The sequence below is a fragment of the Cryptomeria japonica genome, chromosome 10 (genome assembly GCF_030272615.1).
Source record: "Cryptomeria japonica chromosome 10, Sugi_1.0, whole genome shotgun sequence".
Taxonomy (NCBI): domain Eukaryota; kingdom Viridiplantae; phylum Streptophyta; class Pinopsida; order Cupressales; family Cupressaceae; genus Cryptomeria; species Cryptomeria japonica.
The window spans coordinates 43,998,394-44,142,572 of NC_081414.1; the positions used below are offsets into that span (position 1 = coordinate 43,998,394).

The 144,179-nt window shown below is 37.4% G+C and overlaps 1 protein-coding gene and 1 pseudogene across 3 annotated transcripts; both read right to left on the minus strand.

The window, feature by feature from the left end:
• Positions 1–20,781: 20,781 nt before the first annotated feature.
• LOC131055714 (heat shock cognate 70 kDa protein-like) lies at positions 20,782–28,496 on the minus strand (annotated as a pseudogene).
• Positions 28,497–66,419: 37,923 nt separating this feature from the next.
• Positions 66,420–106,120, minus strand: LOC131055713 (heat shock cognate 70 kDa protein). 3 transcript variants are annotated; one of them, XM_057990123.2, is made up of 3 exons: positions 71,843–71,957; positions 68,809–68,873; positions 66,420–68,479 (listed from the first exon to the last, which is right to left on the minus strand). In XM_057990123.2, exon 3 carries the CDS (start codon positions 68,469–68,471, stop codon positions 66,648–66,650), a length of 1,824 nt encoding a protein of 607 aa, XP_057846106.2. In that variant the 5' UTR covers positions 68,472–68,479; positions 68,809–68,873; positions 71,843–71,957; the 3' UTR covers positions 66,420–66,647. The 3 variants fall into 3 exon arrangements, with proteins under 3 accessions (XP_057846106.2, XP_057846107.2, XP_057846105.2); XM_057990124.2 differs by lacking the exons at positions 68,809–68,873; positions 71,843–71,957 and adding an exon at positions 105,848–106,120; XM_057990122.2 differs by lacking the exon at positions 68,809–68,873.
• Between the last annotated feature and the right edge of the window lie 38,059 nt (positions 106,121–144,179).

Below are 144,179 nucleotides of genomic sequence, written 5' to 3' on the forward strand. Positions count from 1 at the left end.
AAAAAAACATCAATGCAACACATAATCAATTCCTCCAATTTGCCAACAATCTCCCCCATTGGCATCGATGGTTGTATATGGTGAAAATGGATAACAACAATATTGAAAGACTAAATATATTGAACCACAAAACCCTAGCCTAACAACAACAAAGATCCACTATAACATATGAAGATTACATAAGACAATGCAAATCAAATGAAATCACAAAGATTATACCATCACATGTCCAATAGGGTTTGGATCTCCATTCTTCCTATCTCCATTGATCTTGCTTGATATATTTGCTCTCAGATTTTATATGTGCACAAGAGCTCAATAAAGAACGGAAATGTGGTTGCAAGTAGGCTTGATCGCATATGAAAGTTTGAAAGTGTAGTTGGGGATTGATAATTAAGGAAGCATCTCCTTATATAGAAGACACTATAAGAAATGGAGGGATAAGATTAAGAGGTGTAAATGATAAATGGTCGGCTATGATTACAGGGTAGGTAAAAGAAATAATAAAATAATGAGAGGGTAGGTAGTGTAGGAATTAAGAGATGAATGACATGTGTCATCGGTAGAAAAGGTTAATGAATTAATTAAATAAATAAAGATTTATTTAATTAATAGAGGAAGTGGGATCAATTAAATAAATAAAGTATTTATTTAATTTAGGAAAAGTATAATTTAAATAAATAAATGTATTTATTCAAATGAGAAATAAGGATAGAAGAGGATAAATGAATTAATTAAATAAATAAATATTCATTTAATTAATAGAAGAATTAGGCTAAAATAATTAAATAAATGAAGATATTTATTTAATTAGACTGGACAATTTTAGGTGTCTACATTTTGCCCCTCTTTGAGACGATGCAACTTGTCGCATTGTTTCAAAGAAGATAATATGAACTGATACAAAGTTGCCCCAAGATGGGAATGATATGCCCCCTCGAGAGATTGGATGAAAATGTCTAAAAAGATCGCAGACAATCTCTTGATAAGAAAGAAAGGCTAGAATGGACTGACCGGATAGGATAGAGTGACAGAGTCATGGGATAAAGAAGACTGACTCGGGAGATTAGGGCTAGGGCTAGGGCTAGGGCTAGGGTAGTCTATAAAATAGACCACGAGGGAAAACATCCTCATTGTCCACACATCTAAGAGATCAGAGTGCAGAAAGAGCATAGGGCAGCAACAGTCAACAGCGATGGCATTGGTTCACAAATTCGATCACGTTCGCTGATTTCAGAGGCCAACGGATGCAGGAAAGCCGGTAAGTACCACAAAATCTCCTTGTACTTTCCGCAATAAATGTTGTCATAAATGCATGTTAGGTAGCGCATTTAATGCATTTTAGATATGCCAAGCTGGGTCAAAAATGCTAAGGCGCGTCTGTGCTGGTGTCAGCCACGTCTGGGTTGGCTAGGTGCATTTATGTTTGTGCCAGGTGCGTCTATGAATGCAAAGGCACCTATGTCAGATGCGAGCGCATCTATGTTGTGCAGGTGTGTCTTTGTTGTATGGGCGTGTTTATGTAGTTTTTAAGCGCGTTAATGTCATAAATATGTGTTGGTGTCTTCAAGGCCAAATCGACAGTTCTGTGATGAACATATGATGTCGATTGGATAAGCTGCTGAGAGGATACACTCAAGTAGGTCCTCTAGGGAAGACTAGAATAGTAGATAGGGCTAAGATTGAAAATTCTATGATAGAACATATGTTGCCAATTAGGAAACTACTCAAGAGGATACACTCAAGCAGAGGCCCTAGGATAGGATAGATCAAGGCACTTTGTGATGAACAAGGAGTACCAAAATGAGCAGCACTTTGTGATGAATAGGGAGTGCAAAAATGAGCATCACTTTGTGATGAACAGGGAGTGCAAAAATGAGCGGCACTTTGTGATGAACAGGGAGTGCAAACACGTAGTACTTTGTGATGAACAGGGAGTACCACTGGGATAGAAAAGAAAAACTTTGTGATGAACAGGGAGTGTCACTAGGATAAAAGAGTAGCACTTTATGATGAACAGGGAATGTCACTATGATTGACACGGTTGATTTTCTTGACTATAGGAGAACCTACCTATGTTGGAGTCATGAGAGAGATTCCCATTGACTCAGAGTTTGCGAGTAGAGCTGACAGTCGAGGAGAGAGTAGCAGTTCAGGCTATGGGCCTGCGACATATTCTGTATGTGTCTGAGTTTTGGGTGAACATGGGATTGTTGAATGCATTAGCTGAGAGATGGCACTCAGAGACTTGCACGTTTCATTTGCCAATGGGTGAGATGACAGTCACCTTGGAGGATGTATACAGGATACTGTGGATACCGATCGATGGGGAGTTAGTACCCTACAATCGAGACGGAGACAAGGATGCACTGAGACGAGTGTTCTAGGATCCAGGATTGGAGATGAGGGCTAGACACGTGGCTTGGGATACCATGACATGGACAGGATTAGCGCTACTAGCAGTACTGGCAGGAGTGATCAGTGGGTTCCTCTGTCTAGATAGAGCGACACAAGGGTTGGCTATGGGATGGGGGAGTACACTGGAAACACTAGTGACAGAGCACACCAGGTTTGCATTGGGACCGTGTCTGTTGGCACATTTGTACTATGAGTTACATCAATTTATATACCATGGATCAGTAGGATTGGGTTGCAGAGTGACACTGTTACAGGTGTGGGCATACGAGCATCTGTCGGTGACACAACCGATTCACTTCAGAGGCAGGGGTCATGGGCACAGTTTTGTGCATGTGTATGATATGATTACATCTTAGTCGCGGATTGGGAGATTAGAGTACTGGCACAGGGTCATTGATGAGCTTGACAATGTAGTATGGAGGTCGTACCAAGAGTGCGAGGAGTGGGAGGATAACGCAATGGAGCTGCCATATGTGTTTTGGAGCAGGTATCTGATTGGGTGGACGCCATATGTTCTTGAGAGGCAATTGGTGGATAGGGTGGGCAGGCAGTTTGGCAGGATACATTGGATGCCACGAGGTTCTGGGATGCATGCTCGGACAGTGAGAGATCAGGTGCACTTCGGACCATTATTGTCGTATGATCAGGCAGTGACTCAGCTAGTAGAGATGATTCCCTTGCCTTGGGATATGTGGCCAGATATAGAGGATGCAGGGATGGATGCAAAGTATACTGCATATTGGGCAGAGCATTCGTTTCCATGGTTGACGGATCTAGGGGAGCTGATAGATGGAGATGGTGGAGGTGATGGAGATGATGATGGAGATGGCGGAGGTAGAGGCCAACGGAGGAGGTGGGGTGCAGAAGGAGAGAGGAGAGTGGCTCCGAGGAGAGAGGGTGGAGAGGAGAGGCAGGCTCGATAGGCTCACATAGTGAGGGGCAAAGGTGGATTTCCTTTACAGGTGCCAGTAGCACAGGTTCCTAGATAGGTACAAGGACAGGGATAGCCACAGGTACAGGGACAGGGACAGCCACAGGTATAGGGACAGAGTGAGGGGGAGAGGAGGAGGATGAGTTACTGGCTTTGAGGGAGATCTGCCAGGGATAGGCAGATGAGATCCAGGATCTAGAGCGGGAGACAACGAGGCTCAGGAGACAACTGAGTGATACATAGCGGGAGAGGGATCAGGCTATCTAGCACTATACAGAGGCTGAGACAGCACTGAGGGCAGGGAGGTAGGCAACAGAGGACACAAGACCTGGATATGCCTATGTTTTGCGGGTCGAGGAGGAGATAGGCTACTGGAGAGACCTATACTATGGAGCGGTGCCACCAGAGCAGCAGGCTAGGAGCTTCTGGAGACCATCGCGGACTGCGACGACCACTGGAGGGAGAGATAGGAGACAGGCGTCCAACAATGGGGTCATGGGTCCTCCACCACCACCAGATAGAGGGGGCAGGAGAGATGATCTTGGGGTGGGTCCTTCCAGGGCTCAGACTCCGTCGAGGCTAGCTGGCTCCGAGGGAGGGAGTTCATCATAGCCTAGAGGGCTCCCTATGTATCAGTTTTGTACCATTTTAGATGATGACACCTTCGGGTGATTGTAGCCATATGATTTTGACATCATTGTATCATGACACTTATGATTTTGATATATATATGAGATTTATCCTTGCGGTAGTTATATGCATGTCTACCTATGTGATGTTTCTATTTGATGGATGTATCTATGTGATGGTTATGATATGGATGCAAATATGTACATAATAAAATACAATATTTTTGTTCTTTTATTTTTTATATGTTTATGCAAATGAAAATGTGAATGTATGAAATGCAGATGAATATGATACTGCAAATGATGAGAATGTAAAATGTGCTAACATGAGTTGTGTGCAAGATATAGTGCAATTGTGATATCTATATGTATGAAATGCTAATATGTGGTAATGCAGGTGCAACTACATGAAATGAAGATATTTTTGGTGTGTCAGTATACTCAGTCATGTGATAGCAGGCTACACAGACTCAAGAAGGACTATGGAGGTCAATCAAGAAAGGGGGATGGAAGATAGAAGATATGAAAGTGAAAGAGCTTCTTGTGCGTTATCATCATTGATTTTTATTATTGAAAAATAGGTTATGACAATCATGGCATATGTTTGACCCAGAAAGTCATTGTACCTGTTTTCATGGAGATCAGACAGTCACAAACAAGGAATGCCCCAGTTCACACTAGACTCATAGTGTCCTCATATCCTTGGACAAGTCATAGCATTACTAAGAGACAATCCACAGACAGCAAAGAAAAATAGGTGACGATACCCCATCCTTGCCTTTCTAGTCAAAGACATCCTAGAGATAAAATCTCTAGTCAGAGACATCCCGGAAAAGCTAAAAGACATGTCACGAAAAGATAAAAGAAAAAAGAAAACCAAGACTCGACACAAACATCCACTGTAGTCCTCAAGTTTAGTGTCTCTTGTCACTTGTATAAGTCTATTTGATTGTGGTCAAAATGTTTACTTTCACAAAAGGATAGATAGCACTGAACCATAATGTTGTCTGAGTCTTTTGAAAGATGTGATTTGTTGAAGCTCATTGTTGTTATTGTGTCTCATCTGAAACTGACTGAATCCATGAAACTGATACTTTATTGCGAAGAATACAGAACTTTATTACAGATCGGCGATGAAAATGTTGCTTTATTGTGGATTGTGCACGAATAGACTGAAGAAAGCTGGAAGAAACTGTACTCCTCGGAACGTGTGATGCTCTTAGTTTCACACCCATCACTAGACGTAGGATTTGCCTTAGCCACAGATACGAGCTAATTTATTATGGATAGAAAGGTTGTGAATGTGTACAAAGGTGAAAGGATGAAATGGAATCCTAAAGGAGGGAGGAGCAATGTCTCCATGCATGATGCTGGTGACCCAGTGTTCACCATAGTACTTGCCCAGGGCGCCACCGAAGTGGTTTTCACCGTTGGACGAAATGTTTTTCTGTTTTCCAATTTTTTTGATTCATTTTTCATTTTTTTTGTGTCACAAGGTGCCTGTTTGCCAAGTTTTCACCAAGTAACGATTTTTTGTTTTTATGATTTTTTTGTAATTTTGAATTTTATTTTTTTTGGATTTTTTTTTTGGTATTTTGAATTAAAATATTCTAAAGAGCTGTGTAAAACCTGTGAAGGTGCATGTTGTTGATAGGATCCTCCAAAGGTTCACCATCTGGAGTTGAAAGTTGATATGCACTGGATCCATAGGCTGCTGCAATGATGTAAGGACCAAGCCAATTTGGTTCAAACTTGCCCTTCTTCACTTTGTCTTGCTGATTTTTTGGATTTTCTCTGAGAACTAAGTCACCCACCTCAAATGTGTGAGGCTTTACCTTATGATTGTAACTGCATCGTTCCTGGACTAAATGATGTGTAGCTCAAGTGACTATCTTCCTTGATAAAGGAACTAAGATAGAATTACTAGCGTGTAGACTACACAGGCCTGTATGCGTGTCACCTAAAGAAGTCTGGTCATCCCTGATAACAAAGTCCCTCGAGGAAGCTCCATTAAAGGTCCATTATGTATCACCAAATGGGGATGGATGTGTGGAACAAGTGGATGAGTTATGAAGGTTTATGACTGTGAAAAGACGTGAAAGTAGGATAACATGATGGAGACTTAGGATCAACAAGTATGCATTTTGACTTGAAAATGTAGAACTTTTGCCCCCAATTATTTTGATATTAGGGGAGATCAACTCTTGTTCTTTTTTCTTCATAGGATTTTTATCCTTGACTTTGATTTTTGTAGAGTCCAATAGCTTTTGATTTTGATTTGGACTGAATGACTTCTCTTTATTTTTGAATTTTAGATTTTTCTTTTCAAAGCTTGATTTTTGATCCCCAATTAGTAAGGGATTTTCTAATTCTTGTTGATCCAAGTCTGGAAGAGGAGTGAAAATGGAATGAGTGGATGATATGGTAAAGCTATATGAGTTCTCAAGAGGGTTCATGATATGCTCAATAGATTCTTTGCTGGAACCACTCTTAGGAGTATTGATATCAAGAGTTGCTTGCACTACTAGAGAAGATTTGCATTCAGACTTAGTAGCCACAACACTAGGTGGTTCACACCCAATTCCTTGCAAATTGTTTATAGATTGTTCATGTTGACTGAATACCTTAGGAGATAATGGGAGTTGATCAACATGAAAGATATACTAACCACATCCCAGGTCTTTAACCTTGAATTTTTCTTTGATCTCATCTTGTTTTGATGTAGAAGCTTTCAAAGATTCTAGATCCACATATGTTGATGAAGGAATAGCTTCTCAATTGACCGGAATTGTTATTTCTAATCTAGTTCGCAGATTGTTGCCATATATAAATGGATTTGGGTCATCTTTGACGGTCGCTTCAACTCCATTGTGTGGGAACTTAATGCATTGATGGTATGTAGATGGGACTGCTCTCATCTCATGAATCCATGGGCATCCTAGAAATATGTTGTATGTGAGATCTAGATCAAGGACTTGGCATACCACATCCTTTGTAACTGGCCCAACTCTAAGAGGTAAGGTGATTGTGCCCTTGGATGAGCATTCTTCATCATCATATGCCTTGATGGTGATTGCATGTGTAGAATTCATAGCCTTTTCAGAATATCCCAATTGTTTTATTGTGTTCAAAGTACATATATTGAGACCAGCTCCTCCATCTATCAGGACTCGTTTTATTCGATGTTTGTGTAGGAAGGCTTCAATGTGTAAAGGTGCATTATGTGGTTGGCTCACGGAGGCATCGTCAGCTTCTATGAATGTAAGGGAGTGTGGAACGAAAAGCTATCCCACCATGGCTTGAAACTAGTCCACGTTCAAATCAGTAGGGATGGAAGTGTCTCTCAAAGTTTTGTCAAGAATGGCTTTATGTGCAGGGGATATGCGTAAGTGCTCGAGGATTGAGATAAGCGCAGGTGTCTTCCCTAACTGTTCTACAAGGTCATACTCAGGTTTGGTTGATGAGGAAGTGATGTTTGTAGCTGGAGCACCTTGCAAAGTGAATTTACCTTGATGAGTTCTAACATTACATTCAGAGGTATGCTCAGAAGAAGATACAATGCCTTTTAGGACAATCTTGGGTCTTTGGGTAGAATTCTTAGGTGTTTTGTCCTTGATGATAATGGTAGAGACATAATTGTCCATCGAAATGTGATTGACAGTTGAATCATAATTATAGGATGCTCTGGTATAGTTGGCCTGGTCATTTGTGGCTTTAGCTTTTCCCTTGTCATGTTTTGGGAATGGTTCTTTAAACATCTCATGCTCTTGGTTAGATGAGTGTCCTTCGATCTCAATGTCACCTCTATCAATAAGATCTTGTATGATGTTCTTCAGTCGATGACAATTTCATGTCTTATGACCCTTTCTCTTATGAAATTCACAATATTCATCATCATTCCACCAATTTGGTTTGACCTTTGGTTCATATGGAGGCAGATCCGGAATTGTTATTATTTTGTTTGCCACTAGCATTTTAAAAACTGACTCAGGTGGTTCTCCTAATGGGGTGTACTTCCTTCATGATTTGGAAGTTGTTTGAGTATTCACTTGATTGTTTGTAGAGCTTGATCCAGAAAAAATGATGAAAAAGACTCTCCATCCTTTTGTTTCTGTGGAATTTCACAAGAGCATCTGCTGGCTAGATTCCTCCATCTTTGTAAAAATGATGAAAAAGACTCTCCATCCTTTTGTTTGGTGTTGCACAAAGTAGTGACTGATATATCTATCTCTATGTTGTATGAGAAATGTTGGATAAATGCCTCTGCTAAGTCACCCCATGACTTAATTCCAGGTGGAAGTTGGGAGAACCATTCCATAGCTTGATCACCTAAGCTTTGTGGGAATAATATCATCAAATATGTATCTTCTACTGCTACCTCAATGCAAGCTGTGAAAAATTGTCTTATATGTGCCTTAGGATCCCTTTTCCTCTATACTTATCAAACTTAGGTGTCACAAAGTGTGTAGGAAATGGAGGCATTGGAATGATTTTGTCAAATGGATAGGGACATATGTCTCTCATTGTATAAGCTGGCTTCAGTGTATTTATGTCCTCCATTTTCTTTTGTAAGTCCTTAATTTGTTGTTCCAAATTGTTCTTAGGTGGAGACCGACTTCTTGGACCATATCCCATACCTGAGCCACCGAGTGGGGGCGGAGCATACTGCATATATGGATGGTATTGATCATACACATGTTCATATGGAGGAGGTCTATAGTGATGTTGTGTATATGGACCACTTGGTATAGAGTCATGATGAGGAATGGAATATCTGTTTTGTCCATGTATACCATACTCTATAGGCATGTCATGAGTTTGTTCTAATGTGTTGCCCCCAAATTTGACATGGGGTTTCCTTGTGTCCAAATTTTGATCATGCCTTTGGATATCCAATTGCTTTGGTGGTTGATCCTTAGAATTGGTATGTGATTGAGTATATTTTTTTGAATAAGACTTCCATAATGGTCTGCGAAGGTTAGTATCATATGCTTGACCATGTGTATGTTGGACCTCAGGTTTTTGAAATAAAGATGATGATGATTCAGGAGCCATATGTGGTCCTCTATTGCCTCCACTACTAGGCCTCCTTTGATCCATGTTGAGGTGAGGTTGTTGCAAAGGTTGATTTTCCACTATTTGAGACATATCAAAATCATGAGGTATCTTGGCTCCACTTTGTGCCATCACTTATAAGAAGTATTTTCTATCTCTCCTCATTATTTCTTTAACCAATCGATTGAAACGGGGATCCATAATGGAGTCTTCCACTTCTGCTGAATGTATTGAAATGTTGTCCATATTGTCATTGTGTGTACCATTTTTGTTTGTATTGTCCATGTTCTCAATATTGGGAATGTTTCTATTGGCATCCATGTCAAGTAATGTGGTATGATCAGAATTGAAAAAGACATCATTGTCATACTCATAGGCACTCATGTTTGCGGACTCTTGAGCCTCTTTAGCTTCTCTCCTAGATTTTTGGGAACGGGTTTCAGCCATGAACTAGATCTCGACCAAGATGTGTGAGACTAGATGAAGATGGAAAGAGTATGGAAGACCAAGAGTTGGATGGAATGTAAATGAATCTAAGGTGTACTTTCAATGTCCAAAGTGTAAGACCAAGTATGTATGTAGTAGAGTAGGTGTGGCTTCCAAAGAGATGATAGTTTCTCTTGATGAGGTAAGTTGACCTTGACTCTAAGTAAGACCAAATGAGACCCAAAGGTGATAGATTGATGAGGGACCACTTAGCAAAATGTTGTTGTATGTAGTGTGTTGACAAAGCAAGATGAGGACAAGAAAGTGACCTTTTGACTCAAGTTTAGACAAATGTGAATGTAATGCAAGGTGTAAAGCAATTATGGACTGTGTGAGACCCAGAAATAGGTTGAATGCTAGATGAAAACCCAGAGAGATAACCTAGGAAGTTCAATAAGTTTGAAACTGACTGCTCTTGTTTGTTGGACTGTAAAGTTTTCCAATTCTGAACACAGATGTGCCTGTATACGTCACAGACATGATTAAATGACGCAGATGTGGTTCTGTCAAACACAGGCGCGTTTCAGAGATTTTGGAAATGTAATGTTGCTTAAGAGAACACATACACATTTATGCCCTTCACAGACGCGGCTATATGACACAAACGTGATTTTGTCAGACACAAACGTGTTTCTAGAACTTAAGTGCAATTTTTCCAATGTGTGAAGTTGTTTGTTGTGACCAAATCTGAATTTTTTTACAGTTTTTCCATGACAAGAGGACACAATGTTGATGAAGACTCAATGTTTGCAAGTGTTTAGACTCAAAATGACTCAAAGAAAGTGTGTTGTTTGATGTAAAATTGTTTTGCATACACTTGAAGACACAAAAGACACAATATTTTGGTGTTTGGTCCTGAATGTTTGAATGTTCAAAATAAGACAAGCACAATTCTTATGGCCGGCCAAGACAATAGTTGTTGATCCCACATGGGGTTTCCCCTGAGGCTACGCTATTCAGAGCGGATACTTAGATGCTTAACCCCACTGGCTCCACCCTCGGCACTCACTTCTCGAGGCAGTCAAGCATCAGTCCCCACGAAAACTCCCCGTGGCGAACTTTTTATCTCTACTAAGAACCGTATGTGTGTGGGTCCCTCCAAAGGTCCAACCTCCTAACCCAACAACTAGAAGGATTTTGACTTTCTAAATCAAAAAGGTGCTAGTAAGGACATCCGTTCGTGTGGCCATATATGCGGCACTTTCAACTCTGTAAATACAGAAGGCTCCCAGCCGGTAGGGGTTACGCCCTACAACTGATCAAATAAATTTGATCAAACGGGTTTATGGGGAGAAATAGTGTCGGTATGAACTAATCAGCACATGTTACCCATGGTTTTCACCATGAATACAGTTGTTTATAGTGGTTCGGAAGAGGTGGGTTTTCCTCGCTACCACTTGGGTCGTTCTCTCCTCACTAGTAGTCCTAATGACCACACTAGGAGACAGGCCCTCTAAAGATGAAACAAAAAGAGCCTATTGCCCAAGACACAAAAGACATTGGTTCAATTTTAGTGCACCAATTGAAGTGTTTGATAATCTATGAAAACAAGGCACACAATAAAGATCAAAAAAGAAAACCCTTGTCAAGATCCTGCAACCAAGATTTGTTAATAGTTTTGCAATAATACCCCTCCTCCAAGAACACAAGTTAGGTAAATTTTAGATCCAAAAGACTTTGTGAAATAGGGGTCTTCAACAAAACGATTTTGCTTTCAAGACAAGCTGCACCAATTTCGCTAGATCAGAAGATGTTAGCTCAAAATAAATCAGATCTAAAATCCGAATGACGAAATAAAACCTCCCAATTGATAAAAAAAAAAACTGAAATGCAAAAGGTAAAACACAAACATGGTTAAACCTAACACAAACACCACAGTAAAATGCAAACGCGCCTAGATACGCCACAAACGCGTCTTCTAAACACAAACGCGACTACCAAACACAAACGTGTTTGAAGGCTTCATAGACGCAATTTAGGAACACAAACGCGACCCTGTAATCTGCAAAAAAAAAAAAAAAACTAGTGTCGAAGACGCAGACGCGAGTCTAGGGATCACAGACGTGACAAAAAATCAAAAACGCGATCTCAAAATGTGCAAACGCATAAATATCGAAATGTTGTCGGAAATGTCAGATCTGCAACTTCAAAACACAAAATCTGCAACAAAAGATGTCAAATGCAAAAGGGACAAGAGTCCCACCGGGCATGCCAAAAATGTATATATGGTGAAAATGGATAACAACAATATTGAAAGACTAAATAGATTCAACCACAAAACCCTAGCCTAACAACAGCAAAGATCCACCATAACATATGAAGATTACCTAAGACAATGCAAATCAAATGAAATCACAAAGATTATATCATTACATGTCCAATAGGGTTTGGATCTCCATTCTTCCTATCTCCACTGATCTTGCTTGATATATTTGCTCTTAGATTTTATATGTGCACAAGAGCTCAACAAAGAACAAAAATGTGGTTGCAAGTAGGCTTGATCACATATGAAAGTTCGAAAGCGTAGTTGGGGATTGATAATGAAGGAAGCATCTCCTTATATAGAAGACACTATAAGAAATGGAGGGATAAGATTAAGAGGTGTAAAAGATAAATGGTCGGCTATGATTAGAGGGTAGGTAAAAGAAATAATAAAATAATGAGAGGGTAGGTAGTGTAGGAATTAAGAGATGAATGACATGTGTCATCAGTAGAAAAGGTTAATGAATTAATTAAATAAATAAAGATTTATTTAATTAATAGAGGAAGTGGGATCAATTAAATAAATAAAGTATTTATTTAATTTAGGAAAAGGACAATTTAAATAAATAAATGTATTTATTCAAATGAGAAATAAGGCTAGAAGAGGATAAATGAATTAATTAAATAAATAAAGATTCATTTAATTAATAGAAGAATTAGGCTAAAATAATTAGACTAGACAATTTTAGGTGTCTACAATGACAACACTAGATGTGAAAAACATCTAAGTGCCAAGAAATGCCAAACAAGTCTCCCCCAAAGGAAGACAACCAACAATCTCCCATAAGATGATATTACAACGAAGTTAACAAACTCCCCATTTGAATGATATCCCTGTTAAGCTCTAATCTCTCCCCTTTAACTGATATTTTGTTAAGCTCTGTTTTTCACATATATCTCTCCCCCTTTGACATCAATGTCAAAAATCTGACATAAACATCAAAGAAAGATCATAAATCAACTGAACCACACAGCTGATTACTCCCCCTGAGTAGTAGCACCAACACATCAATCTGAAATGAATAGTAGCTATGTAAATGCATACCAGACTAATTCCAATCAACATCACTCAAGTATCTACCGAAGGAGCAGAAACCCCCAATTTGTCTCTGAAGTACTCAAATGATTCCTTAGGCAAAGGTTTAGTGAAGATATCTGCAATATGTTCTTTAGTGTTCACATAAACCAGTCTGACTTCATTTGGTTCCACCACCTCCTTCAAAAAGTTGTACTTGATAGATATGTGCTTTGTCTTAGAATGAAATATTGGATTCTTTGATATGTTAATAGCAGCAGAGTTATCACAGTGAATAATTACCAGTTCATTACAATCCACCCTTATATCCTTCAACATTTGCTTCATCTATAGAACTTATGTACAGTTAGTAGCAGCACCAACATACTCAGCTTCAATAGTAGATAAAGAGGTACATGATTGTTTCTTGCGGATCCATGAAACAAGTTTCTTTCCAAGAAAGAAAGCTCCACCGGATGTGCTCTTCCGGTCATCAACATCTCCAACCCAATCTGCATCTGTATATGCACATAGTGTAAAACCACCATCTTTAGGATACCACAAACCATATTCAGTCGTTCCCTGCAAATATCTGAAAATCCTTTTCATTGCGCTCTCATGATTCTCTCGAAGATCACTCTGATATCTTGATACAATACAAACTACATTCATTATATCCAGTCTAGTCTGTGTCAGATATAACAAACCTCCAATCATAGGCTTGTACCTTGTAGGATTTACCGGTGTTGATGCATCTTTCTTTGTCAATTTCTCATTTGTAACCATAGGAATACCAACTGGTTTAGAATTTTCTATACCAAATTTTTTCAACAACTCCCTAGCATACTTAGTTTGACAAATGAAAATACTTTTATTAGTTTGAGTAATCTGCAAACCTAAGAAAAAATCCATCTCCCCAATCATAGACATCTCAAATTCATTCTTCATATTATCAAAGAATTTCATACATAACTTATCCTCACCTCCAAAAATGATATCATCAACAAAGACTTCAACAATCAATATGTCATCATCAGTGATCTTATAATATAAATTACTATCAGCATTACCTTTAGTGAAACCAAGCTTCAAAAGATATTTATCCAATCTTGCATACCAAGCTCTAGGGGCTTGTTTCAATCCATATAAAGCTTTCTTTAACCTGCAAACCATGTTTTTGTTATCTGAAAGTGAAAATCCATCGAGTTGCTCAATGAAAACTTCCTCTTCAAGATCTCCATTCAGAAATGCATGTTTAACATCCATCTAATAAACCTTGTAGTTCTTATGGGCACAATAAGCAAGAAATAATCTCACAGCTTCAATCCTAGCTACCGGAGCAAAAGTCTCATCATAATCAATTCCTTCTTTCTGAGAATATCCTGTACAAACCAATCTAGCCTTATTCCTCACAACTTGTCCATCTTCATTCAATTTATTCCTAAAAACCCATTTAGTCCCAATAACATTCTTATTTTTAGGTCGGGGAACTAAACTCCATGTATTATTCTTTTCTATCTGATCTAATTCCTCTTCCATAGCTTTCATCCAACATTCATCTTTACATGCTTCAATTACTGATGTCGGTTCAACTTGAGAAATTAAACATACCTCATCAGTTGTCAACCTTCTTCTTGTCATCACTCCTTTATTCTTCTCTCTGATGATCTGATCTTCTGAATGATTTAACCTAACATACTTAGGAGTCTTCTAATTTTCTGTTCCTCTACTCTGATTTTTAGCTACTATTGAATTTTTTGATACTATCGGAGTAATTGGTTCAACATTATGTTCCGATGTAGGTGCTACCAGTTCAATTATGATCATTTTCACTATCAGTTCTCTCTCATAAGTTATGATTTGACTTTTGTTCAGCTCATCCACTTTGACATTAGTGCTCTCCAAAATTCTCTACAATCTTTTGTTATAGCATCTATATGTTTTTCTTTCATTAGAATAACCAATAAATATCCCTTCATCACATCTAGGATCCAACTTTCTAATGGAATCATCTATTTGATATAGCATTTACTACCAAAGATTTTGAAATACTTAACTGTAGGTGTATGACCAAACCATAACTCATAAGGTGTCTTACTGGTCTCCTTTGATATGAACTATGTTGAATGTGTATACTGTCGTGCTCACAGCTTCTTTCCAGTAGATACGAGGCAAATTAGCTTCCATCATCATAGTTCTAGCCCCATCCAAGATAGTTTTGTTCTTCCTTTTCACAACTCCATTTTACTGAGGTGTCCGGGGTGCAGATAGTTGTCTTCTTATCCCATTCTTTTCACAATAACTATTAAATTCACCGGATGTGAATTCTCCACCCTAATCAGACCTTAATCATTTAATCTTCAATCTTGTCTTTGTCTCAACTTTAGCTTTAAAGATCTTAAACTTTTCAAATGCTTTATATTTCTCCCTTAGAAAAGTAACCCACATCATTCTAGAATAGTCATCAATGATTAGCATAAAATATCTATCACCCTGAAAAATTTTGATTCTAGCAAGACCACACAAATTAGTATGAATAAGATCAAGAACATCATTAGATTTGTCTTGTATACTCTTAAAAGAAGTTCTGACTTGCTTTCCCATTGACATTCCCTACATATCGAATTATAGGGCTTCACAATCTTAGGTATATCTGTAATTGTTTTAGTAGAACTGATCTTTACAATGCAATCAAAACTCACATGACACAACCTCTTATGTCATAGCCAACTCTCATCAATTTGTGCAATCAAACATATCTTCTCACTGGAGTTCAAATGAAAGATGTTACCTTTAGTCTGAGTACCGGTTGCAATCTCCAATCCAGATCTATTGATAATCTTGCATTTTCCATCCTTGAACTGTAACTGAAATCCCTTATCCACCAACCATCCTACACTCAAAATATTATGTCGTAAACCTTCAGCATAATAAGCATTATCAGTATTATGCTTACCATTCAATGATATAGTTCCTCTTCCCTTGATCATGCATGCTTTGTCATATCCAAATCTAACCAGACCGCCATCAAATTCTTGCAAAGATAGAAACTTCCTTTTGTCTCCAGTCATATGATGTGAACATCCATTGTCTATCACTCATTCATCTTTGTCTTCAACTTTAGCAGCAAAGGCCTTTTCTTCAGGTACCAGATCATCTTCCTTGATAGTCAAGAATACCCATTCCTTTCAATTGTCGGATCCACTAGCTGAATCTTGTACCTGTTCATCATCAGAATCAGTCACACCTTCCTCATCCACATAGTAGCATGATTTGTCTTTGTTACTTTGTACTTATGCTTGTTCTGATAATCATGGTTAGGCCTAAAAGATCTTCTATCTCTTTCCTCAAATCTTGAATTCCTTTCAAGACATCTAGATGCAAAATGACCTATCTTATTACATGTGAAACTTTTAAAGGTGTTTTTCCTTCATACTTACTTCATGTCGGACCTTTAGGTACTCTTCTAGCAAATAGGGCTTCAAGTTGCTCAAACTCTTCATCTTCTTTCTTCATTTCCTCCAATTCCTTAGCATATAAGGCTTTCCAATCACTCTTGCCGGTAGATGATGTAGATGCATGAAAAGTAGGTTCAGATTTTGCAACTCCAGAAGGACCAAATTCCTCAAGCTCAAAAGCAATAACTTCCCAACCAAGGTCTCCCTATTAACAGATGTGTTTGCCATTGTTCTCAACTCATTAATTGCAGTAACCTTCATCTTGTAAGCCGGTGGCAAAGCTATCAATAGTTTAGAAACTATTTTATCTTCGCTCAGAGATCCACCACAACACTAAATTCCTAGAACAATTTCATTAACTCTCTCCATAAAAGCAATAATCCTTTCATCTTCTTCCATCTTCAAGTTCTCATACCTCACCCAGTAACCATCAAGTTTGGCAATTTTAACAGTAGATTCACCTTCATTCAAAATCTCCAATTTATCCCATATAGCCTTTGCAATCGATTTGTCAATTAGTCCCATAACTTGTTGATCAGAAAGTGCACACAAAAGGGCTTCTCTAGCTCTACAATCATTTTCAATGTCCTTATCCAAGCCTGTCGAAGGAGGATTGCCAGATGCTCGATTAAGAGGTGTATATCCTTTCTCAGTGATCTCCCAAATCTCCTTACCAAGACCTCTCAAATGAGACTCCATCTGAATCTTACATACTCTGTAATTTGTTCCATCAAGCCTAAGAATTTCTCTTTGAAAAACAACTGCAGATGAACTTGATGAACTTGAACTATTAGATGTCATAGGATCTTCCTCAAGCAGTTAAGATTCTACAAAGAGGACTAGGCTCTAATACCAATTGTTAGACAGCTTAGATAATCGGTGGACAACTGAGAAGGGGGGGTGAATCAGTTGTCGATAGACTATAGAACTTTAAGCATTAAAATCTTATTATCAGAATACATAAACCAAATACTGGAATAACAGATATAACAGATAAGCACAAATATAAGCCACATAATATTTACCAACCATCCACAAAAGATAACACCAAGATTTGTACGTGGAAAACCCGGTAAAGGGAAAAACCATGGTGGGAAGCCTACCCACAATCAAATAATACTTCTGTAGTAAGTATGTGATTACAAAAAGAGGAGCATGCACATGCAGGAAGGCCAACAACCTAGAGTGTACTGATCATCACAAAAGGAGCCTCACTGACTACAAAATAAATCCAGACTACAGTCCGAAAAGAAGAGTGAACTACAAGAATAGCATCTCCTATGCTTGAGTACAGTTCCAGTTAAGCTCAGTACCGGAGGTCTTAAACCTCTTTCACCAACCCAATTCGATCATCTATGATCAACCAAAATCTCTGCATATGATTACAACCTTATTCTCACACAGATAATTGCATAACCCCTAAAACCATAGACCCATATCCATGATTTACAAAGAGATCTTACATCATATTTATACCAACCCGAGACCTAAACAATTAGGTCGGCCACCTAAAAGATAATACAATAAATTCATAATATAAACTCACAATCCAATAATCAACCAAGTCGTCCTAAGACCGAAATAACATAATCCAATCAATAGATCCAACTAGTAACGCATCGGGATCATCCACCAACACGTTACATAAACCAGTCTATAACCTAGCAGAATAAGATAGCATTGGGTCTGGTCCTAAATGCAACACCGCGGATCAACAAGAACACGAACAAAATAACCAACAACATCTTGAAAGCCATCTAGAAGTCGCACCAACACCACTTATCACGTGCATCAAAAGATCTTCAAAAAAGCTCTGTCGGTAAAACCCTTACCAGTGACCAAAAGGCTTACTAGAACAAATAATAGCTCCTGAGTCATAAAATCCCGAACCAATTCATTGTGATACACATCTTAATAGCATGAATGACATATCCAAACCAATTCCACAAACCAAAGCATACTGGAGCATACTAGATCAATATCATAATCCAACCACTCTAGCGGAACCTACCGGAAACCGATAAACAACCAAAAACAGTCGATGTTGCCATCAATGACAAAATATCAATACAATACATAATCAATTCCTCCAATTTACCAACATGTATGGTCCTTAAAGTATAACCACGATCCTCAGTTATGATAAATTCCTAATGCAGACACAAGGTCCTTAGGCCTAAAAAATTCTCACTTCTTTACTCAAATCCCATCTCACTTCTCCCTGAAGGATACTCAACATCTTTCTAACAAAATGATTCTCAAGGGCAATATAGTTAGACTCTTTCAAATGCATATCCCAAATATAAGTCAATTCTTGGACTGGGAGCAATTCACCTCTTAAAACAGGAACAACTTTAAGGTCAAAGCACCAAACCTTGAGACCCTTATACAACAAAATGTATATCAAAACAAAATAGTACCTGAAATTCAATGAAGGTCCCTTCTTGAAATCACAAAGGGCTTTGTGAAGTCCTTTGGCCAACAAACTAGCATAATCAAAAGGCCTATTTATATCTTTGTCTTGAATATCAATGCATAAAACAAGCATCCAATTAGGGATCATGCTCTGAGCATCAACCCCACAAACTTTGCATAGAGCATAGTAAGTATCTGTGAAATATCCAACAAACAAATTGGTGTTGTAAGGGACAACATCCTTTGAAGTCAAAGGTCACTCATCCCCATTTAGGTGTATATGCCTGAAAGATGCAAGCTTATCCCTATATAGCCTCTCATGGGTCTTGTATTCTTTTCCTAGCTCCTCTAAGTTGATAGGCAAATCCAAGTTAGGATTAAGCATAAAAACCTCATCAATCACCTCCTTGGTGATGGCCACCAATATTTCTCCTTGTTTGGCCACAATCTCTCTTACATCAGGTCTGTAATTATGAGCAATTGTTGCAACCAAATCAATGTTTACAATCACATTTGGGACCACCAACATTGTCAAATTGTAATTCTAGATGTTTGATACAAGGACATGTTCCTTCTTGTTATAGCCCCTCCTTCAGAGACTAAACCCCCATGGTTGAATTATGGGGTCCCTGCACCCACTGGTGTAATCAGTTATGACATCTGGTCTAGCACCTGGCTTGGACCTCTTTTGAGTTTCTATTGACCCTAGAAGCTGTGCAATTATTTCTTCAGAGAACTTCCTCTTCTCCTGGTTGGAAGATTCGACCATCTTTCAGACTTAGGGTTTATATAAATTGTCTCAGACACTTACTAGGGTTTTAGAACGAAATTCTATAGAATGAACTTCTCAGTAATGCTTGATAATACGACAATTTATAAGGCCAGAACCTTGACAAATAGCACAAAGGTTTTCTGATATAGCAAAAACCCTTAAAGCGGAAACCCTAGCAATTGAAGAATTGAATTGCAAGAGTTATGCAGAGCACACTAAAACATAGAAAAAGTACTGTGAGAACATAGAACATAGTGAGGCAAATTTAATAAAAAAAATACAAGCTATAACAACAATTTTAGCTCATTAACTGCGAGCACGTTTGCAGGTGCGATGGCGCGAAGTAGTCGTTAAAAATTCTATTTGAACGTTGTGGCTCTCACAACAAAGTCTCCTTTAAGCGGCGACGAATAGGAAATGAACATGTAACCACTTTTATTATTATTAAATTGCCACCACTTTATAAGCCTTTTCGAAGTTGTGGAGTTAAGTCTTACGAGCATCTTTGGCTAACTGCACAGTTGTGCAATCAATCTGAACCATCGATCATGAGAGATAGAAACACTTGTTATCATAGCTACGAAGCGGATATGTCGGGCACATGTTATCATGCCACATAATCCCATAATCCCATATATGTCACAATCCTATTGGTCCATGTGCTTAGTGTCATCTTCACCATGTGCCACGTCTGCAAGTGGGGTTGCAGAGTTAGGTTGGGTGAGCACTTTTGGCTAATCACGCAACTGCGCAATGATCACAACTATCGATCTCGAAAATTATGCACAAGGAAAAAAAACTTTAGACCATGGCGACAAGATGGCTAACGTGCAAGGCCGATCACAACGAATAAAAAGGGCAAGTTATAACTAAAGGAAACGGAACCTGCTACAACAAGTCAATGACCAATTATAACAAAAAGAAAACGGATCGAATAATGAACACTAGGGTTTAGGGTTTAAGGATTGAGGTTTTAGCCATGAGACTTTAAACCAAACATTTTCAGCACTAAAGCAAAATTTTGCACATCCCAACACAAGTTGAAATATTGTGTTTAAAAATTTTGAAAAAAGCGTTAGTATAAATCTAAAAGATCTAAAATTCATGGTAACATTTTCTTGATTGCAAAGTTTGGATCTTTAGGTTAATTAAAAAAAATATGTTATTTAAAAAAAAATATTCTATTATTGAAATTAGACTAAAATATAAGAACTAAACTTATTTGTAATAATTTTGAAAAAAATTGCTCTATTTTTAAGAGCTCAATAAATCATTACTTATTAAAAATTCATCAAGATCATTGGAATTTTTGTAGTATCCATTTTAAAATGGCCATTTAATATTAATGTAAGCACAAATATAACTAACAATATTTGAAGTGTTTCCTAGGGAAAGGTGCGGAAAAAGACCAGCTTATGTTCGACCTATAATCACCTGTAAAACAAAGACAAACCTACGTATTTCCTCTTATGTTAAGCACTTGCATTTCAATGACAATTCGTTCAATTTGGCTTTAAATTTCTCAATTGCTGCATTGTCATTCTCATCTAGCCATTCCTCGACAATATTTAGTGCCCCACTGATATCATCTGCAACACGTATCTGCATTGTTCCCCTGTTCTTGGCCTCCATCAGCCTACTTTTCATGTTGCAAATATAACATTCTAGAGTGTTTTTGGCCAAATGCTTCTTAGCCATTTCTTCATCCTCTTTATGAAATATGTGTGCATCAGCAACCATTCTATCTATCTCCTCCTTACAAAGTCTCTCACGCTCATTTGTAACAGTAATTTGATTGTTTCTCCCTGTTCCCACATCCTTGGCAGAGGCTGTAAGAATTCCCTCTTCATCCACTTTAAAGAAAACTCTTATCTTAGGCACCCCACACCGGGCAGGTGGAATCCCATCGAGGACAAACTCGCCAAGCAAATTATTGTGTGCATCCAAAGTTCTCTCGCCTTCATAAATTGGAAAACTTACACTTGTCTGATTGTCAAATCTTGTGGTGACAGAAGACTCTTTCAAAGTAGGAATGGGAGTGTTGCGGGGCACTACTACTTTCATGATGCCATCGTCGACTGAAATTCCAAGACTCAAAGGAGTGACGTCCATCAAGACTAAGTGAATGTTTTCCTTGTTGAGTACAGCTGCCTGCAAAGCTGCACCATAAGCAACTGCCTCGTCTGGATTTACACTTTTGCAGAGCTCCTTTCCCTCAAAGAATTGACTTACCAACTCCTGAACCTTGGGTATACGCGAAGAACCTCCTACTAATACAATGTCGTTTATTTGGTGTTTGCTAAGCTTGGAGTCTTCCAGGCATTGCTTCACTACTTGCATGCATTTGTCAAATAGGTCAGCGTTGAGCTCCTCAAACTTGGCTCTTCTGATCTTTGTGTGGAAATCTTGCCCTTCATACAGGCTATCTATATCAATTACAGTTTCTACCGCCGAAGACAAACTTCTTTTTGCCCTCTCGCACTCTGAGCGTAGTCTCCGAAGAACTTTGGGATTTGTACCAATATCCATTTTATACTTTTTGTTGAACAGCTGAACACAATAATTGAGCATCCTGTTGTCAAAATCCCCACCTCCCAAATGCATGTCCCCTCCAACAGCTTTTACTTCAACCTTACCTCTTTCCACTGTAACAATAGATACGTCAAAGGTACCTCCTCCAAGGTCGAAAACTAGAATGTTTCTTGTTCCTTCCTCCAATGCATCAAAGCCATAAGTTATTGCTGCAGCCGTGGGTTCATTGATGATCCGCATGACATCAAGCCCTGCAATCTTACCGGCATCTTTAGTTGCTCGCTTCTGTGAATCATTAAAATAAGCAGGCACGGTAATTACAGCTTTCTTCACACCACACTGGAGGTATCGCTCTGCTATCGTCTTCATTTTTACCAATACCATGGACGAGATTTCCTCAGCCGCAAATAGCTTTTTCTCACCTTTTTAAGTCACTTCAACCATAGGCTTGTCATTCTTACCGGGAATCATAGTGAAAGGCCACAATTGTTTGTCAGACTGCACAGAAGGATCATTGTATGTTCTTCCAATGAGCCTCTTGACATCAAACACAGTGTTGGTAGGATTAGTTGAAATCTGAAACTTGGCAGCATCTCCAACAAGTCTTTCATCGGGGGTGAAAGCAACCATGGAGGGAGTGGTTCTGTTTCCTTGGTCATTAGCAATAATTTCAACTCTGTCATGCTGCCACACTCCCACACAGCTGTAAGTTGTCCCCAGATCAATTCCAATAACCTTATCTTTGGCCTTCCTGTCCATGTTATATTCTGCATGAATGTAAGAATAGTTTTTAGAAAATTTGCAGTTAATGTAATCACAGGAAACTGCTGTTTTCAATTCCTAGATGAAAAATTTTAAGAACAGAATGCAACCTTAAACATAGTGCAAAAGCCTTATAATGTGAAAGGAAGAGGCAGAGGACTGAGGAGAAAACAAAAGACTATTACAGAGAACAAAAGAACATAGATCAACCCAAAAAGAAATGTATCGATATATATTTCAAAGACATAAGGTTTAATGATATAAGACAGAGCTGCTGCTCTGTGTTGTGGACAGAAAAATAAGAAAAAGAGAGACACCTGTTCGTTGACTGCTTCAAACTGTTGATGTGCTCTCGTACAACTATGATAAAAGACTTTAAAACCTGCGTATATGCCCAGCAAAGAGAGCAATAAATGAAACGATTAGTTACAATTAAATGAGCATCGTCAATCGAAGAGGAAAAGTGTGAGAATGAAGATTTTGCGATTAATTCTCATTTGAATGTCTGGATAGAGAATGAGGAGGAAGGCAGTTATGGATCTGAGCTGGTGATAGAAATCCCGCACGCTTGAATGGACGAAAAAAACAGGCAGGGAGAATATGAATGGTCTTTAGCATTCATCTAAATTTCTTAATTGTTGGAATTTTCTTTGAACATAAGCTGGATCCTGATTTGTATGAATGTCGCCTGGTATTTGTTTATTGAATAAACTAATACAATCTCGAATCTCGATAATACTGAGTGAAATAATTGAGAAATGGCATGGTAAAATGAGAACTATTGTATAGTTAATTAAATTGAGTGAAGAAAACAGAAAAATGACCTAAAAGACAGCTCCCACATATCTAAGTAAACCACATTTTATATTTTAATTAATGATTCTGACAAACAGATAATCAAGTATCTTCATCCAAATCCAAGATGCATTAAACCAAACGTCAATGGGGCGTTAAAATGAAATGCATGAAAATCCAATCAGGAGGGCTCGTCAAGGTAAAATTCTCCTTTGAGGGTTTGCATTGTGCAGGGTCATTTTATAGTAAACATATTCTATATTTTCTTGTTACGAATTCAAAATGTCCACATCCCATAACAAGTTTCAGGCCAACAAAGCTGTGGCAGAAGCTGCAGACGATGGTGGGAAACAATTTACTGGTAACTTGGTCGAAGGAGGGAATAAAACATGTATGAGGAAAATGATCACATTGTGGCCATTTTGTGATTGATATCATATATATAAAAAAATCGTGTAGATAAAGAGATGGTCATTATGTAATCATCCTTCTCTAATCCGTTAACTCCAGTTCGACTCGGATTTTTATTGTGAAACTTTTCTATCATGAAGCACCAATTCAATCAACATATTCATTTAATTGATATATTTAATTTTTAATCTATTTTAAAAGATATAAAAATTCAAGTCTCATAAGTACTTTGACAATCAATTTTTTTTTATGCTGGGAAATATAAAAGATGATTAGATTTAAGACAACAATGTTGAGACAAGCAATTTATAGATTGTCTTATGTGTGTATGTGTGTCTGTGTATATATGCGTACATGTATACATGTATATATAATCAAAATTAATTATAAAAGTTAATGAATGTATGTACACAAATATGCATATGAACGAATGGATTTTGATTTAAAACTCATTATAAAAGTTACCATAAACAGAAAGAAAAAAAGATTGTAGATGAAGGAAGATGGAATATGAAGGGAATTTGCAACAAGAATAGAACAAAATATGTGGCTGATGACTATTAGAACACTTTGGATCTGTCTCAGCATTTTGGGTTCCTAAAAATCTGAGCTGAGTTGCCTTCTAGAATTTTCTTAGAAAACCAAGAATTTATCGGAATTCTATAATGAAGGGATCTATAAAGAGCTCCACTCATTCCAAGATGTACATAAAGATCTTTAAGTTCAAATTATAACTGATCCATTAAATTATGACTTCATGAGTATTTTCATTTTTATAAATCATGAATATAAAATATTTAAATATTTTATTTATTAACAATTATGGACATCACTATTTATGTATATAAGTTCAAGGGTTCAAACTAATAACTGACCTCAAAACTCATTACTCATTACTTATAAACAAATAAGTTTGTGAATAGTCATTCTGTTTTTTTTCATTTTGATGTGGGCTACATTTGCATATGTTGTGCTTTTAACTAGACGTAGCAACGCAACACAAGTGAGCTGAAAAAGGAGGTGTGGCCACAACACCGAATGTAAATCCGGCAGAGTGGTCTAACATAGTCAGTATTTTCAATTGTATATAATTAAGAAAGTTAGAGGTAAGGAAAGATTGTGTATATAGTACATATACAATCTAAACTAAGGCAATGTATAAAAGTTTAATTTAAAAAACTCTTTTACAATTAAGAAAATTTATTATTGAAGAAATTTAAATATAATGAATATTTTTTACTTCACTCTTAAACATGTGAAATATATATAGACATAATTTACATATTATATAAAATAATGCAAAAGATAAACATATATACTTAAAAAATAAATAAAAATAAAAAAATTCAAAATAATATTCAAAAAGTTTTACCACCTAAATTGATCCCAATCCTACCATTAACAAGTACTTATCATTGGTTGACAAAATTCAAAGTAATGAATAGAATTTTTTTTGGTTTCTCAATGTTTGCTATTTCTCTTGTTGGATGCCTTACAAAAAAGAGGGCACGATGAACTAAACGTAATTGTTTGACAATTTTTTTGGACAAATTGGGATAGTAAATCTGGCTTCAAAGCCTCATCCTGGTTGCATTGCATACAACCTAGAAATAAGGGCGAATTGGGACTGGTAGATCGTAAGACTCAAGGGGTCTGTTTATTAGCTAAATGGATCATAAGAATTGTGACTGGTGATGAACCTTGGAAACTTTTGGTTAATCATCGTATTTCTTTTGCAGCTATGAATAACAAATGGCAGAGTGTGGGGTGGGTTGATAGGATTTTGATGGCTCCCTTCTTTCGTATAAGAGCTTCATTCGTATTCCAATCTATTTGGAAAGCTTGGCAATAAATTGACAAATTTTTTAAATGGAAAGAATCTCTACAACATGGGTTTATTTTTGCTACATCTTCTATTTGCTAGAACAAACTTGTTCAATATTATAGACAACCACTTGCTATCAATTTTCCCTAACGAGCTCATTCAAAAAAGGTGCGCAACAGTTCAGTGATATTTGAATGGTAGAGCTCCAAAATCTCTTTTAGGTTACATAACAGGTCTAAAGGTTTTATCACCTTTTTGGAATCATTGGTGCCTATGGATCTTCTGATGAAAATCTACACTCCTCTTCAATGCAATGTTTTCAAAGATTGGATCTGGCTTGAGAAAACTTCCAAATTTTAAACTAAATCCAAGACTTAATGTCAAATGGGTTGTAAATTTAAAGTGAAGAAGTGGAGGAACTTAAGTGCTCAAATTTGGAGGTCTAGGGCTGAAGCTAATGCTCAAATCATGAGCTGGAAAATCCTAAACTTTAAACTGCCTGTTGGGGAAAGATTAAATTTTTTAAAGATTTCTCTACAAAAGTGCCCTTTCTACAAGCATTCTGAAAGCATAAAACATATTTTTGGAAGCTATTCATGGACTAAGAAAAAATGAAATGCAATTTTTGTTCATTTCCTTGCTAATTTTTATCATGTTTTGGGTTGGAAAGAAGCTATCTTGGGTATTACGTTTTAGAAGAATATGGTTGAGAAAACTATTTTGATGACCATTTGGAAAAGTAAATGTTTAGCTGTATTTTCTAATCATTTTACTCATCAAGAAGTAGAAATGCTACAGTTTTATTATGATGTCATGTTGCAATTTGCTTGCTTCTTTGTGTTCTCAGCTAAAGAAGAAGGATCGGCACAGCAAGCTTTTGGAAAAGATCAAATACCAATTTTTACAATTGCATCATAGAGATGTTAGATTTTCCAGACAGCTTAAAATTTCATGTTTAAACTATGTTCTGTTGTCATAAGCTTTTTTAAGTTTCTTATCTTTTGTTGGAACTACTTCAACTACGTGTATTGTTGCTCTGTGATATCGGTTACTCTTTATTTATTTCTTCCTTCCTTCTCTGCAGCTCCCTTTGAACTCTTTCTAATCAACTTTAATAAATTAAAAAAAACTGTTGGGAAAGATATCAGACTCTAAGTTGGGCCTGCTAAACATAGTACTTCAACTACGTGTATTGTTGCTCTGTGATATCGGTTACTCTTTATTTATTTCTTCCTTCCTTCTCTGCAGCTCCCTTTGAACTCTTTCTAATCAACTTTAATAAATTAAAAAAAACTGTTGGGAAAGATATCAGACTCTAAGTTGGGGCTGCTAAGCCTACTATGTTTTTTCTCTCTTATAATGGCAGTGTAATTTGTGATTTGCATTATTATTGTAAAACAATGATATTAAAGTATGTTTTGATTTGTAGAAATGGTTGCAGTTATCAATATGCTATCCTAAGCTGACAGTTTTCAAACAAATTGTCATTTGGTGGACACCATATTATGTGGCTTTGGAAAAAGATATTGGTATTATTATAATTGCCGAAACAATTATCTGTCACTACAAAGGCTCCTACTGCCATCTGGGCTCATTGTTAAGATATTCATGAATGATTGGATTTTGTGAAGGGGTTTGGTCTGTTTTCCCCTTTCGAAGCAGAACAAGGGCATCTGTGCCATTTATGGGTAAACTCGTGAATTTTGTGTGTAATAGAATTTCAGCCTAACCTATGCCTTGTGTAATGCACTATAGAAAGAGGGCAGAATTTTTGAAATTTTATTTTTCTGCGTCTCGCTTAGGGGCACTATATCCCACATGAATGCCCATTGACCGTATCCTCAAAATTGTGAAATGATGCACTAGGATAGATTTTTAGAGAGGGCATCCATCCAAAACACTTCTTTTCAAATCATAATGCTTCACTTTGGGGAAACTAATGTGATAACACGAACTGAACAGGCTTCCATATTTTTCTCGCATGTGATAGGTTGTGAGAAATAAGCGTGATAGGGGAAAGTAAAATTAGCCATGGTGACCGCGAAATCAAGTATTGTCAGGGGCAAAATTACAATCATCAGCCGTGCAGGCTCATTTGAAACATGGTGGAGTAAGTCAGAAACGTTGATTTAGTGTAGACTAAAAATTCATTAGGGTTTTATGGGAGAAACAGAGGCCAGATAACAGGAGAAGTGAGATTACCAGATACGATAGCAAGGCTAAGAGCCTATAGGGGATTAAATTGCATACAAACAGCGGTGCAGGCCTGCTCCAATTATTTGGGGGAGAATTTGAATGATTTGGTGTAGTAATACCTAAGTCCACAAAATAAAATAAACTCTATGTATTTGTGATGAAAACTGTTTCATGAGCATTTCTGGGGATTTAACTTATAGGTTTAGAGAAATGTCTGCATCAATTTACGGCTCAAAAAGTGAAGAGAATCATATTAAAAAACAAATAAATGCAATAGTTGCTCTCAAAATAAAAAATCAATGATGCATGCTTAAACAGCTTGCTAAGGACCATAGCATACACCTTTTCCGAGCACAACTGAACAGCTACCTACATAATCTTAGCAGTGCTGCAAAAGTAATAAATGAGAGAGAAAAGTAAGATTACCTTTACAAATCTGCAGAATTCTCTGTGAATGGCTTTCCTCTGCAATAAAAGATGATGAGGGTATAACAAGCCGACTGTGGACTTAGAAGCCGAGCTCGGGACTTCCAAGATAATAGCTGTAGACTTCGAAAAACAAATAACCAATGCACGTCTACCTTTTAATTTCAAGTGAACAAAATTTTTCCCGCTCATAATAATTAATAATCTTTTATTAGTTGATTATTTTATCCTCTCTCCCTAAAATAAATAAAATGAATATTGTATTTATTTCTTTTAACTATACATTTAATTAAATTCGCCTGTTCTACACCATCAATCTAATTTTATCCTTTCAATTTAATAAATAAAATTAGTATTACATTTTTTTTTAGTATGCATTTAATTCTCTCAACTATTCCATGAGAGAGAGGGGGAGAGGGAGAGAGAGAGGATGAGGTAAAAAAAAAAGAGTGAGGGTGGGAAGGATAGAGGGAAATGTACGTAAAGAGAGGAGAGGTGAGATAGAGATAAATAAAGAGGAAATGAGTGTAATACCCTAAAAATGGTCATCTAAACCATGAGCCCCTAATCTTGACAATGTCACCAAGGTCCTAACCAAAGGCCATTAAATAAATTTTGAGCATAATTAATTTCTAAAATCATCAATGTCACATGGCAAAATTAATCACTCAATATTAATTAATATTTATTTAATTAATTAAATTATTCCAAGTAAATCATTTTAAATAATCATCTTAGTTATTTTAATTAAATATCTTTTGCATATTTAATTAAATAAATCAATTTGCCATTAAATCATCAAAAAGAGGAATTAATTTGAAAAATAAATAAAAATTGTCATAAATCTTCAAAAAAGGAAACAAATCAAGAAAGAGGAATTGGAAATTATGAGCACAAATCTTCAAAAAAGGAAACAAATAAAAAAAGAAATTAATTGGAAAAAAAAGAATTAAAATTTGAGAAAAGAAATCAAATGGAGATAATCTTGAAAATCAAATAAAAAATTGAAAAAAATCTCAAAAAAGTAATTAAAACAATTAAATCTCGAAATTGAATGAAATAGAGAATAAATCAGTTTTTTCTTGATTTTATCTTAATTTTAGTTCAATTTCCTTTAAAACTGAGAAAAGCGGCCAATCACATCAATTCACCTAGATTGTGTTTCTTTTGGGAAAATCTTGACCGCTCATCATCATTTGATCTCAGTCATTGGTTTCTTTCTGAATTTTCTATAAATTCGGGCTCTCATCACCTAATCAAAGATCTTGGAGAATATATTGTTATCATGTTGTTTTTGCTCTAGGTTCATTGATATTTGTGCATTCATATATTAGTTATTGCATACATATTTAGATCATTTATCTCATTTATTGCTTAAATCATGTTAGATTAAATCTTGCAAATCATGCATTCATCTAGCTTAAATCTTGCATTCATTTAGCTCAATCTTATGCTCATATAGATAAAAATCTTTCGTTTAGTTGTTGTCTAGTCACTGGATAGCTTAGCAATTTGAGAGCAATCTAAACTCGCATCTACTAGAAGGCAATAAGCTGACTTGCAATGAATTTCATTTTGTCGTTTTTGATTAACTAATTCATGCAAATAATGGTTTATTGAAGTGTTGTGTCTTACAGCTTGCAGATACCGATTCACTTTTCACACACATTTTTGGCGTTCACCGTGGGGCTTGAACCCACAAGTACAATATTGCTAATATTTCCTGAACAAATTTAATGTTTGGTTTTTATAACTAATAAACATGTGTTAAATTTGCAAAGAAAAATCTTTATTTTTGCTTGTTCTTCTGTGATAGTAAAAAATGGTCTCTGTTTGGAGGGCATAACTTTTTATTGAACCATTGGATCTAAACCAATTTTTGATATGTTGTTGAAAACCAAGTTTTCTACATTTTCACTGAAGATATTTTCCTAAGTATTTCTGGTTTGAAATTTATGAATGACAAAGTGCAGTACTATTGTTTTACTTATTCTTCTATGACAGTCAAAAATAGTCTTTGTTTGGAGGGCATAACTTGGTATTGAACCGTTGGATCTAAACAAAAATGTTATATGTTGTTTCAAACCAATTTTTCCACATGTCCACCGAAGCGATTATTCTAATTATGTCTGGTTCGAAAGTTATAAGTGACAAAGTGTAGTAATATCAAAACTATTATAACTAGGATAGTCATAAAAAATGGAAATTCTTGTTAGATTAGTTTAATTTACAGTTTGCATGCTAGAATTTTCTTTTGATGATTTTTTTTATGTTATTTTGGTAAATAATTTTGGGCTTTTAATGTTTGCAGGTTTGCTTTGACAAAGAATTCAATCATTAAACATACGCTTGCCAAAGATTATAAACTTGAACTACTGATATCTTTGTTTTGCAAGTTGCCTCCGGAGATACAAACAAACATTATGTCTTCTTAATATTTTTAGGAACACTTCAATTTCTATAAGGGAAATAACTTTGTTTTACATGTTTTTGGGAGAAATCTAGAGTAGGAGAGGGTAAGTGCAAAAAGATGGTGGTCAAAAAGGGGGTATAAGTGGACATTTTTTTTCTGAAATTAGGTGAACCTGAACTTGGAGGCAAAATTTGAAAGTCATCCACTCAAGATATGAAGATAATCAAAGAACGAATATTGTAGTACTCTGAATCTAGTTTCCAAACTACTAAGCTTTTTCAAAATTGGATAAGATTAATGAGGTCAAATCCTTCGCGCACAAAAAGCTGACCTTGATTTTTTCAAAAAAACATAACATAGTGTCTGACGTGCGCATCAAAAAAGTCATAGTTATATTTAGTATTTTGACAAATCCTTTGGCAGAAAGATAGTTAAGAATGAACACTAGAATATGTGTATTTTTTTGTAATTGTTTGTTGAATATTTTTTTTTATGATTTTTCCAATCGAGCACATCCTGAAAATTAGGTACGTAATCGTGCGCGAAGCATAAGTTACACTAAACAAATCGAAAATACAATTTTATTTTTTTTAAATTGTAAAAAATCAAGTGCACTACAATAATATATAAAGTTTTTAAAATCTGGATAAGCATATCAAAAGTTATTCAAAAAATGGTGCACCTATGTCTATGAGAACTATGGAGACATTGGTAAAAGAAATTCAATAATAATATGTTATTGTTGTTCAAATTGAAAAAACATTATATGGTTAGAAAGCTTAGAAGATGGGTGAAATTATGGTGGCAGTTTTAGAAATACCCACTTGATGAAGTGTAAACCTGATGATGACAAAGTCGATAAACCAAGTTGATAAAATAAAACACGTCAAAATGAGAGAAATGGAGGGAAATCAAACTTCCAAACCATAGATTTGTCATCCAGGCCTATTTCCAAGCCTAAATAGTCAAAAGCGCGTACGAGGTACTTATGGTTTAAAAAGCGTGTACAGGGTACTTATGGTGTAAGCAGCGCGTATACGCTCTTTTTACTATAAATAGCGCATACGCGCTATTGTATAATATGTGTATATACATATAATATATGTAATATATAATGTGTATAATATGATATTGTATATATATATATATATATATATATTAAGTATATATACATGTAAGTGTATTGTCTCCCCCTCTCAAACGCATACAAGGTGCCTCTCTCTCTCTCTCTCTCTCTCTCTCTCTCTCTCTCTCTCTCTCTCCCCTTCTCTCTTCCTCCATACCCCATCCCTCTCTCTCTCCCTCCCTCTCTCCCCTTACCCCTTCCTCCATACCCCATCCCTCCTTCACTTCTTCTCTCCCTCCCTCCCTCCATACCCCACTGCAACTGTGTATGCACTTCTATAGAAGTAAGTGAATTTATTTCTTGTCTGCAACTTCCTCTTTGATTTTTATCATGTATGCTCTCTTAAGAAAATTGACTGATGGATTTGTGTGTATATTGAATAGGAGGAATAGGGTTTGAAATTGAACCACAGGTGTATTACCGTGACAAACAAGGAAACTTGCAGCAATATTCTTCTCGAATGTGTTTTTAATGAGCAGAGCAGATGTGGAAAATAGTGTCAACAAAGAAACATGATGAGTCAAAGTACCTGCAATATGTTTTTCAGAAGGAAACAATCAATAGGAAGAGAAAGAGGGAGAGTAACACAGATGATGTCCTGGAGAATGATAGTGATGGGTATGCGAGAGTTCCCATGTTTTTTATATGACTCAAGCTTTAACGTAGATGAAAGTTTCAGTACCTTTGATAGAGTTGCTGAAAATAAAAGAACATAGGGAGGTTGCCTTTTCTTTGATTTCAAGTATATCAGATGGTGATGTTTCATCTAAAAGGGGAAATGCAAAAGATGAGAAGGATCAAGAACAAGGAGTCTCAGAATTTTATGTGGGCACTACTATCAAGCAGGAACCATCTCAGATAGATCCCTTTTATGTCACATTGTTAGTAAATAACAGATTGATTAAAAATTGCATGATAGATTCTGGTGCAACTGCTAATGTGATGCCTTATGGGGTTATGAAAGAGCTAGGTTTGTCAGTACACACTTCATATGGGAGGTGTTATGCTATGGATAATAGAGAAGTGCCTGTTGTAGGTACTATGAGAGATGTAGAAGTAAAAATAGCAGCTTTCCCTGAAGCTACATATAAAATGGATGTAATTTTTACAGACACCAAGCCACATTATGGCATGTTGTTGTCTAGACAGTGGGTTGCTGCTGTTGGAGGACATCTTCAACTGGATTTGTCATATACAACTATCCCAGTGAATGGGAATTTTGTAAAATTATATAGAGAACCACGTGCCCCAATGGTTATTGAAAAAATTGACCCAAACATGCTTAATTGCATGAATGATGTAGATCTTGATAACTTCAGGATTGAACCCATTCAGCCTCAATTAAAGAATACTGATCCTATTGTCAATGAGCTGGAATCACAACAAGAAGGCATGTGGCAGATGTACTTTGATGGAGCTTTCTCTAAGGAAGGGTCTGGAGCGGGAGTGCTATTAGTTTCCCCATTAGGTATTACCTTCAAGTATTATTTTCTGTTAGCATTCCAATGTACAAACAACATGGCTGAGTATGAAGCTCTGTTATTGGGTTTAGAGATTGCTAAAAGACATCAGATCAGGTTGTTAAGGGTTTATGCAGACTTTGAGCTTGTAGTGTCTCAGATAAGGTCAAGATATGCATCTAAAAATGACAAGTTAAAAAGGTATAAGCATGTTGTTTGGGATGTCATTGAACACTTTGCTACATTTTCTATTGATTGGATTGAAAGGTCTTGGAATATTGTGGCAGACTTTTTAGCTAATGTTGCATTAAAGAATGATGATGTAACATTGACTGGAGTTTCAATAATTGAGACAAAATCTAGACCAGCCATCCCAGATAATGTGTACAATTGGCAAGTTTTTGAGAATGATGAAGACATCCTTAGATTTGTACAATGCATAGATGACTATGAGGGTCAAAAGATTGATTGCAATGCATTGGTGGAAGTTGTAGATGGACAGAAAACCATTCTTGGAAGTGACATAGTGCAGCTAGAGACAAATGAAATACCCAAGGGACTAGTTGAACTAGAGGGTATGTTTAGTTACAGTGATGGTCACTTACACCAAGCATCATCTACAAAATTGGAGGAATTGGATGAGGTGAACTTAGGGACATAAGCATCCCCTAAGTTGGTGTGTGTTGGGAAGAACTTGTCTCCCCATGTTAGGACCAACCTCATTAACTTATTAAAAAGGTATAAACATGTTTTTGCTTGGTCCTATGAGGACCTAAAGGCATATAGACAAGATTTATTTCAACATGAAATTCCTCTGCATGTTGATGCTAAGCCTTTTCGACAGGAGAAAAGACCTATTAACCCCCTTTTGGAGACCAAAATGCAACAAGAGTTAACAAAGTTAAGGGAAGGGGGGATTATAAAACCTATAAGACATTCTTCATGGGTATCCAACTTGGTCCCTGTCAGAAAGAAAAATGGGGATATAAGGCTTTGTGTAGATTTTAAAAATCTGAATGTTGCCTCTTTAAAGGACAGTTATTCTTCCCCAAATATGGAAGTCATGTTACAAAGGGTAACGTGTTGTGATCTATTGTCAATGATGGATGGGTTCTTAGGTTATAATCAAGTACTAGTGAAAGAGTCTGAGCAATTTAAGATTGCTTTTACTACCCCTTGGGGGACTTATGTGTATGTGAGAATGCCATTCGGTCTAAAGAATATTAGAGCTACTTTTCAAAGAGCAATGGATGTGGATTTTAAGGAGTTTATCAACATCATAATGATAGTCTACCAAGATGATTTGACGTGTTTCTCAAAGAAGGAAGATGATCATTGCAGTCATTTGGAAAAGGTTTTTTGCAAAGCTCTAGAGTTTGGTGTATCCCTGAACCCAAAAAAATGTAATTTTGTCGTGAGTAGAGGAAAATTATTAGGGCATATTATCTGCAAGGAAGGGGTTAGAATAGACCATGAGAGGATTGAAGCTATAAATAATGTACCTCAGCCAAAGAATGTTAAAGGGATTCAGTCTTTCTTGGGCAAGGTGAATTTTGTTAGGAGATTTATAGCTAACTTTGTTGAAATCGTTAAGCCTATTGTTAAATTACTTAAAAAAGATGCAAAGTTTTTTTGGGATGAAGAAGTTGCACAAGCTTTTGACAAAATTAAGAAGGCTATTCAGGAAGCACCAGTGCTGAAATCACCTGATTACAGTAAGCCTTTCTCATTATTTTCTTTTGCTTCTTATCACACAGTAGCAACAGTTCTACTTCACAAGGATGATGAAGGATGTGAACATCCAATTGCTTTCTATAGCAAATCTTTATAGGCTGCTAAGTTAAAGTATGAAATCATGGAAAAACAGGTGTATGCTCTAGTCAAGGTTGTTAAAGTATTTCGCCCTTATCTGGTAAATACCCAAACTGTAGCCTATGTACCACATGCAGCTGTGAAAGACATTATGTCCTAGTCTGAAGTAACTGGAAAAAGATGCAGATGGATAAGCAGAATACAAGAATTTGATCTTGAGATAAAAATCACAAAGCTGGTAAGAGGTTTAGACTTAGCCAAGTTAATGACTAAGACAAACTTTAAGGATATTGACATAAATAATGTTGAGATTGAACAAGTTGTTGTAACCGGCATTGAGAGGCAGCCATGGTATTCAGATGTGGTATATTTCTTGAAGAATGCCTCATGTCCAGAAGGTATGACACACAACCAGATGAGAACATTAAAGTTAAAATCACAGAAGTATGTTCTTATTCAGGAAGACCTGTATTGGAGGAACAGTGATGGGGTATTACTGGGTTGCCTAGATGAATTCGAAGCTGAGAAGGTTCTGAAAGAGATGCACAGTGGGGTGTGTGGAGGCCATTATTCAGCTAAGACTACTGCTGGTAGGATAATCAGAGCAGGGTATTATTGGCCAACTTTGTTCAAGGATGCTCATAAATATATTCAAAAATGTGGTCCTTGTCAAAGGTTTTCTTCTAAATTAAGGTATGTTGATGCTTTGCCTTTGAATTTTGTTACAGTTGAAGCCCCTTTTGTTCAATGGGGCATTGATTTTATTGGAGAGATAATAGAAAAATCAAGCAGAGGTCGCAGATGGATTTTGGTGGCTACAGACTATTTCACCAAGTGGATTGAAGCCATACCTACCAAACAGGCTACTAGTAAGGTAGTCATTAGTTTCTTGATGGATAATATAGTGACAAAGTTTGGCGTGCCAGCTAAAATAGTCATGGACAATGCCATGTGCTTCAGGTCTAAGGAGTTTGCAGAGTTCTGTGCTAATTATGGGATTATTATGTCATACTCTTCACCCTACCACCCACAGGGAAACGACCAAGCAAAATCGAGTAATAAAAGCCTCCTCAACATCATCAAGAAGATCCTAGAGGAAAATAAAAGGTCATGGGATCAAAAGCTCAGGTTAGCTTTATGGGCTGACAGGGTGACTATAAAAAAGGCCATTGGTACATCCCCTTTTGAGCTAGTTTATGGAGTGAAGGCCAGGTTACCTGTGAATAATTTGCTTCCAATTTACCAATTCTTGCACATTGAAGAATTAGGAATGTCTGAACCCATGGAAGAAAGAATGATTCAGATGGTAGAGTTGGAGAAAATGAGGACTGCAGCCCATAAAAGGAACATGAAACTTCAATTACAGTCGAAGTACCTTTTTAATAAAAGGACTAGTGCAAGAAAGTTCCAGATTGATGGCATGGTGTTGCAGTGGAATGCAAAAGACCAAGACAAAGGCAAGCATAAGAAATTTGAGTCACTGTGGATAGGCCCTTTAATGGTTTGTGATATCAATGGAAAGGATTCATACTTCTTGCGAAGAATGAATGGCGAAGTACAAGAACTTCCAGTGCATGGACAATTCCTAAAATTTTACTTCTCTTGATCTGTTTCAGTCCATGCACAGTAGTTGTAGGTTGTATATATTTGCTTTCAGTTGTGTGTTTTTTGATAAGGAGACCCTATTTTGAATTTGAGGGAAGTCTTTTGTTCCTGTTGGTCTGTGTTCCAAAGTTTTTGCCAGATTCTTGTGTTGGTCTTGCATCCAACCATCCCCAATCAGAGCCACTGTTGGGACCTATAAAATTTTGAGGGTTTAGGGTTTTTGCTTTTCCGTGAAGGCATCTTAAAAGATTGAACCTTCGTTGTGCGTTGTTATAATTCATATTGAACTTGAACCCTTAAACTTTTTTGGTTCAAGGTTCAAGGTTCAATCGCTTCTCCTGCTTATGTCGTGGCTTTGTAATTTTTGTTTATAAGCATGTGTGAATGTGTAGTGTCTATTTTGAACCATTTTCTAATCAGTTCAAGGTTCATGGTTCAATGTGTCCCTTTCTTTTTATCCAATGTCTTTGCTCGTCATTTTTCCACTTAAGCGGAAGGGTCTGTGTGTTGTCAAGAGCGGGGCCCTTTTTAGTCTAGGCCTGGGCGGGTTCACACAAATTTTAATTTTTGCCTAAGTCTTATGTCTTTTCCTATATCTCTGTCAGGCTTCCTAAAGATCGAGTAGGTTCCTGTTGATCTCGCGGCTGTCGCTATACCGCAACCCAAAAGTGCTCGATGGTTAATAGTTGCGACATGGCGACTAAGTGGTGGGACCCGTAAGAAATGTGCGGAGTGCAGAAAGTCATCATTGACCATCGAAAATTAAGTTCTAAAGTTATCCCGATGACTCGATGGATAGTGCAAAGAAGTGCGGAGTGCAGAAAGTCGACATCGGTCATCAAAAGTTAGGTTTCCAGACTATCTCGATGACTCGATGGTGCATCATTAGGTGGAGGAGGATGGCGTCAGCCATCTGGTTAGCATTTTTGAAGGAATCTTGATGACCCGATGGAAGGGCCCAGGTAGCCTATTTGTCCCACATTGGCTGCAGGGAGGAGCATTTTGGTATTTAAACATAAAGTCGCACACATTCATAGTGTTAAAGCTTAAAGGCTTTTGGCAAGTGGTAGCTCAGAAGCGGTGGGCCCCCTGCACACATCTCAAAGCACCCAAAAATTTGCAATAAAAGGGCAAACTAAACAGCGGGCAAGTTGCAGAAGATCGGACGGTGGTCGCTATACCGCATGATGAAAGTGCTCGACTGTTAACGGCTATGACTTGGAGACTGATGAGGTGGCAGGCAAGTGGCGGACACATGGTGACACCGTGGCATAGGATGTAGCCGCTCAGAGGGGCTAAGGGTCAAGCAGATCAAGAAAGATCAACGGTGATCAAGATGGATCCAAGGGTTGTCGCTATGTCGCGACGTAAGGGTGCTTGAGAGATAAAGATTGTGCCTTGGCAACAAACCACTATCGGTGAACCATGGCCGGCAGTTAATGCAAGCAGTTAAGGCAGGCGGTTTATTTTAGCAGTTAGTAGAGGTCGTGCTAAGGTGTTAGAGTGGAGAGCCCATATTGAATATCCTTGCGACAGGTGGCACCCAGTTGTGAACTCTGGAGCCAATCAAAGGGCACCACATGGCAGACAGGTGGCATATCATCAAGGTGTATATCGAGCAGACCATGGCTTCGATGGATCATTGAAGGGACTCACCGAAGGCATTAGTTTCATCGACATGAAAGGTGTTGATGAAACTAAGGTTTCGATAAAATGTGAAAGCAATTCACCGAATGCTCGGATCCATCGACAAGGGAACATCGAAGAAATATCAACCGGTTCTATCTAAAAGTGAGGGCATCGATGAAAATGTGGTTTCGATGAGACAAGAAAATGGATGGCCGAAGAGGAGGTTTAGCCGAAAGAGTGGTGGGTTCTTTAGTGCTGAGTTGGTGGATGGGGTCGTGCTCAGAAGGATCTCGGGAGCAAATCATGAGGTACCACGTGGTGCCACGCAGCTAATGAGGTGGAAGGTCCAATGGCGGGCCCAAGTGGTGATTGGGTGGATCTCGGGAGCAAATCATGAGGTACCACGTGGTGCCACGGAGCTGATGAGGTGGAAGGTCCAGTGGTGGGCCCAAGTGGTGATTAGGCAGATACTCAGTGCAAATCAAGAAGTAACACATGGCAGGGATGGCATGACGGATGGAAAGACTCGGAGGGTTTTTCAAGCCGATCCCCCGATGTGAGTTATCGGGTATCAGTCGGAAGTTGTTCTTGCTACCCCGATGACTCGATGTGAGTTATCGGGTATCGGGGGAATGGATTTATGTTATCCCACAGAAACGATAGGAAAGCGCTCGCAATGTTGAGAGTCATCGGCCATCAGAAGGAAAGCTTCATTGTTATCCCGAGGACCTGATGGACGGACCCAGGCGAGGTAAAGGTCGAACATGTGAAGAGAGATCTGACGGTTGGATGGATGATCTGACGGTGGTCGCTATGTCGCGATAGAAAGATGCCCGATGGCTAAAGGTCGCGACTTGGCAACCAAGTGGTGGGGCCCATTGGAGAAGAAGAGCAGTCCGAAGGAAGTAAAGAACAAGCAAGTTCAAAGCAGATATACGGTTGTCACCATACCGCAAGATGAAGGTGCTCAAAAGTTAATGGTCGTGACATGGTGACTGATGAAGTGGAAGGATAGGTGGAGTCTAGAAGGACTCACGAGCAAACCAGGAGGTGACATGTTGTTGAGATCTGCAACGGTTAAATTTCACGCAGATATCAATTTGTCAAATATCATTGGATGGCTCTCGATCCGAGGAATCTGATTTTGTAGTCAAGTGCAACCCATGACAATTATTTTTGGGACAGTGACCTCGGGATCTCTGGATTTATTCTCAAGTGAGAAAGATTGGATTTTCTACAGGCCAAGTGCAGTAGCGATTAAGTTTTTAAACAGCCAGAGATCGGGTGGTGGGGCTTGTTTGTTGGCGGATTAACTCAGGGAAGTTAAAAGGCGTGTTAGTTTCCCATGATTGGATGGTTGTCGTTATACCTCTATGGAAACTCATCTGAACTTTAAAGGCCGCGACTTGGCGACTAAAGGAAAAGTGCTCAGAGAGAAGATCTCCTGATCCGTTTGCGCCAAGGAATTTTAAATATTCAAAAGAAGTATTGGCAGGGCTATGCAAGTTGCATATGACATTGCTTCAAGATGAAAATGGGTTGGTGAGAGGTACCCAGGAGATCTACAGTGAGATATGCAAAGAACATAATGGCACGCCGCTCTGTGATAAGAAACCATCAATGCTCTAGCACAAGATGATCCACCGGCATTATGAAGATGTCGGTTGTTGCAACCATTTTTGGGTAATAGGAGCCTATCGTTTCGGCCATCTTCCAAATGAATGCCCAATGAATTAATGAAGCACGCATCCCATAAGGAATATTACATTTCTCTCTCAACTGTAATGGCACATAAATATAACTTTTGCAATAAATGACTGTTAGGGTAAGACTTTTCTTCTAGGTAGTCTGAAGCTTGTTGCATCCTGATTTCTATAAAAAGATACCAAGGCTACCTAGAAAAGGGACACAATTTTGGTAGCTAAACTCTGGCAAAATTAATACAGGCCTTTGTCTTAGCAATTTCTGAGTCAAATATGAAGTACTTGTAACCTTCTGATAGAGGAATGAAATATACAGTCCAGAGAATTTAAACTCAGACTTGTATTATCTTTGTGTCATTGTACTGGTATTTATTCCTGTAAATGGTGAAAATGGATAACAATAAACAACAATATTGAAAGACTAAAATGGATTCAACCACCAAACCCTAGCCTAACAATGAACAAAGATCCACCATAACATATGAAGATAACCTAAGACAATGCAAAATAACTCAAAAATCACAAAGATTTTACCATCACATGCCCACTAGGGTTTTGATCTCCATTCTTCCTATCTCCATTGATCTTGTTTGATATGCTTGCTCTCAGATTTTTGTATGCACAAGAGCTCAACAAAGAACGGAATGTGGTTGCAAGTAGAATTGTAGTGTCGTCAATTGATCAAGTAGTTAGGGTCTGATAATGAAGAAAGCATCTCCTTAAATAGAAGACACAATAGAAAATGGAGGGTTAAGATTGAGAGGTGTAAAAAGGAGGTCGGCTAGGATTAGAGGGTAGGTATAAGAAATACCAAAATAATGAAAGGGGTAGGTAGTGTAGGAAATAAGAGATGAATGACATGTGTCATGTGTAGAAAAGGTTAATGAATTAATTAAATAAATAAAGATTTATTTAATTAATAGAAGAAGTAGGACAATTAAATAAATAAAATATTTATTTAATTTAGGAAAGGGATAATTTAAATAAATAGATGTATTTATTTAAATGAGAAATAAGGCTAGAAGAGGATAAATGAATTAATTAAATAAATAAAGATTTATTTAATTAATAGAAGAATTAGGCTTAGATAATTAAATAAATAAAATATTTATTTAATTAGACATGACAATTTTGGGTGTCTACATTTTGCCCCTCTTTGAGACAATGCGGCTTGTCGCGTTGTTTCAAAGAAAATAAGATGAACTGATACAGAGTTGCCCCAGAATAAGGAATTATATGCCCCCTCGAGAGATTGGATGAAAATGTCTGAAAAGATTGCAGACAATCTCTCGATAAGAAAGATGGGATAGAATGGACTGATTGGATAAAGTGACAAAGTCACGGGATGAGGAAGACTGACTCGGGAAATGAGGGCGAGGGCTAGGGTAGGCTATAAGATAGACCACGGGCAAAAGACATCCTCATTGTCATCCACACCCTTAGAAGATCACAGTGCAGAGCGAGAAAAGAGCAGCAGCAGTCAGCAGCGATGGCATTCGTTCATAGATTCGACCGTGTCCGCCGATTCCAACGACCAGCCGATGCAGGAGAGCCGGTAAGTACCCGAAAACCTCCTCGTACTTTCACGCATTTCGAGTTTTGTCATTAATGCATGTTTAGGAGCAATAAATGCGCTAGGAATAGGATAGTGTAGAAGTGCAAAAACGCGCAACCGCGTCTGTGTCAGTGCCAGGCGCGTTTGTGTCCAACAGGCGCGTCTGTGTCGGGTCTAGGCGCGTCTGTGCCTGGAACCGCGTTTGTGTTGATTGCGGACGCGTTTGTGAAATTCAGCAGCGTCTATGATTTTTAGTAGCGTTTATGTCATGCAGGGACGTCTGTGTTCCCTGGTCGCGTTTGTGTCTGGCATAGGCACGTTTGTGTTCAGAAAGCGCGTCTGTGTTGCAGAGGCGCGTTTATGCAGTCTATAAGCGCGTTTATGAGTTAAAAGCGCGTGTGTGTTGAAACAGTGCGTTTGTGTGTTTAAATGCATGGTTTTAGTCCTTTAGGTCAAATCGGCAGTTCTGTGATGAACATACGCTGTCGATTGGATAAGCTGCTGAGAGGATACACTCAAGCAGGTCCTCTAGGAAGATTAGGATAGATCAAGGCACTTTGTGATGAACAGGGAGCACCAGGATATGCAGCACTTTGTGATGAACAGGGAGTGCGAATGTGAGTGACACTTTGTGATGAACAGGGAATGTCACACACGTAGTACTTTGTGATGAACAGTGAGCACTACTAGGATAAATAGCAACACTTTGTGATGAACAGTGAGTGTCACTAGGGTAGATAGCCATATGCATTTAGGTAGCAAGTAGCATTTTGTGATAAACAGTGAATGCCACGATAACTGACAAGATTGATTTGCTTGACTGCAGGAGTATTTGTCGATGTTGGAGTCACGGGAGAGATTCCCATCGACTCAGAGGTTGCGACCAGAGTTGTCTATCCAGGACATGATTTCCGTTGAGGAGATGGGTCTCACACATATGCTCTATGTGCCCGAGTTTCGGGCAAACATGGGGTTGCTGACTGCGTTGGCCGAGAGATGGCACTCAGAGACATGCACGTTTCACCTGCCGATGGGTGAGATGACAGTGACACTGGAGGATGTATACAGGATATTACATGTTCCCATTGATGGAGAGTTGATCCCCTACGACCGTGACGGTGACAGGGAGGCCTTGAGACGGGTCTTTCAGGATCCTGAGTTGGAGATGCGAGCAGGACATGTAGCCTGGGACACCATGACTGCCACAGGATTAGCATTGCCGGCAGTTGTTGGGGGAGTTATCAGTAGATACTTGTGTCCAGACAGGGCCACACGAGGATTGGTAGTGGGTTGGGGAGAGGCCTTGGAGACGCTGATGGCAGAGCACACTAGGTATGCATGGGGGCCATGTGTCCTAGCACATTTGTATTATGAGCTGCATCAGTTTGTATACCATGGATCAGTGGGGTTGGGCTGCGGTGTGACTCTCTTGCAGGTGTGGGCCTATGAGCACCTTCCCATCACACAGCCTATTCATTTCAGAGGCAGAGGACAGGGACAGAGTTTTGTGCACCTATATGCGATGATTACATCCCAGCCTCGGATTGGGAGATTGGAGCACTGGAGGAGAGTCATTGATGACATTGACATGGTGATCTGGAGGCCGTACCTGGGGTGCGAGGAGTGGGAGGACGATGCACTGGAGCTGCCCTACACCTTCCGGAGCAGGTACCTGATTGGGCGGATGCCCTATATATTGGAGAGACAGCTGGTGGACAGGGTATGCAGGCAGTATGGCAGGATTCAGAGGATGCCGCGAGGCTCGGGCATGTATGCCCGTACGGTCAGAGATCAGGTGCAGTTTGGCCCACTGCTATCCTATGATCAGGCAGTTATGCAGCTAGCGGAGATGATGCCGATGCCATGGGACATGTGGCCAGAGGTAGATGATGCAGGGATGGACGCAGAGTACTCTGCGTACTGGGCAGAGCATCCATTTCCTAGATTGACAGATCCAGCAGAGCCAGTGGATGGAGAGGGTGGAGGAGAGGATGATGATGGAGGAGGGGATGGAGGTAGGGGCCGGCGGAGGCGGAGGGGAGTGGTGGGAGAGAGACGGGTAGCACCTCGGAGGGAGGGAGGACAGGAGAGAGCAGCTCCAGTGGTGAGAGGACGGGGTGGACTGCCCCTACAGGTGCCAGCAGCACAGGGTCCCAGAGAGGGACAGAGACAGGTGCAGCCAGAGGGACAGAGACAGGTACAGCCACAGGTACCTATACAGGCACAGGGACAAGCACCTGTAGAGGAGGAGCCACAGGCAGGGACGGAGAGCGGAGACTCTGAGGAGGATGAGGTGCTTAGGCTGCGGGAGATCTGCCAGGGCCAGGCAGATGAGATTGAGGATTTGGTTCGAGAGAGGAACCACCTCAGGATCAGGGTCCGAGATACAGAGCGGGAGAGGGATCAGGCCATCCAGAGATATACCGAGGCCGAGACAGCTCTGAGGGCAGGTAGGCGGGCAGCAGAGGATGCAGGGGCAGGCTACGCCTATGTTTTGCGAGCCGAAGAGGAGATCGCCTACTGGAGGGATCTATATTATGCAGCCGTGCCAGCAGAGCAGCGGGCTAGGAGCTTCCAGAGATCGTCGCGCACAGCGACGGCTACGGGAGGGAGCCGCAGGAGACAGGCATCCAGCGGTGGGGTTATGGGGCCTCCACCACCACCAGAGGGACAGGGGGATCCTGGGGCGGGTCCATCTATAGCTCAGACTCCGTCGAGGCGAGGCGGCTCCGAGGGAGGGAGTTCCTCATAGCTATAGTGGGCTCCCATTGTATCAGTAGATGTATCATTGTTGTATTGTAGACACCTGCGGGTGATTCTTTTGTAGCCATATGATTCTTTTGACATCATTGTATTATGACACATTTGATTATATATATGAGATGATTCATCTTTTGCGGCAGCTATATGCATGTGTACCTTATGTGATGAGATGTTCTTATGTGATGCATGTTTTATGATATGGATGCTTATATGATGCAATGCCATATATTTTTGTTCTTTTATGTTGTATATGTGATGCATGATGCAAATGAAAATGTATGTGATGCAAATGAATATGATAATGCAAATGTAAATTGTTGTGATGCAATTGTAATATCTATATGTATGTATGAAATGCTTATATGTGGTGATGCAGGTGCAACTATATGAAATGCAAATGTTTTTGGTGTGTCATTATACTCAGTCATGTGATAGCGGGCTACGCGGACTCGAGAAGGACAATGGAAGTCAATCAAGAAAGGGGGATGGAAGACAGAAGATATGAACGTGAAAGAGCTTCTTGTGCGTTATCATCATTGAGCTTTATTATGGCAGAATAGGTTATGACAATCGAGGCATATGTTCGGCCCAGAAAGTCATTGTACCTGTTTGCATGGAGATAAGACAGTCACAAACAAGGAATGCCCCAGTTCATACTAGACTCACAGTGTCCTCCTATCCTTGGACAAGTCATAGCATTACTAAAAGACAATCTACAGACAGCAAATGCAAGTAGGTGACGATACCCCATCCTCGCCTTTCTAGTCAAAGACATCCTGGAGATAGAATCTCTAGTCAAAGACATCCCGGAAAAGCTCAAAGACATGTCACCAAAAAAGATGAAATCAAAAGAAAACCAAGACTCGACACTAACATCCACTGTAGTCCTCAAGTTTGTGTCTCTTGTCACTTGTTTAAGTCTTATTCGATTGTGGTCACAATGTTCACTTTCACCAAAAAGGATAGATAGCACTGAACCATAATGTTGTCCGAGTCTGTTGAAAGATTTGATTTTGTTGAAGCCCATTGTTGCTGTTGTGTCTCATCTGAAACTGACTGAATCCATGAAACTGAAACTTTATTATGGAGAAGATGGAACTTTATTGCGGATCTGCGATGCAAAATGTTGCTTTATTGCAAATTGTGCACGGATAGACTTGAAGGAAACTAGAAGAAACTGTACTCCTCGGAACATGTGATGTTCTCAGTTCCACACCCATTACTAGACGTAGGAATTGGCCGTAGTCACAGATAGGATCTGATTTATTATGGATGGAAAGGGAGTGAAAAGGGAGGGTTTATTATGAATGGCTAACCAATCTTGGGTAGATCAATAACAAGCCATGATGGGAATGGGTAAGTTTATTGTGAGTGAATTGGTTGTGAGTGTGTGCAAAGTGAAAGATGAAAGAGAATCCTGAAGGAGGGAGGAGCAAAGTCCCTACGCATGGCGCTGGTGACCCAGTTTTCACCATGGTACTTGCCCAAGGCGCCACCGAAGTGGTTTTCACTGTTGGACGAAATTATTTCTCTTTACTTTTTTGGATTTTGCAATTTTTTTGTTGTCACAAGGCGCCTGTTTGCCAGGTTTTCACCAAGTAACGATTTTTTTGTTTTATAATTTTTTTGTATTTTTGAATTTTTTTTGATTTTTTTGTGTTTTTGCATTAGGATACTCAAAAAGAGCTTATGTGTAGAACCTGCGAAGGTGCATGCTGTTGATAGGATCCTCCAAAGATTCCCCTTCTGTAGTTGAGAGTTGATATGCCCCAGATCCATATGCTGTTGTGATGATGTAAGGACCAAGCCAGTTGGGTTCAAATTTGCCCTTCTTTTCTCTATCTTGCTGATTCTTGGGGTTCTCTCTGAGGACTAAGTCACCTACCTCAAATGTGCGAGGCTTGACCTTGTGATTGTAACTGCGACTCATTCGTTGTTGGTAAGCCTTGAGATGATTAAAAGCAGTGTGTCGTCGTTCCTCCAGCAGTTCTAGTTCTTGTAAGCGAGAGACCCTGTAGTCTTCATCGTTGATTATGTTTCTCAGGGAGACCCGTAAAGAAGGTAACTCGACCTCAATAGGCAAGATGGCTTCAGCACCGTAGACAAGTGAGTAAGGTGTAGCCCCTGTAGGTGTGCGGACACTGGTACGATAGGCCCAAAGTGCGGGATTGAGTTGGACATGCCAGTTACGGCCAGCGTCGTCGACTGTCTTTTTAAGTATTTTGAGAATTGTTTTGTTAGACGCCTCAGCTTGGCCATTACCTTGGGGGTAATATGGTGTGGAGAAACGATGAGAGATATGGAAGTGCTCACAGAGTTCACGAACATCCTGGTTCTTGAAAGGACACCCGTTGTCAGTGATAATGGAAGTAGGAATCCCATATCGGCAAATGATGTAGTTCAGGATGAAAGTAGCGATTTGTTTCCCAGTAACTTGCGTGAGAGGCACGGCTTCAATCCACTTTGTGAAATACTCTGTGGCTGTGATAATGAATTTATGTCCGTTGGAAGAAGGAGGGTGAATCTTGCCTATGAGATCGAGTCCCCACTGACAAAAGGGCCAAGGAGATGCAAGTGGTTGTAGTTCCTGCGCTGGTGCATGTATGAGGTCTCCATGAATTTGACACTGCTTACACCTCTTGACAAACTGATATGCATCTTTTTCCATAGTAGGCCAGTAGTATCCAGTCCTGATGAGTTTCTTGGCCAAGGTAGGACCACTAGTATGCGGACCACATATCCCTTCGTGCACTTCTCGTAACGCAACCTGAGCTTCGTCACTCTCTAAACATCTAAGGAGGGTGCCATCTAGACCTCGTCGGTATAGGATATCAGCTAGGATAACGTGTCGGGAGGATTGGCGGATGAAAGTGCGGCGTTGGTTGTTCGATAAATCGGGAGGTAAGATATTGTCGCAAAGGTATGTGAATATGGAACCATATAACTGGGATTCAGGACCAACAACACATATCATTTCCGTAGGCGTGATCTCATATGACGGAATCAGCAAGTTGTCAACCAGGAACTCATAACAGGTCTCATTTTGCGATAGGTCAATGAGTGAAGCAATTGTAGCCATGGCATCAGCAGCGCGATTCTGTTCTCTTGGTATCTGCTCAAACTCTATCTTTGCAAAGTGTTGTTTCAGATCATCTACCAGTTGTTTGTAAGGCATTAGCTTTTCATCTTTTGTTTGATAATCATCAGTTGTTTGACGGATGACAAGTTGAGAATCGCCAAAAACACGAAGTTCCTGGATCTTCCACTGAACTGCAATTCTTAACCCCGTTGTTAATGCCTCGTATTCCGCTATATTGTTGGTGCAAGGAAATGATAAGCGGTATGACTTTGGTATAAAATCACCTTGGGGAGTTATAAAGAGTATACCCGCTCCTGCCCCATGCTGTGTGTATGAGCCATCAAAGTATAGTTGCCATGGCTTTGTAGGTGATATTGTTAGAATGGACTCATCTGGAAATTCTGACTGTAGAGGAACATCATCTATCATGGGAGCATCTGCCAGTTGATTTGCGATGGCTTGTCCTTTGATTGCTTTTCTGTCCACGTATTCAATGTCGAATTCACTCAAAATCATTACCCACTTAGCCAGTCGCCCAGTAAGTGTAGCTTTGTTGAGCAGATATTTTAGTGGATCAATTCTGGCAATCAACTTGGTCTTGTGAGTGAGCATATAATGTCGTAATTTTTGTGAAGCGAAGACCACAGCGAGACATGCAGGCTCAATTGGTGTGTAGTTTAGCTCATATCCCACCAATGTGCGAATGATATAGTAGACTGCTTTTTCCTTGCCGTCAGATATTTGTTGTGCTAGTAGTGCCCCCAGTGCTGTTGGAGTAGCTGATATGTAAAGTAGCAATGGTTGATCCGGAATTGGTGGCATCAAAACTGGCGGGTTCAAAAGATAGTCTTTAAGTGCCTGAAAAGCCTGTTGACAGTTCTCATCCCATTTGAACTTAATGTTTTTGTGTAGCAGGTGCGGGAAAGGATTACACTTATCTGCAAGTTGTGCTATGAATCTTCGTATGGACTGGAGTCTCCCTTGTAAAGACCGAAGTTGACTGATATTCTTGGGTGGCGGCATGTCCAAGATAGCCTTGACTTTTGCTGGATCCGCTTCTATTCCTCTTTTAGACACAATGAATCCTAGGAGCTTCCCGGAGGTTACTCCAAAGACACATTTCTTTGGATTTAATCTTACCTTGTATTTTTCCAGCCTATCAAAAGCAACTGAAAGTATGTCCAAGTGTGTATTTCTGTCTATTGATTTAACCAAAAGGTTGTCAACATAATCTTCCACCTTTACATGCATGAGATCATGGAAGATAGTAGTCATGGTTCGTTGATACGTGGCACCTGCATTTTTCAGCCCAAAGGGCATGACATTCCAGCAGAAGGTTCCCCATGGACAAGTGAATGATGTTTTATGTTGATCTTCAGGTGCAATCTTGATCTGATTATATCCAGAAAATCCGTCCATTAAAGATAACATCTCATGGCCTGCTGTGAGATCAACAATTAAATCAATGTTTGGTAATGGGAAATCGTCCTTCGGACAAGCCTTGTTGATATCCCTGAAGTCTGTACATATTCGGATGCTGCGATCTGGTTTGCTAACAGGCACTAAGTTGGAAATCCATTCAGGATAATCAATTGGGCGTATGAATCCGACATCTAGTAATTTCTCCAGCTCTGTCTTGACTAGCAATGCCACCTGTGGGTGCATTTTCCTCAATTTCTGTTTTACTGGTTTTGCCCCCGGTTTGACTGTTAAATGATGCATTACTAAGTCGGGGTCTAGTCCAGGCATATCAGCATAAGACCATGCGAAGTTGACTTGTCGTTCCTTAAAGAAGCTTATGAATTTTGCTCTCTCGGTCTCTGTCAATGATTGAGCCAAAAATATGTTGTGTGGAACCTCTGCTGTACCAATGTTTGTCTTTATAGTCTCTTCTACCAACATGGATGATTTTTCCTCGTATGATGCTGGGAGAATGTCAAGCCTTCCATCTTCGGGCGCCTCAGAGAGGTTTTCACCCTCAGATACGTCCTTTCTTTTTACTTTTTTAGAGTCAGAGAGCGCCACAGTGTGGTTTTCGCCATAAGACCCTTGTTTTGTCTTTATTTTCACATTTTTGCGACTAGAAGGCCCGACACCCTCACCAAAGTATGCCATGTTATTTAGCTCTATGGCGTATCCTGCTTTATGGTCTCCAAGAGGAAGATCTTCGCGAATGCCAAGATAATCAACAATAGCTTCGTCATTTTGAAATGTATCAAACTGTGGTGGTCCATCCTGATCCCAGTCAATGAGTTGGGGGTGAACGAGGGGAAGGTCTTTAGTGTTTTTAGAGTCCGCAAGGCTAATAGTGAAGATGTGGTTATATTCAGGTATGTCAAGATAGTCATCGAGGTCGTCAATGGCACTCTCCTCATCAGTTTCGATCGTGAGTGAGTCCAAATTATCATCACTAGTAGCACCCTCAGGGACAGGTGTCCTCATCCTATGTGATCCTGACCTAGGGCCTTGAAACGAAGCTTGTGCGGGATCCTTATGGGTCGGTTCTTGACCAACTCTGAATTTCTTGTAAAACTCCTCCTCCTCTGTAGGTTCATCTGGCTCTCTAAATGTCTCATTGAGTTCATAGTCGCTGGAGGATTTGTCTGAACCCCATTCCCACTCATTGGAGTCTGTGGAATAATTATCCTCTTGTTGAACTTCAGCCACTTTGACTCGCCATATCTGTTTTGTTCTCTTGTTTTGAATCTTGGGATTCAGAAAACCAAGCCCCTTAGAGCGTTCCCTTCTTGTAGTTAGCTCAGGTTGTAGAGGCTCCATGACACCTTCTTTGCGTAGTCCGAGAGGACTTTTTCCATCATACCCGAATCTCTGCAGAATTTTGAAACCTTTACCATAGTTTTCACAGGGTATTATAATTTGATCATGTGTATCTTCTTCAGCGTCCTTATATAGCATTTTATATAAACTTTCTTCCTCTAGTTCGCCCCATTTTTGAAAGACGGTAGGATCCCATTTGAGTAGCATGATGGAGATTTGCTTATTAGGATGTGGTCTCCCATATTCCTTGGGGGAGTTCATGACTTGTCGTAAGAACATTGTTTGATTCAGAGTGTATTCTCCCATGCCTTTGTCTTGAAACTTGGCTCTAAGTTCACCTTGTTTGGATGTCGAGGGCTTTAATGACTCAGGATCAATATATGCTGAAGAAGGAGTAGCCTCACGATTGCTGGGAATGATAATCTCAGTATGTGATCTCAAGTTATTGCAATATATGAATGGATTTGGATCACCATTGACTGTTACCTCGACTCCATTATGAGGAAATTTTATGCACTGATGGTATGTTGATGGGACCGCTCTCATTTCATGAATCCACGGACGTCCTAGCAATATGTTATACGTGAGGTCTAGATCCAGGACTTGACAAATCACGTCCTTTGTGACTGGCCCTATTCTTAGTGGTAAGATGACTGTGCCCTTGGACGAACGCTCTTCATCATCATAAGCCTTAATAGTGATTTGGTTTGTAGCATTCACAGCTTTGTCAGAATATCCCAATTGTCTGATGGTGCTCAATGTACAAATATTAAGACCTGCTCCTCCATCTATCAGGACTCGTTTTATTTGGTGTTTATGTATGAAGGCTTCAATATGTAGAGGTGCATTATGAGGCTGACTTATGGAGGCGTCATCGGCTTCTGTGAATGTGAGGGAGTGTGGAACGGATAGGTATCCCACCATGGCTTGAAACTGGTCCACGTTTAGATCAGTAGGGACAGCAGTATCTCTCAAGGTTTTGTCAAGGACAGCTTTATGTGCAGGAGATATACGTAAGAGCTCAAGAATAGAGATGAGTGCGGGTGTTTTCCCTAATTGCTCTACAAGATCGTACTCAGGCTTAGTTGACGGAAGATTGGTATTCTTAGTAGAGGTTCCTGGCAATGTGATCTTACCTCGACGGGTTGTAACATGACATTCAGAGGTAGATGCGGACGAAGATCCCACACCTTTTAGGACAATTTTAGGTCGCTGAGGAGGATTCTCAGGATTTTTATTTTTGATAGTAATGGTAGAAATATGATTGTCCATTGAGATGTGATTAATAGTGGAATCATAATTGTAAGATGTTCTGGTGTAATTAGCTTGATCATCTGTGACTTTGCCTTTTCCCTTGTCATGTTTTGGGAATGGTTCCTTAAACACCTCATGCTCTTGGTTAGATGAATGTCCCTCAATCTCAATATCTCCTCTGTCAATGAGATCTTGTACAATGTTTTTCAATCGATGGCAATTACTTGTCTTGTGACCCTTGCTCTTATGAAATTCACAATATTCATCATCATTCCACCAATTCGGTTTTACCTTTGGTTCATATGGAGGAAAATCTGGGACCGTGATCACTTTGTTTGCTACAAGCTTTTTGAATACTGATTCAAGTGGTTCTCCCAATGGAGTGTACTTCCTTCGTGGTTTAGCAGCCGTTTGATTGTTCACTTGATTGTTGGTAGAATTTGATCCAGAAAAGATGAACTTTGGTCTCACTGTGTTGGCATCAACAACACCATCATTAACTGTGTTCTTGTTCTTGTTCCAAAACTTTGGTTTGTCCTTTCCCTTAAAGTCCTCTTTGTTTTCTTTGAATAGTTTGATAACTCCTTGTTCAATCAAGACCTTTTCTGTTGCTAGGCCCTTTTCAATGACATCCTTAAATGTAGACAAACAAGCTTTTCTGAGATCATAACCAATAGCCTTGTTAACATTTTGTGTGAACATTTCCACCATTTGTTTTTGCGGGATTTCACAAGAGCATCTGCTAGCTAAGTTTCTCCATCTTTGTAAAAATGATGCAAAAGATTCTCCTTCTTTTTGTTTCGTATTGCACAAGGTAGTAACTGAGACATCTGTTTCAATGTTGTAAGAGAAATGTTGGATGAATGCCTCTGCTAAGTCGCCCCATGACTTAATACCAGGAGGTAATTGAGAAAACCATTCCATCGCTTGATCTCCTAAGCTCTGTGGGAACAACCTCATTAAGTATGTTTCTTCTGCCGCTACCTCAATGCAAGCTGTGAAGAATTGTCTTATGTGTGCCTTGGGGTCTCCTCTCCCTCTATATTTGTCGAATTTCGGCGTTGCAAAGTGCGGAGGAAACGGAGGCATTGGAATGCTCTTATCAAAGGGATAAGGGCATATATCTCTCATAGTATATGTGGGTTTTGATGTGCCCATGTCTTCCACTTTCTTTTGTAGATCTCTAATTTGTTGCTCCAAATTATTTTTGGGAGGAGATGGATTTCTTGTAGCATATCCCATGTTTGAAACACCCATTTGAGGAGGAGCTTGTTGCATGTATGGATGATACTGATCGTAGACATGTCCATATGGAGGTCTATATTGTTGCGACATGTATGGAGCGCTTGGCATAACTTCTTGTTGAGGGACCCCATATCTGTTTTGTGTGTATAAACCATATTCAATAGGCCTTTCATTTTCCATTGTGTTGCCCCCAATTTTGGCATGAGGTCTCCTTGTGTCAAGATTTTGAGGAAGTCCTTGAGTATCCATTTGTCTTGGTTGACCCATATCTTGAGCATGTGTTTGAACATAAGGCCTCCATGATGGTCTTTGAGTGTAAGTATCATGCATTTGAGCTTGTGTATGTGGGATTGCTGGTTTCTGAAGCAAAACTGATGGTGACTCCGGCATCATATTATTGGGTCCTCCACTATTTGGTTGAGTTTGTTGTGAAGGTCTACTTTCCATAAGTTGAGATAAGTCAAAATCATGTGGTATTTTAGCTCCACTTTGTGCCATCATGTTTAGAAAGTATTGACGATCTCTCCTCATTATCTCTTCAACCAATCTATTGAATTGAGGATCCATTATAGATTCTTGTATGTCTGCTGATAGTATTGAAGAATTGTCCACATTATCATTGTGTGTAGCGTTGTGTATAGCGTTTGCGCTTTCCATATTTGGATTGTGTCTATAAACATTCATGTCTGGTAATGTAGTGTGCTCAGGATTGTAGAAGACATCATTGTCATACTCATAAGAACTCATGTTTACGGACCCTTGAGCTTCTTTAGCTTTTCTCCTAGATTTTTGAAGACGGGTTTCAACCATGAACTAGGTGTTTAGCAATATGTGAGAGATTTAGACGAAAATGACAAGAGTATGTAAGACCAAGAGTTGTATGGAGTGTAAATGAATCTGAAGTTTACTTGCAATGTCCAAAGTGTAAGACCAAGTATGTATGTTGTAGAGTAGGTGTGACTTCCAAAGAGAGGATAGTTTCTCTTGATGAGGTAAGCTGACCTTGACTCTAAGTAAGACCAAATGAGACCCAAAGGTAAGAAACCTTGATGAGGGACCACTTAGCAAAGTGTTGTTGTATGTAGTGTGTTGACAAAGTATAGTGAGGACAAGCAAGTGACCTTTTGACTCAAGTTTAGACAAGTATGAATGTAAAATGAGGTATGAAGCAATGATGGACTGTGTAAGACCTTAGAACAGGCTGAATGCTAGATGAAACCTGAAGAGACAACCTAGGAAGCTCAAGTATGCCGAAACTGATTTCTTTGTTTGCTGGACTGTTAAAATTTTCAAATCCTGACACAAACGCCTCTGTATACTTCACAGACGCGGTTTTAAGACACAGACGCTATTCTGTTTGACGCAGACGTGATTCTGAGATTTCCTGTTGATGTTTGCTGGGACTGTAACAGTTTTTTTTTTTTTGCAATTGTGGACACAGACGCGCCTGTATACTTCACAGACGCGATTTCCAGACACAGACGTGTCTCTGTTCGACACAGACGCTGATAAAAACACAGACGCTATTCTGTACTTCACAGACGCGTTTATCTGACACAGACGCGGTTTTAACAGACACAGACGCGTTTCTGTAACCTTAGTGCAATCTTTCCTATCTGTAAATTTGTTTTGCTGTGACCAAATCTGATTTTTCGACTGTTTTTCGTGACAAGAGGACACAGTGTTGATGACCCAATGTTTGCAGACTGTTTAGACTCCAAAAAGTGTGTTGTTTGATGTAAAAAGTTTTTGCATACACTTGAAGACACAAAAGACACAATGTTTTGCTATTTTGTCTTGATTGTTTGAATGTTTATCATAAGTCAAGCACAATTCTTATGGCTGGCCAGGACAATAATTGTTGATCCCACATGGGGTTTTACCCCCGAGGCTACGCTATTCAGAGCGGATACTTAGATGCTTGACCTCACTGGCTCCACCCTCGGCACTCACTTCTCGGGTCAGCCAAGCATCAGTCCCCATGAAAACTCCCCATGGCGAACTTTGTATCTCTACTAAGAACCGTATGTGTGTGGGCCGCTACCAGAGGTCCGACCTCCTGCCTCAACAACTAGAAGGGTTTGGGCATCTAAAACAAAATGGTGCTAGTAAGGGCATCCGCTCGTGTGGCCATACATGCGGCACTTTCAGCTCTGTAAATACAGAAGGCTCCCAGCCGGTAGGGGTTACGCCCTACAAATGATTAAATAAATTTGATCAAACGGGTTTATGGGGAGACATAGTGTCGGTATGAACTAATCAGCACACGTTATTCATAGTTTTCACCATGAATACATTTGATTATAGTGGCTTGGAAGAAGATGGCTTTTCTTTTGCTACCACTTGGGTCGTTCTCTTCTCACTAGTAGTCCTAATGACCACACGGGAAGACAGGCCCTCTAAAGAGTAAACAAAAAGAGCCTATTGCTCAAGACACAAAAGACAATGATTCAATTTTAGTGCACCAATTGAAGTGTTTGCTAAGCTATGAAGACAAGGCACACAAATAAAATTACAAAACCCTAGCTAAGGCCCTGCAACAAAATTGTTAGTAGTTTGGGTTGTTTCAAGTGATAACCCCTTCCTGCAAGCACACAAGTTAGGTAAATTTTAAGAAAACCCAAAAAGACTTTGTGAAAAGGGGCCTTCAACAAAACGTATTTGCCTCCAAAGCAAGCTGCACAAACTAGGTTAGCTAGATCTGCAAAGGTTAGCCAAAAATAAACCAGATCTGAAACCCTAAGCACAAAAATCCGAAAACCCTAATCGAAAAACTTGAAAAATTTGCAAAACAGAATGCACAGACGCTATTATACCAGACACAGACGCGTCTGTCTGACACAGACGCAGTTCTGTTATTCACAGACGCGGTCTCAGAACACAGACGCGTCTTTATTCTGCAGACGCGATCAGATGGTGCACAGACGCGATTCGGGATCACAGACGCGACTTTCGGAAACCTGCAAAAATAGAAATGACAGAAACACAGACGCGATAAAAGATATCACAGACGCCTCTGAAATACAAAAACGCGATCCGAACACTCGCAGACGCGAAAAAAAACCTAAAATGTCGTCGAAATCGTCCGATCTGCAACTTCAAAAATGCAAAATCTGCAACAAAAATGTTAAATGCAAAGGGACAAGAGTCCCACCGGGCGTGCCAAAATGTAAATGGTGAAAATGGATAACAATAAACAACAATATTGAAAGACTAAAATGGATTCAACCACCAAACCCTAGCCTAACAATGAACAAAGATCCACCATAACATATGAAGATAACCTAAGACAATGCAAAATAACTCAAAAATCACAAAGATTTTACCATCACATGCCCACTAGGGTTTTGATCTCCATTCTTCCTATCTCCATTGATCTTGTTTGATATGCTTGCTCTCAGATTTTTGTATGCACAAGAGCTCAACAAAGAACGGAATGTGGTTGCAAGTAGAATTGTAGTGTCGTCAATTGATCAAGTAGTTAGGGTCTGATAATGAAGAAAGCATCTCCTTAAATAGAAGACACAATAGAAAATGGAGGGTTAAGATTGAGAGGTGTAAAAAGGAGGTCGGCTAGGATTAGAGGGTAGGTATAAGAAATACCAAAATAATGAAAGGGGTAGGTAGTGTAGGAAATAAGAGATGAATGACATGTGTCATGTGTAGAAAAGGTTAATGAATTAATTAAATAAATAAAGATTTATTTAATTAATAGAAGAAGTAGGACAATTAAATAAATAAAATATTTATTTAATTTAGGAAAGGGATAATTTAAATAAATAGATGTATTTATTTAAATGAGAAATAAGGCTAGAAGAGGATAAATGAATTAATTAAATAAATAAAGATTTATTTAATTAATAGAAGAATTAGGCTTAGATAATTAAATAAATAAAATATTTATTTAATTAGACATGACAATTTTGGGTGTCTACAATTCCATTCAAGTAATCAAGGATCGCTTATTTGAATGATTTGCTAGGCATCTAATGATGTTGTTTTTAGTCTATTTTCTCAAGGAGGAAAATATAAATATACTTGAAACAAAATCATTGATATCAGTACTTTTGGTGTGGATTGGATGATGAAGTTTAATGCAGATTAGGACTTTGTATATGTCAGGCATATTCAAAGTTGATAGATCAAGAATTTGTGATTTGTGTATTAGTTTCTCTTGTTAGGTTGCATTATGTTATAGATGACTTTGTTGCCCAGATAAGGCACTGGTTTATCTGTTGGATCCTTCGGTGCATTTTGTGATCCTATTCAAGAGACAAAATCAACTTTCCATTTATGTTTTAGTTGTACTGGTCAGTAAGGAAAGTTTGCAGGAATTTACACTGGTTTTCTGCAAACCATTTATTATTTTTGTGAGAAAATAGTCTTTAAAAGGGTTCACCTGCCCAAGCTTTTATAAGCTTAAAGTGTAGGAGGTTTCCTAATTCTGGAGCCTCATCTTGTTGTCTTTATTTCAAACTTTTGTTGTTCTCTTCCATTGCAACACAGAGGCAGTATTTTTCACTTTTAAAGAGAAGGAACAGAGGTTTTCAAAATGGAGAACAACATGGTGAAGGAGCTACATGGCATCCAAGTGGTAGAAAACATTGAAGAAGGTGGCAGATGAGGGTAGTTGAGTGGGTGTACCCATGTGTCATCCAAGTAGAAGAAATCATTTAAGGGGGTAGATGAGCAAATTTGGCATAGTTTTAAATAACAATGGATGGCCTCAACCTTAGGGCCATCGTATCATTTCCCTTGTCAAGCGTATTTGCAGAAGGTACACTGTTGATGCCTCTTGAAAGATTGAGGAGATTTTCGCACTAAAAGAGGATGTTCTCATGTGTGAGTAGTTATGAAGAGGCAGAATCTACTGATGCAAGCAGAGGCAAGGCGGTTTATGACTTCTTCAACAAGCTTCTACATTTACAGAAACATATTACTATTGCAGGTGATGTTTGTGGTATTGAGTGGTTTCAATGGAGCCAAACTTTTTGTTGGTTGCATCCAAGCAAGAGTTAGCCTTCATGGGTACCATATCAGAAGAAAAGATGCATAACGTGTTTAAAATAGAGGACTTGTGCTTCCTACAGATGGTGAAATTATTCCTTGGCAAGGAATACATGGATTTGGAGTTCAAGTATGAAACCAATATTGATTTGGCGTCAATTTTATTTTCTTGGAGGCTAGAGGTTGGGACGAAGGAAGACGTCAAGTGGATCATGAGGGAATGTGTGAAAGAAGAATGGAAGCACGAGATGGACATTTTTATCGCCATGGCCAAACTAGGAGAAGGATTTGTGACAGAGAGTTGTGAGTTGAGTTTCTTCCACCACTTCAGCCTTCTTTTTATGGGGTGTGGATATGGATAGGGAAGCAAGGCGTGAGGAGGCTCAGAGGGGATGGGAGCACATTAAGGATTACCTAAGATGTCGAGAGTAAGAGTCGCAAGTTATGGGCCCAAAGGACACTAAGAAAGTTAGGAAGCAGATTGTTTTGAAGAAGGAGGATTATTGGTTCACTGATGAGAAGGCAAAAGCACAAGTTCTAGACCAGTAATTTCTTTGTTTTATGTTTGAATTGTAGTAGGTTAGACTATTTTAGGATGGATATTTCAGATATACTAATTATCTTTGTATAGGGTTGGACAATGTTTCATGGCACTGTGGTAGAGATACACAGATAGTTTGATAGTAAGTATTTTGTGTTGAACTTCTAGATTATCTATGGTTTTAGCCACTAATGGGAGACTCGTTCTATGTTTTTTGTATGGATTTCCTTGCTGATCTATAGTTTGAACCACTTGTGGGAGACTCCTTTTTGTAATATTTCTTATTATTATAAATATAAATATAAAAAATATTTACCGATTAAAATAATTAAAATATGAAAACTAAAATATAATTACAATAATAATATAATAAAAATATGAAAAATAAATTAAGACTAAATTAAGTAATGTAGACTATACATTTTTCAATCTTAAAGAACAAAAATTTCTTTTAATTTTATGCTATGATTTATTAAAAAACAAAAGATTATATGCTTGTGTTCAATATGATATTTTAAATTTATAGGTTGTATATGTAGTCTCAAAGTAAGATATTTGGTTGATTTTGTTTTTTTTGTTTTGTTTTGTTTTTTTTACAAAAAAGGGGTAAAAATTTATTCAAACACAAAAGAGAAACAAACAGAGAGATGAGAAAAAGAACTAGAGAACCCTATCACTATCCACTAACTGATCTAGCAAAAGAGCCATATCAAGAGGCAATTGCCCCATATCCACTATATTCCAACCCAACATCTGATCTAAGGCCCTTTTCGCCAAACAGTCTACAATACTATTCCACTCCCTAGGAATGTGTGTGAAAGTAACTAAATCCAAAGAGCGGCACAACTGAAGAATCTATATGATAACTAAAGCAAGTACCAACTAACATCCCCATGCTCTTGTCGGGTTAACAAATTCACCACCACCTAAGAATCAGACTCACGTTGCGCCAACCAAGGGCAGAACAATGATATTCAAGAGCCTCCATTAAATTATTAGTATTAAAGCCCTCGTAGACAGAGAAAATAAATTGAACATCACCAAAACTGTCCTACCCAACTCCACCAATGCTAGCATGGTGTTAATTTTTTACACATCAAGGGGAGGGAGTGTCCACTGACCCTCTTGATTGACCCACCGAAAAGGATGTCTGCATCTACCTCTTACACCCTGCCCACCAAACACCAGAGCACCCCCTTGAAGAGGAAGAGTAAGACGAGTGTAAATATCTACATCACCATGATCTACGCCACCAGTCAAATCACACTTAGCCACAATAGTCTCACAAAGAGAATGAATAATTTTCCACTACAAATGAATAGCATCCATCCTTATATCCTGAAAGATTCTCCGATTCATTTCCAGCCAAACATGCCAAATGATAAAAGGAGGACCAAGAGCCCAAGCAACATGAAGAAAAGGGGTTCTAGCATGGGACTTACCCCAATGAGCCCAAAGATCAAACAAAGAAGAAACATGGCAACAAGTCTGACCCCAAACACCCCACCAAAAGTGCCATATTTCTTTAGCAAAGGAGCATTGAAAGAAAAGATGAGAGACAGATTCCTCACTATTGTGGCACAAAACACATATTGAAGGGCCTTGAAAGTCCCGCTTGTGAAGATTATCCTAGGTAAGACAACGGTTGTGAACCACAAGCCACAAGAAATTGCATTTGGGCCAGGCAAATTTATTCCAAACCTACTTCCACAAAGGCACCTCAATATCACCAAACAACTATTTGTTAAGCTCTGAGTACCCTGCACAAATAGATTATTTGCCAGATGGCTCACTACCCCAAGCCAAAACATCAGGCCCCCCAAGGAACTGCACACCCTAGAAGCCAAAATCTGAGACAACTCAATCCGATCCCTCTCTGACCCACCCGGTGGCCAGTTGGAAGAATCCTTCCATCTATAACCAACAGCCAGACCAAAATACTGAGCAGTCTTATAGTGCACAACTTTATCCCACCCAGGTGCAATAAACAAGTCACAAAGAGCTTGCAAATGTGGATACATGGAAAGAAGAGGAGGATTACCATCCCAAGAATCTATCCAAAAAAGAGTTTCAAAGCCCCTGTTGCAAATCCAAAAAAGACCTCTCTTAACCAGATGAGCACCAGTCCTCAAATTATTTTGAACCATACACCCACTGCACTCCAAAGGATGTCGAGAAATATCCAAATAGTCAACTCCTGATAAATACTTATGCGAGAGAATGTGAGCCCAAAGATGATGTTGATTGGTACACCATCGCCAATATAGCTTAGCTACAAGATCCTGCCCACTTAAGATAGCAGAATGGAGGCCAAGACCCCCCTTCTTCCTAGGTCGACAAACAAGTTCCCACTTAATAAGGCTCCATTTGGAATTCTGCAGAGCACCACTCCAAAGAAACTGGCGTGAGAGAGCATCAAATTCCTTAAGAAAATACACAGGAGCAGTCAGGACCATGTTCTTGTAAATAGGTAGAGCCTGAATCACCGATTGAAGAAGGGTCACCCGAGCAATAGTAGAAAGCGACCAATGAGTCCAATTGTTAACCTTCCAACGCAACTTATCAAGCAAGTCCTACCAAAATAGCCTAGGTTGTCTGCCAACAACAATAGAAATGCCCAGATAATGCAAGGGAAGAGATCCAATTTTAAATAGAAGGATGGTAGCAATCCTCCTCTGGACAGGCTTTGGAGTATTAAAAAAATAGATTGAAGATTTATGCTCATTGTCTTTCTGACCTAAAGTAGCCAAATAAATATACAACAGTCTCCTGAAGGTCTTTGCATCATGCAATCTCGTAATCCCCAGAAGAGCAGTATCATCCACAAACTGGAGATGAGAAAGCTTAGGCGGGTCATTACTCCAACTACAACCCTAAATATGATCTTGAGAAACCTAAGATTTAATCAATCTGCCAAGGCCCCCAGCCATAATAATAAACAAATAAGGAGAAAGGGGATCCCCTTGGCGAAGACCCCTAGAGGCTCCAAATAACTCAGAAGGCTCCCCATTTAGAAGAACAGAGAATGAGGAAGACGTGACACAACTCATAGTCCAACTAACCCACTTTGAGTTGAATCCAAAGGCAAGGAGAATCTTCCACAAGAACTGCCACTTAACTCTATCATAAGCTTTAGCCATATCCAGTTTGATGAACATAGTGTTGGCATTGCATGAAGATTGCATTGATGAAGTATAGTGTTTTCATCGATGTCAATAGTAACCGGTAATGAAGTTGTATTGCAACCGGTAATGATGCAGTAAAGCAACTGGTAGTAAAGCAGTGAAGGCAACTGGTATTATTATTGAAGCAGAGAGATCAACCGATAACCCTAACCAGTTGATAAGAAGAACCCTAACTGATGGAGCTTGGAGAATAGGTTGTGATGACCTATGACCGAATGGTGATCAAAGATGAAGATGCCACGTAAGCATGATGCACGTGATGAGTTTTGAAGTGGATTTGGCGCGTGAAGATAACCATTTATCTTGGGAATGATCAAATGCATAGCATGAAGTGAAAAACGCGTGATGAGCTACAAGATCCAATGTGCAGCAATCCAAGAGCAGTTGATGTTGTCTAGAACAATGTGTAGTTGATTTCTATGTAATCTAATGGTCAAGATTGAATCGATATGTTTGTAATCTCTATGAGATTTGTAGGTTTTGTGGTGTTATCGACCCATTGTATTTTCTTATAAGGTCGATGATTTGTTTCAATAATGTGTTGGAAAATTTGATTAAGTGTGATTATTGTCGAACCAAAATATGTGTCTGTAGAATGTTGTAAAGGCAAATAGGAGCATAAAAGGATCTAATTAAGAAAGGAAGTGCTATTTCTAGATCAGCAAAGAACCTGTTGTTCTCTAACCATTACAACAGTTAAATCCCTTAAGCGAGTAAGCTTCAATAGGCTTCTTGTTGAAATCCTCTAATCAGGTGATCCATTAGCTTGGATTTGAAATCCTCCACCGAGGTTACCTCTAATAGGGTATTGTAGTCAATCCCTTAACCGGGTGGTCCTTAACCAGATCTGTTCTTAACAAGACATTATTGTATAAGCTTCTAACAAGGCTTGGCTCCTAACAGGGCGAACTTCAGAAGAGTTCAAAATACTTGTGGGTATTCATCCCCACCGTGGTTTTTCCCATTTGGGTTTCCACATGAAAAATCATTGTGTCAAGTGGTGAATGATTTTGTGGATGTGTTTTGATATGGTTGATATGAATGACTGGTAAATCCACTTAGATATGTTTAGATGACTAGAAATGATCTGAAATGAGCTATTACTGATATTAGTGAAGTGGTTAAATGTTTTGGTTAAATGGTATTTGAGTTTCAGATCTGTTACATTGTATCATTGATGTTTTGGTCAACCGGTAAAGTTTGACAGTGCAGTTGCAGTTTTTGATATAGTGACTAAACCAGTTAGTTTAGTGATTGGATTCTGAGTTGAAAGTTTGTTTGGTGAAAGTTTAGTTTATTTTCTATCTACTGATTCACCCCCCCCCCCACCCCCCTCTCAATAGTTGACTGGATCCTTATAGTTTCATCATATTATCAGATAGATCACACCTTAGAAATTGCCATAGAGTGAATGGCTTCAAAAGCAACAACCAACACATCTAAAATTTGTCTTCGAGCTACAAAACCCCCTTGCTCATCTGAGATCATAGTGCCTAGCCACGGTTTAAGACTCTCCACAATTAGCTTAGTAATAATTTTGTAGACCACATTACACAGAGGTATAGACCGAAAGAAGTCCAACTGATTAGCCCCTTCTATTTTAGGAATAAGATCAAGAAAAGTAGAATTGAGGGCCCGAAGAATTTGTTTATTAACATAAGATTCATGAACCACCTCTAACAAATCCAAATTAACAATATCCCAAAATCCTGAAAAAAATCTACTGGAAATCTGTTGGGACCTGGAGCCTTACCCTTACGCATCCCAAAAACAACCTCCTCCAATTTAGACATTGATATTGGATGCATAAGAGAAGCATTCATCACATTGATAACAAGAGAGTGAATACAAGCAAGGATCATGTTCTCCTCATCCTCAGCAGGAGGTGAATCATCTGAAAAGAGAGCAGAATAGTACCGAGTAGCTTCACAAGACATAACATGTAGAGATGTCAATTGAATTCCATCTGAATTAACCAAAGTGGACATGTAACTCTTATTCCAACGAGCTTGCACAGAGTTATGAAAAAAGGCAGTATTCATGTCTCCTTCCTGAAGCCAGTCAACCTTGGCCTTCTACTTCCAAAAAATCTCCTCCCTAAGTTCCGATTCCTCCAATTCTATAACCACATGAGACTCCTCTCCGCCCAAATCCTCTGAGAACCCAAGATCTCGAATTTGACGAGTACCTGTAGCTAAACGATCTTGAGCCTGCCTCTTCATGGCATAAAGGTTTCCAAAGCAGGACCTATTCCATTTCTTAAACTGCCATTTAACATATTGCAATTTCTTAACAAATGAAAACATAGAAGTACCATAAGCTGGGCCACCATCTCTCCACTAAAGGACCATTAAATCCTAGAGGGAAGAGTCTCGAAGCCACATTAACTGGAGACAAGAAATCTATCCAAGAATTCTGAGATAGCGTCTTCTCCCCCACTTCTATTATTCCACGTAAAAATCCCATTAGATGGTTTGATATCAATTAAATGCAGGAGGTCGACATTCTCTCAGAAAAGCTCAAAAGAAGGGCCCAAACGAACGAGCCCACCCCTTTTCTCCTCCAAGCTTAATACAGAATTAAAATCACCCACTAAAACCCAAGGAAGGAAAGGAGCACCTACTCGAACAAAACGGATATGAGACCAAAGCCTGATTTTGCTATTAAAATCAATCGGACCATACACATTAGTAACCAAAATCGTTTCTCTAGTCTCCAGGCAAGAGACAACCATGGAGAGAGAAGAAGGGCTAGAAATCCACCAAAGAGGAGCAATCTTCCTTGGATCCCGAAAGAGAGCCAAACCTCCAGAGCTCCCCAGAGAGCCAATACACTGGCACTGTCCATGACACCAAATACTAGAAGCACATAGGAACATAGAATCAACTGAAAGCTTAGTCTCTTGAATACAAAAGATAGACGGAGAGTGAACTGCCACCAACTCATGAATAACCTTCTTTCTAGGGATGTTATCCAAACCCCTAACATTCCATGAAATAATAATCATTGAGAAGAGTGGGAGAAGTGGGCCTCGATGGGCTTGACAGACCCGGAATCCTTTTTGCGACCCCCTTATGAGGAAGTATCAAAAGAGACTTTCTTGAAGGGTCTTTGTTGCAGACCCAAAGTCTGAGAAGACACTTTACCTCTTCCAGATGCTTGCACTTCCTTAACCAAATCTGCCAAAACAATATCATCCTATGAGTTTGTGGGCTCACTTGAAGCCCCTAAGTTGGGACCTGAAGGAGACTTACCCTACTGCTGCCCATCACCCTGACTCAAGACAAAAAGTTCCTGCTGCATAGGTTGATTTTCTTGTTCAATATTATTTCATGATTCATATTTAAATATTACATAATAATACATTTTATATGTTCATTTCTGAAATTTATAATGGAATTTTTATCTGTTATCCTTGGTTAACATTGATATCAATACCTGGTACACAACGAATGCAAGGTGGAGGAAGTTGAGCTGTGACAGTTGATAGATTTAAGCAGGCAGATTGGGCATATATTTTTTTAAGATGAAATTCAAATTTTGTTTAGATGGCAATCCTATGTGAAGCATTGCAATTTAAAGGCGATTGTGGTCTCAATACAATACAATGTTTATAGAGGTTAGTTGAAGAATTATGGTGAATACTTTTAGCAAAAATAATTAAAATAATAGGTTTTTTTGTATAGTGTTGCTTGATGGCTGCAAATCATCAAAACTAGCAAACTGTTTTCTTGATTAGTCTATAAAGTTTATTTCAGAAGAATTTTTTGGTACTTATTGTTAATTACATTTGTTAGAAGAGTTCAAAATATTTTTGGAATGATTAATATCTAATTTAAATATGTAAATATTTATTAAAAAATAAGGAGAATATATGTTTGTGTTCAATTTATGTTGATTTTCATGTTACTTTTGATAAATAGAAGTTAAAGGGGAGTTATAATAGAGGTTGTTGGACCTATCCAAGAGGAAGGCTTTGTATTAATGGCTAGGTTATTTTTTCATTCAGCTACCTGTTGGTAGCTCCTATACATTGTAATTTGTTTCGTTTCAATATTTAAAAGAAAAAAAGAAAAAGAAAAAAAACAAGCTCCCATACATTATAATATGTTTTGTTTCAATTTTATAAAAAGATAGAAACAAAATGAATAGCCCAATAGCGTTCATACAACCTCCTCAACAATGGAGATCATTTCCTTCACTCACCAAACTCCCTTTTTTCTTTATTTGGCTTTGACAAACCATTCAATCAAACATTGGATAGTTGCCACTCCTCTTGAAGGCCTTTGTAAAATTATCTAACTCACAATCTCCCACACAAAATGAGATATGATTTGGGTCTATCCAAGCCTCTTAATCCTCCAATTTGTTTGCAATGATCATATATTCATGTTGCAAGGTCAAATTAAAAACAAATTAAAAATACAATGAAATTTCATCACAATGGTAAATATGTTTTCAATAATTTAACTTTATTTTTCATCAATCTTCAGCAGTGGCAATTACCTTCAAAAGCTTATGGTTTGCAATGGTTTGCAATGGTTAAATTATGATGTACAAAAAAAATTGGAAAAGCTTTAGCATAAATCTAAAATATCTGAAATTCATGGTAATGTTTTCTTGATTGCAAAGTTTGAGCCTTTTGATTAATTAAAAAAAGATTTTTTTTTTAAATATTCTATTGTCAAAATTAAATCATAAAATATAAGAACTATACAAATTTATAATAATAATAAAAAGAAGATTACTCTATTTTTAACCGCTCAATAAATCATCACATAATAGAATCATTATATTTATATCTGTTTTAATAATATTTGAACAACTTAAAAAAAATTCAAAAAAAATTCTAAAAATAGAATCCATAAAAAAATACTTAAAAACAATTCTTTTTAACTTCTTAAACAAAACTCATCAACATCATTCAGTTTATATATTTCTATAGTATCCATTTTAAAATGGCCATTTCACGTTACAAATATAACTAACAATCTTTGAAATATTTCCTAAGAAAAGGTACCGAAAAAAAAACCAGCTTCTTCCAACGCCCAATGCTCGACCTATAATTACCTATAAAACGACGACAAAACCTACGTATTTCCTTTTATGTTAAGCACTTACATTTCAATGACAATTCGTTCAATTTGGCTTCAAATTTCTCAATTGTTGCATTGTCATTCTCATCTAGCCATTCCTCAACCATATTTAGTGCCCCACTGATATCATCTGCAACACGTGTCTGTATTGTTCCCCTGCTCTTGGCCTCCATTAGCCTACTTTTCATGTTGCAAATATAACATTCTAGAGTGTTTTTGGCCAAATGCTTCTTTGCCATTTCTTCATCCTCTTTTCGGAATATCTTTGCATCAGCCACCATTCTATCTATCTCCACCTTGCTCAGTCTCTCACGCTCATTTGTAACAGTAATTCGATTGATTCTCCCTGTTCCCACATCCTGGGCAGAGACTGTAAGAATTCCCTCTACATCCACTAGAAAACACTCTCTTATGTTTGGCACCCCACACCGGGCAGGTGGAATCCCATGGAGGACAAATTCGCCAAGCAAATTATTGTGTGCAACCAAAGCTCTCTCGCCTTCATAAATTGAAATATTTACACTTGTCTGGTTGTCATACTTTGTGGTGAAATATTTCTCCTTCAGAGTAGGAATGGGAGTATTGCGGGGAACTACTACACTCATTACACCATTGCTAACTGCAACTCCAAGGCTCAGAGGAGTGACGTCCATCAAGACTAAGTGAATGATTTCCTTGTTGAGTACAGCTGCCTGCAGAGCTGCACCATAAGCAACTGCCTCGTCTGGATTTACACTTTTGCAGAGCTCCTTTCCCTCAAAGAATTGACTTAACAACTCCTGAACCTTGGGTATACGTGATGAGCCTCCTACTAATACAATGTCGTTTATTTGGTGTTTGCTAAGCTTGGAGTCTTGCAGGCATTGCTTCACTAATTGCATGCATTTGTCAAATAGGTCAGCGTTGAGCTCCTCAAACTTGGCTCTTCTGATCTTTGTGTGGAAATCTTGCCCTTCATACAGGCTATCTATGTCAATTACAGTTTCTACTGCCGAAGACAAACTTCTTTTTGCCCTCTCGCACTCTGAGCGTAGTCTCCGAAGAACTTTGGGATTTCTACCCATGTCCACTTTATACTTTTTGTTGAAGAGCTGAACACAATAATTGAGCACCCTATTGTCAAAATCCCCACCTCCCAAATGCATGTCGCCTCCAACAGCTTTTACTTCAACCTTACCTCTTTCCACTGTAACAATAGATACGTCAAAGGTACCTCCTCCAAGGTCGAAAACTAGAATGTTTCTTGTTCCTTCTTCCAATGCATCAAAGCCATAAGTTATTGCTGCAGCCGTGGGTTCATTGATGATCCGCATGACATCAAGCCCTGCAATCTTACCGGCATCTTTAGTTGCTCGCTTCTGTGAATCATTAAAATAAGCAGGCACGGTAATCACAGCTTTCTTCACACCACACTGGAGGTATTGCTCGGCTATCATCTTCATTTTTACCAACACCATGGACGAGATTTCCTCAGCCGCAAATGGCTTTTTCTCACCTTTATATGTCACTTCAATCATAGGCTTCTCATTCTTACCGGGAATGATAGTGAAGGGCCACAATTGTTTGTCAGACTGCACCAAGGGATCATTGTATCTTCTTCCAATGAGTCTCTTAACATCATACACAGTGTGGGTAGGATTAGTTGAAATCTGAAAGTTGGCAGCTTCTCCAACAAGTCTTTCATCGGGGGTGAAAGCAACCATGGAGGGAGTGGTTCTGTTTCCTTGGTCATTAGCAATAATTTCAATTCTGTCATGCTGCCACACTCCCACACAGCTGTAAGTTGTCCCGAGATCAATGCCAATAGCCTTATCTTTGACCTTCCTGGCCATGTTATATTCTACATGAATGTAAGAAGAGTATTTAGAAAATTTGCAGTTAATGTAATCACATGAATTAATGTAATCACATGAAACTGCTGTTATCAATTCCTAGATGAAAATTCCAAGAACAGAATGCAACCTTAAACATATTGCAAAAGCCTTATAATGTGAAAGGAAGAGGCAGAGGACTGAGGAGAAAACAAAAGACTATTACAGAGAACAAAAGAACATAGATCAACCCAAAATGATATGTGTCTATATATATTTCAAAGACATAAGGTTTAATAATATAAGACAGAGCTGCTGCTCTGTGTTGTGGTCAGAAAAATAAGAAAAAGAGAGACACCTGTTCGTTGACTGCTTCAAACTGTTGCCGTGCTCTCGTACAACTACGATAAAAGACTCTAAAAGCTGCGTATATGGCGAACAAAGAGAGCAATAAATAAACGATTAGTTACAATTAAATGAGCATCGTCAATCGGAGAGGAAAAGTGTGAGAATGAAGATTTTGCAATTAATTCTCATTTGAATGTCTGAATAGAGAATGAGGAGGAAGGCAGTTATGGATCTGAGCTGATGATAGAAATCCTGCACGCTTGAATGGACGAACAAAATAGACAGGGAGAATATGAATGGTCTTTAGCATTCATTTAAATTTCTTAATTGTTGGAATTTTCTTTGAACATAAACTGGATCCTGATTTGTATGAATGTCGCCTGGTATTTGTTTATTGAATAAACTAATACAATCTCGAATCCCGATAATACTGAGGGAAATAACTAAGAAAAGGCATGGTAAAATGAGAACTATTGCATAGTTAATTAAATTGAGTGAAGAAAACAGAGAAATGACCTAAAAGACAGCTTCCACATATATAAGTAAACCACATTTTATATTTTCATTAATGATTCCGACAAACAGATAATCAAGTGCCTTCATCCAAATCCAAGATGCTTTAAACCAAACATCAATGGGTCGTTAAAATGAAATGCATGAAAATCCAATCAGGAGGGCTCGTCAGGGTAAAAATCTCCTTTGAGGGTTTGCATTGTGCAGGGTCATTTTATAATAAACATATTCTATATTTGTTGTTACGAATTCAAAAGATCCACATCCCATAACAAGTTTCAGGCCAACAAAGCTGTGGCGGAAGCTGAATAAGCAGAGGAGAAATGAAACAAAACAGAGCAAATAAAAACAGAGGTAAAAGAAACGTTGCTAAATAAATAAATAAATATATATATATATATATATTCACACAAATCTGATTTATAAAACATAACTGTTGCTTTTTTATTTCATACACATTAAATCAGAACATATATTCCTCTGTTCTGTTCTTCAAACAGCAATATACTTGTAATCTTTGTCTTACTGAGCACCCATTAAACTGCCCCTGTTCTGGCCATAATACTTCTGTTCTAGCTGCAGCAATTTTAAACTTCTGCTCATTTTCTTGTCTTCCTCTAAAAAATAAATAACTAGGGGAAAGAATTGAGTATTGAGCACATTCCAATTCTTGTGATAGAAGTTGTTGATTTAATATCCAATACTTGCTGATTTAATGTCCAACCTTTGTATAACATTGCACCAATAGTTGTATGATAAGTACCAATAATTGAATGAAATATACCATTTGTTGTGAAAAGTAACCAATCATGTGATGCTACATCAACTGCACAAGTATTGGGACCCTTTTGCACACCTATTGGTTTCACTTTTTTTTGTGGCTGTTTTGGACACCTTGGCAAAAAGCATGCTGATGTGGCATCATATTTGATGATGTGGCCCTGAAACCTTAGTTATAAGCAGGGGACTTGCCAAGTAAGCTGCTGTACAAAAATCGGAGTGATTTGAAATTTCCACATAGAATTTTGAGAAACGCGAAGTTAGGGTGCACAACTACTGGGTCCTTTCCCCTAGACTATACATATATACACAGCTAAACTAAGAACAGCTTTAACAAATATATTAAATGCACTGACAGGATATACATACAAAGTCTACAAGAAAGATTATAAAATGGGTTTTTTTTTAAAAACACTATCTGCAGCATGGAAGCCCATACGTATGTGATGGTTAAGAAGAAATCACAGCTAAAATGTACTACTGAGGAGTAAATGATGGTTGTTGGTGATTAATTCCAACATGTTTTGATTTGTAGAAATGGTTGCAGTTATCAATGCACTATCCTAAGCTGACAGTTTTCAAACAAATTGTCATTTGGTGGACACCATATTATGTGGTTTTGGAAAAAGATATTGGTATTATTATAATTGCCGAAACAATTATCTGCCACTACAAAAGCTCCTGCTGCCATCTGGGCTTATTGTTACGATATTCATGCACGATTGGATTTCGTGAAGGGGGTTGGTCTGTTTTCCTTTTTCGAAGCAGAATAAGGGCATCTGTGCCATTTATGGGTAAACTTGTGAATTTTGTGTGTAATAGAATTTCAGCCTAACCTATGCCTTGTGTAATGCACTATAGTAAGGGGGCAGAGTTTTTGAAATTTTATTTTGCTGCTTCTCGCTTAGGGGCACTATATCCCACATGAATGCCAATTGACAGTATCCTCAAAATTGTGAAATGATGCACTAGGATTTTAGAGAGGATATCCATCCCAAGGCACACTTCTTTTCAAATCATAATGCTTCACTTTGAGGAAACTAATGTGATAACACGAACTGAACAGGCTTCCATATTTTTTTCACATGTGATAAGTTGTGAGAGATAAAGAGTGATAGGGGAAAGTGAAATCAGCCATGGTGACTGCGAAATCAAGTATTGTCAGGGGCAAAATTACAACCATCAGCGTGCAGGCTCATTTCAAACATGGTTGAGTAAGTCAGAGCCCTTGATTTAGTGTAGAATAAAAACCCATTAGGGTTTTAAGGGAGAAACAGAGGCCAGATGAGAGGAGAAGTGAGATTACCAGATATGACAGCAAGGCTAAGAGCCTAAAGGGGATTAAGTTGCATACAAACAGCGATGCAGGCCTGCTCCAATTATTTGGGGGAGAATTTGAATGGTTTGGTGTAGTAATACCTTTCGAGCTCTAAATGAAGTCCACAAAATAAAATAAAATCTATGTATTTGTGATGAAAACTGTTTCATGAGCATTTATAGGGATTTAATTTACAGGTTTAGAGAAATGTCTGCATCAATTTGCGGCTCAAAAAGTGATGAAAATCACATTAAAAAAACAAGTAAATGCAATAGTTGCTCTCAAAATAAAAAATCGGTGATGCACGCGTAAACAGCTTGCTAAGGACCATAGCATACACCTTTTCCGAGCGCAACTGAACAGCTACCTACATAATCTTAGCAGTGCTGCAAAAGTAATGTGAAAAATAAATGAGAGAGAAAAGTAAGATTACCTTTTATAAGTCTCCAGAATTCTCCGTGAATGGCTTTCCTCTGCAATAAAAGATGATGAGGGTATAACAAGCCGAGTCTGGACTTAGAAGCCGAGCTCACGACTTCCAAGATAATAGCTGTAGACTTCGAATAAAAATAACGGATGCATGTCCACCTTTTAATTTCAACTGAACAATTTTTTTCCCGCTCATAATAATTGATAATTTTTTATTAGTTAATTATCTCATTCTCTCTCCCCAAAATAAATAAAATGAATATTGTATTTATTTCTTTAACTATACATTTAATTAAATTCGCCTATTCTACATCATCAATCTAATTTAATCCTTTCAATTTAATAAATAAAATTAGTATTGCATTTATTTTTTTAAGTATGCATTTAATTCTCTCAACTATTTCATGAGAGAGAGGGGGAAGAGGTAGAGAGGTGAATGAGGGAGAGAGGATGAGGTAGAGAGAAGTAAAGAGGGAAGTAGGGAGGGAAGGAGAGGTAGAGAGTGGGGAGAGAGATATAAAGAGATACAAAAGAGAGGAGAGGTGAGATAGAGATAAATAAAGAGGAAATGAGGAAGACAAGAAGAGGTAGAGAGATAGGTCTAGAGAGATATGGAGATCTAAAGAGGGACAAAGATAGAAGGAGAGAGAGGAAGAAAGATAGGTCTAGAGCTTGAAGAGGGAGAGAGATGTTGGGCTTAAGGTATCTCAACCTCAAAGTCCTAATATGATGTTAATTGTTGCATATATTGTTATATCCCATGTTTCTAACTTCCTATTGTCACATCAACTTTGTGGGACCTTTTTGTGAGGGGGAATCCTACATGGAAGGTAAGACTGTGACATGGATTCCTAAGTTAAAGGAAGTTGGTGCCCACTTAGGGGTCCTAAATTTTAAGGGACTAGTGTCATAATATTCTATGTTGGGACTATGATGGTTTCCCATTATGACTATGACAACTACTAGTTCAGTGGAAGAATCATGGAGAGTTAATGCTTGGCAACTAGCATTTATGGTGGAGTTCACTTTTGACAAGTGGTGTGAGGTAAGGAAGGCACCTATTCTTGGTTATGACAGTTTATACATTGAACATGCATTGCATTAGGCTAGATGGTTGTTATGGATGAGATAGGTGTTAGTGTTTTGGAAATTGCTATGTGCAACGTGTCATGGAAATGGCAATTTGTTGTTTTTGACACCACTTACCTCTTACTTGTGGGATTTAGATTTTGGAAACCATGGGCATCTACCTTTTTCATGTTGAGCTCTATAAATATTTTAATGCATTGTTGTATTTTATGAGATATCTTTATTATTTTTTGAAATGTTGTTATGTTGTTAGAATTACTTCAAAATTATTTGTTGTTGTAACTATTCATGTAGAGCATTGGCTCGATGTATTGTATTGTATTGCTTAGTTATTGTAATACAATTGAGCTTTGTGTTTGGAGTGTGGGTTTTTTCTTGAAAGACTTTTGCCATGTAAATACAGTCTTATGGTTTTATTTGTTTAAATTTGAAATATATATGCACATCTAAACTATAACTATTTGAGGGTTTGTAAGAAATTTTTGTGCATTCATGCTTCTCTTTGATTAGCATTGGAAGCATTATTCCACACTCAACTTTCTTTCAATTGGTATCATAGACTCGCCAACTTTGTTATCTTTGTTGTGTAGAAGGGTTTTTGTGTTGACCTTGTTTCAATAGGAATTTTATAGAAAAAAAATTGTAACCTTGTTGCAGTTGTGAGATGGCAAGCACATCCAACAATGTGTGTGTGTGTGTGTGTGTGTGTGTGTGTGCGTGTGTGTTGGGTGAAAATTTTGTAAACTCAAGAGAGCTTACAAAATGTGGGTTTCACCGCAGTATGTGAGACAATATCTCTTAGAAGGAAAGATATGGTCCCTCCTACTTGTAAGGGAAGGCTCCCCCTTTGTACTGCAAACTATATCTAGTATTATCCTATATGCTAACTTTACACTAATCTAGGATGATACAATTACTTTACTCTCTTTTTTCAAAGTAAGTATCTACCCAATTCTCTATTTAGAATAGAGCAACAAAATAATTTTAACTTGCAGTAATCTTAAGAATCTATGCTAATTAAGAGCAAAGTGTCCATAAGAGTACAAAGCCTCCCGTTGCTCCCTTTTTTCTGAAAATAACTTTGCAGGGACGGGAAAGTAACTACAAAGCTCAAAGTCTTCTTCTAATTATTGGCCTATCAACCTTTTACAAATGACTCTTTTTTCTTACAATAAACTTTCAAGTACAATCAAGCAGAATAAACCAAGAAGCTCATGAAAGATCAAAGACTTTCCATGACTTCCTTTAAAGCTTCAAGAACAAAGATGACATAAGTGTAGCTCAAAAAATTCAACATACACTTCACCTTAAATGCACAAATGTAGAAGGTAAAAGCAACACAAAGACTGCAAAATATCTCTTTGCTTGAGCATGAAACATTAGCTTCAAACGTGATAAGTAGCTCAAAGACTACAAGATCAAGTTTGAGAACATTACACTAATGATAAATTGTGAGATTATGCTTGAAGCAATGAAGATCAAAGAGACCAATAGATAGCACAATAACAAGAGAGACAAAATATTTGATGAGAATAAACTGTATTCTAATCAAGATGCAAAAGAGACCAACTGGATCATCAAGAATTACATATAATGTATGATGAGCCTGCTTATAAAGGCAAGGCTAAGAGACAAGAGAGCACACAATGATGACATGTGGCTCAATGAGATGCAAGGGTAGGTAGGGGTAGGTAGGAGAGAGTAAAATATTCCACATGAGGTAGATCACCCACCGAAGGTGGAATTATCACCCCACAATAAGTGGATATGATAAAGTAACAACAATATCACACCATAAAAGGTGGAATTTCTCCTACATACACAATCCCAATGTATGCACATCTCCCTAAGTGTTTCATATGCAAACTACAATGTGGTGCATGTATCTAAGTAAACTTAAGTAAAGTGTAATTATATCCAAGATGAATAAATAATTACACCAACATAAACACAATAAGCAGCTCAAAGACTACAAGATTGAGTTTAAATATCTTTCAAATAACACCACAATACTCACAATCAACTCGGAATAATGTCGTCACATTACAACTCGTTCCTGTTGAACACAATGTACCACTAAGAGGGGGTGAATCAGTGGTTCCTAAAATATTTTTCTTTTAAACTGTAAAGCGGAAAATTGCGATCGAACCCTAGTTGCTCTCCCCTCTTCCAACTCCAAGGAGAGAGAAGGGAGGTTCACTCTAGGGTTGATGGTTTTCACTTAGGGGAGAGACTTTACATTCAAAAGAGGGGTTGGAACCCACAAGATCCAATCCCACACAATGCAAGATTGGATGCTAAATGAGTTTCAAGGGTTATGACAGCAAGGCTACCCTCTTTTGTAAAGAATGTTGATAGAAGAATTAAGCTAGGAATGTATTGAAAGTGAGAAAGATTCGCTTATAAACTGAGATAGGGATACAGTATGGAGCTGCAGACCTGGAATTAGCAGTAAAATGTCGATACGGCGCTGTCCTGCAAATTTGAGCAAAAGTTGTCGGGATGATGGCGCCCGGCGCCACGGTCCTCCGAAAAATCTGCGAAACGAAGGGGGATCTGTTCGTCTCTGCACAAGGATTCCAGATCTTCAATTTCAGCCGCGTACCTGCAACCTACACACAGAAAAGCGAAGACGATTGGGGGGTTAGGGATTAGGGGTTTGCCTTTAGGTCAAACCCCGATTTTGGAATTAACCAAGAAATGAGCAATGTTGTAAATGTAAATGTCTGTAATGTAAAACAAGTACTAATACCTTGTTGTAAGGATGTTTGTATCCTTATGTGCGAAGGTATAGATGTTGTATGTTGTATGTTGTAGTAGTATGTTGTAAGTGATCTCCTCTTCAATGGTTGAATCCTTGTCTTGAATGCAACACTTAGCCTTGAATGGAGACTTGAAATGATCAATTGCTTGAAGGAATGCTTGAATGCTTGAATGCTTGAATGCTTGAGTATAGTTTCCACGCTTTTTCCGTCATGTATCTATCTCTCCCAAATGAGAGAGGAAAATGTAGTTTATATACTTGTCATTTAGGGCTGATAGACTGATTTTCCCGACCTTAGGCCGACCAGGAAAGATAATTTTCCCATTTGCAAACATAAAGACCTGAAGTCCAAAAGAGACCGGGCCCAAAATAGGACCCAGGGACCAGGGCGTTGGGCGCCATGGTCCTGGGGGACCAGGGCGCTGGGCGCCCTGGTCCTGAAGGACCAGGGCGCTGGGCGCTCTGGTCCCACCTCCCGGGACAGCAGGGTGCAAAGGAGTTTCAGGCCAGGGTGCAAGAAAATGCAATTTTCAGTGTCATAATCAGGTTTCGGGGTCTCCATTCAGGTTGCGTGTTGCGTCGCCATCGTGAAGACTGAAATGCAGTCGAAATTGCAAGTGTCGCAATTTTAGGACGCTACATTTAGCCCCCACTTTAGCGGGAGTATAGGTGTATGCTCATACTTCCGGTAAAGTACAAGGAAACAACATTGAAAGACTTTCACCACGTCAAGGAGGCAAGATACACCAAGCCCCCAGTGGACTAAGGATCTTACGACTTCGATTGACAAAGTAAAAGGGAAGATCACGAGGGAGAACCATGACTGTCAGTAGTAAGGTTCCCTCACTATGAGTCATGCAAGAAAGATATCAAAAAATTTCAAGGCAAGGTTAAATTTGCCAAGAAATTTTCAAGTATCTTGAAAAGATATGAACGGGATGTATGCCCCCCTACGTTAAAGCGATCGCACATGCCTCACCGGGGGTGATTGCTTTAAGGTAGTGATACATATAAGAAAATGAGAAGGGAAAGGAGCACATTATCGCAAAGATTTAGCCCCCAAGTGTGGGATAAACCCAAGGATAATAGACACAAAACACAAAGCACAAGGTGACTTCGCTTTCCTCGGGGTTAGTATGTTGTATGATAATTCATGTATATATATCATATGTATGTATGCATAATTGTTCTTCATTCCCCAATCAAGGAAGGTCACCTAGAAGAAGGGAACACATGTGTCTTTTGAGTCAACATGAGAGAGATCGAGAGATCTCAATGCTTTGCATCGTCCTCAAGTAGACAACACTAAGGACAACAAATAGAAGAATGAGAATAACATATAGAAGAAGTAACACAAGAGAGGAGGAGAGAATCTGCTATGCTAATGTAACTAGTCTAGCATGTCATCTACCCCCCAATCTTGCTGATCAATGTTTCGGGAAGGCAGGGAACACGCTAGAGGAGGAACATTCAACACAGCAGATGGAGCTATCACAAGATCCAAACAAGGGCTATGTTCATGTTCCAAGCCACGTTGTTCTTGTCTAGGAGCTAGGATAAGTGCTTTAGAAAATTCGTTAGATAAATGGTTATCAATATCAACAAGTTCATATTCACTATCAGAATGAACAGGAGAAGTAGCATTTTCATCATGAATAACATTTTCATCTATATCATCATCAAGATTTATAAAAATAGGATCTTTAACTCGCACAAGATCAAGACCATCATGCATCTTATGTTTAGGAGATTTTGGCTCAATTTTCGGCTGAGGAGAAAATGGAATAATGCTTGTTGAAGGTGTATTTGGAGATTGCAAAGTTTGAGCTCTAAGACGACGCTTTCGCCGACATTCACGTGCAGAACGATTTCGTCTAGTCTTAGTAGGAAGTGAAGAAGATTGAGGAGGAGGAATGTTCTCATCCTTATCACTTGGGTGTTTAGGTTGTGGTCTCTTAGGTTGAACAATAGGAGAAGAAGAAGGTCTCTTCTCTCTATAAAAGGAAGGAGGAGGAACTGCTCCATATAAAGGAGGAATTTTTGGTTTAGGAAGAAGACCAAGTCCATCATGACGAGGAGGTATAGGTCTACTTTTAGGAAGTTTATTAGATATAGACATAGTCACATCCATAGGGATGGGTTGGGAATCTTCTTGAGGAAAGACATTAGTTTTATCTTTCAAAGGAAGAACTTCCTTCTCAAGAATGATAGGAATGTCAAGTTTGGGTGTTCTAGGTTCACTTAGAGATAGGATCATATCTGTTTTCCACTTTTGATAAGATTTGAAAAGATGATCACTTCGCGGAGGAAGAGATTGGAATTGTTTAGGCCAAAAGTAATCAAGAGGAACGCTAGAAGTTCTTTCAGCTGGTTTAAAGAGACTATGATTGACAGTAACAACTTCACCATTATGGGGAAATTTCAAACACTTATGAATAGGAGAAGCAATAGCTTTCATGGAAGATAGCCAAGGATAGCCAAGCTTCACACGAAATTGTTCGGAAGATGGTATAATAGCAAAGTTCACATCAAGGGATTTGTTATGGACCTCAATAGGAAATGTAATAGAACCAATTGCAGGAGAAGAAAATGCATCAAATAGTTTCACAATCACATCTGTTTTGTCATATATCACTTGATTCAATTGCAAAGTAAAAAGAAATTCTTCAGTAATAACATTAACCATGCACGAAGGATCAATAAGCACTCCACGGCAAGGTGTATTCTTGATTTTTGCAACTATGTATAAAGGACCATCAGGTGCCCTAATGGTTTCACTGGAATCAAATGTGATGGAAGGTTCTTTAGGGTTTTCTTGCTGCTCTACAAAGTTAATCACATTCGGAATCATAGACACAAGACCATCAGATGAAAGAGAGGAATCATTAGCCTCAATCGCATTAGAGGTATGAGAAGAATGAGAAGGTAATGGATCAGTAAAAATCTGAAGATTTTGGTTAGGAGGAGCTACAGATGTATTGCCTTTATCATTCACTCCAGAAACAGAAAGAGTATTATTATCAATCAAATCTTGAATTTTACCCTTTAAAGAAAAACATTTTTCAGTATCATGCCCAGGCTGACGATGAAATTGACAAAAAGCTTTGTTATCAAAATAAGGTGAAGTAATCTTTGCAGGATCAATTTGCCTTATAGGAGGAAGAGTAAGCACATTTTGTTCCAATAACTTATTCATAATACTATGCAATGATTCATTCAAAGGAGTATACTTTCTTTCTTTCTTGAAAAATTTAGAAATAGGAGGCACACCTGATGCTGCATTCACATTGTTGTTGATGATGTTTTCATTGAATTTGATGGAATCTCTGTTCAGTTTAAACTTTCCAAATGGTTGTTGACTGCTATCACCCTTATCACTCGGAGCCATAGGATGTGATTGTTCCATTTGACTCACAGTCAGTTGATAATTGTGAAGAGTTGCACACAACTGTTGGAAAGAAGTAAACTCAGAAAACAGAAGTTTGTCTCGAATATGTTTTTGTAAATTAGAAATAAAGATTCTTTGAATATCATTGTCAGGCACTGGAAAAGAAATTTGAGCATACAAATGCTTATATCTACCAATGAAATCAATCACTTTTTCTTTAACACCTTGTTTACAATGCATTAAATCAATCAAAGTAACTTTAGGACTTATATTGTTTTGAAATTGTTGAATGAAAGCATTTGCAAGTTGTTCGAAAGAAGTAATAGAATAGGAAGGCAACGAGCAATACCATTGTAGGGCTTTGTCTCTTAATGTTCTAGTGAACAATTTTGCAAGCAACCTTTGGTCATAAGCAAAATCAGTACATATTGTTTGAAAAGTCTTAACATGCGTTAGAGGATCACCTTTACCATTATAAAGCTCCAAATGCGGAATTTCAACATGTTTAGGGGGAATAGCTCGAACAATGTCAAGAGAAAGTGGGCTCGCAACATCAAATGTGGGCACACTAAACTTAGATTGATTCATAGAGGCAATTTGTTGCTGTAAAGAAGAGACAATTTGTGCAAGATTGTTAATGGTCGCTTCAGTCGAAGAGTTCATATTAGACGTGTTAGATTGAGATGGAGGTGTTATGTTATTGAAAGAAGGTAAAGAGTAAGGTGGTGGGACTCTATGATAATTAGTCATAGGAGATGATTGGACAGGAGGAACACTACAAGGAGGAATGGAATGATTGAATGAATTGCCCCCTTGCATCATGTTCATTTGTGGAGATGTAATAGGAATACTCATTGAAGGAATGAATGAAGAAGTTGGATTGAATGAAGGAAGAGGGTTAATTGAAGAAGAGGGATTGCCCCCATGACTAGTGATCATAGGAGGAATGTCTTGTGTAGAAGTAGCCATTATGTTTGATGTAAAGGTAGGTATGCTAGCAATAGAAGTCGTCAAAGGAATAGAATGATTGACTTGAGTAGGAGGTTGTGTATAACCCAAATTTTCAGCACAACTCTTCATAGGCATCACATTCGAATCCACAATGTGTGCAATACCACGCAAAATATCAATTCCATTCTTATCACTTTGAAGCATACGTTTTAGACCCTCAATTAAAGGAAGAGCTTGACTATCGGGGTATTCTTGAGACATCCATTGTCGAAAATCGTCAAATTGGTTATCCAATTTTGAAAGTTGTTCTTCAGAAACCTCATGGAGAGCTTCTTCATCATTAGGAGGATTAGAGGAATTACCCATGTCCTCGTTAAAAAGGCTATTCAAATTAGGTTCCATCTCCTCAGTAGTTAAACCTCGGAAAGACTTAATTCTACGGCTTCGTCTAACGGGAATAGTGTAAGTAGGGCTTATTGTTGTAAAACTCATGCACTAGAGAGGGAGAGAAAATTTTGAATTTAGAGGTAGCAATTTTCAGTAAAATCAGCCAATCTTCTGGATTTAAGCTGTTAAATACAATCAGGACAATCTCCCGAAATTTCAGAAAAAATGTCAGGGACCGTGGCGCTTCGGAGTGCACACGGTCCTGGCAACTTTTTTCGAAATTTGCAGGGATGAAAGTTATGATGATTTTAGAGCTAATCTGAAAAAATTGAGTGATTTTACGATCTGTAGATAGGCCAAATTAAAGTTGCAATCTCGAAATTGAACCCTACCAAGATTGTCGAAAAATGCAAAATTTGAATTTTGAAAAAAGAGAGGGAAACTGAAATTTTGAATTTTATGATTTTAGAGGGAATGTCAAGAGCAATGCAAATTTTGAAATTTAAAAATTGACTCAATTTCACGCAAAATTCAATTTTGAAAACGGAAATTAAAGTTGTTGTAATTAAGCACTTAATTTCAAAAGTCACAAATTGTAAGAATTTGAATAAAGCACTAAAATTTCGAATGAGTGCAAACACACTTTTCAGATTTAGGACAGTAAGAACACAATTTTGACACAAAATTTCAATTTTAATGATTTTTGAATGTTTAGAAGCCTTAATCCAAGCAATCACAAGACCAACTTTGACTGTAATTTTGAAAGTGTTATAATTGATAAAATCAGCCAAAATTCTGGATTTTAGCAGGAAAATACAGTAAGATCTAGCTCCCGAAATTTCGGAAAAAATGTCGGGGACGATGGTGCTCGGAGTGCACACGGTCCTTGCAACTTTTTTCCAAATTTTCAGGGATGAAAGATATTGTGATTTTATTGCGGAATCCAAAGTTACAGCTGATTTGGAGATGTTTTGATCAGTGAAATTGTCGGACAAAGGTTGAATCAAGAGGGTTTCAAAAATTAGGGTTTTAACACTTAACCACTTAATTTTTTAAAATTAAAGCATAGATATGAATTGATAATTTGTAATAGAAGGGCAGATCTGAAACAAGCATTAACATTTAGACATTTCACAAGTTCAATTACTAAAAAGAAAATTTAGGGTTTTTTATGCAATCACCTATAAAATTTTGCAAAAGATCAAACATGGAAATGTAATCAAGGAATCAATTTTCAGATCTAAGCATGAATAATCAGAAAGGATGTTCACGTCGGGTTCACCAAAATGTAAAGCGAAAAATTGCGATCGAACCCTAGTTGCTCTCCCCTCTTCCAACTCCAAGGAGAGAGAAGGGAGGTTCACTCTAGGGTTGATGGTTTTCACTTAGGGGAGAGACTTTACATTCAAAAGAGGGGTTGAAACCCACAAGATCCAATCCCACACAATGCAAGATTGGATGCTAAATGAGTTTCAAGGGTTATGACAGCAAGGCTACCCTCTTTTGTAAAGAATGTTGATAGAAGAATTAAGCTAGGAATGTATTGAAAGTGAGAAAGATTCGCTTATAAACTGAGATAGGGATACAGTATGGAGCTGCGGACCTGGAATTAGCAGTAAAATGTCGATACGGCGTTGTCCTGCAAATTTGAGCAAAAGTTGTCGGGACGATGGCGCCCGGCGCCACGGTCCTCCGAAAAATCTGCGAAACGAAGGGGGATCTGTTCGTCTCTGCACAAGGATTCCAGATCTTCAATTTCAGCCGCGTACCTGCAACCTACACACAGAAAAGCGAAGACGATTGGGGGGTTAGGGATTAGGGGTTTGCCTTTAGGTCAAACCCCGATTTTGGAATTAACCAAGAAATGAGCAATGTTGTAAATGTAAATGTCTGTAATGTAAAACAAGTACTAATACCTTGTTGTAAGGATGTTTGTATCCTTATGTGCGAAGGTATAGATGTTGTATGTTGTATGTTGTAGTAGTATGTTGTAAGTGATCTCCTCTTCAATGGTTGAATCCTTGTCTTGAATGCAACACTTAGCCTTGAATGGAGACTTGAAATGATCAATTGCTTGAAGGAATGCTTGAATGCTTGAATGCTTGAATGCTTGAGTATAGTTTCCACGCTTTTTCCGTCATGTATCTATCTCTCCCAAATGAGAGAGGAAAATGTAGTTTATATACTTGTCATTTAGGGCTGATAGACTGATTTTCCCGACCTTAGGCCGACCAGGAAAGATAATTTTCCCATTTGCAAACATAAAGACCTGAAGTCCAAAAGAGACCGGGCCCAAAATAGGACCCAGGGACCAGGGCGTTGGGCGCCATGGTCCTGGGGGACCAGGGCGCTGGGCGCTCTGGTCCCACCTCCCGGGACAACAGGGTGCAAAGGAGTTTCAGGCTAGGGTGCAAGAAAATGCAGTTTTCAGTGTCATAATCAGGTTTCGGGGTCTCCATTCAGGTTGCGTGTTGCGTCGCCATCGTGAAGACCGAAATGCAGTCGAAATTGCAAGTGTCGCAATTTTAGGACGCTACATAAACCAAGCCTTGAGTACTGGTTAACAACCTAAACACTGAACAATCAAACCGGTAAGATAAGAGTGGATATCAAAAGAGTCAAATACACAGATGCATAACCCACAACACCGGATGTACGAGGAAAACCCAATATGGGAAAAACCTCAGTGAGAAATATTGTTGGAGTCTACTGCTCCAATCCAACCTCACAATAAAACAATAGATTACAATGATTTAGGGAACCAACCCAAGGAGCACCAACCCCTATTGATTGAGGGCACCAACCCAAGGAGCACCAACCCCTGCACCAAGAACCAACTCAGTGTATGTGACGAAATACAATTTTAACACAGTGATAGCATCTAGTTGCAAATGAGTTCTGCAACACCTAATCAATTGATTTTTGTCGGTTAACAACCTCCTCTTCTTCACTGGTTCTCACACTATCGGTTATCTAATTACTCTCTCTGATCACTCACCAGTTACTCCCAGCCTTTCTTCTCTCTCTCTCTTAGCCTCACACTTCATAGTGTCACTCTTGGATGCCTTCCTAACGAATCACTCATTGCCGGTTTGTTTGACTGTTAGAACTGCAACAGTTTGTCGGTTACTCTGTCTCTACTGGTTAGACCCTCTCACCGGTTCATCCTACTAACACACACTGTAACTCTCTGAGAAATAACTCTAAGGAAGATAGTCTTTCTTCTTGCTCAGGCTCTCTTCTCTCTCACACCTCGCATCCAGCATCAACTGATTTCAGTCTTGAGCTAAAATATTTATCTTTTAGGGTTCCCGCCAAAGGCTGCATTCAAACAGTGTCGTGTTAGGTTTTTCCTTCACCAACTCGATTTGTATTAGATTTGATTCGATCTATTTTTCTGGAATGGTGATTTGCATCACACCAAATAGAACTTCCATCTCCTCGCTTTTCGATGTGCATTTTCTATTTTAGGATGTCTATGACATGCTTTTCTGCATTTCTCTGTCAATCACCATTAATGGCTCGACTGTTTCCTTCAACAAGTGGGTACAAAGACCAGATCTTCTTGCAAGGTTAGTTCAATCATCTTGCCACCTTGTCTTCCTTGAGCCGCAATATTCTTCCATCCTTCCATGATTTTTGAGTCCTTCATTAAAGTTGACCTGCTTGTTGACTACTACATCGATGAACACTTCACCGACCTTTGCATACTAGCCACCTAGTTTCCACCTGTCATCCTTGTCAACATCCACCTATGCTTGGTTTGTTATGCTCGGTTTGCTATGTCGGTATGACATCCTTCACTGACCAAGATTGACTACCGATTCAACTCACCTTACTAGTATAACCTAACTTCATCAGTGGTATGTCATACCTATTGAACTCTTCTCTGTTGGTGGATCAACTTGGCCTTCCATCAAACATGTCGGTCCAACTACTCAGTCCATTTACTGGCAACATTAAATGTCTCTGTGTATACTGGTTCACATCCTTCAATTCTTCTTTTTCTTGCTTGCTTTGGCTTGCCGATGGTCCCGCTTTACCGGTAGATGATGCATTTCATGTGTACTGACAACATGTTTTTATATCTTCTTACATACATATGGATTGACATCATCATGTCTTACTTCCCCATACCAGTCACCACTACTTACTCATTGGTGACCATGCCATACCAGTTGAGATCAATGACAACCTAATGCCAACAATGCCAATAGTTCCAACACAAATATTGAAAGCAACTTGTCTCTTTTATTGATTGCAATTTGATTTACAGCTAAAAACAAAGTTTTAGAGTGCTTCCCAAACTGACAGAGTTTTGTTGCATTACCCAAAAGATTGAAAAAAGATCCTTATTACAATGAAAATCCTCATATATATAGAGGAGAGGTGCAACATGAAACTAGGAAAGTTATAACTAATTTGTGACTAAGTCAAAGGTAGAGTCCTATTTGACTTAGAACATGTGCATTCCTACATGTGTACTAGTGCATACATAGAATGACACTTGAGGTGTCAATTGAATTTACAAAATGCCACTGCACTAGAGATGCATAAAAATGACTAAGTGTTTGGATCTCCACCTTGAACATCATCATCTCCATTTTTCTTCAATAAATCTTCATATTGTTGCAAGGTAGCTTGTATTTCAGAGTTATCTGGTTCCAGTGTGTGGAATTTGGCATTTGGAGTGGAGTCTAGTATGAATTTGAAGAATTCTCAGAGTTGGATTGTAAAAAAAACCAGAAAATTGCAAGGAGGGGTTACTTTGGTGCAATTCGGGTTTATAAACCCGATTTACACCAAAAGGGTGACTTTGGTGCAAATCTAGGTTATAAATCTGATTTACACCAAGAAGGGGGGACTTTGGTGCAAATTGGGGTTATAAACCCAATTTACACCAAGAAGGGAGATTTTGGTGCAAATTGGGGTTATAAACCCAATTTCCACTAAGAAGGGGGACTTTGGTGCAAATTGGGGTTATAAACCCGATTTATGCCAAAAAATAAAAACTAACTCCTAAAAAGAGAATTTGACAGTTTTTTAGACTTGCCAAATTGAGACTCGAATCAAGATGATTTCTCAAGAGCCTGACTACACATGAGGGGGTTTGGCAAGCACCTCGACATGAGTTCTTAGAGGGTATGGGCTTTGAAACAGATAAATTTTGTAGGGGTTATCCCACAATTTTGAGCAAGCCAAAATTGAGGATAACTATATATATGGAAATATTTAATGGTGACAATTTCGAGTTGTGGAAATTCAAAATAGAGGATATCCTCATGGATATGGTTTCTTAAAAAAAACTATTGCTACACTACAAGTTGATTGTGATTTAATGGATCAGAAAGCTAAGGTTTTGATAAGACTCTATTTGGTTGATTCAGTGCTCCTGAATGTCCATGAAGAGAAGACTACAATTGTAATTTGGAAGAAACCTAGAGATAAAAATTATCAGGGGAAATCTTTGGTCAATAATTTGTTCCTAAGAAAGTCTTTTATATTCTTTGAAGATAGAGAAAGGAGGATTCGTTGTAGATCACTTGATTACATTCAATGTAATTGTTGCCAATTGGCTCTATTAGTTTGAAGATTGATGATCAAGACAAGTGTGCATGTTTTTGTTATGTTCTTTGTCGAACTCATGGGATCACCTGGTTATGGTTGTTGGAAGTACTACAACCACTTTCAAAGATGGAGGATGTGGTTTCCTCACTATTGTCTAAAGAAATGAGAAGGAAATCTTTTGAGATGGCTAAGTATGCCCTAGTTGCTCATGGTAGATCAATGGAGAAAGGAAAGAAGAAGGACAAGAAATCTAAGTCTATGTCTTTTGGGAGATCTAAGTCTCCTAGAAAGTCCAAGTGAAAAATATTGACAGTTTATTACCAATTTTTACATTTTTGGGGAAAAAAATCAGGCCCAACAATGACTCTAGATTAATCGTGATCAACTGTGACTATTTCCAAATTATTACTTCTTTGATTTAATCTTGATAAAGAAAATGGGGGTTGAATATGCAAAAAAAAGAATTTTCAATTGATTGATATGGTTGAAAGGGAAGATTACCCATTGTTTGTAGATATTTTGGAGGTGAGAACCACGTGGAAAAAAATTGTTTGGAGAAGAGGAACAATGAAAGACAACCATTCAATCCTAAGCCAAAAAGGACCAAGAAAGGAAATGTAGATAAACATAGCTTTGTGGCCACCTCCAGACAAGTAAAATCAAGTGTATGGGTAAAAAATAAATATAGAGTTAGGGGGCATAGATACTTTGGTTCAAACTCTAATAAAAACTAGATTTTAAATTCAGAAGTTTCTTGATTTTTACGAAGGAAAGAATTCAAACCAAGAAATTACCATCGACAATAAAACAAAACTACCAATTCTGGGAACAAGGACTACTAGTGTAACAAATAGAACCTTGAAAAATGTTTATCTAGTTGAAGGATTAGGAGTGAATCTTATTTCAGTGTTTAAAATTTTTCAAGTTGATATGAGTTAGTTGTCATTGTTGATTAGTTATTGTTAAAGATATAAAATATTCAAGAATATGGTTGCTATTGGTAGAGTGCTTATAAAGAGAGTCTCTTTAAATTTGTTAGCTTTGTTGAAGATGGTCATTCTCCCATGATTTTATTGCTTAGAGTGATTACATGTAAAAAATTTGGCATACTAGACCTGGACATACAAATTATAGCAAATTACAAAACATGTTTAGAATGAATATGGCTAGAGAATTAACAAAAACATTATCTTTTGAAGGTGTATGTTAAGGATGTGTGTTAGGTAACACCATCAAAATCCTTTTGATTCAAGAAAAGAATGGAGAAACAATCATCCACTCCAACTCATTCAGAATGATTTATGTGAGCTAGGCTACCTTCCATTTCAAATGCAAAGTGCCTTCTCGCTTTTATTGATGAGTATAGTAGACCAGTATGGATTTATTTTCTTTAAAAGAAAAATGAAATATTCGAGGTATTTCAAAAGTTGAAGGCATTAGTTGAAAACTAAAGAAGAAGAATAATTAAACACTTAAGAACAAACAATTGGGGTAAATATTGCTACACACGTTTGAATCATTTGTGAAAAAATGGTATTAAAGTACAAATAATGGTTCCATATACCCTTCAAAAAATTGGGGTAGTTGAAACGATGAATAAAACTCTTTTAGAAATTGCTTGTGTATGTTGCATTTCAAAAGTTTGCATAATAAATTTTGGTGTTTGGTTGTCTCTTATGCTGTACAAATTGTGAATAGAATCCCCACAAAAGCCCTCACAAATATCACCTCCTAATACTTTCATGGAGTGGAAGAAATCCTCACATTCGGTATTTTAAAGTATTGGGTGTATTGCTTGGGCCCACATCTCAAAACAAAACATAAAAAAGCTTGAACCAAAGAGTCATAAATGTTTGTTTATGGAATACAACCTAAAGTATCAAAAGCTTATAGAATGTATGATTTGGTAACAAAAAAAAAGATCTTTATTACCAAAGATGTAAAGTTTGATGAACATTTACAACTTATAGCCACAACTAATTTCCACACTTTGTATATTCTACAAAGATATGGAAAATCCATTGATAGTGTGGATAAGTGCACTAGTACTAATGAAGAGAATGCTATTTAAAATGAAACAATTAGTGCTTGTGATCAGCTATTTTCTACATGTAGTGATGGTGAAGAAGACCTTGTAGTTAGAAAGAAGATAAAGAGTGTTGAAGAGATATACTATAAACAAGCCTTGAAGATCCAAGGAAGGAATGGTGGTGCTCTCATGGAAAAAGTATTACAAATAAATGATCCAATCTCATATGAGCAAGCTATAAATGAGGAATATGATGCATTACAAAATTAAAAAACTTGGGAACTTGTGCCTCTCCTCAAAGGTAAGTACGTTATTGGTTGCAAATGGGTTTATAAAGCAAAATTAAAATTAGATGGAGTTGTAGAAATATGTGTTGATTATAAAGAAACATTTTCTCTTGTCTACAAAATGAGTACAATTAGAATATGTTTTTTTGGTGTAAGGACCACCATAATTCATGATAATATAATTCATAAACTACACATCAACAAGCATACATTAATGCCATGTGTTCAAATACACAAGATAGAGACATGCAATTACATTTTGACATATAAGTCAAAGTATATAAGCTACAAATCACATGAAACATATAACTTTATAATAGATCACATGATCAAATACAATGAATACACAATGTACCAAACATGGAGGCCACCATTATAGGAACTCCTGACACTTGTCTCCCTTGCACACATCATGGGGGATAACATTGTTGGAACACGTTTCCACCCTACCACAAAGTACTTACACTTCCCCGAAATCTTTCATGACATGAAAGATACCCAGCCCAACACAAGGAAGACTAGCAATGTGATACTAGCAAGAGTAATGGAATTTGTGCAACATGATGTATCCAAATTCTCACACTAATGTAACAATATCATGGGCATGCAAGATGCATATATGTAACTGTATACACATAAAAATGGCTATGAGTGATTAAATAAATATTTTATATTTATTTAATATTTATTCTTCTATTAAATAGTTAATTTGAAAAGATTAATTTATTTAATTCATTTTATGTCTTTTTATTAATTAATTTAATTAAAATATTTTATTAATTAATTCATCTATCCTATTCCTCTAATTAATTAAATATATAATATTTAATTATTCTTCTAATCAATTAATTGAATATCTAATATTAAATTATTCCTCCAATCATTTAAATATCTAATATTTAATGGTTATTCTTCTATCCTATAGTCTCAAATATTAAATAATTTCTAAATTATTTAAATCCCTTATCCAACTCACCTTCCATCTCCACTTCATCTTTCCTTTGCCAACTCATCAATCATGTGGCTAAAGATATTAATATTTCTTAAATATTAATTCATCATTTATCTTCAACCTCCAAATTTAATGAAATATTGTGTCGGTACACATATTTCCTAACCTTCTTCTATATTCCTTCCAACATCCCTACATCTTAGGAAGGACTTGAGTCCACTTGTCCTCTCATGCCTAAATCTTCTCCAACTATCCCTAGATTCCCTCAGTCAGCAACCCAGTTAAGGTGAGATGAGTGGCACTTGTCTTCTCCTTCTCCCTTTCTCTCAACCTTCACCTTTGCTCACAACCATCCAAATCTACAGATCTTATCATGACTGTTGATCTAGGCCACATCATCTTATCCTCTCAAAGTCTATTAAATCAGGAGTTTGAGTTGAGAAATAGTTAGTCTTCAAGTGAGTTTTCAAGCTAACCATTTGTGAAAACTTGTGCATCCGTGAGTTTTAATCTTGAAGCAAATAGCATAATCATTTAGCACATTCATTTAGTAGTCATTTAGCATTGCATATCATAGTATCAGTTAACTATCAGTTATCAGTCCATTCTTCATATGCCATCTTGGAAGCTATCAGTGCTTGTCTAAGAGCACACCATCTGCAACTAGGAACAATGGAGTTAGGACACAATGACACTTAAATCATGAAGGTAATAATAGTGTTTTTATTTTATATCAATTTCATGTAGTTTCATTGGTTGAGTTTGGATTTCCTATAGCATTTCCTTTGTATTATGTGAAACTAATATGTTGCAGGTAGTATTCTGATGATGAAATTCAAGTCGACACATTTTGGCACCCACCATGGGGCTCAGAGCCTCGCATATTCTTTCTAATATCCTGTCTAATTCTTGCAAAAAGCAATTTTAACGCATATGTAATATAAATTCACGTGTGTGTGAGTTCTGACAACGCCTTTATTTGATAGGTTAGCACTTTTGTCCTACAGGTTAGCACATTTTTCATTTAGGTTAGTGCGTTTGTTTTTAAATCAATGCATTTAATCTTCAGAACAATATTTTTGTCCTTCAGGTTAGCACATTTGTTAGTTTGGTTAACGCTTTTGTCAGAGAATTCTCGCTTCTTAGTCCGCAGAGCAGCATTTTTGTGTTTCAGGTCAGCGCTTTTGTCCTTTAGGTTAGTGCTTTAGAGGTGAAAGATAGCGCATTTGTTAGGATAGCGCTTTTATTTGCAGCTAACATAATTTTCTTGCAAGTCCGAATGTCCAAGAACTTAAATTTTTCAAACTACTGACATGCATGTGCAGGATTGTTTTTAAAGCAAATTTCATACATTTCCTCACCTAGTTAATTAAGAGTTCTATTTTGGAAAGTAACACATCATGTCATGCTCATTTAGCTTGACTAAGGGGGATGAATTAACAACATGCAACTTGCATTTTGAGTGACTTCTTTAAAATAGTTGCACATAGATTTTAGAAGGCTAAAATGAACTTGTGTTTTCCGTGCTTGATGAAGTAGTAGGTAAGTATGCTCTCACCATCATACGGTGATTAGAAAACCAGACCTACTTTCTTTTATGTATAACTTTTAGAGGGCATGCCTTCCCGAGCTGCCTTGAGGGGGGCAGTGAGAGGGGAACAACCCAAAGTGGAAATGGGATAATACTGAGTCCTTCCAATCCACTCTAAATAAATCATGTTTGTGACGAAATTCACAAGCAACATGTGCTGATAAGTTCATACTGACACTATGTTTGCGCATAAACCCTATGGAGCGTAACCTCCATAGGCTGGAAACCTTCTGTATTTACAGAGCTGAAAGTTTCGCATGTATGGCCACATGACCAGGAGCCTTTACTAAAAACCACTTGTACTAGTTGCCAAAATCCTTCTAATTGTTGGCGCAAGAGGTCAGACCTCTGAAGCGGCTCACACACATATAATTCTTAGTAGAGATATAAAGTTTGTCATGCGGAATTTTCATGGAAACTGGTGCTTGGCTACCCCAGAGAAGTGAGTGCTGAGGGTGGAGCCAGTGGGGTCAAGCATCTAAATATCCACTTTGAATAGCGTAGCCTCGGGGGAAACCCCATGTGAGACTCAAAAAATATTGTCTCAGTCTACCATAGGATTTGTACTTGCTTATGCATTTTGTTTTTCAAAAAAATTGTGTCTCCTATGTCTATGACATGTTCAAAATGGTAAAAAATTGAAGAAAAATCATCATCTCAAAATGAGCGAAAATCCAACAACTTGCTGAAGGACTTGAGGAAAATCCTTGAAACATAATCAGAATAACGCTTTCAAGCAACAAAATAGTGCTTTTATCTCATAAGTTAACACTCTTTGCCACAACAGTTAGCACAAAGGCTTTTTCACATCTAAAAATTATATCAAACCAAAATTTCAACATCAGTATCAAAACATTTCTTGAGTAAATTTGTATCTAAACTATCACACATTTTCAAACTAGTTCAATAACTAGGTCACTAATCCAACATGCTATTTCCGAAAGGTTTCCATAAGCATAAACATTCAACAAGCTATTGATTCAAACATTTTAAGTGCAAAAATCAACATCATTGTCAAGTTTCTCATCAAGATATATCAAATCCTCTATCACGAAGCTTGACCAATTCATTTTGTGTTCATTATCTTGGATATATCTTTCCTATTTTGAACCTAGGTCATATCAAAGTCAGAATTGCACCAACTTTGGAATCAAACAAACTTGTAAACTATCAGATGCTTATATGACTTTTAAGTATCGCCTTAAGAAAAGAAAACTCAGTTATAAAGCTACTCAGAAAAGAATAAGGTTCTTGTATATCAATCGCAAGATCTTATTAAAACATAGGACATTCCTACACTATTTTCGTCACTATTTACATGGCTGCGGGACAGAGTTTGATGGAGAAATTTTGCAAGGACGTTCTTTTCAACAAAGAGACACTTTATCACAACGAACAAACAATAGTGGTAAAATCAACAAAGCATATCTTCCTAAACCAATAATCACTTATTGAGTTGTCCTTTGGAAACTTCAAATTTTTGAAACAATCACATGCCAGTTTGGACTAGAGCTTAATACGAACAACTTAGAAAACAAAAAAAAACAAATGGAGGAAGAAGATAATCCAATATTCCAAACTTTTGGGTATACCGCTGTTGACGAAGAAGCGACCAATAACACCATTAGAGACCTTGAGCAAGATTTCAAATTTGATAGACTAATGGAAAAATTATTGGCAAAATAAAAAGAGAAATATCTTTTGATGTTGGTAAAATCAAGATCTAAATTGCCACAAGACTTTAACATAGAAAGCTTGAAACAAGATGCGGAGGCAAGTAACACCCAAAACAAGATGATCTAAACAACAAAGATGTAAACAAAGAAAGTCATGAAGAAACACGAAAAGAACATGATGACACACGAAGAGAGCGAAGTGATAAAAGGACTTACGAAGAAATAAGGAGAAACTATATGGATAATCTGTTATTAAACCTTACTCAATAAATGCAAACTCTACAACAACAGATACAAGATATGCAAAATGGAACAAGCTCCAAGAAGTATTCATTGGAAGATATCTACCCATATCCTTTCGATAGAAAATTGAATATGGTAAACCCTAAATATGGCAAATACGATGGAAAATCTGATCCTTGGGATCACATTAGGGAGTTTTGTACTATGAGTATGGAATTTGCACATGACGAAACTTACTTGATGCATATTTTCCCTAGGAGTTTAAATGGATAATCAATGGAATGGTTTTCAAGATTAGCATCCGGAATCAAATCTTTTGAAGAACTCATGAATAGATTTATTTCACAATACTCCTACAATGTAAGGAATGAGATAACAATGCTGGGTTTATGCAATGTTAAACAAAAGAATGGTGAATCTTTTCTGATCTTCTTGCAGCGATGGAAATGGATGTTTAATAGGTATCCAAGAGATGTACCTGATCAAGAAAAGATGAACATATTCATTGATAATCTTATTAGTGAAATGAGTTATTGACTAAAAATGTAATGTCCTCCCTCCTTCGCCAAGATGATTGAGAATGATTTGAAGATAGAAAACGCGATGGTAAAGAAAGGAGAGCTAAAACTTTACAATAATTCTTACAGCAACAACAACAACAACAACAACAAAAATAACAACAATGGCAACAATGACAAACCCAAGTTCTGGTCAAAGAATAGGAATCCCATCAACGAAGGAAATGACGACAATAGTGCTACAAAACAACAACCAATTTTTAATCTATCAAGTCAAATCCCAAACAATAACAATCAAGAAAGCAATAAAACCAAATCTTTCTTCTCCAATCCTCACAGGAAATTCACAAACATTGGAGAACCATTAGAATCAGCTTTAAAAACTCTTCTTGCAAACAAATTGATTATTTTACCAGAAGTAAGAAGTTATGAACCATAAGTAAAGCGTAGTTGGTGGAATGACAATCATTTTTGTAATTACCATCGGAATAAAGGACACCAAACAAACGATTATCAAATATTGAAACACCTTATCCAAGATCTAATCGATAATGGAACTATCATAGTGGATACCCATAAGACAAATGAATCACACCTAGCTTTCAAAACTTCACTTCTGAATTATGACAAAGGTGAACAATACCAATTAAAAGATGACAAAGGAAAAGCCAAAGTGAACTACACTTATACATATGATGATGTGGTAAATGTCATCATTGTTAAAGATAATCCACCTTCAAAACCAATCAATGTCATTACGAGAAGAAAAGCAAAGGTCACCTTTCTGGGTATAACAAAAGACTCAACATCCACTTCACAACAATACAATTTAGTAGAGCAATTACAGAGAATACCCGCTCAAATATCAATTTTGGAACTTCTCAAGTTTCACCTATGCATAAGGAAATTTTGGAAAAAGCTTTAGTAGAAATGACAGTTTTAAAAGACTTGGATGTGGATCAATTCCAAAACATGGTGGGGAACCTTATAGCCCCTCATTGCTTATCATTTTCGGAAAATGATGACGTGTCCTTGCAACATCCTCACAATGCTCTTTTACATGTTGAAGTCACCATTAATAAAACTTGTGTCAAACACGTACTCATAGATGGTGGAGCGGGCTTAAACATTTGTGCATTAAGTTTGATAAAAGCTTTGGGATATTCAGAAAATGCAGTAGATCCAAAGAAGAAAATAACTATTAAGGCTTATGATGAAGCAGAGCATTCTTCTAAAGGAACTGTGGTGTTACCAATTAAAATAGGACCTGTGGAAAAGAATACATTATGTCAGGTTTTATATTTGAACATCTCTTACAACATTCTTCTGGGAAGGCCGTGGATTTAGACCATGCAAGCAGTTCCTTCTACATATCATCAATGTGTAAAATTTCCTCATGAAGGACAAAAGGTCACTATAATTGCAGACTCTAGCCAAAATTGTAATAATCTGAAGCCAACACAAGATACAAGAGTTCCACATAACAGAAAATCAGTATATCCTACCAAAGAGATTCAAGAAAAGTTATGGGAAACCTTTGAGAAAAAGCTCAAATTGAATGATGAACGAATGGGAAAATATTCTTTGCATAATTTTCCACTTTCACCTAAGTCATATGGAAAGCCTACAAATATCCAATCAAAGACCTCAGAGAAATCAAAAGACATGTTTAATGGAGCATTTGTTAGAGCTGGAACACTTGAAGAAGAAACCAAAGACAAGGACATTCTTGGTTGGTTGTACAAAGATGAAAATGAAACTATAGCAACAACTGCAGAAATCAATATTCCCATAGAACAATATGGCAATGGTTATAAGATCATGCAAAAAAGGGATATGAAGGAAAATGACCAATTGGTAAGTGACATCAAGGAATTTGAGAACCTATTTGTCCTCACTCGCAATCTAAAGAAGATAAATCAGGACTTGGATATCTAAAATCAAATCAAAAGCAACATAATCATCAACAACAAAAGTGGAGAAAGAAATCAGTCTCTAAAGAAGAAAAAAGGCAAGAAAAGCTACATCAAGCAGCAGAAATAGTAGCCAATAAGCAAAAACAAGAAGAACATGAGAAATAAGAAGAGGAGATTGCAATCAAAAGAAAAGAAGAATCTTGTCAACAGGTTCAAGGAATATGAGAAAGTGCAAAATATGAACAAGATATTCTAGAAGCAGTGAAAATCGAGATGGCAGAAATCAAGGAACTTTTTGCACCATACAACATTCTTGTGTGGTATAGTGGTATAGTCCTAGATAATGGTTCAAAGAGAGAATCAAATGAATATGAATGGGGTCCAGATGTCCCATCTAGTGTATCAAGTGAAGAAAAAAATAAAGAGCAAGCCGCTATCACAAAGGAAGACTTGTCTATTACAAAATAAAAGATGGAGTTAGAAAGAAGACAAGAAGAACTCATAATCCAGAGAAAAGAGGCATATACAAGACAACAAAAGAAAGGGGATGACAAAGACAAAGAAATAATGCCATAAGAAGTACAAACAAATATGGATCAAGCATCTGGAAATATTAGATTTCTATCAAATAAAGAGCAAGATGTACCAAGGTATGGTAGAACCATAGAATAACTAAGAGATAGTCAAGTAAGATTGACTATTAGTTCAGAAGAAGCTGAGTTTGAAAGAAGACAAAAGCTAGGAAAATAATTCTCTATATCATGTACACAAGTATGTCAACTTCAAAATGCAAATGAATTTATTGAAAATAACAAGAAGGAACTTGCAGTACTAAAGACGTGTGCTTTGATATAATCCATTCGTTTAAGGGACAAATGTCAAATGAAGAACCATTTGAGTGTGAACTACAAAATACTAATATTGATTTTGTTAGCACTAATTGGAGAACACTTGGGAGAGACTATCCTCAAGATCATTCTATCTATGACATTACCTACTCTATGCCAAATTATGACCCATTATGTCATGAACTTTGAAGCACCTAACGATGACAATGATTATGATTTACCCCTTCTTCATCCTGAACTAATTGATTGGGATAATCTAGAAAACCCTGAATTAGATGTCTTTTCCAATACTCATGACTTAGTTGTATATCTTAATGCTGTCGAACCCATAACACCTAAGATATCTTCCATTATAGAATCAAGTAATGTTTCTTACAGTCAAGAGAATGCCAAACTTTCTAGTCGCAAAATTGAAATAAAACAAGGAAAGAGACCTACTATTGAAAACCATTTCATGGCAACACTAGATCAATCAAAAGGGAAAATAACAGATGTATCTGACGGTGAAAACCTCTTGGAGGCACCATAAGATGGAAAGTTTGACATTCTCCCTGCATATTTTCAGGAGAGATCTACTATTCTAAGAGAACCAACAGAAGCAATAAACATTGGCACATCAAAGGATCCCAAGATACTTCATTCTACTGCCTCATTATCAGATAAAGAGAGGAAATAATACATAGAATTCTTCATACAAAGACAAATAAATTTTGCTTGGTCCTATGCAGACATGCTAATATAGATCTTATAATGTATCATCTTAATGTGGATTTAAAAGCAAAACTAGTTAAGCAAAAGTTAAGGAAGATGCATCCACACATCGCTCTTCTTGTAAAAGCTAAGCTAAAAAAACTATTAGATGTGGGTTTCATAAGACCTGTTGCATATCCAAAATGGGTTTCAAGCATTGTACCAGTGTCAAAGATGGATAAAAGCATAAGAGTCTGTACCGATTTCAGAGATTTGAACAAAGCATGTCCCAAAGATGATTTCCCACTACCCAACATTGATATAATTGTAGACTTATCAGCAGGGCATGAGATGTTTTCATTAATCGATGGCTTCTCAGGATACAATCAAATAAGAATCGCCCCTGAAGATCAAGAAAAGACAACATTCACCTGTGTATGGGGTACTTATTGCTGGAATGTTATGTCATTTGGGCTTAAGAATGCAGGAGCAACTTATCAAAGGGCTATGACAACAATTTTCCATGATATGATGCATACATTTATGGAAGATTATGTAGATGATATACTTGCAAAATATCATACAAGACAAGAACATTTGAACATCTTAAGCAAGATCTTTGATAGGCTAGAAAGATATCAGTTGAGATTAAATCCAAAGAAATGTGCATTTGGAGTAACCTCTGGAAAACTTCTTGGGTACATTATATCAGCCCGTGGAATTGAAGTAGATCCTGAAAAGGTCAAAGCCATCATGGAGATGGCATCACCTAGGAACATAATTCAATTGCGATCTTTACAAGGAAGATTGCAATCAATCAAAAGATTTGTATCTCAATTAGCAGATAGATTTCATCCATTCACTCATCTTTTACATAAAAATGTTCCATTCAAATGGGATCAGAAATGTGAAGAGGATTTTATGCAAATCAAAGAATATCTCATGAATCCTCCAGTATTGGTATCACCAATAAAAGGGAAACCATTGTTTCTCTATATCTCGACGACAAACGTATCATTAGGCGCTCTCCTAGCTCAACATGATGAAGACGAAAAAGAAAGAGCAGTGTATTACATCAGTAGAACACTTGTCGGTTATGAACTAAATTATACATCAATAGAGAAGTCATGTGTAGCAGTTGTATTTGCAACTCAGAAGTTGCGACATTATATGCTAACTCATTCTGTGAAACTAATAGCAAAGATAGATCCAGTTAAGTATTTGCTGAACAAGTCAACTTTGAACGGGAAGACTAGCCAAATGGGTTATGATACTAAGTGAATTTGATATAGAGTATGTTGATAAAAAATCTATCAAAGGACAGGTCATTGTTGATCAATTAGTTGAAGCACCTTTACAAAATGACATACAATTGCACATTGAATTTCCTGATGCAGACAATCTGACAATAAGTACAAAATTTTGGGAATTGTACTTTGATGTTTCTTATACACTATATGGCTCAAGCACAAGAATTTTATTCATCACACCTTAGGGACACACAATTCCAAAATCATATAGACTACGGTTTCCATGCACAAATAATACTGCAGAATATGAAGCATTGACTATTGAGCTCAAACCGGCTATTGAATGGAATATCAAGGAATTAAATGTCTATGGTGATTCACAACTTATCATCAACCAAATAAATGATGATTATCAAACTAAGGATGACAAGCTCATGCCCTATAAACAGCTGGTAGAAGAGTTTAAAGAACACTTTGAAGAAGTATGGTTCACTCAAATCCCAAGAAATGAGAACAAAGTAGCAGATGCAATAGCTACAATAACATCTCTCTTGCAGAATCAGGAGAATCAACAGTGCTATGAATTCCTCGTGGAAGACATCTTAACCCCTACAATTCAAGCCCAGCATACCTACATGAATTGGCATATACTAGGGATCAACCAATCCTTATACGGCCAAACCTATCAGTACTTAAAAGAGAATATCCTTCCTCCTGACCTAACCCACAATCAAAGAAGAAATTTTATCCGTCTGTCATCCTGCTATACTATTATTGCCGATGCCTTATATAGGCGAGGTCTAGATAGTACTTTATTGAGATGTCTTGAACAAAAAGAATCTAAGAAAGTTCTTAATGAAGTTCACGAAGGTATTTGTGGCACACACTCAAGTGGATTAACATTGGCTAATAAACTTCTTTGTATGGGTTACTATTGTCCTACTATGGAGAGATATTCATTCACATATGCCAAGAAATGCAAACAATGTCTGATCCATGGGAATCTCATTCATGCACCAACACAAGAATTGTATCCTATGGCCGGATCATGGCCATTTTCTCAATGGGGCCTTGATTTGGTAGGAAAGATAAATCCTTCATCTTCTAATGGACATATGTTCATTCTGACCGCTACTGAATATTTCACTAAATGGATTGAAGCAGTACCTTTGACAAAAGTGACAGGAAAAAAATATCATCATTCATCTTGAATTATATAATCTGTCGCTAAAGAGTTCCTATGACCATTATCACTGACAATGGATGACCATTTAAGAATCAAGATGTGAAGGAACTATGTGAGCAGTTTCATATCCAACATAGGTTTTCTACTCCATATTATCCACGAGGAAATGGTCAAGCTGAGGCATCAAACAAGACTATCTTGAAAATCTTGAAGAAAATAGTCAATGAAGCTAGAAAAGTCTGGCACATTTAGCTAAATCCTCCTCTTTGGGCATACCGAACTAGCATCCGCACACCAATGGGGGAAAATCCATATTTCTTAGTCTATGGATTAGAGGCCATATTACCCATAGAAGTAGAGATACCTTCTCTACGGGTTTCCTTGAAAGGTCTTATACCAGAGGAAGAACAACGAGTCTCTAGACTCCAAGAACTTGAACTGATCCAGGAACATTGCCAAAATGTAACAGATCATTTGAAAGTATATCAACAGAGAATGGTAAGAAGTTATAATCACAGAGTCAAGCCACACATTTTTCAGATTGGAGATATAGTTCTAAGGGAGAATCCAAGAAATCAACAAGACCGAGAAAAGAAGGGTAAATTTGAACCAAATTGGCTAGGACCTTTTGTCATAGTAGCAACATATGGCTCAGGAGCATACAAGTTATCTAACCCTGAAGGTGATTGGTTTGATGAACCTATCAATTCTATTCATCTAAATAAGTTCTATGCTTGAGATATAAAGTCTTGGAAAAAATCAATAAAAAGTATATAAAATCCTGAAGAAATCAGTAAAAATTAGAAAAGCAGAAAATCCCTAAAAAGAATAAAATAGTGAAACTTGGTAAACAGATGCTATCTAAAAAAGTGAGTTCTTCCATCTATGAGATCGCTTTGCGCACCTATTCACTCCATCCTATCGCATCTATTGCTTCCATCCATCTAGCTCATCCATTTCATCTTTCGCATCTATTGCTCTGAACCATTTAGTAGGAAATATGCAGCTTACCAACAGTTATCAATATTTGACATACTTGTCATAGTCAGTGTCTTAGATTTTATCAGAATCAATCAATCTGGATTTGTATCCCTCCATGATTTGGATCTTGATCAATTCATAGATCCATAATAAAGTTTTTTTTCTGCTGGGGACAAAATCCTAATTCCTTTTGCTAAAGTGATCTTTTGAATATTTGAAAATCCAAAACATTCGAAAAACTTAGAAAAACCAAAAACACCTAGGGTTTTGAAACAGATAATGAGCAACAAAGCAACGAAGATCAAGGCGTTTTATGACAAATGAAACGGTCTCCCAATCCTGCCAACTGGTCCAAACGGTCCTCCACGGACTTTCAATCAACCTCCTCTCCGTTCGGGTCTCCTATCGCCACCACCTCCATCCCCTCTGGTCTCTTGAGCATCTCTAAGCTCTCATCTCCGTCTCCTGATAACCAGATCATCTGAATTGTCATCCTCATCTCTTGAGCTGGGAGGAGGATCTGCTGGATTGGTAATACGAGGAAACGGGTGTGCCAGTATGTACTGAGTATAATCTGTAGTAACCCCAGGATCTAGAATGTACAATCTCATATCATAAGCCACCCTAGGAGTAGCTAGAAACTCTGCACATGCTATCTCAAATGACAAAGAAGGTCCCCAATCTTGCCTATCTCTGTACTGTCGTGCATATATCATGACACCAGTAGGCATAGGCTAAATGATACCAAACTATCTCAGAATGCGACTAATCAATTGTCTCTCAACAATGTATGAAGTTCGACCAATGAGATATCTACTCTGCATAGTAAATGGTGATATTTGTGCATCATCCATCCATGGCTCACAATCGATATAAGGTCTCCAAATAACACTATCTAGTGAATCAAGAGCTCAACACCAATACTCCATGTTACCCAGCTTATGCTGAGTAAGGATAGTTGCATACAGATAAACATATGACTTCCTCTCACCACAAACTCTATGATGAATAGGCCAAGTAATAGCAATGTGCTCCCAACACCAGATCTGCAAAAGTATGCATCCTTTCGATAGAGTAGCACTCTCATCGAAAACAACCTGATGAAGATCATGATACAAATGAGCAAGCATACACATACTCCACACATATTGAGTTTGACGCTGCATCATGCTCTAAAGAATCTCTCCTCACCCAACAACAAAACCTCGAGATCTCCTATCTGGACAGATGAATCCCCCAATCAAACCTGCAAGAATCACAGGGAGAGTCTCATAATACATAATCATATTCTCCCATCGGATCTCTCCTCTTGAAATGCTCTCATCACCAAATATGGCTCTGCACGCCTCTGTTCCTCCACGATCCTGAAAATCATACTGAACTAACTCATCGGTCACTGGGATGTGGAGAATCCTGTAGACATCCTCAAGTGTCACACTAATCTCACCCGTGGGCAGGTGGAAAGTGTTATGCTCGCTATGCCATCTCTTGGCTAACACTGTCAACAATCCCCTATTATGGGTAATATCAAGCATGTATAACACATGGCGTAATCTGCAGGCATCTATATGTCTCACCTCTGTCTGTGTAAGCTCTAGCACTAAGTGCCGCATCGCCGGAAATTTCTCCTAACACTGGAGAACATCAAGTTTCTCATGTTTACCAAGAGAATTCAATCAATCATCACTCATTTATCTATCAAATCAAAGAGCTCGCTAATCTATCACATCAACAATTGGTAGATCTTTTCAAATGAAGTTAATCAGGCTATCAAATCAATCTAAACCTATCAATCATGGTTTTCTATCAATCACTGAGTTCAATCAAACTTTGCTATGCTCTTCATCAGAAACTAAATTGGTTTCTTAAAAACTAAATCTATCAAATCAAATCAAATCGATCAATCGTTTATCCTATCAATCAACATTATCAAATCAAACAATCAAGTACCTATTCATCACAATTGTGCATCAAAATGCCTAAATCTAATCATCAAAGTGAATTTTTACTATGAAAAACATCAAACACATTCATCTGAAACAAAAGCGTTAATCTTTTTAACAAAAAGCGCTATTTTATTGAACGCAGGCGTTGAACCACACATATGTGTGAACCTTTTTAACAAAAGCGCTAAATCTTCAAGCATATGCGTGAAGCAATCAAAAGCGCTATCTTAAACATCAAATGTGCAAACACTAAAAGGAAAAGCGTTGACCAAGCAAAAATGCTAAAAAAATAAGCAAAAGTGCTAACAGAATGAGCACATGCGCTAAACTAATCAAATGTGCTAACTTTACATTCAAAAGTGCTAACAAAGAAAACAAGAACGCTAAACATAATTGCAGAAAATTGAAAAAATTCAAAATACCCAAAAATGCGCTAATCAAATATGAAAAATCGTATGACAAGTTGCAAAAAGATTGGGATAAGATACATACCAGATACCCATACTTAGGAGGTTGTTGATATCATCGAACGTGCTCAAATCGATGGTTCTCCAACGGGATCACCATTTTGCCATCTCACCAAGACAATTTCTTCACAAAGCTGATAAGGATACAAATGAAATTAAAATTAACTTTGGTTAATTATATTTACTATTCAAAAGGGTAATTAATGTTTTTCAATGGGGTAATTATATTTATTTTTCATAAATAAATTTAATTGATGGACCTTTTCAATTATCATGAGATCAATCGCTTATCCAAAATTTTCAACAAATTCATGATCAATCTCCCAAGGGGGCACACAACCAAGATTTTTATCTCTATCAGGCACATTATCGAGACTTGATTTAATCTTTGAAACAATGTTGTCTCGATATCATTTCAAAGAGGGGCAAAATGTATACACATAAAAATGGCTATGAGGGATTAAATAAATATTTAATATTTATTCTTCTATTAAATAGTTAATTTAAAAAGATTAATTTATTTAATTCATTTTGTGTCTTTTTATTAATTAATTTAATTGAAATATTTTATTAATTAATTCATCTATCCTATTCCTCTAATTAATTAAATATCTAATATTTAATTATTCTTCTAATCAATTAATTGAATATCTAATATTTAATTATTCATCCAATCATTTAAATATCTAATATTTAATGGTTATTCTTCTATCCTATAGTCTCAAATATTAAATAATTTCTAAATTATTTAAATCCCTTATCCAACTCACCTTCCATCTCCACTTCATCTTTCCTTTGCCAACTCATCAATCATGTGGCTAAAGATATTAATATTTCTTAAATATTAATTCATCATTTATCTTCAACCTCCAAATTTAATGAAATATTGTGTAGGTACACATATTTCCTAACCTTCTTCTATATTCCCTCCAACATCCCTACATCTTAGGAAGGACTTGAGTCCACTTGTCCTCTCATGCCTAAATCTTCTCCAACCATCCCTAGATTCCCTTAGTCAGCAACCCAGTCAAGGTGAGATGAGTGACACTTGTCTTCTCCTCCCCCCTTTCTCTCAACCTTCACCTTTTCTCACAACTATCCAAATCTGCAGATCTGATCATGACTGTTGATTTGGGCCACATCATCTTATCCTCTCAAAGTCTATAAAATTAGGAGTTTGAGTTGAGAAAGATTTAGTCTTCAAGTGAGTTTTCAAGCTAACCATTTGTGAAAACTTATGCGTCCATGAGTTTTAATCTTGAAGCAAATAGCATAATGATTTAACACAATCATTTAACATAGTCATTTAGCATTGCATATCATAGTATTAGTTAACTATCAGTTATCAGTCCATTCTTCATATGCCATCTTGGAAGCTATAAGTGGTTGTCTGAGAGCACACCATTTGCAACCAGGAACAGTGGAGTTAGGACACAATGAGAGTTAAATCATGAAGGTAGTAATAATGTTTTTATTTTATATCAATTTCATGCAGTTTCATTGGTTGAGTTTGGATTTCCTGTAGCATTTCCTTTGTATTCTGTGAAACTAATATGTTGCAGGTAGTATTCTGATGATGAAATTCAAGTCGGCACAGTAACTTATCTATGAAAGAAGAAACAATCATTTCTTAACTATCGAAAATAATTTTGAGATCTCATTTCCATCTCAAACACATTTATTATGATAGGTAAACATAATGTGAATTTATCTCAATCACAGAGAAAACAAAACAATGTATATAAAAGCGTGCTTCAATAGTATACATGAGCATTCACAAGAATATATGAGCACATAAGTGGATATAAGTGTTATAGTCTAGACATACCTATAGTTCCACAAAATCACTCATTGGCTTACAAAGACATCTTTCTATGCATGCAAACAAGTCCATCTATATCACTCATATAAACTAAACTCAAAGTTTTCAAACATATATGATAAAGAATAATAACTTATGAATTTAGTTATAAGAAAATTTATGTCATCCTTGCTTCCCTACTTAGCACAAATAGTAACAAGATCTAGGCATCTATTGTACTTATAAAGCCAAGGTCTTTCATGAAGTTGAAATCCAAGCTTAAAGGTAAAGATTTCCTAATTTTTGACATGAATTTTAAGTAAGCTAATTTAGGATCATACACTAATATTAACCCATTCTCTAATTTGATAAACTAATTTAGAATCATGCAAATGACACTTTATACAATCACAATTATGTTCCAAGGACCTATCCCCCAAATAAAATTAGGGTCAATCATGAAACCAAATTCCACTCTATTGACTAAATTCCCTCAAAGTAATCATTTATCTAATAACATTTTAACACATCAATATTTGTTAAGGATAACTAGTTAATTCACATCTCTTCAATGATATTAATAATGATAAGTTGGTAGCACACAACACATTCTATTAAAGAACCAACTTTTCTATCCAAGTATAAAACATTCCCAATGAATATTACTTACTTAGTTCTAGTTTGCCAATATGTCTTAAAGTGAAATATTTGATAAGGAAATCTACAAGATGTTACCTTAATGACACTCTTCTAATGGACATATATGTAGAATCCATATTTAGATTTCAATCTTTGTCATATATAAATATAATGCATATTATATGTTCAAAGAGTAGGGACGTCATGCCAACCAAGGTCAATACTCTATTTTGGAGGTGTCAAATTCTAAAATGGACATACTATTACTCCAAGGAAAAACAACGACATAGATAAACAAAAACCGACCCCATACAAGTTTCAAAGATATCCTTAGTCTGCTTTAATTATGCAACCAGGAATGAGGAAATCCAAACAAAGAGGTAGTATTATCGTGGCCAACTATAATTTAGATGATCATTACTAAGGTCATTATTTGGGTAGAAAGATAGCATCAACTAGAGTTTGGAAAGCTTATTCTACTGCTGCTCCCTTGTGCCTTGATTTCACCTAACATGGAAAGAGGCTGTCCATGTATTAAATACACAAGCAATAATCTCAATGATATGCAAGAAATATAAGTATCCACCGTGAATGTTTCTAGAAGCTATGCAAATATGTATAAAGATATTGCTCTGTTATTACATATCTAGTTTTCATGTAACTAAAATCTTACCTATCGACATCAAAGAAAGAAAAAAATTGCAAAACCGACAAATTACTACTAACATCCAGCTCCCTGGGTATCTATAAGATACAAGACCCAATTTAGAAGATATCTAAAAAATGATAGAATGGATTGACATGTATGAGAGTCTAGAGATGATGAGATTATAATATCCTACCTGAAGCGACTCTCCTCTAGTCTAAATCCTTCTTCCTCTCCTCCTAGAAAAAATCCCCTGCAAACTCTGTGTCGCCCTCCTTTCCATTGATGTGCCTATCAAGCTTAGCCTCATTCCATCTCTGCGCACTTGTATCTTGTACTATTTCTTCAATATAGTTTTCACTCTGGTAAACACCTACTTCACAGATCTCTGTCCAAGCTGCAAGGAATTACAGAGATCCCCAAAATCGCCCAGCTTCTCTGAATGCATGCATCCATGAGATATGAATAATCTGTCTTGTCTGAATGCATGCATCCATGAGATATGAATAATCTGTCTTGTCTGAATGCATGCTCTTCAGCTTCACTTACTTCCTATTCTCTTGGCCTTTCTTATACTCACGTCGGCTTCTTAAAGTATCGCTAGCTCTAAGCTTCTGTTTCCTTTTATTAGTTTTTAGTCTAACTTTATTTAAGATGCTTTTTTTTAACTCATGCTTAACTTATAGTCTATATTTACGTGGAATATGGGGAAATGCTTTTTTGTAAGTTTTTAAAAAGAAACTTTGTTTTTTTAATTAATAAAATATGTAAACTTTACTTAAGCTCATGAATACTATTTTTGATATATAATTTAGTTTTTATTTACTTTTAGTTTTGTAAATATAATTTTTATTTTTAATTTTTATTTTTTAATATATTAATAATGAAATTTTAAAATGTTTTTTTTGTATTAATAATAAGGATTTCAAAATATACAGTTAGACGTAATCAAGTCCGGGCCTCATAGAGGCAGCAAAAAAAGGGTACGAGGCAGGGCCTCACATCGAGGAGATCAAAAGAGAGTATACAGTATAGACATGTTTACTACAAAAACAACATCAAAAGGAGACAGACTAAAGTAGGATGCCATCAATGGCATCAACCCAGGTTGTCCATCCCTTATCCCCCTCCATCCAAACAACTTTCTTGTTTTCCTGGATCGGCATGGCAAGCACCTCCTTTTTGGTGTTCTTGTTCCGCCTGATTTCTTGGTTCATTTTGTTCAGGGTCTTGTCAAAAGCTTTGATGTCATCAATGTTCTTTCTCCACTCGTAGCCGTGCTTCATCTCATAAACAAAGGAGGTGGCGTGACCGGTCTTCAGGAACCGCCTAAGCTTGTCTTTATCAATCATCATCATGGTATAGACCTGCAAGAGGATTTTAAAATATGTGAGTTTACGGTAAAACTCAGTAAGGGACCGGGGTTTGTCCTGATATTTTTCCTCGTTCCTGCACTTCCAGAGCTGCCACAAGATGTTAGAAGAGAGAATGTACCAAAAAAGATTAGTATCCTTTTTAATCCCATAAATATGTCCAGTCACAATATTCAAAATGGAGTAATCAAGTGGATAAGATATATCAAACATTTGCCAAATTTTCCTGGCAAAAATACAATAAAAAAAGATATGTCTACAAGTTTCAGGCATCTTACAGAATTTACAGTATTCAGTTTGAGCTTCCAAGTTCCTGACAGGGAGTCTGTTCAGTAACAACAGCCATCTAAAGAATTTAATTTTAGGTTCAATGGGCCCCTTCCAAAGGTGGTTAAGGAGTTTCTTCCAGGAACAGCTATCAAGGGAGGTAAACCAAAGAGCATTAATATGTTCAATGATGGAGCTGTTATGATTGATAACATTGTAAATATTTTTTGCCTTAATCTTGCTGAAGATGTTACCATCAGGCCATTTGCACTGAAGGAACCTATTGGAATCCACATAGCAGGTAATGGGGAGATCTTTAGTGGCTTTAACAATCATATTATATGTTTTCTTTTGCGAGTCAGGAATGTTAAATTTAGTTTTGAGATCATTCCAAGGCATCAGTTGGTTATGTTCAAATAGGTCAATCAATTATTAATATAATTTTTTATTTTATTAAAATTAGAATTTAAAGGAAAAATCAATAAATATATTTACTAGCATGTTTATATTTTATAAATAAAATTTATGTAAAGTATGCCTAAAGATATCAAATTTAAAAGATGTTTACTTTTAATATAGATTAATTAATTTCATATGGTTAATTTAATCTTATTTTAAAATATGAAATGATTTACATGAAAAAAAGAAGAAGTTTCTTTTAAATCTAGATTTAAAAACATAATTTTTTTAAATTAGAAGTTTCTAGATTTAAAAATATAATTTTTAGAATATGAAATGATTTGGATCCAAAATAAATAGAATTTTTTTTTTTTTTTTACATTTAATAAATAATAATAAGAACTTGTTGCTTTTTAATTTAGATTTGTTTCTTTTAAATCTAGATTTAAAAATATATATTTTTAATTAATAAATAATAATAATAGAAATTTGCTTTTTAATTTAGATTTTAGTCTTTAAATTATTTATAAATTATTTCTTGTCTAGTCATAATAAATAATAATAATAGAAAGTTTATTTTTAAAATTTTAGTCATTAAAATTAAATGGATTAAAAAGATGGGTGGGAGCCACTATAGTGTTATGCCTCTCACTCTAATTAAAATATTAAAAATATACATAATCAATTTCATTATTAAATAATAAATTTAAAATAATAAGGGTTGTGACATTTGGTTGTTAGTCTTGGATAACATATTCATCAAATGGATGTTAAAAACCCTTTCTTAAATGACGATTTAAGTGAAGAAATATACATGTCTCAACCACTAGGTTTTGTAGATCTAGAACATCTTTTAACCTTCTTCACAAATTAAATAAGTCACTTTATGATCTAAAATAAGCACCAAGGGCTTGGAATGAGAAGATTGACTATAAATATTTTTAACTTCATGGATTCATAATACGTAAATCAGATCCAAATTTTTATGTGAAGAAAGTTCAAGATAAGATTATTCTTGTTGCAGCTTATGTAGATGATTTACTCATTGCTAGACCGAATATTAGGTCAATCAATGATTTAAAATTTGATCTTAAACAGACATTTCATATGAGTGATTTGGGAGAGCTAAACTAGTTTCTTGGTTTGCAAGTTTGTAGTCTACATAATGGATTTTTCATTTCACAATCAAAATATGCTTTGGATCTTTTAGAAAAAAATAATATGCTTGAATGCAAGCCAAGCTCTAATCACTTTCAATCAGGAGTCAAGCTCACTAAATAATGTACTTCTAAGAGTGTAGATGCCACTTTATATAGACAACTTGTTGACAGTTTGGTTCATCTAGCTCATTCTATACTAGATATTTGTTTGACAGTCAACTTAGTATTTAGATCTATGTAGGCACCTAAATAAAGTTAGTGTTTGGCTGCTAAGTGAATTTTGCAATACATTATTAGAACAATACACTTTGGCATCCACTACGGCTATAAGTCTTCAATTTCTTTGGTTGGATATACAAATTCAAATTGGGGAGGTGATATGGATGATATAAAATGTACTAGTGGTTAGGTTTTCAATCTTCACTTAGGTCCTCTTACATGGAGCAACAAAAAGAAAACAACTACATCATTGTCGTCATGTGAGGAAAAATATAAAGCTGATTTTTTTTTATTTTTAAAATGAAACAATTTAGATTTGAAACCTTTTATTTAAGCATGGTTTTCCACAACGTTCTGAGCCACTAATTTGTATTATGACAATTTAAAGTACCATCAAGGTTGCAAACAATCCAATTTTCCATGCTAAAACAAAGCATATTGAGATTGATGTTCAACACATGTACGAGATCTTGTTGAAGGAACTATTGTTAATCTAGAATTTTGTCCAAGTGAAGAATAAATGAATGATGCATTTTTTAAGAGTGTGACTAAAGCCAAATTCCTGAAACTATGAGGAATGCTTGGCATGCTAGAGGTGAACATTAAGGAGGTACTGGTATACAATGTTCCCTCTCCTTTGTATTATTCTAGTCAATCTTAAAGGGAGATGTTAAGGAAAAGTAAGGTTGTTTAAAAAAGAAGATATTTTTGGATTCTTCTAAAAAAGTTAGTCTTCTATAAAGATGGAAAATTCTAGATTATTGGAATAAAAAAATAAGTATGTAGATCTTATGAAAAGCATAGAATTTTATAGATTTTAGAAACTCTCAATTAAAATAAGATTGCTCAGTACAAAAAATACTATTGTAAGTTGTTGAATTGAATGTAATAAACAACTAGCTCAATATTATCTTCTTTAAGCAGTTCAATCTGTTTTAAATACTTTGTTTTGCCTTGTTTGTTGTTGTTAGTTTATTTTATAGTTTGTTGTTGGGCCTGTTTTTATTTATTTATTTATCACATCTAGGTAATAGGCACAACTTTGCACTTTTTGCTCAACAATTGAGAAGTACATAGGTGTCAACACATAATTCACAAAGAGGACAATATTCCATTCCTATTTCACCATTAGCTTTCCAACTTCATTATTTCTGTTACATGGCATGGCTTTGCTGATCTCAATCTTTTCTTCGCACTTCATAATCTCACTCAAGTTAAATATAGAAAATTGGTCCTTGAACTGCCCCAATAGAGATATCAGTTCATTCAAGCTTTAAATCAATTGAGACAATGTTCAATAAACATGGAGGTAAGAAAAATTAAGGGGCAAGCAAAGACAAACTTGATACCCAAATTATTTTTTTAGCTTTGATACCAATTTCAAGTCGGAGAATGTACAAAAAAGAACTTAGCTTCGACATCAATGTCAAGTCGGAGAATGTAATACATGAAAATATTGACAAATGAACATGATTTGGACAACCAAAAAAATATTTAATAAAAGCTTGTTTTATTCAATCAAAATGGAAAAATTTAAAAATACGACACTGATTCTAATTAGATGACATTCAGCAACACTTGTCAAACCTAGATGGGATGGCAAAAACCCAAGTGATAGTAGCAATGGCAATGGGGATTGTGCAAGTGATGGCAAGGGTGAGTCCGATGAAGGCGAAGGAGATGGAGATGCCCTTGAGGGTTTTGCACCTAAAGTCATGGTGAGGGCTTCTTGCAAACGTGATGGCATTGTGTCACGACCCCATTTGATGGCAGAGGTAATGGCTGACCTCATCCCTAGCGACAAAGGAAACAACTTCTTGTAAACACGATGGGTTTGATATCATGACCCCATTCCCTGGAGGCTGCAGTAATGGCTTCCTATTTTGCCAATGATGGTGTTACTGATGGCATCCCTGAAATTGTGGTTGGCGAAAACCTTGTCAATGAGGGAGATGTCTATGCGGAGGCGGATTTGGATTCTTGGATCAATACTTGGGGTGTGGAGGAAGAAACGCTCCTTGATATTCTTCTTGAGGCCTATTTCAATGCTCTACAATGTGTTGAGTCTGTGCATTCTAAGGGCCATGATCAAGTCAATGCCGAAGACGATGATTCGCTTCCCACAATGTGGTTGGAGACCCAACAAGCTGCTCAAATGCACTCGGTCTCTAAGAGTGTTCTGAAGAAGGGATCTACTACGCCTATTCTCACTGAGACCAAGTTGTGTGACCTTGTTGACTCTCTCAAGAGGGGTCTTCTACTAACTCTTTGAATGTTCATCATGCTTTGTCTCTCTTGCCAAGATCATTGTCATCCCTTGCTTCTGGTGCATTTGATCAATGATATTGATCAAAAGCAAATTTGAAATATTGAAAAACATATTTTTATATTTTTTTTCTAGTTTTTCTATACTTTAGTAATTGGCGTTTTTGAAGGCTTTCGGGGCATTTTCAGCCCTTGAAAGTTTGGCCTGTCCTTTAGAACGTTGCCATAAGCAATTTTTTTTAGGACTTCGCCTTCAACTCTTGGAGACCTTTCCAACGAGTTAAACGACTCGTAATTTTGAGTCCTGAGTAGAAAGTTATGCCTAGTTAAAGTTGGGACAAAATTTCATATAGTTTTTTGAAATTTTTGTAGTTTTAGATTTTATTATGTAAATAAACAGATGTGACTATTGGGTTTCGATTCTCAAGGGGTTTTGGTGACCCTTGGAATCTCTTGAACTGATATATGTTGGATTTTCGAATTGAATAGATTAGTTTTTGGCTTGCTTCAATTCTGTGTTTATCTTGTTCATATAAATAAATCCACAATATCGTAGGTTCTCACTTAGGTGTTGTCATCCGAATCCATAATTCGGATCAGATATGAAGATCATGGCTTCCCTTTCCCTTGTTGTGGAATTCTGTACGGGGTTTCCTTCCCAAGTGGAGGCCCCCATTCCCCTCTCCGCTTCTTAGAGAGAGCCTTCTCCTCCCCATAACGTGATGCTGGAAAGTTGGGCTAAGGACGTCTGCCCTTTTGAGGATCCTTAGACTCCCTTATAATTTCAAATCTCAATTCTTTTTGTTCCTAATATGTAGGTGGGCAGAGCCTCTGGAGACTTGTAGCATGCTCTTATTGGGAGTTTTTCTGGTCAGAGACCAAACATTGACGTTATTCACAGTTGGGTGTCTGATTGTTGGTTCGCTTCAGGTATGCTAAGTATGAATGCTTTGGTGAATGGATTTCTTCGATTTTTCTTCAACTCTATCGAGAACTGCTCCTGAGTTCCTCTTGGGGTCCTTGGTTTTTTGGTAGTGCTTTTCTCTATTTACAAAGATGGTATGTTGGTTTCAATGCTACCGAGATAAACTTGGTTCCTTTTTGGGTTTGTCTCTCAGAGCTCCCTTTGAGTTATGGGATAAAAGTATCATTTATGGTATAGCTGATGTTATTGGTCAATATATTACCATTGATAATGAAGTTTGATTTTAAACCACCTTGACTGATTGGCTTTTGGTTTTCTTCTTTGTGGTTTCTTGCAGTCATGCTCTTCTGCTAGTTCTTATGTTGTTTACTGGTCTTTGTCTCACTCCTTGCAGATCTTGTTTTGTTGGTCTTTGTCTCACTCCTTGCAGATCTTGTTTTGTTCGCTTCTTTGACTGTTTTCTTTTCTGAATCCTTTGCTGATCCTTTCTATTTGTACAAGGGTCTCGACCCCTTTAAAATCCTTGTAAATATCTTAATTAAAACAATATGAAAATGTTCAGTTCAACTTCTAGTGCAGGAAGGACATATAATACATAACATATTATCCTGCCATTCATAAAATTACATACATTATTGTTATATTTGTCTTCTCTGCAACACTTTTAAGTAATAAAGAGGAGGTTTATCACTTTTCTTCAAGGAATTCTGAGGATGGACCTAAGGGCAATAGGAACAAAGAATGTCCAAGACAATGGTAATTGTAACTGGGTAATGAAGAAACCTGCTCATACTGCATGTGGTATATATGGTCAAACATGTTGATAGATGTCGAATTTTAACATTTTTGTAGTCAAGAAGAGGCAATGGATCTCTAGACTACATCAAGAAATGACATAGGGCACTAGATGTACAAGACTAATAGGCATTGCTCACACAAGAATTTGGTGCAAAGAGTTAGGCATCAAGGGGATGTGTACAAAAGTTGATATTAATTGATTAGCAATAGGAGACAAGAAGCCAAAGTTTACAAAGTGGCAAAATGTTCATCATTGGTTGAGGATGGACCTAAGGGCAATAGGTTTAAGGAATCATCAAGACTGATCATTGTAGTTGGATAATGCAGAAACTTGCTTATGCAACATGTTGTATAGAAGGTCAAAGGCATGTTGATCAATGATGAATTCCAACGTGCTCGTGTCAAGAAGAGGCAATGGATCTTCAAACTATGTGAGGCAGTGGCACAATGCTAGATGTACAAGATTGACAATTGTTGCTCATATAAGGATGTGATGCAAAGGTTATTCATCGAGGTATTGGCAATTGACGGAACATATTTGCTGAAACACAATCAGAGAACAGAAACATAGGCCATGGTAAAAACAAAACATAGAACAAATATATGCTAGACCATCTTAGACATACCTCCTCCCAATTAATCTCTTGGTATCAAATACAGTGTTGGTAGGATTAGTTGAAATCTGGAACTAATTGGCAGCATCTCCAACAAGTCTTTCATTGGGGGTGAAAGCAACCATGGAGGAAGTGGTTCTATTTCCTTGGTCATTGAGAATAATTTCATCTTTGTCATGCTACCACACTCCCACATAGCTATAAGTTGTCCCGAGATCAATGCCAATGGCCTTATCTTTGCCTGCTCTGTCCATGTTATATTCTGAATGAATTTAAGCAGAAAATTTGAAAAAAATATTCAGATTCTGATTTACCTAGGAAAATGCTGTTATTCTTTAAGTCTATTATTCAAAGTGTCTGTAGTTAATAATATTGTGTTAGTTTTTGAAAGGAAGAAAGGTATATTGAAATGTTTAAATTTTTTGAGGAGAGATAGTGCAAATTTTTTAAAACTTTTAAACAATTACTGAGAAGAAAATCTTTTCGAAAAAAACCTGACACTCTAAACACACAGCTAGATAAAGAAACTAGTTACAATTGTTGGAATTTATTGTTACCCTGAGCCTGCAGGTCTGCCCCCACGTAAGTCTTCACCTACTTGTCAAGAGAGCTACAGCAGATACAACCTGGAAGAGATTGTGTTGGTAGTTGTGATTTTGAATTTTGAACTGGGGAGGGAATTTTGAGATGACAGTCATAAGACAAAAATGAAGAATGTTCTCCAGTCAGTGCATCAAAGAGATAAACAAATCAGAGAAGTAATTTGTAGTCTCATAAGGATCAAAGACTATTCTTGTTTCATAAGATTGTTGAACAAAGACTATTAGATTGAACAAAGACTATTCTTGTTTCATAAGATTGTTGAACAAAGACTATTTTTGACTTATAAGATTGTTGAATAATTCAGTCTCATAAGAATCAAAGATTTTTCGTTTTATAAGATTTTTGAACAAAGACTATTCTTGACTGATTACATTGTTGAACAATCCAAAGCTTCACAAGGGTCAAAGACTATTCTTGCCTCATAAGATTGTCCAACAATTCTATATGGTTAAAATTAAAATAATTTATTAATAATTTTTTCTATGAATAAAAAATAATAGATTTTAAAACAAAAAATAATGTGTGTTTTGTAAATTTCATTCTAGAAAATTTATTGGGAACCTCTATATGATAAGATATCATGTAATCATTTTTTTATAAGTTGAATAGAAGAGTTTTTCCTATTTATAACAATAATTTAATATTATAAATGATTAAACGTCAAATATTTAAAAATTTAAACAAGATTATTTATTAATACTTATCAAATAGGTGAAAAAAAGAACTTGTTATAATTTCTATTCTTAAGAATATCCAAAAAAACTATTACAAGTTAAATTATATAATTCTTGATGTATAATCATGACTTAGTCCTTTTTCAATGAATATAGCTTTATAGGCTCAATTACAAAGTATCAAGTAAATAAAATGTCACTTGAAAGAATATTTTGAAGTGAATATCTTTGAACTCGATGAGGAGAGAGAGCATCATCAAAGCAATTTTGTATCCAACCACAAAACATTAATCTTGTTTGGCCTTAATGCACATGAGAAGTCCGACCTTTCACAAAAGATCTAGAAAGTTGAAGCTAGTATGCATGATAGAATTTGGTGTAGACACCCAAAATTGTCCAGTCTAATTAAATAATTCATCCTCTTCATGATCTTTATTTATTTAATTAATTCATTTATCCTCTTCTAGCCTTATTTCTCATTTAAATAAATACATTTATTTATTTAAATTATCCTTTTCTTAAATTAAATAAATATCTTATTTATTTAATTGATTTCACTCCTTCTATTAATTAAATAAATCTTTATTTATTTAATTAATTCATTAACCTTTTCTACCCATGACACATGTCATTCATCTCTTAATTCATACACTACCTACCCCTTTCATTATTTTATTATTTCTTTTACCTACCCTCTAATCATAGCCGACCTCTTTTTACACCTCTCAATCTTATCCCTCCATTTCATATAGTGCCTTCTATATAAGGAGATGTTTCCTTCATTATCAAACCCCCCCGTTGACTACTTGACTGCACTACGCTTTTGAACATAGGCGATCCTACTTGCAACCACATTCCGTTATTTGTTGAGCTCTTGTGCACACATAAAATCTGAGAGCAAATATACCAAGCAAGATCAATGGAGATAGGAAGAATGGAGATCCAAACCCTATTGGACATGTGATGGTATAATATTTGTGATTTCATTTGATTTGCATTGTCTTAGGTAATCTTCATATGTTATGGTGGATCTTTGTTGTTGTTAGGCTAGGGTTTTGTGGTTGAATTTATTTAGCCTTTCAATATCGTTATTATTGTTATCCATTTTCACCATATACATTTTGGCATGCCCAGTGGGACATGGATTTTTATTAAATCTATATTTTTTGCAGATTTTTCTAACCCTATATTGTTGTTTTGTAAAACAATTTGGAGAATAACCTTGTGCAGCTAGGGTTTTGGACACAAAATCAAGATCTTGGAGAGATTTGATCATATCTCACAAACGGCTTGGAAATTTTGCACCAAATTGTTTTTGCAGGTTGAAGAATGTATGAGGAGCTCTCAATCCAAAATTCAGAATTTTTGGAGCAAATTTTCATTTTCTATGAATTTTTTATGATTTTTCATAAAAAAATTAATTTTGAGAGAAAATGAGAGAATTTTTTGGATTTTCTTACATTTTTGGAAATCACTTATAATTATACATAGGATCTGTTCTTTGTGATTTTAATTTTGATGCAAAATATGTAACTAAAAATTGAATCTTTAAAAATTAGGGTTTTTCCTTATTTTGATCAGATCTCACAAAAGGTTTCGAATTTTGGCATCAAATTTTTTGTGCAGGTCAGGAAAAGTATCATAAGGATTTAATAAATATTTCAAATTTTTTGGATCACTTTTTCAATTTATATGATTTTTCATAAAAAATTAATTTTGAGAGAAAATTAGTGAATTGTTTGGATTTTCTTAAATTTTTGGAAATATCTCAGAATTATACATTGGATTTGTTCTTTTTTATTTTAAATTTGATGCAAAATCATTCCTCAAAAATTAGATCTTTGAAAATTAGGGTTTTGCATTATTTTACTCATATCTCACAAACTGCTTGGATTTGTTGCAAAAAATTTTTTATGTAGGTTTGGAAGATAATCAGGACTCTCCAGTAAAAATTTTAGATTTTTTGGATTCATTTTGCATTTTATATGAATTTTTTATGATTTTTCATAAAAAATTAATTTTTGGAGCAAATTAGCAATTTTTTTGGATTTTCTTACATTTCTGGAAATCTATTGAAATTTTACAGTTGTTCTTTTTTTTATGATGAATCAAATCTTTGAATTGGTCAACAAAATGCATTGTTGAAGGCCCCTATTTCACAAAGTCTTTTGGATCTAAAATTTACCTAACTTGTGTGCTTACAGGAAGGGGTGATTATTTCAAACAATCCAAAATACTAATAAATCTTTGTTGTAGGTTCTTGGCAAGGGTTTTTGGATTTTTATTGTATGTCTTGTTTTCATAGACTAGCAAACACTTCAATTAGTGCACTAAAATTGAATCATTGTCTTTTGTGTCTTGAGCAATAGGCTCTTTTTGTTTAATCTTTAGAGGGCCTGTCTTTCCATGTGGTCATTAGGACTATTAGTGAGAAGAGAATGACCCAAGTGGTAGTGAGGAAAACCCACCTCTTCCGAACCACTATAAACAACTGTATTTATGGTGAAAACTATGGATAACGTGTGCTGAATAGTTCATACCGACACTATGTCTCCCCATAAACCCGTTTTATCAAATTTATTTGATCAATTGTAGGGCGTAACCCCTACTGGCTAGGAGCCTTCTATATTTACAGAGCTGAAAGTGCCACATGTATGGCCATACGAGTGGATGCCCTTACTAGCACCTTTTTATTTTAGAAGCCAAAATCCTTCTAGTTGTTGAGGTAGGAGGTCGGACCTCTAGTAGCGGCCCACACACATATGGTTCTTAGTAGAGATACAAAGTTCACCACGAGGAGTTTTCGTGGGGACTGATGCTTGGCTGACCTGAGAAGTGAGTGCCGAGGGTGGAGCTAGTGAGGTCAAGCATCTAAGTATCCGCTCTGAATAGCGTAGCCTCGGGGGTAAAACCTCATGTGGGATTAACAACTATTGTCTTGGCCAGCCATAAGAATTGTGTTTGACTTATTTTAAACATTCAAAACATTCAAAACCAAACAACAAAACATTGTGTCTTTTGTGTCTTCAAGTGTATGCAAAACATTTTTACATCAAACAATACACTTTTCTTGGAGTCATTTTGAGTCTGAACACTTGCAAACATTAACATTGTGTCCTCTTGTCACAAAAAATAGTCAAACATTCAGATTTGGTCATAACCAACAACTTCACAAATTGGAAAAATATTACAGTCTAGCAAACAAGAGCAATCAGTTTCAGAATTCTTGAGCTTCCTAGGTTGTTTCTCTAAGTTTTCATCTAGCATTCAACTTGTATTTGGGTCTCACAAACTCCATCATTGCTTTACACCTTACATTACATTCACATTTGTCTAAACTTGAGTCAAAAGGTCACTTGCTTGTCCTCATCATACTTTGTCAACACATTACATACAACAACATTTTGCTAAGTGGTCCCTCATCAAGGTCTATCACCTTTGGGTCTCATTTGGTCTTACTTAGAGTCAAGGTTAACTTACCTCATCAAGAGAAACTATCAGCTCTTTGGAAGCCACACCTACTCTAATACATACATACTTGGTCTTACACTTTGGACATTGCAAGTACAGCTCAGATTCATTTACATTCCATCCAACTCTTGGTCTTCCATACTCTTTCCATTTTCATCTAGTCTCACACATCTTGGTCAATACCTAGTTCATGGTTGAAACCTGTTCCCAAAAATCTAGGAGAGAAACTAAAGAGGCTCAAAAGTCCACAAACATGAGTTCCTATGAGTATGACAATGATATCTTTTTCAATTCTGATCATACTACATTACCTGACATGGATGCCTATAGAAACATTCCAAATGTTGAGAACATGGACACTACAAACAACAATGATACACATAATGATGATATGGACAACTTTTCAGTACATTCAGCAGATGTGGAAGAATCCATTATGGATCCCCATTTCAATCGATTGGTTGAGGAAATAATGAGGAGGGATAGACAATACTTCTTACAAATGATGGCACAAAGTGGAGCTAAGATACCTCATGATTTTGACATGTCTCAAATAATGGAAAATTGACCTTTGCAACAACCTCACTCCAACATGGATCAAAGGAGGCCTAATAGTGGAGGCAATAGAAGACCACATCTTGTGCCTGAATCACCATCATCTTTGTTTCAAAAACCAGAGGTCCCACATACACATGGTCAAGCATATGATATTCACCTTCACAGACCATTATGGAAGTCTTATGCAGAGAAATATGCTCAATCACATATCAATGCTAAGGATCAACCACCAAAGCAATTGGATATTCAAAGGCATGCTCAAAATTTGGACACAAGGAAATCCCGTGTCAAATTTGGGGGCAACACATTAGAACATGACATACTTGTAGAGTATGGTATACATGGACAAAATAGATATTTCATTCCTCAACATGAATCTATACCAAGTGGTCCATATATGCAGCATCAATATAGACCTCCTCCATATGAACATGTGTATGATCAATATCATCCATATATGCAACATGCTCCTCCTCCAATTGATGCCTCAAGCATAAGGTATGGTCCAAGAAGTCGATCTCCACCTAAGAACAATTTGGAGCAACAAATCAGGGACTTACAAAAGAAAATGGAGGACATAAATACACCGAAGCCAACATACACAATGAGAGACATATGTCCTTATCCATTTGACAAGAGCATTCCAATGCCTCCTTTTCCTACATACTTTGTGACACCTAAGTTTGATAAGTATAGAGGAAAAGGGGATCCTAAGGCACACATAAGATAGTTTTTCACAGCTTGCATTGAGGTAGCTTTAGAAGAGACATATTTGATGAGATTATTCCCACAAAGCCTAGGTGATCAAGCTATGGAATGGTTCTCCCAACTTCCACCTGGAATTAAGTCATGGGGTGACTTAGCAGAGGCATTTATTCAACATTTCTCCTACAATATAGAGATAGACATATCAGTCACTACTTTGTGCAACACCAAGCAAAAAGAGGGAGAGTCTTTTGCATCATTTTTACAAAGATGGAGGAATCTAGCCAGCAGATGCTCTTGTGAAATTCCACAAAAACAAATGGTAGAAATGTTCACCCAAAATGTTAACAAAGACATTGGCTATGATCTAAGGAAAGCTTGTTTGTCCACCTTCAAGGATGTCATTGAAAAAGGCTTAGCGACATAAAAGGTCCTAATTGAACAAGGAGTCATTAAGATATTCAAGGAAAACAAAGATGACTTTAAAGGAAAAGACAAGCCAAGATTTTGGAATAAAAACAAGAACACAGTCAATGATGGTGTTGTTGATGCCAATACAGTGCGACCCAAATTCATTTTTTTCGGATCAAATCAGGTGAATACTCAAACAACTTCTAAATCATGAAGGAAGTATACCCCATTGGGAGAACCACTTGAGTCAGTTTTCAAGAAGCTAGTGGCAAACAAAATAATCACAATTCCAGATTTTCCTCCATATGAGCCAAAGGTTAAACCAAATTGGTGGAATGATGATGAATATTGTGAATTTCATAAGAGCAAGGGTCATAAGACAGGAAATTGCCATTGACTGAAGAACATCATACAAGATCTCATTGATAGGGGTGACATTGAGATTGAAGGGCACTCATCCAATCAAGAACATGAGATGTTTAAGGAACCATTCCCAAAGCATGACAAGGGAAAAGATAAAGTCACAGATGATCAAACCAACTATACTAGAGCATCCTACAACTATGATTCAACTATCAATCACATCTCGATGGACAATTACGTCTCTACCATTCTCATCAAGGACAAAAAACCTGAGAATTCTACCCAAAGACCCAAGATTGTCCTAAAAGGCATTGGATCTTCTTCCGAACCTACCTCTAAATGTAACGTCACAATTCATCGAGGTAAATTCACTTTGCAAGGTGCTCCAGCTAAAAACACCGCTTCCTCATCAACCAAACCTAAGTATGACCTTGTAGAACAGTTAGGGAAGACACCCGCGCTTATCTCCATTCTTGAGCTCCTACACATATCCCTCACACATAAATCCATTCTTGACAAAATCTTGAGAGACACTGTCGTTCCTACTGATCTAAATGTGGACCAGTTTCAAGCCATGGTGGGATACCTTTCCATTCCACACTCCCTTACATTCATAGAAGCCAATGACGCCTCCGTAAGTCAGCCACATAATGCACCTTTACACATTGAAGCCTTCCTACACAAACATCGAATAAAATGAGTCCTAATAGATGGAGGAGCTGGTCTAAACATTTGTACATTGAGCACTATTAAACAATTGGGATATTCAGACAAAGCTATGAATGTTGAAAACAAAATTTCCATTAAAGCATATGATGATGAAGAGCGTTCATCCAAGGGCACAATCATTTTACCTCTCAGAGTTGGGCCGATTACGAAGGATGTGGTTTGTCAAGTCCTAGACTTGGATCTCACATACAACATATTGCTAGGACGTCCATGGATTCATGAGATGAGCGTAGTACCCTCAACATATCATCGATGTATCAAGTTTCCTCACAATGGAGTTGAAGTGACTGTCAAAGCTGACCCAAATCCATTCATATATTGCAACAATCTGCAACCTAGATCAGAAATAACAATTCTAGCCAATCGAGAGGCTATTCCTTCATCGACATATGTGGATCCAGAAACCTTGAAATCTTTTATATCAAAACAAGCAGAGATCAAAGAAAAGTTCAAGATTAAAGACATGGGATGTGGTGAGTATATCTTTCATGTTGATCAACTCCCACTATCTCCTAAGGCATTCAGTCAATAGGAACAAGATACAAACAATTTTCAATGCCAAAGAATTGGGTGTGAACCACCTAGTGTTGTGGCTACTAAGTCTGAATGCAAATCTCCTCTAGTGGTGCAAGCATCTCTTGATATCAATAGTCTTAAGAGTGGTTCTAGTGAAGAATCTATTGAGTGCATCGCCAGTCCTCTTGAGAACTCACATAGCTTTACCATATCATCCACTCATTCCATTTCCACTCCTTTCCTAGACTTGGATCAACAAGAATTACAAAAGCCCTTACTAATTGGGGATGAAAAATCAAGCTATGAACAGAAAAAACCAAAAGTGAAAACTAAAGAAAAGTCATTCAGTCCAAATCAAAATCAAAAGCTATTGGACTCTGAAAAAATAAAAGTCAAGGATAAAAATCCTATGAAGAAAAAAGAGCAAGAGATGATCTCCCCTAATATCAAAATAACTGGGGGCAAAAGTTCTAAAATTTCAAGCCAAAAAGCATACTTGTTGATCCTAAGTCTCCATCATGCTATCCTACTTTCACTTCTTTTCACAATCATAAGCCTTCATCACTCATCCACTTGTTCCTCACATCCTTTCCCCTCTGGCGATACATCAGGGACCTTTAATGGAGCTTCCTTGAAGGACTTTATTGGCAAGGATGCCCAAACTTCTTTAGGTGACATGCATATGGGCCTGTGTAGTCCACACACTAGTAATTCTATCTCAGTTCCTTTATCAAGGAAGACAAAAACTCAAGCTACACATCATTCAGTCAAGGAACAATGCAGCTACAATTATAAAGTAAAGCCTCGCACATTTGAGGTGGGTAACTTAGTTCTCAGAGAAAATCCTAAAAATCAGCAAGACAGAGAGAAGAAGGGCAAGTTTGAACCAAACTGGTTTGGTCCTTACATCATTACAACACTTTATGGATTTAGTACATATCAACTCTCAACCACAGAGGGTGAACCCTTGGAGGATCCTATCAACAACATGCACCTTCGCAGGTTTTACACATAGCTCTCCAGAGTATCCCAAAATAAAATACAAAAAAAGTAAAAAAATTTAAAAATACAAAAAAAAAAATTCAAAAAAAAAAAATACAAAAAAAATCATAAAAATAAAAAAAATCGTTACTTGGTGAAAACCTGGCAAACAGGCGCCTTGTGACACAAAAAACATTGAAAAATCAAAAAAAGTAAAGAGAAATAATTTCGTCCAACGGTGAAAACCACTTTGGTGGCACCTTGGGCAAGTACCATGGTGAAAACTAGGTCACTAGCGCCATGCGTAGAGACATTGCTCCTCCCTCCTTCAGGATTCCATTTCATCCTCTCACTTTGCACACACTCACAACCTATCCATTCATAATAAACTTACCTATTCCCATCATGGCTTGTTATTGATCTATCCAAGATTGGTTAGCCATTCATAATAAACCTCCCTTTTCACCTCCCTTTCCATCCATAATAAATCAGATCCTATCTGTGGCTAAGGCAAATCCTATGTCTAGTGATGGGTGATGAACTGAGAACATCACATGTTTCGAGGAGTACAGTTTCTTCCAGCTTCCTTCAGTCTATCCGCGCATAATCTGCAATAAAACAACACTTGCATCACAGATCCACAATAAAGTTCCATCTTCTCCATAATAAAGTATCAATTTCATGGATTCAGTCAGTTTCAGATGAGACACAACAACAACAATGGACTTCAACAAAATCAAATCTTTCAACAGACTCAGACAACATATGGTTTAGTGCTATCTATCCTTTCTGTGAAAGTAAACATTGTGACCACAATCAAATAAGACTTATACAAGTGACAAGAGACACTAAATTTGAGGACTACAGTGGATGTTGGTGTCGAGTCTTGGTTTTCTTTTGATTTTATCTTTTGGTGACATGTCTTTTAGCTTTTTCAAGATGTCTCTGACTATAGATTCTATCTCCAGGATGTCTTTGACTAGAAAGGCGAGGATGGGGTATCGTCACCTATTTTTCTTTTGTTGTCTATGGATTGTCTCTTAGTAATGCTATGACTTGTCCAAGGATATGAGGACACTGAGAGTCTAGTATGAACTGGGGCATTCCTTGTTTGTGACTGTCTTATCTCCATGCAAATGGGTACAATGACTTTCTGGGTTGAACATATGTCTCAATTGTCATAACCTACTTGCCATAATAAAGCTCAATGATGATAACACACAAGAAGCTCTTTCACTTTCATATCTTCTATCTTCCATCCCCCTTTCTTGATTGACTTCCACCGTCCTTCTCGAGTCTATGTAGCCCGCTATCACATGACTGAGTATAATGACACACCAAAAACATTTGCATTTCATGTAGTTGCACCTACATTACCACATATAAGCATTTCATACATACATATAGATATCACAACTGCATCACATCCTGCACACAACACCTGTTAGCACAATTTACATTTGCATTATCATATTCATCTGCATTACATACATTCACATTTGCATCATGCATACACATATAAAACATAAAAGAACAAAACAAAAAAAAATATTGCATTGCATCATATACATATTTGCATCCATATCATAAGCATCACATAAGAACATCTCATCACATAGGTACACATGCATATAGCTACCACAAAGATGAATCATCTCATATATATATATAAAGTGTCATGATACAATGATGTCAAAATCATATGGCTACAATCACCCGAAGGTGTCTACATCATCATAAAAAATGGTACAAAACTGATACATAAGCACCCACTGATAACTCCTGGCAACACTGTTGGTAGTGCTAATCCTGTCCATGTCATGGTATCCCAAGCCACATGTCCCACCCTCATCTCTAGTCCCAGATCCTAGAACACTCGTTTAAGGGCATCCCTGTCTCTATCTCGATCGTACAGAATCAGCTCCCCATCGATCGATATCCGCAGAATCCTGTATACATCCTCCAGGGTGATTGTCATCTCCCTCATCGACAAATGAAAAGTGCAAGTCTCAGAGTGCCACCTCTCCACCAGTGCAGTCAGCAATCCCATGTTCACCTGAAACTCAGGCACATACAAAATGCATCGCAGACCCATAACCTCAATGGAAGCCCTATCCTCAAATGTCAGCTCTGGTCGTAACCTCTGCGTCGACGGGAATCTCTCCCATGAATCTAGCATAGGCAAGTACTCCTGCAGTCAAGCAAATCAATCATCTTAGTTCTAGTGACACTCACTATTCATCACAAAGTGTTGCTTCTATCCTAGTGGTACTCCTTATTCATCACAAAGTACTACGTGTTTGGCACTCCTTGTTCATCACAAAGTGCTGCTCACATTTGCACTCACTGTTCATCACAAAGTGCTGCTCATATTTTAGTACTCCCTGTTCATCACAAAGTACTATATCTTGGTACTCACTGTTCATCACAAAGTGCCTTGATCTATCCTATCCTAGGGCCTCTGCTTGAGTGAATCCTCTTGAGAAGTTTCCTAATTGGCAATGTATGTTCTATTACATAATTGTCAATCCTAGCCCTATTTGTTATCCTAGTCTTCCCTAGAGGACCTACTTGAGTGTATCCTCTCAGTAGATTATCCAATCGACAACGTATGTTCATCACAAAACTGCCAATTTGACCTAGAAGACACAAATTCACATTTTTGGACACAAACGTGCTTTCATGACATAAACGCTCTTTTAGACCGCATAAACGTGCCTGGCACCAACACAGATGCGCCTACATGTTTTTGACATTTTTTTGGACCCTATTCTAAGCACATTTATTACTCTACCTAGCATGCATTAATGACAACAATAAATGCATCAAAGTACAAGGAGATTTTGTGGTACTTACTGGCTCTCTTGCCTCTACTGGCCTCTACAATCAGCAAACATGATCGAATTTGTGAGCCATTCCCATCGCTGCTGACTGCTGTTGCTCTATCTCGCTCTGCACTCTGATCTCTTGGATGTGTGGATGACAATGAGGATGTTTTCCCCTCGTGGTCTATCTTATATACTACCCTAGCCCTCGTTTCTCGAGTCAGTCTTCATTATCCCGTGACTCTGTCACTTTATCCGGTTAGTCCATTCTATCCCGTTTTTCTTATCGAGAGATTGTCTATGGTCTTTTCACACATTTTCATCCAATCTCGCGAGGGGGCATATCATTCCCATCTTGGGGCAACTCTGTATTAGTTCATCTTATCTTCTTTGAAACAACATGACAAGCCGCATTGTCTCAAAGAGGGGCAAAATGTAGACACCTAAAATTGTCCAGTCTAATTAAATAAATATTTTATTTATTTAATTATGTAAGCTTAATTCTTCTATTAATTAAATAAATCTTTATTTATTTAATTAATTCATTTATCCTCTTCTAGCTTTATTTCTCATTTAAATAAATACATTTATTTATTTAAATTATCCTTTTCCTAAATTAAATAAATATCTTATTTATTTAATTGATCTCACTCCTTCTATTAATTAAATAAATCTTTATTTATTTAATTAATTCATTAACATTTTCTACCCATGACACATGTCATTCATCTCTTAATTCATACACTACCTACCCCTTTCATTATTTTATTATTTCTTTTACCTACCCTCTAATCATAGCCGACCTCTTTTTACACCTCTCAATCTTATCCCTCCATTTCATATAGTGTCTTCTATATAAGGAGATGCTTCCTTCATTATCAAACCCCCCCATTGACTACTTGACTACACTACGCTTTTGAACATAGGTGATCCTACTTGCAACCACATTCCGTTCTTTGTTGAGCTCTTGTGCACACATAAAATCTTAGAGCAAATTTATCAAGCAAGATCAATGGAGATAGGAAGAATGGAGATCCAAACCCTATTGGACATGTGATGGTATAATCTTTGTGATTTCATTTGATTTGCATTGTCTTAGGTAATCTTCATATGTTATGATGGATCTTTGTTGTTGTTAGGCTAGGGTTTTGTGGTTGAATTCATTTAGCCTTTCAATATCGTTATTATTGTTATCCATTTTCACCATATACAGTAATCATTGACAATATAACACATCATATCTAATTCCGGTTGTAATAGTTGTTATATAATGCTCTGTAATAGAGATAGCCACTCAAGATTCGAGAGTTTCAATGAAAGTGTAAAAGAAACTAAACATAAAAATAATTATATTCTATCAAAGAATGTAAACGCACAATATGCGTACATGAATATGATTATATTAATGAAAACCCCTTGGTTATATAGGCAATAATGAGACATACGATAACATAAGATTATGACATGTGTCTAAAGCTTATGACTTGAGACATAAAGTGATAATACTCCATGGATGCCATAAGTAAGCTAACCCGTTAGGTAATATACTTCATTCACATGAACACTCCCTCTTAAGTTCTACTTAAGGAGAATGAGAAATATGCTAAGATGTAATGATGCAAGGATGGGTCGTAGCAACAAGGCTATATTGGGTACCCATGTACAAATGAATCTCTTGCAGATGGAGAAAAGTATAAAAACCTGTAACTAGAAAAAACCTCTGTATTATGATATTTCTTCGAAATAAATGCAAAAATAAAAAATATAGAAAACCACTTCGAAGGAGTGACCTTCAATTATTTGATGATAACACATAAATTCTATAATAGATGATATGATACTGTGAGAAAAATATCTCCACCTTTATTTATAAGATTTACCATGTAAGGACATATCCCTTCATCCTAATTAAGTTTATTTAAGGCACAAACATATTTGATTTTAAGATTAAACTTACCACACGTGCTCAACATAGGAATATATAATATATAATTAGGAATATATGATATTAGGGTCATATCATTAGGTATAATATTAGGTTCCTAACATGTCCCTCCCCATCAAAAAACTATTATCCTCAATGCTAAAAAATTCTAGATGTTTTAGTATATATTGTTCATCTTCTCATGTTGCATCTTTAATTGGCATATTCTTCCACTAAACTAGGAACTCAAAGATAGCTCTACTTCAAAACCATTTCACTATCTTTTCAATAATCTCCTCGTGTTCTAAAATAAAATTTCCTTCATCTAGCTCTAGCAATTCTAATTGAATTGAAATATTGTTACCAATTACTATCTTTAAATAAGAGACATGGAAGAGAGGATGGAATTTGGAAGAGGTCGATGTTCTAGCTTGTAAGACACACTTCCTATTGGATGGATAACTTAATAGGGACCATTAAATTTAGGTGCAAGCTTGATTTTATTTTTTTTTTGAAGGGAAATTTGCCTATAATATTGTAATTGAAGAAAATTCCAATCCCCCTCTTCAAAATTCCTTTTACTGTGACGTTGACCAACTGGTTGTTTTAATTTATTTTGATCCATAACTAATTTATCCTTAACGATTTGTACTATTTCTTGTTGGTATTGTATATGATCCTCTACTAGAAGAGCTTTAGGGTGAGATTGTAAATAAGAATTAGAAGATGGTGGGAGGTAATCATACAAAGCCTCAAATGGAGTCCTTTTAGTGGATGTGTGAAATGATGTTTTGTTTCACCACTCTGGTATTGGTAGCCATTGGACCATTGTGATTGTTTATCAAAGGCAAAACAATGGATATTTTTCATTAAAATATTTATAAACAATTTTTTTTGTGGTCATTTGATTGAGGATGATAAGAGAAACTATGTCCTATTTTGTACCTCATGCTGGGTGTGTGCACCAAGATGGTGTGCAAAAAAGTGGAAACACCCCCAAAAAACTTGGAAAAACACAAAATGTGCACGAGTTATTTGAAATTTTAAAAACATCGTACGCGTTTTGGCTTGTTTTGCCGAGCCTAACCAAAGAAAAACCGCATATGGGGTTTTTCTTATACTAAACATGTACTCGGTTTAGTTTTCAAAACCCCGTACATGTTTTTCTATCAATATTTTTTTTTACTGCGGCCGCTGGGTCATTTTCACTCGCAACCACAAGAAAAAAACATTTTAAGGGTTTCAAGCTAAAATATACGCGAACGAGTTTTTTAAAAATCGAACACACACACAATGGAAAGAGGTATGCGATTGAATTTTTTCATCTATTCTATGCATTTAATCAATTATATTCGCAATTAGAATGTAAAATCATCATTTTTTTTTGGGTTATGAATGCATATCAGATTCAGAAAATAATGCTCCCCAACAAGACACACCTCATAAAAACTTAGGGCAAAACCCACAAGAAAACCCACAACCAGACCCTGAAGATACAAACCCTTCAGCTCCTCCAGTAGACCATTCACAAGGTACACAGGAGGATTTAATAAACTAGTTAACACAAAACACTACCAAAATAACTAGACTGGTGAATAGATAGAAGGCATATGAGCATGAGCATCATGCATCCCTTGCCACAGCCCTACAATCATTAGCTAGTAGTGCCAAAGAAGTTTCCAATCAAATTACAAAATGGGGAATCTATAGGGATTGATGTCGTGCTTTTATGCTAGTGGGTTGTCATATAAATAAGTGAAAAAAAAACATAAGTAAAGCAAAAATATATACTCTTTTTATTGATCTCAAAATGGGTGAGACCTTACCTCTTAACTCAAAGAGGTTTCCTATACAGTGGTGTAGCCATTTGCAGATGAAAAATGTTTTTTGGGATAGGTGGTGGATGGTCTTTGAGGAACCACCTTGTAATAATTTTGAGGTTCCATTATAATTTTTGAGGAAACTATATTGTGATTTTATCCTCACTGAGCGGCCAAACTATTTTGATATAAGAGAGTTCCTAGGTAGAGGTGGACGCTCTACCCAAGATAGACCTGGAGCTTTGAGGGTACTAAACCCCCAAAGTCGCATCCCCCTAGCACCAAAACCTGTGGTCAATGTCACGATCCCATAGCTCGGAAAGAATCGATGGAGCTACAGATTCTTCAAGAGGCCACTGCATTGACTAATGTCATCAGTCAACATGGCACACAGTTATCACACCCTCTTGGCCCGAATGATGATTTAGTAGTTGAGCCATCTAGCCTTGGCGAGTCCATTTAGCATGTGTGTCCCAGTTATTCAGGTATATGCTCTGGGATGGATGTCGAGGCCAGTGTAGATCATTCCACGTCCCATATGTGTACAATTTGTGTGAGTCACTAGTGTATTTAGCACCAATTTCTGATGAATATTTGTTGAAACTTCTACAAACTATTGTTGGATTACCGATGAAACACCTGTACAAATTTCATAGCTAAAATTTTGTCTCTTTTCCAATGAACCTAAATTCATCAAATTCCCAACGAAGTCTCATCGGAAAACACCACAAAAAATGAAACCAGTTTTTATTAGAAAAGTGACGAAAACTTTGTCCATCTTGCGACGAACAATAACCACAAAACATTGAAAAATGCCTCTTTCAAAACATAGAAAAAGAACCAAAAGTCCATTGCAATTTCGACAATGTGGAGCAAATATTACGACATAAATATAGTCATGCATACAACAACTCCATCAGAAGTTTTTTTGTGGTTCATCATAATTTCGACGATGTGAAGCATGCCATTACAATGAAAATATCATCGTACATACAAAAACTTCATTGGATGTTTTTAGTGGATCGATGCAATTGCAACAATGTCAAGAATGCTAGTACGACAAAAATATCATCGCACATACAACAAATTCGTCAGAATTTTTGGTGGTTTGTCATAATTACGATGATGTGGAGCATGCTACTACAACAAAATTATCATTGCACATACAACAACCTCGTCGAATGTTTTAGTGGTTCATCGGTTTGTGTTCGTCAAAATTGTGATGAAAACATGTTTTTTTTATTTTAAATATTCGTTCAAATGTATGCTATTGCTAACATTTGAACGAATTTTATTATTGGTAACAGAGAGTTGGCCAAAAATAGTTTGCAAGGCATTCACATCTGTAGGATTTTGCCAAGATCAAGAGGCAATGGAAAGCACAAATAAGAGAGACAATAGAATGACAAGAACAAACTGTATTCTCATCAATATGCAAATGATCAACTGGATTAACCAATACAATGAATATAGGCCTGCTTATATAGGCAAGGCCATATGGATGTACGAGCACACAATTATGACATGTGGCTCAATGAGAAACAAGGGTAGGTAAGAAATACTAGGGGTAGGTAGGAGAAATAATATAATATTCCACAAGAGGTGGATGACCCACCGAATGTGGAGTGTAATAGCAAAATAAGACCACAAAAGGTGGAATTTCTCCTACAAGCTCTATCCCTATGTGCACACTTCCCTAAGTGTCTCAAATCCAAACTACGAAGAGATGCATTATCCTAAGTTAACTTAAGTAAAGTGTAATAATATCCAAAATGAATATTTATTTACACCAACACCCCCCCTTAAGTGCAACTTAGGGGAATGAAGACTCAAGTCAACAATGCAAGATGGGTCCCAGCTACTAGGCCATGATAGGTACCCATGTACAAATGCAAAACCAAGCAAAACTATGCAATGCAATCTCTCACAAACGGAGAAAGGGAGAAAAACCCAATGAGAAAAAACCCTCCCCCAAAAGAGAGATGATGAAAGCACACAATGCTCTCAATGATGAATGAGAAGAACAAACTATGTCCCCCCCATAATAGAGAAGAAGAGACCATGAAGCCCCCCCTTAATGTCGAATCTCCTGCAAAGATGGTCCAATGATGATGACCAAAATACCTCCCCATAAGGAAGAAAGAGAGCCAATGTTGCACCAATAATGTCAAAGTGTGACAAAACCAGGTACCAAGTCGATGACGATGAATCACTCGCTACAACAAAAAGAAGATCAGGCATGGAGACAACCTGCTGTGAGCATCATCTGGATACTTAGAAATAGCAGAAATACCGGTACAATCCAAGTCTCACGAGAGCTATGCACAAATGTGTACAATCTAAGTCTCAACTGGAGCCATGCACCAAGTCTCACAAGATATTCCTAATCTATGTATACAAGAGGATTACATCAAATATGTCAACAATGACAAGATACAAAGAGGTGTGGCACTTTATGATAGTGCGAGTACAACATTGCTCATGCAAGAGCATACAACATGATAGTGCAAATCTGGAAACATGAAGATGATGCTACCAAGAAGCCCTGTAGAATACTGCAAAAAAGATGCCTCCGATTGGGATGTGGCCAAGAGATATAAAGGAGCAAATCAACCCCCCCTTGACTGCTGGTTGGAAGCACTGCAAGACAGGTGTGAAGTGACAAGAAAAAAAAGTGTTCCCAATTTGACTTATTAAATGATGTTTGTGATTTTAAAAGATTTTAAAAATCTAAATAAAAACAACTTATTATGCCCATGCAAAAAAAACTTTACTAAAAAATAAAGAAAAAAGCGATAGCCATTTTTTTTAATTAAAAAAATGATATTAAAAAAACTTTAATAAAAATTTATTAAAGATAAAAAAAACTTTTATAAAAAAGTTTATTTTTTTTATTATTATAAAAAAAATTTATTTAAAAAAAAAAAGAAAAAAGTTAATTTTTTTTTTAATTTAATTATTAAAAAAAACATTTAAAAAAAAAATTATAAAAAATTATAAAAAAACGAAAAAAAAATGACCCCTACTCGCAAGTAGCCTACGGTATATGCAGGGACCACCTGCGTGACCCGCAAGTACCCTGCGGGGCCGCAGGTGGCCTGCAGTCACTGCAGGTACACCTGCAGGCCGCTGGTTGCCTGCGGTACCTGCAGGTGGCCTGTGGGCTAATAAAGAGCCCCCCCCCCCAACCAATTTTTCCTTTTTTTTTTTTAAAATGAAAACACAAAAAAACGCTCCCCCAAATTATTTAATTTTTTATTTTTTATTTTTAAAATTTTCGAAAATAATTTTAAAAAACGGAAAAATTAAAAAAATATTTTCAGACCTATACTTGCAAGTCCGTATGACGGGCTGAGAGGGGAGATTTTTTCAACTCAGGGTGATGGAGACCGATTTCAATGAATTGACAGTTGATCTTAGGGTTTTTGGGCCTTTTGAGCGCAATGGAAATGACGGGTTTGACCAAAACTGCTCCGAAATTGCAGATCGCTGTCGGGACAAGTCACCACCCTCCACCTTCAAACGGCTCTAGATTTGGCCTCGGATGTCAGATTTGGATGAAATAAAAGGCGATTCTTACTTTCTCAAACCTCCTCAATCCAATGGTGACCTCAGATCTGACCCAACAAGATCCAATAATAACCTGCAATAGAAAGCTCCAAAATGCAAACCCCAAAATTCTCTTAATTGGCAAACCAATGGCACTCTAATGGCTCTGATACCATGTAGGATTTTGCCAAGATCAAGAGGAAATGGAAAGCACAAATAAGAGAGACAATAGAATGACAAGAACAAACTGTATTCTCATCAATATGCAAATGATCAACTGGATTAACCAATACAATGAATATAGGCCTGCTTATATAGGCAAGGCCATATGGCTGTACGAGCAAACAATTATGACATGTGGCTCAATGAGAAACAAGGGTAGGTAGGAGAAATAATATAATATTCCACAAGAGGTGGATGACCCACCGAATGTGGAGTGTAACAGCAAAATAAGACCACAAAAGGTGGAATTTCTCCTACAAGCTCTATCCCTATGTGCACACTTCCCTAAGTGTCTCAAATCCAAACTACAAAGAGATGCATTATCCTAAGTTAACTTAAGTAAAGTGTAATAATATCCAAAATGAATATTTATTTACACCAACAACATCAAATAGATATACAAGTCAATGACATAGATAAAAAATGTTATTAAGTTAGAGACAAATTTAAATAGTGTGATGTGAAATTTGGAGCAATGTCAGGAGCAGGAGCGGGAATAGGAGTCGGAACTGGAGTTGGCATGGGAACTGGTTCAGGTTTGAATTTGTCTCCCACAAGATCTGGGAGCATAGGTGATCCCCCCCTTGACCCTTCAGATGGGGCCACGGATGATACCTAGGATGGCAATACCAATACTGCCAATGGTTTTTGTATCACCTCCGACAAAACTAGGGAGGTTGAGGGCCCCAATAATAAGATTCCCTATGTGGAATGCAACAAGAAATGGGCCTCTCTTTTTTCCTCAAAACTTAAAGGCAAGGCCATTTCATCGGTACCGCATAAGGTTGACCGGGACTCTGGTGCTTGCTCCATCTCCATTTCGGATAGTATGGTTTATCAGAATATGACTCATATGCATCTGGTCTTGGTTAGAAAATTTATAGGCCCTCATCCTAATATTGAGGTTGCCTACTCCTTGGTGGCGAGGAAATCGAAAGGTAAAGGTCAAACCGATGTTGTGGCTATGGCTAGTGGCTTCTTCTCCTTTTCTTTCTCTTGTGAAGAAGATTTTAGATATGTTCTGGTGGGAGGTGCCTGGATGCTAGGAAAAGCTTTGTTGGCCCTTAAAAAATGGGAACCAGGGTTCAATCCCAAAGACTGGGAATGCAATGAAGCCCCTATCTAGGTCACACTACCAGGCTTACCCATGGAATTATGGGGAGAAGAAATTTTTGTAGGTATTGTTGCCTGCTTCGAGGATCTAATCTCTCTCAACCCAATGACTGCTGCCAAAAGACAACTAGTCTATGACAGACTTTCTGTTAACATCAAACAATCCTCTAATCTACCTTCTGAGGTAGATCTCTTCTCTAAGCTCGATAGATGGGTGCAAAAAGTTGAGTATGAATCCATCCCCTTTGCGTGTTTCCACTGCAAAAACGTTGGTCACTGGTCTAGATAGTGCCCGTCTAAGCCTAAGAAGGAATGGAGAAAAATGAATGAGCCGCCCGTAGAAAAGGTGGATGCCCTGGTTGTTGTGCCTCCCTCGACTATTTTGGACTCAATTCTAGTTTGTCTTGAGTCAATCTTTCCCGCTGACCTTGACCCGACCATCTCAGACCCTGGGGAGGTTGTTGGGGCTTCCTCTTCCTCTGACGGGGTTTCCCCAGCCACTCCTGGATCTGCCCAGGATATTCCCATTCAGTTTATTGTTCATATGGATCTCTTTTGAGTTGAATTCCCAGACCGACCCTTTGCAAGATCCTCCTCCTAAGGACCCCACTCCTTTTATTGAGGTCAAGCCCAAAGACAAAAGAAGGAACTCCCCTATTGGACAAATCACCCCGTCTCTTGGGGGGGTCCAAACCAGAAATAGACAAAGAGCAGATTATGGATCAGATTCAAGGGGGATGGGGAGACCTTCTAATGCAATTAGTAGAGAGAGACAAAGTTGGGTTTCCATTGCGGACAGAGCCCAGAGAACTTTACCGAAAATGAGGATGGGATCCCCCCTCATGCTAAATGAAGGTCATCTCTTGGAACATAAGGGGATTAAATCACCCCCATAAGCATGACCTTCTTTCTAATTTAATCAGAGATCACAAGCCTGATATTTGTCTTGTCTAAGAAACAAAAATGCCTGGTAGTAAAGTGGAAAAACTCAAATTGACAATTTTTGGAGATTGTGGTGTTCATTGCATTGATGCTGATGGTGCTTCTGGTGGTATCGCCACCCTTTGGAATCCTAGACTACTTTGTGGTAAGGTGGTCCTGTCTTCTCCCAATTACATTGCTACTAGATTCTTCAATCTTAGAGATGGATCCTCCTGGATCATTTCCAACATCTATGCTCCTAATGGGAGATCAGCTAGGAAATCTCTATGGTATTCCATTTGCCTTGCTCGATCTCTCTTCCCTAATGAGAAATGGATCATTCTGAGCGATTTCAATAACCCTCTTTCTGGAAAAATCTGGTGGTTTGCCAATTTTTATTGATAGCTGACAAGACTTGGCTGACATGATCAACTCTTGAAGCCTTTTAGATCTTGACCTCATTGGGGCTAAATTCACCTGGTCCAATAGACGCAGTGGGGAGGATCTCATTCAAGTCAAGCTTGAGAGGGGTCTTATTTCACCATATTGGCTCTTGGTGGCATCTTGCAAACTCAACGCCTTAGCCCGTGTTGGATCTGATCACTTCCCCATCTTCCTCTCAGTCTCTCCATTGTCTGGCAGAAAGGTGTACCCCTTCAAATTTGAGAAAATGTGGCTCATGGCCCCGTAAATCCAAGATAAAGTTTTGGAGTGGTGGAGTATTAATATCCAGGGAACGGCTATGTTTCGAAAAGTCAAGAAGCTCTCCAATGTTAAGTCTAGTATCTAACACTAGAATAAATCCACTTTTGGCAACATGTTCAAAGCTAAAGAAAAACTCAAACTGGAACTTGCGGAGGTTCAAGAACATATCCAAGCTTACGGGTTTGATATTGATGTCACGAATAAAGAAATTGATATTTTGAACAAATTGCATGATATTATCTCTAGAGAAGAAGAATATTGGAAGCAGAGATCTAGAGCCTTATGGCTCAAAAGTAGTGACAAAAACATGAAGTTCTTTCATATGATGACTCTTAAACACAGGGCTACCAATAGAATAAACAAAATTCAGATTGGGCAAAGATGGGTTGACAAGCATGATGAGATCTATCAGGAAGCCATCAATTTTTTCTCCAATCTCCTCTTTGTGGACGATCCCCTGGATCCTTCAGCTCATTTTGAAATCTTGCAAGAAATTCCCTCCATCATCTCTAGGGACATGAATTTGGAGCTTACCAGAATCCCCTGCCCTGAAGAAGTTTGCAATGTTGTTTTCTCTTTTGAAGGTAACAAGGTCCCCGGACCTGATGGCTTCCCTCTTTTTTTCTTTCAAAACTTTTGGCATTTCATTTGCTCTGATGTGGTCACTGTCACTCAAGAATTATTTTGGATCCTGCTCCCTCTTGAAGGAACTGAATGCCACCTTCTTGGTTCTCATCCCAAAGAAACCTGATGCCTTCTCTTTTCAGGACTTTAGACCTATTAGCCTTTGCAATTCTACTTATAGAATTTTCACCAAGATTCTTGTGCTCAGGCTTAAGCTTTTCATTCCCTCTTTAATCTCTAAACATCAAAATGGGTTTGTGCCCAAGAGGCAGATCCTGGATTTTGCTATTGTGGTTCATGAGAACATCCACTCCCTTTCTATTAACAAAAAACCAGGTTTTCTCCTAAAACTTGACCTGCTGAAAGCTTTTGATAGAGTTAATTGGTGCTTCCTTGTCAAAATCCTTAGGGCCTTTGGATTCGGAGATATCTTCATCCAGATTATTGAACAACGTGTTTCCACCCCTAAATTCTCTATGTTGATTAATGGATCTGCCTCTGGTTTTTTCTCTAGGTCTAGGGGCATTCCTCAAGGGGATCCTCTATCCCCTTTCCTTTTCATTCTGATGAGCGAGGCTCTTAGCAAAATAATTCAGAGGGAAGTCAGAAAGGGAAATATTATGGGACTTTGGCCCTCCTCTCAGGACCCACTTGCTCTCATCAAAAATTTGTGGACGACACTCTCTTGATGGGGGAAGATTTGATCAAAGAAGCCAAGGATTTACAAATGACTTTGAATATTTATGAACATAGTTTGGGGCAAAAAATTAGCCTGGCTAAAAGCTCCATCTTTTTCTTTAACACCTCTGAGCACAAGAAAGGTAAAATTGTCTCGATTATTGGATGCAAAATTGGAACTTTTCCTGATTCCTATATCGGCCTTTCCCTCTGCCAAGGCCAGACTCCTAACTCCTTTTGCACAAATCTTATAGACAAACTCTAGAACAAACTGGCTAGATGGAAAGGTGCCTTGCTAAGTCAAGTGGGAAAGCTCTAACTACTCAAAGCCTCTCTTCAGAGCATTTCGATTTATGCTATGAGTCTTTTCAAAATCCCAGCCATAATTGTGGATGAATTGGAAAGAATTCAAAAAAAAAATTTATGGACTGGAACTGAATCCAAAAATAGAATACACCTTGTGGCCTGGAATCAAGTCTACTTGCCCAAACTCATGGGAGGCCTAGATATATAGAATTTGAGAGACTTCAATAAAGCCTTGATGTCCAAGAAGCTATGGAGATGTCTTAAGGAGACTAATGAATGGACTGATATATTAAAACTTAAATATCACATCCCTGATATCCAAAACACTCTGGAAACTTATGAGCTCCCCAATGCAGTTTCTGATTTCTGGAGCAATTTCTTTGGCTCCTCCAAAGTTATCTTGCATGGTTGTAGATTGATGCATGGCAATGGTACCAGAATCAGGTATTGGGATGACTGGTGGATCAGTGAGGGCTTCCTATCGAACTCTATTTGGGCTCCCCCCTACAAAGAATTATGCCTTAGAAAAATTGGCGCCTGGGTGGCTGATTACATTAGAAATGGAGAATGGTTGGACCTTTCTTCTATTGATAATGATCTGAGACCTATGCAACCTTGGTTGAATTGCATCCACATTCCCTGCTCTCAAGGGGAGGACGAAGTGTTCTGGAACTCCTCCTCTTTTGGGAAGTTCAAATTTGTTGATGCCTATAAGTTCATCTCTAGATCCATCTGCCCCCCCCTATTGGGCGGGTATCTGGAACAATCTCCTAATTCCTAAAATTAACAACTTCTTTTGGTTGTTTATGCGGGGCAAGATCTCTACCATTGATAATCTTTGCAGAAGAGGTATTCCTATCACTAACAGATGTTTTCTCTGTAAAGAAGTGGAGGAAAATGCTAGCCATCTTCTGTTGCATTGCACCTATACCAAAGATATCTGGACCCACTTACTTAACATTTGGAACATTGTCTGGGTCTTCCCTGCTTCTACTCAGCAAATGTGGTTTGAATGGAAATGCCCCTTTGATAATCAGGCCTTAGGTGTTCTTTGGAATCTTTCTCTTCTTCATATTGCTTGGGGCATCTAGAAAGATAGAAATAATAGTCTTCAGGGACTTGAATTCTTTGTTGGCATTTTTTATGATTATGTTGTGATTGTCATTGATGGACACACACTTGCTTTGGGAACACTTTTTGTATGTATGAGTTATGCTCAACCGGTATTTTGTTCCAAACCGATATTATGTATTATAGCCTTTAGGCTATCGATTTTTATAGAAAGTGTCTACCGATCCCAAGTGGTATGGAGACCTCAAGTGGTTTGAGGATCTCAAGCGGTACAAAGGAACTGAAGCGGCAATTATCATTTTCCCAATCTTCATTTTTGACAACCGGTAATCAGTTTAATGTTTGAACCAATATTACTCTGTGATGAGTTACCAACCGATAATCGGTAATGTTGTATGAACCGGTAATACTCTATGATGAGTTACCAACTGGTATTTTTGTGATGAGTTACCATCCACCGACACTTTGACGGTTATTTTGTACCATGTTATCAAAGGTGTTTAGATGCAATGAACCTAGGAACTTGCAATGTAATCCTATTGGGCTGACATGAAATCAGATTCTTTTTTTAAGGACATCATGTCTAGAGTTTTAGGAGAGGAAGTTGTTAGGGTTTTTGGTGGTTGATGAGTTTTTGTATGTGCGATCTTAGAAGAGAAGATCAATTCTATGTGCTGTAACAGAGTGTGGATTTACTGAAGACCGAAGTAATGCTGAATTGCATTAGTAATGAGCTATCATGGATCTAACCAAGCATACTGTGCTATTTGCTAGATCATTCACTTGTTGATTACTCACATCTTCGACAAGTCTGAAACCCTTAATTGGGTAGGCCCAGAAAAGCCTTTGTAAATCCTCTAACAAGGTGGTTCACATCTATGGATTTTAAATCCTCTCACAAGGTAGTCTTTAATCGAACTTATCTCCTAACAGAGATTGAGATTCGTAACAGGATCTGTTCTGGTGAAGAAAATTGTATGACCTTAACTGGTATGATCTTAACCGGTCTGGTTACTATTCTATAGATAGTTACTTGTGAGTTTCATCTCACCGTGGTTTTTCCCATTTGGGTTTCCACGTCAAAACCTCTTGTGTTATGGTGGTTGTGCTTCTCTGGGTGAATGCCTTATTTATTGTTTGGTTTGCATTTGTGTTAACCAGTTTACTGCTAAACTGTTTAAGTGTTTAAGTTCAATGTTATTTGGTATACTAATTCACCCCCCCTCTTAGTATTCATCAATTGGTATCAGAGCCAACCTTTCTATAAGTTTAACCACTTGGAAAGAGATATGGGGGAATACACTATGAGGGAACTTACTCATCGGCTCACTCAGACTAAGAAATCCTTTGATGAACTCAAAGTCAAGTATAAGGCCTCTCTGGCAAAAAGGAGATAGAATGCTGGGAAACTGATGGAGCTAACTGAAAACAGTTCCTCTAATGAAGTGGATATGGAAGCCCTAGTTGAAGAAGTTGAAAAACTGAATGAGTCTAATGCTAACCTAAGAAGGGAACTTGAAGGACTAACTATCAGGATGTGTCAAGAGCTTGAGAACCGGAGAAAAGCTGAAGATCTGGTAAAAGACAAAGATCATGAGATCTCCAAGCTAAAGCAAGAAATCAGTGCACTTACCGCTCATCTCCAAGAGAGTAAAATGGAAAAAGAGGAAACGCAAGGTGAACTAAACATGGCTATTTCTAAGAATGCAACCTTGAAGGAATCCAATGTTGCTATTACCAAAGAACTCACTGAGTCAAAGGAAATACTTGCCAAATTCAATAAGAGCACTGTTAAGCTAGAACAAAAGCTTGAATTAGCAAAACCAGTAAAGAATACCACTGGACTTGGTTTTTCTGGTTATGAGGAAGGTGAGAACTCTGGAGCAAAAGATGGAGCATCAAAGATGCAACTGACACCAAAGGATAAAGGTATGAAAAAGTTTAAACCTGTTTGCTTTAATTGTCTCAAGGAAGGACATACTGCTAATGTATGTAGAAACAAGGCTTACAATAACTTTCCTTACTTTCTAAACAATAAGCCTAGATCTAATAGATTCAATGGAAATTGTTATGCATGCAACAAGTTTGGGCATAGAGCATTTGAATGCAGGTCTGTCATGCACAACACTAGAAGGTATCCTCAAAGGAGTCAAGGAGTCTTTCCTGAACCCTCTGGGAACCAAAATTCAAACCGGTTTAAAACCTATAATCATTGGTTAGGAAGCGGTGGCTATCAAGTGGCAACCGGTTGGAGAGCAACCTATTTGATCTGTCATGGTAGTGGTCACACTACTACAACATGTAGAAGGAAGAATGGAAACATGAATAATGGACCTTGGAGAGCACCTGGAATGGTTTGCTATCATTGCAAAAAACTGGGTCATATAGCAAGATTCTACAGAACGAGAAAAAATATATCGAATGATATACCGGTCACTCCGGAAGGAAAGATTGATGTTGAAACTGTTCAAGTGGATATGAAGAAAACCTAGAAAAAGAAGCTAGAAGAAGTGTCTCAAGAAGAACCAGTTTCTGCACCTAGTGTGGAAATCTCTGAATCGGCAAACTAAGCTAGTGGAGAGCTTAGGGGGAAACAAATCAGTAAAATATTTCGAACCCCCGATTTACAATGATAAAAGACCTTAACTGGTATGTGATACTTGCTAATTGGTGGAAGACCAGAAATGGTAAAAGAAAAATTAGGGTTTACACCCTAATGGTAGAGCATTTATTATGGTAGGTGGAAAATTCATTTAAAAGGGATTTTCAAGTCATTTTCACTTATCAAATTTTTGAGCGAAGAAGTTTTCAAGTGCAAAGTGACAAAAGATGATTTGTCTTGCAATTCAGAGAGATTTCAAAACCTTGAAGAAGAATATGAAGATAACATCAATCAGTCAAGTGTAGAACTCAAGGCGGTAACCCAACAACTAAAGTAGTGAGTGGTGAAGCGGAATTTGCAAGCCCTAAATCTCAACTTTCAAAGGTATTTTTTGAGTTTCTCTATTTATCATGGCTTCAACATTGCACTCTAGTTCTAGTGTACCCGTTGATTCAATAGATTTCATCCAACGAAAGGCAAAATATAATGCCCTGTCCCAAATACCCATTGGTGTTATAGTTGAGGAAGGAATTTCGGATTACATTGATTGTAAAATTGAAGACCTAGGATCTCTAGTGATCTATTCTCAGTTGAGTTTGTTCTGTGGGAAGGACAAGAAGATCAAACCAAAATTTAGCATCTTGGAAAAGAAGAAGCTTCACAATGTGGTATATTTCCTTGAAGAATTCACAGATGATCACATCTACATCATTTTAAGCAGAGTGCATGGTGAAAAAATGTATTTGGAGTGGACACATGACATCACACCGGAAGCGATTCATGCTGTCACCAGTTTCTATAACATTGGAGAAGTGCCAGCCCTAAGGAAGATCAGCAAGACCAAAATGACCAAGCTCGCCGGTTCTGTGAGCGACCAATGGGGAATGACCATCAATACCATCAAGGATGATCTGGTCAAGTATGCCTACATGGTGATAGGTTACCGGACGTTCCTTGCTAGCAGAATTAACTTTGTCTCTGCTGCAGTGGTAAATGTTGGTTATCAAATGATCATGGAAGATGCCTCGTTTGATTTATGCACATGTATGCAAAGGCAGCTACTGGTGAACCTGAAGTCAATCAAATAGGACAATGCCCTGAGATTTAAATTTGGACAACTATTGGTCGGATTGTTCTTCTACTTCCAAGGTTACTTTCCAGGAGTCGGTGATATTTAGTGGTTTGCTGACCAACCGGTTGCAAAGAAAATTAGGGAAAGTCTTCAAGTGGTTGGAACCGGTTACCTTGAAGTCCTGAACAAATACTTTGATGAGTTCAGATGCAAGATGAGCCAAAGGGTGAGAATATTTGGTGATATTGTTAAGAAATATGAAGAGGACATCTGCTTTATCATCCAAGTAGATGAGTGCATAATGGAGGTCGTTGAGCCCAGAAAGGAATAAGTGGAGGCTATGGGTTATGAGGTGATGTATGACATGATAGACGGGTATGCTTCTACCCTACTTGCCTCACCGCTTGATCCTAAGAAGAAAAGAACCGACACCTATCTGGAAAGGGTTACACTGGTTGAAGATCCCTCTATGAAGAAAGGAAAGGCAGTGCCATCTGTATCGGCACTAGTTACTACAATGAGTCCTAAAGTGACCAAGCGGTCACCGATAAAGAAGAAACCGGAAGTTGCACCCACCAAAGTCTTTGAGAGAAAGTGGAAGACAAAGGGCAACACACCGGACTCAGAAGTTACAGAATCTGAAGAAAAGCCTAAGAAGACTAGGCAAATAAGAAAGAAGACAAAGACAACCAGCAATGAACCAGCATCATCAACACTGGTAAATATTGATATTTCTTATTACAAACCTTTGACACATTGTCAAAGAACTATAAAGAACATTAGGAGAAAAGTGTTGAGTGATTGGGCAGATTATTTTGATTATTTCAATGATAATGAGAAGGAGGAAGTAGAATAGGAAGTCATTCAATATTTATGTATTAATGACCGGTCGCCATTAGAAATTAAATCTGTGACACTGGATTCTTTATATAATTATTTAGACAAAAAATGGTGCATTGCCATAGAAAAGGAACATGAGATAAGAGAGGAAATATTTGCTCAATATTTTCTTGATGTTTCTAATTCCGAACTTTATGAAGTTATGGAAAAATATAAAGGTCTCTTCTTTATGCAAAGAAGGATACTCTTGTTTCTAGAAGGGAAAGTCCTTGAGGTGGTAAAAGATACCCACTCTCATGCCCAATTTGCTCTGAGATTGCACCAAGTGTTCGAAGCCAACAAAAAGGCTGAACAAGAACTTGAAATAGAAAAATTAGATGAGGTGTATAACAATGAAGGAGAACATGTCACTGAGCAAATGGACCCCATTGATGTTGATGCCTTGAACAGTGAAGATGTTACCCCCGATACACCATCTGAAATGGCAAGATAAGAGAAACAAGACAAGGAGAAGAGAAAGGTGGAAGGGAAGAGGAAACAAGCAGAAGATGAGAAGAAGAAAAAGGAAGAGGAGAAGAGAAAGGAAGAAGAGAAGAAATAGGAAGAAGAGAAGAAATAGGAAGCGGAGAAGAAGAAGAAGGAAGAAGAGAAGAAACAGGAAGCGGAGGAGAAGAAGAAACATGAAGAAGAGAAGAAACAGGAAGCGGAGAAGAAGAAGAAGGAAGAAGAGAGGAAATAGGAAGAGGAGAAGAAGAAGATGGAAGAAGAAAGGAAAGAAGAAGAGAAGTGGAAAGAAGAAGAAAGGAAGAAGGAAGAAGAGAAAAGAAAGAAAGAAGTTGAGGAGAAAAAGAAGGCAGAAGAAGATAAGAAAAAAGCCAAGGAAAAGGAGGAAGTGGCAAAGACTATACATATAGAGACCCCAAAGGCAATCGGTAGTAAAGCCAAACTGGCTGACATCACCAATCCCATTGACCTCTAGTCTACAAATGAAACGAAGCTACTGCAAAGCATTAAGCTTGCTCAAGAGCGATTGGATGCACTAAGGAGGAAAAAGAGGAAGATGTGATTCAAACTGCGGTGGAAACTCTCACCAGTTTGATTCTCGGTACCAATCTCCCAAGTACCGATTCCTCTCTAGCTCATTTGAAGCTCCTATGCATAGTTGTAGAGGACCAAGTGCAATGTCTGGAAGATATTGTTGAAGCCAATGCTCAAAAGAAGCATC

Coding starts and splice junctions, on each gene's coding strand:
- LOC131055713 (XM_057990124.2), bottom strand. CDS start 68,471: ATGGCCAGGAAGGTCAAAGATAAGGCTATTGGCATTGATCTCGGGACA.